The 113,261-nt window shown below is 41.0% G+C and overlaps 2 protein-coding genes and 2 long non-coding RNA genes across 6 annotated transcripts; all 4 read left to right on the forward strand.

Annotated features, from left to right (window-relative positions):
• Nucleotides 1-4,924: 4,924 nt before the first annotated feature.
• SFT2D1 (SFT2 domain containing 1) lies at nt 4,925-23,526 on the forward strand. Its single transcript, XM_061471380.1, has 8 exons — nt 4,925-5,084; nt 10,898-10,984; nt 13,490-13,572; nt 15,975-16,056; nt 18,399-18,434; nt 19,185-19,240; nt 20,744-20,773; nt 22,805-23,526. Exons 1-8 carry the CDS (start codon nt 5,022-5,024, stop codon nt 22,842-22,844), a joined length of 477 nt encoding a protein of 158 aa, XP_061327364.1. The 5' UTR covers nt 4,925-5,021; the 3' UTR covers nt 22,845-23,526.
• A 1,441-nt stretch (nt 23,527-24,967) lies between these two features.
• Nucleotides 24,968-26,437, forward strand: PRR18 (proline rich 18). Its single transcript, XM_061470882.1, has one exon. The coding sequence runs from the start codon at nt 25,222-25,224 to the stop codon at nt 26,020-26,022; it is 801 nt and encodes a 266-aa protein (XP_061326866.1). The 5' UTR covers nt 24,968-25,221; the 3' UTR covers nt 26,023-26,437.
• Nucleotides 26,438-29,770: 3,333 nt separating this feature from the next.
• LOC133278529 (uncharacterized) lies at nt 29,771-88,750 on the forward strand. 3 transcript variants are annotated; one of them, XR_009746580.1, is made up of 5 exons: nt 29,771-29,835; nt 37,038-37,148; nt 74,832-74,930; nt 86,183-86,239; nt 88,659-88,750. It is a non-coding gene; the product is annotated as an uncharacterized LOC133278529 (long non-coding RNA). The 3 variants fall into 3 exon arrangements; XR_009746579.1 differs by having other exon boundaries at nt 37,041-37,148; XR_009746581.1 differs by lacking the exons at nt 29,771-29,835; nt 37,038-37,148 and adding an exon at nt 47,816-47,931.
• On the forward strand, nt 50,175-52,972 carry LOC133278530 (uncharacterized). The gene is made up of 3 exons (XR_009746582.1): nt 50,175-50,312; nt 51,682-51,784; nt 52,459-52,972. It is a non-coding gene; the product is annotated as an uncharacterized LOC133278530 (long non-coding RNA).
• Nucleotides 88,751-113,261: the final 24,511 nt, after the last annotated feature.

The raw sequence follows: 113,261 nt of genomic DNA on the forward strand, positions 1-113,261 counted from the left end.
GAAAGTATTTTGTAATATTGGACACATTTAACCCATAACTTACCAAGGGAGAACTATGTTGTAACTTGCTTTAATGGGTGTTGATTTATAGGTTGGTTGGAATAGTTGTAAATCATGCCTGTTGTCCTAGAATATGTATTAACTGAAGGGATACCACTTTTCAGAGTGGTATTGAGTGACTTAAATGATACTGGTAGCCTTTCTCTCGTTCTTTGTGGAGGACATGTGGTGTTGTGAAATCTTAAAGCTGTTTCCTGGCATGACAGGTATTAATTTCTCATCTGTCACTCTGTAGTCTGCCAGGATCTGAGATCTCAGTTTAAACACAGAAACATCTCCAGATTTTAGTGTGTAGCAATGCCAAGGGAATAGTGGGATTGTCTCAAACATTCCTTTCTTACATATCTCCTCACCCCTGGGATTATTTAAAATCCTAAAACAACTACTGTATTTGTTCATGGGGAAGCCATGTGAAGCAACAATGACAAGGTATTTATGTACACAGTTGATGTTGGTCACCTGGAAGCAAAGTACAAAGCCAGTAGTGTGATTTGTAACTACTCTAATACTTCGTGTTTCTTATACTGTAAAACGGTAAACATCAGCATCAGCTCGTAGATGGGTTATTGTTAGGAACACAAAGGGATTCAGTGATTTGGCAAGGTATGCAATACTGTTAACCAAGCCTCTGCTACCTAATCTGAATGTATGATGCCACAGAGAGATGAGCTCACAAAGCTGTTTGTTACTTCCTTTTACATGTTTTATTAGCCACAATGAGCCACTAAAGGCTATTATTACCTTTCCTTCCAAAGCTCTGCAGTAGCTTACAATGTTCCTGTGAACCACAAACACACCTAGTTACTAGGTGTCTGCCAAGCACTCCAAGAAACAGCTCTTATTTCTGCAGTTGGGTTTTGTATGCCTCAGCTCCCTACATCAGAGATCTATGAGATCACTTTGTCACTAAAGAATCAATGACTGGATCTGGAACAGTTTGAGTCGCATCACTCTGGATGATGAACACGAAATGTCAGACAGATTAGAAGCAATGTTTCCTGAACTGAGGAATAAGAAAGGAGCTGCTTTTTCCAGCTTTTTACTTCCTTGCTGCTTGTTTTGCAATTACTACTACCTGTCACTGTCAGAGATGCTGGCTTGTTGGGGGATGTTCATAATTACATGTTCAGGAGCATGGGCTCATTTCAAAAGACACAAGGGCCATTCATTCCCACTGGTAAGCGTCTTTACTTTCAGTGGGCTTTAGAAGCTGCTGCTTTGTTTGATGTGAGATGTTTGCACCAAGCAGAATGGGCAAGTCCCTGAAGCAGCTCTGCATTTTCTGTTTTCTACCATGCTTCCAGTGGGTCTCTGTGAGAGATTCTTTACTTGGCATTCCTTGTAACCTTTTGGCTCGGCAATATTCATTCAAATATCCAGTTTCCAAAGGCCATCTGAGTTGCCTGTTTTTCACGGCAAGTACTGACTTCCATGTGGTATTTCATGATTGATAGTGCAGAGAATTAAGAATTGGTGTTGAAGAGAGAAACTAGAAAAAATAGATTTGGGGTGACTATGCCAACCTTCTGTTCAGGAAAATAGCAGGAAAGCAAACAAAACCCTTTGCCTCATTCAGGAGTGAGTGGGTGGTGCAGCCCAGGCAGCTGAAGGAGGGGGCAGTGTCAGGATGCAAGCTGGCCCCTCGCACTGCTCAGGGCTCAAGCAGCCCAGGTTTTACTGCTTTTCTATGCTTCATAGCAGCAAGATGGTGGGCTTTTTCACACAGAAAGAAAAACACAGCTTCAGCTTGCTCTCTGACACGTGCTTATGTGCCTGTTTTTTGTGTATGAGCAGAAAGCAGTAATCCAAGGCAGAGCCAAGCACTCCTGCATGAAGTCATGCAGACAAAAGGGCAGATCCAGGTTTAAATTGTATCTCTCTTAAAAATTAGGAGGACAAGAAACATGAATAACTTAAATTTTTTTCTCACTTTTATATTTTGCTGTCAGATATAATGTGGAATTGAATATGTTTGCTAAAAATCACTGGCAATACTTCAATGCCATCATTTTGGCATTTTGGACCTGATGTCTTTCCATTGCTTACAGTAGCAGTCCTATCATGCTCACTATGCATAGGTTTCTGTAAAAGTAAACAGAAATTATACATAAAGGCTGGTTCCAGCTGGAGGTGATGGTAAGTTCGTCACCCTGATTCATCAGGCTGAAACTTAGGTGTCTGTTTTGACTAGCCAATCTCTCCCTTACTAAAATAACCGCCTTAGATGAGGACTGCCCCCTGATACTGTAACTCTCACTTTGGACCATAGCAATCCAGAAAATTGCGCTGAATTCTAGGCTTAATATTTTGGCTGCATCTAGTTACACCTAATGAAGGAAATTTAAAGCCCTGAAGAAGGTGCACCACTGCCCTGAAAATCACAGATGACATTTTGATCAGTCAACTGAGCAGTCACATGGGTTGAGGCTTTGTGGTAAGGCTGTGGATGTACAGAATGACTTGCACAGTTCTGGTTTTAGGGGGGAGCGCAACAATTTCAGCAGTGGGAAGAGGTGGGGAAGAGACTGCCATACTCTGACATGTGTTGTCATGCCACCATTTCCAGCAGAAGCATGAGCCCACAACATTTCTGTGGAACAGAAGAACTAGTAAAAGTAAACTGTGGCTAACTTTTGCCACCCTTCTGCCCATGCAAATAGCAGTGAAGCGATCAAAACTCTTGCCATCATGCTGCTGTGATGCAAAATACGCTGGATCCTGTCTTGAAAGGTCTTGCTGACCATGTTCAGAGGCACCTGAAGCATCAGGAGGTTCTCCTTCCTCCTCCATCCAATGCAGAACACACCAAGCTGCTATCTGGTCCCATCAGCTAATGGTAGCTCTGCTTCCTACCCCCCATATCTAAATGTCTTGTGCTTCTAGCTATTCTGCTACTGCAGAAGTAAACAGGCCATAAGGCAGAGAGCTTCCTGAGGTTTGAGCTGTATGGCTGTAAACTGCCAAGCCTTGGTGGGCCAAAGTCTTCAAAGCTTCACTTTCCCTGTTCCTCACAGGCAGAAGTCAAGATAGGGGTGGGTCTGTCCTAGTGTTTTGGGGGTTGTGAGTGGATGGGGGAAAACAGCTGCTTGGAAGAGCAGCTCACATCAGCAACCAGTTTCCTTCAGAGACACCACTAAATGATGCTCCCATGTTGATACCTTTGGCCAACAAGGACCTCTGTTCACCACCTCCTGCCCCTGTCAGCAGCAAAGAACCCAAGGCATCCAAGCCAAGCAGGTGGCAGCAAGCTCATGACCAGATGCCATGACCAGCTGGGCCTCTCCCTTTATCCTGGCAGCTGTGAGCATGGGACCACTGGGCACACCAGGTACCAGCCAGATGACTTTTGCACACACACATGCACATATACTCACCCACCTCTTTTCTTATTTCCCCTCCCCTGTTCAGAGGGTCATGGTCCTGTTGTTCCCTTAAACATACTCTCCTCCCTGCTCAGGCCCTGGCAAGGTATAGGCTGGCTCGGGGGATGGTATTTTGTTATTGTTCGACTACTTTCACACAGCCATGACTGCAAGTGTTTCTCCCATTCCGAATTTTGGCCTTAACCTAAAGCTTCCTGAGATCTCTGGAATGGCAGTGTCGTCAGGCTGGAAAGGTGTACTTTGTGTCCAAGTGTTTCATTTAAAAGCTAGTGTCCAAGGCAGATGGGAGACTGTTCCTAGGCGTGTGTATGGAGGAAGCAGGGTGGGAGCTATCCTCTCGCATAAAGGAGAGTAAAAGGCTTCTGTCCTGAAGGGCCCCACTGGGGGCTTCACTGCCCTGGCTCTTATCAAGTTTTATTCACACAGCAGCAGGTTTCACAGCCCTTATCACTCATCCTCCCCTCCTGCCCCACCCCACACTGCTGTCTGCTGTCATTGTGCAGCCAAGCAGCAGGCAAGGCACACCCTGCTGTTGCTGGATCCTTTTCCCTCAGTCTCATTCCCCTGCAAACCACGCAGGCCAGAGCTGTGGTACTTGGCTGCAGGGTGATCACACAGCAGAGCCACGTGCCAAGATGCAGGAACGGCCCCAAAAGGCACACAGGGGCCGTGTCTGAACAGAGGCAGGACAGGGAGGACTTGTGTGGAGCTCGCTATGAACACCAGTGCAAACAGCCCTGGCACTCCGTGAGGGGTGTCCTGCACATCAGCCGCGAGCAAGTCAGGTGCTGTTCCCGCTACAAATGGGTGTGGCAGAGAGAAATAGGAGCAGCTGTAAGGTGCACAGTTCAGTGTAATGCATCTGTTGATGCGGAGATGTATCCAGCATAGCTCTGCATTATCTGTTAATCTCTGCTGCTAGAAGGCGTATGGCTGAGGCTCTCATGCTGCCCTGTGCCTCAGCTGCCTCTCCCGCTCATTCCCAGCAGCACTCCACCCACCATCTCTGTCTAGGGAAAGTCTTCCTTTGGTTTTGCAAATTCAAGGGCCTAAGGAAACTGAGAAGCAGTTTAGAAACAAAATCTCGTTAAACTGACCATCGACTGCCAAAGCCACGTAGGAAGAGAGATGCCATCTGGTAGTTAGATGACCAAATGCCAGGCCCACCTACACCATGCCTGTTTATAATCACGGGGTTACCATTCTTCCCCTATGCAGCATGCTTTACTGCACCACCAGTTCACACGACTGAGCTCATGCAAACGGTATTTCCGATGTATGGACATGAGCCGATTCCGCGGGAAGCGATGAAGCGCGGACGCACCGAAAAAGCCGCTCTTGTTCCCGAGCGCCTCCAGCCCAGCGGTGACACCCTACAAGGCCTTCCTGGGGAGGTGGCCCGAAGGGGCCCGGCCAACCGCCAGCCATGCCTGCACCACCCGCCGCTCCGCCCAAGCACCACCCAAGCGCGCAGGCGCGAAGCCCGCGAGTGCGCATCGCTTCCGGTTGGGCCCTCGGCCCAGCACGGGAAAGTGGTTTCCTTCGGTGGAGCCCGGTGTACCCTGCCTCAGGGCCGGGATGGAGAAGCTCAGGCGGGTGCTGACCGGGCAGGACGATGAGGAGCAGGGACTGACGGCGCAGGTACTGACTGGCGAGGATCCGCTCTTCTTCCCCCTTTCCGTACCGGAAGCTTGGAGGCCGCAGAGCTACGGGGAGCTCAGGGGGTTGAGTGGGGCCGTGGCGGCGGTCGTTGAAGTCTCCCTGGCCTGGGCCCTACCCGTGTCCGCGGCCTCCGGCGCCGCCGTGTTCCCCTCACATCCCCTCCCCGGCCATGCACAGGCACCTCACACAAACACGCACACACACACACACACACACACACACACACACACGTTATCCCCGCCATCCCCGCCATCCCTGGGTGCTGGCCTGCATGCCTGTCGCTGTCAGCGGGAGAGACGGGGAGGCAATGGGAAGATGGGAGTTTGCTGCCTGCGCCGAAGGATGAAATGTGGGCAGCAGGCCCAGAGTTTTGGCAAGTTCTGGGAGAGTGGAAAAGTTATTTGGTGTGTTGGGGGTTTGGGTCCTTTGGTTTTATTTTACACGTCCTGCTTCTGGATAGCAGAGTTTGGTGCATACTCTTCTTCCTACGTGCCCTTGGTACTCTGTGATCAGTTTAACAATAGGTTTTCTTTCTGTATTGCTTCTCAGTTTTCTTAGGTCCTTGAATTTGCAAAAGCAAAGAAAGACTTTCCCTAGCCAGCGTTTTATGCGTATTCTGTTGAAATTCCTTTTTTTTCCTATACTCCTCAAGTACAGTTTAACTTTTCCTTTCCCTCTGCATTGTCTTCCTCATTGTGTTTCTTTGGTTTTTAACTGGGCTTAAATACCATACATCCTGACACTTCTATGTTGAATCAAAACTGAGTGTACTTGCAGGGAACAATTAGTACCATCAGCTCCCTTTTAATTGGTGTGGCTGCAGGTCGAACTGCCCCACATCAAGGAACATCTTGGTATTGCGTGCTAGGGGGTACTGGAGCATGGTGGAGGAAGCTGGAACATAGAACAGCCTGTGTCTGAGCCCCAGCGAATAAGCCTCGGTGAGCCAGTACAGCTTCAGTATAGTTGGTGTCTATGGTATATTATTAGTTCTAGTAGCTCGCTACTGACATGCATCACTTAGACTGAGTTGCTGTTGATCTTCAAGGTTTGTGAACTTGAATTCTTTGCCACAGTAAAACAGCTAAATTGTATCATCACTTGACTGATTCTGGAAGCTGTGTGTCTGTGTTTGCACCTTTTCACACCAGAACTAGCTGCCAGTGTTTGTGAGGGATGCTTTGCCTTCTGATCTTATATCAAGATTATCAAAGCAATACTTGCATTTCTGTTAGTTAAATTCCAAGACAATTAATTAATCTGCCACCCCCAGTCATATTTCACATGAGACACGTGATACTGACATAGTTCTCCCTCACTTGACACTGTGATGTTTGTTTTAAGGCAGCAATCAATAGATAAATGGCCAAGTATTTAATGCTTTTATAATTGGACATGTGTGTCCTAAAAAGGAGGGAATTAAGCTAAGAATGTGTTATTTGTTAAATGTCAGCAAAAAAGTGTGTGCACCTATGCAGAGGTTAGTTTCTAAGAGGTAAAGCTGTGAAAGAAAATGTAAGGTTATGCATTTTGTATGTAAATTCTTCAACTGTTTTAGATGACCTTTCTGGAACTGGGTCATGTGTTTGGATAAAAATAAGGGCCCCCTCTTTGGAATAGCTGACAGTTGTGTAATAGCCATCATACTGTTCCTGTTCATAGGTATCTCTTCATTCTTCTTGACTTTTGCAGAACCATTACCATGAAGTCTGTAGTAATTCCTGTTAAGTACAGTAGAGGTATATAGTGAGACAACTGTGTGATGATTCAGTGAAATCTTTCTGTACTTTCTAATCTCAGATGCCGAGCTGTTGCTTCTTGCTGCAATTAGATCAGTTATTCTGTTTTGTTGGATTTTGTTTGGTTTTTTTAAGGAATTAAAGGAATTTGTTAATAAAAAATCAGTAATAGATTGTAAATATACCCATGTAATGATGTTGTCAGAGCAGCATTATGTGGTTTAGTTTTATCTACACCGAACAAAAATCAAATCAGTCCGTTTGATGCATTGGCTCCTTTTATGCTGTAGTTTCATGATAGTTGTCAGCTGACAGCTGCTTAAAGCATTTAATAAGATTTTAGCAAGGAGGAATAGACCAGATATTTACATTTCTTACATTTTACTCTGAAGTTTTGATAGAAATCCATGTAAGGAAGCCTGTTAGGAAAAAATGAAAATGTAAATATCTTTTGAAATATTTCATAGGAGCTCAATTCTGCAAATGCACTGAACATTTCTGTCAAATTCAGTTTTCTCCATTAACTGCATATTCTTAAATTTACTATCAAGAAAAGATGCAGTTGTGAACTTCTAGAATCTTCCTCAAAACCTGTAAAAGCAAGTATTTCTATTTTTGTTTTTTGTTTGCCCACATGAAAAACTTTTATAAAATCATTACTAATGGGGGGAGGGGGGAAACTAGGTGGATGTTCAAAGCCACTAGAAATGTTTTTGATCAAAGGCAGCCTTACAGATTAACATTCATATGATTTCTTTTGTGTCCGTAGCAAGCTATTCAGTAAAGACACTGTTGTCACTTGCAGCACATGTATTAGACTATTGCAGGACTGTTCGTTCTATTTCAGAAAGTCTGCCTACCAGATTACAGTTTCCACTTGAGGTTTTCTCTTGATTTCTGGATGTCTTGGTCATTTCTGTGATGTAATATTTCCTTGGGATATCCTGTGATTAGAAAATCTGTGCTTCTTGCCTCAGAGTTTGGCATTAAAAGCTTAGCTGTAGAAAACTAAGGATTTTTTGTTTCTTTTTATTTTTTTATTGTTTGGAAGCAAGCTGAAAAGCAGTATAGGAAGAAGGGTATGTTTTACAAGAACTCCCTTGCTGCCACTGCTGCACGGTTCTCTACACTAATCTTTCCCCAGATACGAAATTTGCATGGAAATTTTTTCAGTCTTCTAAGTAAAAGCTTCTGCTAATGGAAATATCAAATATATTAATGCAAATTCTTTCCCTCTGAAACCTAGGACTTGCTGTATGTCTTATGTCAGACAATAAAAAAATTTCCTAATTGCCCTTATGTTGTTTCCTGCTTTTGTTGCATAAGCTGCTTAGACTTCCGAAGTTTTTCTCAGGATTCTGTTTTATAGTCTCAGTATAAAGTGTAATTAGCTGTTACTTCAGGGTGTCACACAGCCCCTCTTATAGAAATTACTGCTCCTGCAGCATATGCGACAGAATAGGCAGGTGCTGTGTCAGGTTCTCAGCTTTTACAGGTTGTACCCTGACACTTTAGTACAAGCTGAAGTCTGTGGTTTAAGTAGTTGAACTATGTGTCTGTCACTCAGCTTTTGCAACAAGATGCTTCACTACAGGGTGAAACACAGCTCAGAAGAGTAACCAGTTCCACTGCTTCCATGAAACCTAAAAAGTACGAGGTATCGGGGACTAAGAAAATGCATTACCAAATCTCTGGGGTCAGGATTTCAAATATTGCATCAACTGGGTTCAGCTTGATAATATAAAAGGTGATGGCATCAGAGATGGATGGAGAATCAGCCTTCATTTTAATGCCAGTAAGTTTATTTAGTTTTGTTATTGCAAAGAATGCTGTGCTGTGGTGCTCTGGCAGTCCTCGTTCCACAGCTTATCTTCTTGCAGTTCATGCGCACGTATCATTAATCTAAGTTTTTAGGAATTAAATCCATAAAATTTATTAAACTAATTTTAAAATAATGTTTTGAATCTTGTGGCATTTTTTGTTCCAAGCCTTTGTGTGGTTCACTTATTTATACTGTTGGTATTTTTTCCACTTAATAACTGTTAAGGATTTACATGAAGATAAAGCTACTTTCAAATTTATACACAGAATGAAATTTATCCATAGTTATTTCAGGAACACCATCAGATATTAAGGCTAGAAGTAGAACAGCAATAAATGGTAGCAACGTGTCTGATACAGCTGAAGAAATAACTTGCCTTAATCTTCCTGTTTTCAAGGCAGTCTGAAATGTGTGTACTGGGTATACTTAACAGTATTGCTCCTTCCACGCTTCATTTCTGAGCAGGGATGGAAATGAGTGTTACTCTTCTTTTTTCTTTTTTTTTGGTATGTGTGTGGTTAGTTGTATGAAGAGGTGAAACTAAAAGCATGATTCAAATGGGTCCCTCCATTAGTTATGTCCTACCAGCTCTTCCTGTAGTTCTTGTGTATATAGGCATTCAGGAATATGGCTATCAAATATGATTTAAAATCCTAAACTGTCTTTCAGTTACTGTTCTTGTCTGTTTCTTTAATGCATACATAAGGATAAAGAGCTGGACCTAACCAGGTAAGCTGCATTTTCTGACCCACAGGAAGTTCAGTCTTAACAGCTGAACACAGAGAAGGGGAAATAGAATTCAGAATTCAGCTCTGTGTCTGCTCAGACAGCATGCAATTGTAAAATACTATTTTTTATATCCTGATGCTGCTTCTTAAGTATATATTCAAAGTATTCAAATTGATTAAATAATGTTAGTATTTTTTTATCAGTAGAAAGTAGCCAAGCTATTCCTTGTTGACATAAATTCAGATACTGATTTGTCACAGTGCATAGATGTGTGCTTGAATGTGGCCTTTTTTTACTGTACCAGGTATGGATTCTTCCTTTATATAGATGTGACATCATTCTAAGCAGTAACCAGATTTCATTCATTCACTTACTACTACTGCCTGAAAGAGAAATTTCTCAAGGGAACATGAGAAACATCAAGCTTGGTTGGGGAAGCCCTAACTTGTATATTTGGTTAACGCTTGTTTGAAAATATCTGTAGACTAGATAACAAGTTTGCTTGTGTCATCTGAACAAATAGAAAGGTTAGCTTTTTAAAGGCATCTTATGTAAGCTGAAGCAGCACTTCATTTAATAGACCAGTTTAGAATAGGAAGTATATTTAATTGTAGTGACCTGGAGTAAGCTGAGTACATTTTCATTGCAGCATGGGTGAAGATGAGCTGAGCATATCAAACATGTCACTTCTGCTGAAAGGGGCTGTTCTGCCAGCTATGTAGCCCTGCATCTCTCCTTACATTAGCCCACTGCTTTTCTGACACCTTGCAGAGCGAGTTTGGCTCATTAGTCTAGCAAAGGACTAAGTCATCAGAACAGAAGGAACACTACTTTCTTTCCGCTTCATGAGTTGTGTCAGCTAGCTCAGCTCATTCAAAAGCGTTACAGGTTCTGGAGTCACACTGGAGAAGCAGGAAGTAAAATAATCCCTTTCAGAAAGTTAACTGTCTGACGATTCAGACTGTGTTAATCTGCTTACACCTTCACTGTGTAAGGAACAGTAATTGAACTGGAAACATAATGCCTGTAGTAGATACATACTTACAATGGATTCTGTCTAGTGACAGAAAAAAGTAGTATTTCTATAGAAACATAGAGTGCTGTACAAATAGATACATTCTTCTGCAAATTGCTAGAAGGTCCTGTTATTCTTCTGCTTTGGTACAGTTGTGATCATTTTCAATTGTAATTGTACGGTGAAAAGGCCTGTTTGAAAGTGGAGCAGTATTGCTTGAGTGCCAGGGTATACCTTCACAGGTTTAGTCTCGGTTGGTTGGTTTGTAAATATGTTTCCAGAATGCTAATATAATTTTTTAAACTGAAATAATTAATATGCAAACATATATAAAGCAACGCAGAATAATTGTTTCTGGCTAAAAAAAATACTTTGTTTGAAATTAAAGACTTCAATAGTAAATTAAAAAATGTTTTTTAGATTGTTCAAAGCTGGGTTTGTAATATCTTTTTTTTTTTTTTTTTTTTTCCCCTCTCCTCCTATTAAGGTCCTTGATGCCTCAACACTTAGCACTGGTACTCGAATCAGATGGTTTGCCATATGTTTTGTTGCTGGCGTCGTGTGTTCTTTTCTTGTAAGTAAGAGGGTTTTTTCCTTGCACTTTATTACTGTCCTACAGTGGAAGTTCATTCATATTCATACTTTATATGTGATTCTGTGTTCACCTTATCCTATATCCTAAATTTTGTATCCATAAATTTAAATGGATATTAAGTTTATAATTGGCATGTAATGGCTGTTCTGTAAATTATTATTTTGACTATCTTCCTTCCATTCACAGCAGAGAGCATTCTTATTGTGGTCTGATAAAATTTCTTACTAGAAGGTTTGAACGCTGACAAAATATGCTGTTCTTTTAGTTAAGATTTGTGAGTGGCATACTACGAAAGTTGTCCATTGTGTACCCATCTTATTTTTATTCTCTCCATTAAGAAGGGGAAAGCTTGAAAGGTTTTTAAAGTCTGTAGAAACCACAAGTGTAACCTATCACACTCACAAATGAATAGGTGGTGACTGTGGTAGCATGTTGACACTTGAAAAACCTGCTACACTCCTTTTGATCTTACAGTCAGCAAATCATTTGTTCATTCTTGAACTTGTTGTCTTGGCAGGAGGCTTAAGCCTGCAGTTGAGAGTTGAGATCTATTAATTGATTTGGTCTGTCAGAAGCTGACACAGGTAACTTGCAGTACAAAACAGTGAAACAGTTCCTCATCTGCATGTAAGAGTACCAGAAGCAGGTGAAGTAACACTGGGGAAGTAGGCAGACTGCTGGGTTTGGTTTTCTTTTTTTTTATTTTTTTTTTTTCTTTCTTTGGAGGGGTGTGGAGGAGGAAGTTGGGTTTTTTGTTTTGTTTTTCAGTACGAAGTAGAAAGTTGGTTCCTCTCAAAACATGACTTTTGATGTAGGCCAGCCAGCAGTCTTTGGCTAATGTGTGTGGCTGACACTTGCAGGTTTTGTGGAGGCACTCAGGCCGATTGTTTTGACTTGTAATGTGTTCTGGTAGTAGGATGGAGTAACTTATCCAGTTTGTATTAGTTTCTGGGTTTGCCATTATTCAAATGATTGCTGCTGCTCTTCCATTTACCATGAAAAAATTTTAAACCAAGGAATCTTAAGTAGTGACAAGAAGCAGCAATTGTGTAGGAGCAATCTCTTGATTGAGGCGCTCAGAGATAGCCACTTACTGGATTCTCCTGCAGCTGGAAGCTTCTGATTCTTCATCAGAATTTTTTGGTTTGTTAGGCTTTTTGAGACCCAGAGGTAACCCAGGACAATTTCTGGTCTTACCTATGAGAGGTCTTATTTAAGTGACAGTCAGCTCAATAAAGAAACCGTAGAGTGGTATTCTTCATATTGATATCTATGCTAAGTACAGTGACACAGGCACTGGCCAGGGGCAAACTCTAGGAAGGGAGCTCAAGACTGGGTTAAAAGATCCCTTTTTTAAGGTAACTTAAGCATTATTTGGTTGACTCCTTCCCCACTCAGTTTTTTTTTTCTCAAGTTGTATTTAACCAGTATAATCACAGATTTTAGTACATGCTGTGTCTATGCTTTAGCACCAATTTTTGGATAGTTAACATCACTCTTTTTGCTGCTATTCTTTTAATGTTTAATCTTTGTGCCTATTATACATGACATCATGTGAAACTATGAAGCCACAGATAAAAGGCTTTAGGATCTTGGTTTCCTCCACTTTCCTTGAGTCATTCAGAGCTTGATAGGAGTCAAAACTCTGAATAGTGTGCTTGTGGACCTTGTGTTTTGGGGAGTTCAGAGGCAGCTCCCTAGCTAAGCTTTGTCATGTGAAACTGAGAGCTGGAAACTCCACCTTCCTCTGGTTCAGATTATGGATCTTTTGGTGTATTTATTATGTTCTGGGCTGACCAAAATTGCAGGTGGTTTTTTTTTCTTTAGTCTTTGCAAAGTGCCCATAGGCTTTCCTTGTAGAATATAATTGAACCCTTTTTTTGCAGTTTTTCATGGTTGCTTGTACCTGTGGTGTCTGTGTGAGCAGACACCACAGATTCCCACTGAAATTGCAATTGGGTACAATATAGTTTTCCCTGATCATCATAGGGACTGCAGTTAGCAGAAGGCTTCGGATTTTTTTGTGCTTTGTAGAAATAAGATGTCTGCAGGTAAGAGTTCTAAAAGCCTCTGTGAATCTAGACTGTGAGTTCAGGTTGTTGATTGGAGGAGAAACATGGTGGATATAGTGTGGTTTTATGATATTTTGTCCTTTGTGTGCAGAGGTGTATGATGTATAGTTGGGCATTGTAACAAAAATGAATGTGCCATAAATATAAACAGTACAAATAAATGTTAAAAACAATATAAATAAACATTGCCTAGTTGTAAAAAACATTGTGAAATCTAGTAAACCAACACATTGTTTTGCCACTAGGTGTCAACAGAAGTATGCTAAATATTGACTGCTACCAGTCTGAGAACAGCATAGTCCACTGGTATGTGTCAGAATGACACTCTTCATAGTCTGAAAATACATTTATAGACTATAAAATCTAAATAAATTGATTTAACTGTTTACAAACATACAAATATCTTTTCTAGGGAACAGCATTGCTATGGCTCCCACAGGGGATCAAACTTTTTGCTGTGTTTTACACCCTGGGAAACATTGCTGCATTAGCCAGGTATGATTTCTTAATTATTGTTATTAGGAAAGTACCCTCTTTTTCATCTATGCTTCCATTTGCTTTCGCTCTAAAATGGTGTCTGTTGGCTATGAACAAGATTGTTTTCATATTGAAATGTTAATAACAAAATCTTGTTTATCTTACTGTTTTAAGATAATCATTATTAGTGACTATCAGGTATGCTGATATGCTGGCTGAATGTTTGTGCATTTGACAGGGAAGTCCTTCTGCCAGGTACAGAGGTACCTCAGTTTCAGGGGCAAACTTGTAGTCTGCCCATTGCCTGGATGCTTTGTTAGTGGAAGGACCTTTTTACTTTTAACAGAGAGATCATCCTGGTTTAGGAAAACTCATTGAAGATGGAAAGGTTCTGGTAATCCGCATTTTGACTGTAAGGCCTGGCACAACCCAAAAATCATTTGCAGTGTGTTTTTAAACTCTGTGGTTGGATCTGTGCAGTGTATCCCACAGCACTTAGTCTTAAAAAGTTTCAAAAGGGACCTCCTAGGATCTAAAACTCTTCTTTCGCTGTTTGAAAAACATGTAAGAAACAACTTAATGCCAATAAAGCATTTTCAGTTTGTTTGAACTTCTCTTACTATTACAGCATAGTTGAAGCATGGTCATGGGACTCAAAACGGATGGAGTCTGGTTCTTGACTTTAATGGACTGTTATTTCAGTAAAGTCAGTTTCTTGAGTCAAAGCATTGTTAATCTCTTAAAAATCAGGCAATGTGACATTAATATTTGAGAAATGTGATGGTGTACTGCTTTTCCTCAACAAATGTTTTGGGAGACAAAAATGTTTCTACTGGTATTGAGTCTCATTTGTATAAATATTCCATCTCATACTAAAACAAGACACTAGCTAACTAATTTTTTATCCTATTTCTTCAGGTTTGTTTGTGCTTTTTTGGTCTTAATTTTGTGGCCAGCTGTCCTGGGTTCAGCAGTAGCAGTCATTTTTCTCCTTCTTGGTAGCTGGTGCAGTGCAGTGTTTTGACTTTCAGCTCAGGAACAGAGCTGATAACAAGGATGGTTTGGTTTGGTCAAGGTCTTTGTGAGCCTCATGCTCTGCCAGGGAGGAGGGGAAGCCGGGAGGAAGCGGGGACAAGACACCTGACCCAAGCTAGCCAAATAGGTATTCCATACCACAGAACGTCATGCCCAGGATGTAATTGGGAGTTACCCAGAAGGGCTGGGAGACTGCGGGGTTGGAGGAGGTATCGGTCAGAGCTTGGTCGGGCTGGGGGGGGCGAGTTATCGGTCAGCTGGTGGTGAGATGTATTCTCTTCCCTTGTTATTTCCTTTATCATTGTTATTATTGGTGGTAGCAGTAGTGATTTGTGTTATACCTTAGTTACTAAACTGTTCTTATCTCAACCCGCGGGAGTTGCATTCTTTTCGATTCTCCTCTCTGTCCCTCCAGGAGTAGGGGAAGGGAAAGAAGGGGGGAGTAAGTGAACGAGTTGCCTGACTGGGTTTAAACCACGACACCAGCGGACAAGATTAAAAAATACTGAGTAAAATTTCGTTTGGATTGCAGTGAATTTAGGGCTTTTTTTCAATTGAGAGAACTTTTTCCAATTAAAAGAACTTCTGAAGTCTATCTACACAACTTCAAGAAGGGAAAAAGGGTGAAGAGAAGGTGATATATGCATGAAGCTGCTGTTCAGGAGCATCTGGGTGTAGAAGATGATGGGTTTCAGCTTGGGAAATTTTTGGATTTTCTACAAAGAGTGTTTTGTATTTTTCTACAAACAGTGACTTCAGCGACAGGGAAGGAAGAGGCTCATCTCAATATTTGAAGCCAAATAATTCCTATTATGGTTGTGAATTATTAGTTCACATTGCATTTCTTTGCATGAACAGGTACAGCATACTGTTGCTGATGGTTTTTATTCTCCCTTCAAATTAAGTGCAGAGTAGAAGAGAGCAGGTGGACTTAATACAAACTACTGAACCTTTCTTTTCTTGTTTTGTGCTTGTTGAATTTGGGCAGAGTTAGAACTTCTTGTGATCTTGATTGTAGCTACTTGCACACTGCCTGTTTATTGTTGAACAGAAATCTACAGAAATTCAGTCTTTGTATTCATTGCTTGCTTTTGACAAGTCAGTTCTTAAAGCAGCCTCAATTCTCTAGCCTTCACTTGACAATCATCTGCTATAAGTGGTAATGATTTGGAAAGAATTTCATTACCAAGGGTGACTCTATCCATAAGCTGTTTCCAGGACTAAATTAATGCAATATTTCACCTTTCATTCTAGTGGATCTTGTTCTAAATATTGAAATGCCTTTTTAAAACCTTTGTAGTTATCTGACTGTTGGAAAACTCATCAGTTCTTGTCTCTTTATTTGGAAATATTTACCATTTGTTTTGTTTTTCCCCTCCTATTAGTACATGTTTCCTGATGGGGCCACTGAAGCAATTGAAAGCGATGTTTGAGCCCAAGAGATTAGTAGCTACAGTTGTTATGCTGGTAAATATACTATCTTTACTTCCTTTGCTAAAAAGTTTTCCTTTGGCCTCAAAGCTGAATCTGAGTTTTTACTAAAGGGAGGTGATTTCTCAGTTCACCTTTTCTTTATGCTGAGTAATAATAGTCGAGCTGATCAGTTCTGTGTATCATACAGATTATCTGACTCCTTTCTGTAAGCTTGTGGTTTTGTTGCTTATGATGTGTTTTTTTAATTATTTGGAACAAAATGTTCTTTACTAAATATTCCTTACTAATGCTAATATTAGGTTTATTATTTGTAATTTATTTTCTGAAACAATATCTTTGACAACAAGGTTAGAGAGGGACTTTTCCACTACCATGACAAGTCAGTGGTCCCTGACTCTAGCTTGAGAGTTGTTTGTTTGCTGCAGCTCTGTTTCTGTAGCTTAGTGGTTCAGCACAAAGAGAAAATTAATTTTTCTCCCTGAAGTCCAGGAAGCCACATGTTCACCTTCATGGTTTTCTATTGTGAGGTCCTTGGCTTCTTTACTATGCCCATCCTTCCTTCTTCCATAAGGATGGAAAAAACAACTCCATCCACAATCGCAGAATCCCTATTCCAGAGCTCTAGGTAGTTAAAAAAAACAAGTTCCTGCCCTTGCTGCTTCTCTGTTTTGTACTTAGTTTCTCTTGTTCCTCCTGATTTGTTTCAGCTTTTATTTTTGAAATGTAGTTGGCTGTCGTATTCTCCCTATCCTGTAACTTTCTTTTCTAGTTGATTATAGCTGATGTGGATAAGAAACCCTTCATGAATTCTTTCTGGATGGCTGTTGTATGGGCTGTATCTTCTTTCTCACACACCCCTGTGTGAAAAAAACAGAATTGTAATCTCATTTGAGCACCTTACAGTTTTTGGAGAAGTGATTTGATCCCTGCTTTGGCTCTGAGCTTTGTTAAAGAAGTGACTTTTTGCCATCTCTTCCAAATCATACAAAGTTAAAAGTCCTAGGGAAGTTATGTTTCATAGGTCTATGGTAAAAATGTCTGAGAACACCTCCAATTATCTAGAGTCTGTGCTGAGCATGAATTCTGCAACACTTTACATCTGAGGGGTTTTTCTGGTCAAGCTGATGGCCTAAGCCAGACAGCAAAACAGCCAGCGCAAAAATCATTTGCTCTGATGGTCCTGTCATCTGCTGTGCTCAGACATAGTAAAGAAAGTAACAAAGACAAATAAGTAACCTGCTTTGAAGGCTGTAGGAACAAGTTGCATCAAGTAAATGGAGAGACAACAGAGTAGTAAAAACATCACAGACCTACCTTCCTGTGCAGGGAAGCTACCAGCAGGGTTAGGAAAAGACAGAATTAAATGTCTCTTCTAATAGGGAACAAGAACATTGGATGCAAGTTAAGCCATTAGGATAGAAAATTTCAGTAATACAGAGAAGAACTGGAAAACTAGTTTAGGAAACTTTTGATCCCCATCGTAACACAAAGTTAGAATTGCAGGCAACTCAGGAGTCACAAATCTGTTTGGAAAATTTCAAGAGAGATTGCTATTTTTATTTCTTACAATAAAAGACCAGCAGATTTTTTCAGTGAAAATTAATTGAGAGTTTCATTCTGTTTTCTACTATGTGTGATGACAAATGGAGGGAATTGGGTGAGATTTAGCAGAAAAGTTAAAAGTGATGGTTAAGCTCACACAAATAGTGTGATTAATTTGGCATAGTAAACCATATCATTGTAATGTTTCATCAGAGGCATATAAGAAGATTGAATATAGCTTCATATGAGCTTTTTCACTGTGTTTGAGGCAGCTGCTCCCTGGTGGGCTCTTCATTACTGTCAGAAGATGAAGAACCACTGGCAGAAGAAGCAGAGCCTGTGTTTGCCAAATACTGTAATTGTGAATGGCTGTTTTTAATAACAGGTTGTTCATAGTGATGCACATATGTTTCTTGTCACATTTGGTGTTATGAGTACTAGATCCAAAATGATACTGTGTGCTGAAATAATAGAATAGCTGTTCCCAGACTACTTGGTTGCTTTCAGTAAAGCTTTATAAGCTAAGCCCACCTCTTAATAGAGCTAACATATAAGTCTACACAGACCTGGTTGTAGTTCTCCTGGTTGTTGAAGTCAATTCCTGCCTCCTCTTTATTCTAAGACTTGCCCTATTCCCTTCTAGCCAGGGAGCACAGCATGCTGTGCTTTGGAAAACACCACTTTACATGGAGTTCAGCATACAATCACTGTGTGACAGCCTTTGGCTTTGCTTGTTTCATGAGTCAACTTTGAAAATGCTGATTACCCACTGAAAACATGCACATAGGTACTGTATTTGAGTATTCATTCTGTTCTCTCTTTTCATCTCTCAGCTTTGCCTAATACTGACCCTGTGTGCTGTATTCTGGGTAAGTTAGAATACTTCGTTCCTCCAAAGAGCAATCTAGCTTGCTTAGTTTATTGATTGTGTTATGGCTTTAACATATAGTTCAGTTGTAGAGGAAAGATGAGCTTGTATATGTGTGTTACTTCTATTTTCAGCTGTAGTTGAGTTTAAGTGGATCGATAAGCCTGCTGACCGCAAAGCAGATGCACCCTTCCACCCACATGTGGTGAAGCTGAGAATACAAAATCTAGAGCATCAGGCTCAGTCTGCAGACCTCTGGAATAAGAACTAGGAAAAGCAAGTTAAAATATACTTTCGTCTTAGTGCGTAGTGATGTACTTAAAGAATATCAGAGAGTATTTAGTGGTCTTTAGGAACCATGGATACAGAATATTAAACTGATAAAGGAAGAGAGACAGAAGAAATACCTTCAGGCATCTTGATGGAAAAACGGGCTGGAGTTACATGCCACAGAAATAAATATGTAGCTGAAGTGAACTTCAGTACTTGCAGAAGAACAGTATCATGAATGAACATGCTGTTAAGTGTTTTCCAAGCTACAGAAGATTCTCATATTATGATGCTAATGGAGTAATGGTTAAAATGAATAGAAGGTTGTTAGAGTGGAAAGGACTAGCAAATTAAGGTTGACAAGGAAATGTAGGCATTGTCAGTTAATTACATTTTTGACTGAACAGACTGTTCCAGTTGTTCACAGTATAGACTGATACAAAATGAACTAACCTGCAATATCTGCATTATTTTTACTTAGGGCAAAAAAGGTTTGGCAATGTTATTCTGCATATTGCAGTTCTTGGCAATGACCTGGTAAGATTTTTAACATTAATTTTAATTTCTTTTCCCTGCCCCTACACCCGCATGGTTATAAACCTATATATATCCATTTCGCATAACATAAGTGTGCCCAAATGCTAGCCTCAATCTGTTTTTCTAAGCTAGGTTGTATAACTTCAGCAAAATCAATATGCAATCATCTTGCAAAAATGGTATTTTTAAATATATTCTGCAATGTGTGAGCTTATTTGAAGAATCATAAAAGGAATATATATGCAAAAAATTCTCGTGCCTTTTCTCTGTTGGGAAAGTAACTGTATATTAACATGCCCTGCTTCTGGTGATCTGCCTCTTCTTAAAGTTCTAACTAATTCTTCATTTTTGGAAGTAGAACAAACTAAATAACATTTTTATATGGTGTGTCCTGCCCCAAGAATATGAAGTGGCACTGAGTAGAGATTGGGTGGACATGGCAGGGTAAATCAGCGCAGTACTACGATCACCACCCAGATGTGCTCAGGGAATAGGCTTGGGAATGTGTGAGCACAGTTAGGTTAATGCTTGGAAGCTTGGCAGAAGTTTTTGTAGTTACTGCTTTCTCCATGGAGATACAAGTGAACGTATTTGGTTTCCTCATCCCAGGTGAATTATGTGGTACTAACTCTTATGCATTCCAAGATGACCACAGTTCTTGTTTGAACTTGCCCTGAATACACAGTGTCTGTACTGAATGTGGATCTGAGAACAAATAACTGCTTGTTCAGGATAGGGACTGTTGGGCATCATGCTGGGCCCAGGTCAGTGCTTGATACTGGATAGAGGGAAGACTGCTAACTCAGACTACATTTTACATGTTTACAGCTTTGCATTTGTGAGGTGTCCTAGAGCTTAATCAGGCTGGGCATGACAACAAAATATTAGCTTGGAGGCTTGTAAGAAGCAGGTTTTAGAGGATACTTCCATTATCCTCTATTTGAGTGTCACAATTACAGTATATATCTGTAGCTGTAATTATTCATATTACAGCATATATCTGTATTTAGAGTTATGTAAATAACACGATAAGATTTATATTTGCATAGTAATTTATATTGTCTTTTAATCTTGAAAAAGTTGTCTCTATCATCCTGAAGAATATTGTTTCCCCAGAATTTCCAGTCCTTTTGAATCTGGTCATAGTAAATCTGCTTTTTGAAGTTTAAGTACAGTAGAAATTATAACTATATTTAAAAATAAAAAAAAGGAAAAAGTAAACCAGAAAATCCTCTGCAGTACATTTAGTTCTTGTCCAAATGTGTCATCTTCTCTCAGGTAAGCATTAAATTGAGTATATAGCCTTGTTTAAGGTTTTGTTACAACAGGTTGCTTTTATTGGTAGGGCGGGTTGGAACTAGATGATCTTTAAGGTTCCTTCCAGCCCAAGCCATTCTGTGATTCTGTTAATGCTGGACTAAAGTGAAATAACTGTGTTATAGGAGAGGCATGAATACTCTGTCAAATACACTTTCTTCCCTTTTTTTTTTTTTTTTTTTTTAGGTATAGTCTGTCGTATATTCCTTTTGCAAGGTGAGTGTGCATGATAAAGCTGGGGGGGAAGTCCTTAAATTCAGCATGTGAAAAAACATAACCTCCTCCCTTTTTAGAAAATGACAAGGCTGAACTCAAAGTAATGCTTGATATAAGCTTTAAATACAAGCAAAGGGCATAGTAGTTCTCTTTGTTAAATTTCATTCTAGCTTTCATCACTGAAAATAAATTGAGGCACTTTTTTTCCACATTCTCCAGTGATTTAAAAATATATTGATGCAATAGTGACTTTTCCAGTACTAAAATTAAAAGACAGCATATGGATCTGAGGTCTTAGTTAAAGTATACAAGCAAGCATAGTTTCAGATGTTAAGCCTGCTTCTGAATTCCTCCATCATTCTTAGGAGAGGCAAAGGCAACTCTGTTAATTTTCATTTTGGGATGCTTCTCTGTCTCTTTTAACTCTTGTGTGTACAAAAAGGGAATGAAAGCCCAACGCACAGTGAAACCACATGCAAGTAAACAAATGTAAGAACCTATTTTTAATATGATGTTTCATGTGAAATGCAGCTTGGTCTCTTGGCAGTGTATTTGTAAAAAAAAATTAAGTGCCTCCATGTCTGGTACTACTATTTGGTGAGGTTTTCTGTAGTAGAAGTGGGGGGTAGGAAAGAACAAAGTATCGTCTATCCCTTTCATCTTCCTGTAGTGTTTTTGTAACTTTGCTGAAAAATCTGTACTACATATTGTTTTTTAAGCTTCACTTGATCTAGGGAGGATTAAGCCATATATATATATATATACACACTGTTTTAAAGACAGTAGTGGATAGTTACAATGGGTTGAATATGCTAACTGAACTCAGGCTTCAAATTGACATCTTGCTATTTCTGACATTTCAAGCTACCCCAGTCAAAAGTGATATTCTGAATTCTCATAATTCCTTTGGCCATATGACAGTCCCACTGGTCTTCTCTTCCCTATCAACAGTGCTTTAAGTTCTGGTCAGAAAAACATTAGGTTATACATATCACTTAATAGCTTTGATTTTATTTGTCTATTAGATTTTATGATCAAAAAAACTGCATTTTACCCAGGCTGCTTTTAGTAGTACAGTGATTTCTTTGGGGATTAAGTACTTGCTTATGTGGAATGCTATCATAAATTTCTTGTATAGGCTGCCTTTCTTACGGAAATGGTGATCTAAACCATGTTAAGTGCCAGAGAACAGTGTTATGTGGTTTGTTTCCAACAAAGTTATTATTATTTGATTTAACTCTGTTAATGGTTTACCCTTTACAGTTTACTTGTTCATGGGTTGTTTCTTGCTGGCATGGCAAAAAAATCCCTAAACAAACAACAACAAAAACCATACATACTGTGACTTAAGAAGTCATGATAGTATTTGTCTTCATTTTTCAAATTTACTAACAAGAGAATACAAATTCCACTCCTTAAGCCGATACATTTTTGAGAAAATGAAAAATAAAGGAGTCTGGAGTGAGTGATCTCAGTAGTCATAAAACTATTTATTGTTGGTTAAAGAAGTGGACCCCTTCAGATCTTTCAAGCCTTAAGGCTGAGTCAGCTCTCTGCCCTGCAGTGTTGGTACATGCACTTTAAACCCTCCAGTCTGTGTTTTGATTCTTCCTGCAAGATGATGGTCTAACTTCCACGTGGCCTGTACTCAAAAGTGCACCTGTGCTTTGCTGCTTGTCTGGATTTGGCACACTCCTCAGCCATGCATTTGCTGGTCAGCCTTTGTAAAATCAGGCTTTGACCTCTGTGAATCCCTCAGGTGTACTGCAGAACAATTTTGAATACTGTCTGCATTTTAGCACATGTCTGATTGCAAACAGTGTGGAAGGCTTAGACAATATAGGCAGACCTGAGCGTCAGAGTCGGCTGTAGCTGGTGCTGTAGATGCACTCAACATAATGATGGTTGTAAAGATCCTGCATTTGATAAACTATTGATTTTTGTTTCTATAGTATTTTTAACTTTAGGCATGCAGTGTTTGATATGTATATGAAAAGAAGAAATAACTGACTTTTTTTTTTCTTTTTAAAGGGATGCTGTGATTAAATGCTTCTCATCCTGCCTAGCGTAAATTAAAAACAGAAACCACTGTCCACTTTAAAAGGCAACTTTTATTCCTCTGTGAACTTTGCTCTGAAAACTCTACTTTTCTATTCATGAAATGCCCAGTAAGAATTTAGTATGTTCCTTGCCTTCTGCATTTGGGGGATTAAATATTTTTTACTGGAAACAGTTTAAAAATAAACTGGGCAAACTGTTTGTGTTTACCCTGAAGCTTTTAGGGTCTTTTTTTTTTTTTTTTAACAGAATGGCACATTTTAAATACTTTGTGCAGCATGGTCTTAAAGCTACCCTGCATCCAGTAACAGTTTATTCCCCAGTGGAGGCAAGCTGCTAAGATCTGGGCAGTATGCGTAAAGATTTCATTTGCAGTTCTGTCTAAAATTTGCAATGTACCATTTATGTTTGTATACTGTTAATTGTTTGTTTTTCCAAAGATGGAGTTTTATAAATGTTGTAAAGACTTTGTAAGTTATAATTAACTGCTCCTTTGAAATGTCTGTACATGTGCCTTATGGAAAAAGCTTAATGAGAGTATGTGATAGGTCTGTTTAAAGCTTGTTGGATTTTATTAAAAGCTGTCTTTTATGATGGGTTTTTACTTTCATACCTAAATACTTTTTGCTAAAAGAACTTATCACTAATGTATAAATGAAATTTGTGAAATAAATCAGTTTTGAAGGTGCTTAAAATGTTTTTTATTTAGGAATCCACTATAAAGGGCTGAAAATTAAATATGAAAATATAGAAAGTAGGATATGTATATGACTGCATCCAAAGTTAGTTATTAGATTTGTGGAAGCAATCCTTCCTGCTGGTGACAGGGGACTCGGGCATTCTGGGCACTGCAGCAGGCTCTTGGGCCTGTTAGTGTACTGTGCAGTGAGGTGGTGGACAGCCTCTCCAACTCTGCCTGTCACAGCCCTTCGGTGGACCCTTGGGTGAGTTCTTGGTTCCTTTTTGTTTCCAGTATGCATTGGAGATGAGCCAGTATGCGTGTAGGTGGTGATAGATGTCATACTGTCATTGCCATGGAGCACAGCTGACACTGGGGAGATCAGCTGGTGCTTCAGGACCAGGCACTTGTGGGCTCCAGCATCGGTGTTGTCTGTCACCCACCAGTTGTTTACACAATCACCTTTACTGTTGTGTTTAATTAGAATGGTATTAGTTATTCAGATAAGCATGTGTAATGGTAAATAACAAAGTTAACACTCATCAGTTAACCTTAAGATTACGTGAACGGGTTCAAGAACTGAGGTCCAAAAGTTCCATGAGCTCACATACCTTTACATGCACATAGGTCTGTTACATCATGTGCTTTCTTGTTTTTTCTTGCCTGAACATTTAAGGATTGTTTCTTCATCTGCAGCTAGAGCATACGCTCTGTTGTTTTGTTGGTATCAGTTGGTCATTCTCACCCTGTCTTTGTTTGCTTTGTGTGAATATTCCAAAACTTCACAGTTGGTGCATCTGCACTGTGTGATACCCTTTTCTGGCAGTGTGAAACCAGATGGGGGGAGATCTACCCTTACAGATTGCATACATCCTACCCAAGTAAAATCTATAGAAATAATATGCTGTAATCTTTTAGACTAAATTTTGGAGTGGTAGTAATCTTGAATTTGTACGAAATGTGTTTACTTACCTACTACTGTCCCATGTACCCTTTCCAGACCTTTGTTAGTGTTTAGGGTAGCTTAAAAGGCAGGAAATTGTCTTCCTCCTTAAAAACAAAAATTCCCAACACAACAAATAAGCACAACGCAAGTGCTGAGCATTGTGCTTTTTTTCTCGATCACAGAAGGCACTGAGGCTAAGAAGAAGGATCTTTAGATGAGGCTCTTCGTTACACAGTTATGCTCTTATTCTCCAAATGTTTACGCGTTTTGGGAGTTCCGTGTGGTGCAAGACTGCTATAGGTACTCGGGTAGCGGACAGCGCTCCTGTCCGCTCTGCCTACCCTTGCTCACGGCCGTGCAAGAAGTCGAGGAGCTCACAATACCGTTCATGTGTTGAAGATGGCGTGAAGGTGCTGCTTTACCGTGACATTAAAAGCCCGCCCTTTCACACTTGGACGCTTGAGGACTCTGGGAGGGATTTAGAGCCCCCTGGTCCTTCCCGTCCCTTCGGGTCTGCTGTGGGCTGGGTGGGTGACGTGCGGGGAGAGGCGGCAGCACAGCACCGGCGGCCGGGCCACGGGACTGGGCTATCGCCGGGAGGGCGCCGTCCCGCCCACCCACCCCACGCCGAGGAAGGGTGTTCCCGGGGCGGGCGAAGGGTGGGAAGGGGGCGGGTTATCACGGGGAGAAAGGCTGCGGCCGTCAGCGCAGACAGATCCCGCGCTGTTGCCGCCGCCGTCTGGGGCTCGTCGCCCACCCCTGGCCATGGGGCTGCAGCCCCGGCGCGCTGCGGGGCCCTGCCCGCCGGCGGGGAGATGCGCCGCCTGGGCCCGCGGCGAGGAGCCGGAGGGAGCGCCCGGCCGCACCGCGTCCCTGCCGCCCATCCTGCCGGCGCCCACCGCTTCCCCCGTCGCTGCCCGGGCGCAGCCCAAGAAGCTGACAGCGGCGACGGCGGCCCCTAAGAAGGCAGCGCCCCGGCCCGCGGAGGAGAAGGCAGCGAGGAAGGCGCGGGGGGCGCCCCCGGAGCGGGCGGGCCCCCTCTCCAGCTCCTGGCCCTGCTCTTCCCTTCAGCGACAGCAGCCGCGGAGGCCGCCGGCCGAACGCGGAGTGCGCCCCCCGCCTGCCACACCGCAGCCGCGGGGCCGCCCGGGTGCGCCGGGGCCGGGCAGCCGCTCCTGCGAGATCCTCGGCGGGGCGCCGGGAGAGACGGCGCCGCGGTTCTCGCTGAGCCTCCCGCCGGAGGCCGTCCGGGTGCTGCAGCGCCGCAGCCTGGAGCGGCAGCGGGGGCAGTCCGGGTCCGGCCCCGGCGGCAGAGCTACCCCTACCCCTGCGCGGCGCGGAGCCCGCGCGGGCAGCGGGGACTTGCGCGCCCTGTTGAAGATATCGCTGCTCAACGAGAAGCACCGCTACGACGACGAGGAGTACGAGGAGGAGGAGGCGGCTGGGGCCGCGGTGGACGAGGGGCTGGTGCGGAAATGCACCGAGTGGCTGCGCGGCGTGGAGAGCGCGGCCGGGCGAGACCGCCCAGACAGGTTGGAAACGCTGCCGCACCTGAGCACCCTCTGAGTCCCTCCGGGGGACCGGGAGAGCTGCCCGGCGGACGGCGGGGCCAGGGGCGGAGGCGGGGTCGCCACCCGGTGTCCGTAGCTGTTGTCTCCTTTGTGATGTCGGCTGCGCCGGCGGCGACCCCGCGAGTGGCAGCGGGGCAACGGCCCGAAGCTGGTCCCCGGGGCGGCGCCGCCGCTCGGCTGAGGGACAAAGGAGAGGCGCCGGCCTCCGCCCGGCAGAGCCCGGGGGCCGGGGAGGAAGTGGCTGTGGGCGTCGTCGTGTCCGTTCCCCCCAGTCCCCCTTCTGCCTTTCCCCCTGTGTTTTTTAAGACTTCTGACTACTTTGTAAGACGTGCGTAATGATTTTGTATATTTGTACATAAAAGTTCATTTTTATTTATTTGAATAAATGACTCAATTCCTGTGTTGCAGTAGCCTTGGTAGCCTCGCTTTGGGCTATTCCTAGTAGGGGGCTGCCGGAGCGGGCGCATTCGCTATAGAGGTGTCCCCACGACCCAGGTGACAGACTGGTAACGGTGCGTTAGCGGGTGCAGGTGCCTGTTCGGGATGGGTATCCGTACAGGCACCGCCGACTCGGCGCCAACCAACTCGCTACGCCGGGCATTCAGCGGGACGAGCCCGGCGCGGCGGCAGTCGGGGTGAACAACAGCGGAGTTACCTGGGCCCTGCCGAAGCGGGGGCGGCGGTGGCCAGGACCGGTCCTTTGGAGGCGCCCCTGACAAAAGGCAGCTGGTCAGAGCCTGCTCCTGTGAGCGAGAGGTGAGAGGTTGGGTCTGTGCAGGCTGCCGGGCATCAGCCCCCTCCCAGGCAGTGATTCAGGCGCATCCGACCTTTCGAGCTGCTGTCGATGTAAAAAGAAGAAAGAAGGAGGGAGAGAGGGGAGCGGTCCCATCCTTTGTCAGCTGGTCCCGACCTTCCAGCTGTGGCCGCAGCTGGCGCTCGTCAGGGCTCAGAGACGAGGAGGGGGCGGGAGAGGATCAGCGGACCGAAATTCCCGGTGGGAAGGTAAATCTTCCCATGCTTATCGTCTCGGCCACTTACTGCCGCTCTCGTGGTGGTGTTACCCAGCTTCTCAGAACCAAAGTGAAAATTACATATTTACTGTGGTACGGTGTTTACAGAATGGAAAACGTTTTGTAAATGAACGTTTGAGCATGTAGAAACATGGTAAGTTGAATTAGAGTAAAACATAGTTTATTGCTGCAAATTGGGAATTAAACATTTCATGCCAGTTTTTTTTTACACCAGATGACGTCTGTGTTGATTGTTCCATGAAATGGTAGGAGATAATCTTTCTGTAGATTAATTGGATAACATAGTGATCTGCTACATTTTATGTAACGTTCTGTGTTGCTCCAGGTTTGTTCAAACAGTTTTTCCCGTTTTTTTCCCCCGGAATCAGGAATGACAGGGAAGATGCTTTGAGAAAATATTTATTAAATGCATTGGTACAGCTATTGAAAAAATAATGAACCAATATAACACAGGTGTGAAATAGTTACGTTCAAAGGCCAGAGAGAAAATTATGGGTCGTGAGAATGTATGGAGAGTAATTCTATTTCATTTAAGCAAATAAAGGAGGTTATTTGTAGTGCTATCTATGAAACTACACATCATTGCACCATTCTGAGTTTGCATTTAGTTCTACCAATTTTCGGTCACATTTTCAAGCAAATATGCCTTAACAATTGGGAATTATCTGCCAAACTTAATTTACAGTAGATTAATGTCAGACCCACTTGTTTGTTTGTTTTTCCCTCTTCTAACAGTAAGGAAAACAGTAGTAGCGCTGTAGCTGAGTTTTCCTCTTATGTTTGTCTTCAGAATGCAAGTTGATAAAAGAGCATCCTGGACTCTTACAAATGTTGTTTCTTACAACTGCTCTGTGCTTTCATATTGACTATAATCAGTGTCTCCAATTCCAGTGAAAAGTGTTCCGCTCATTAAGGGCTGAAGTATGGTAAAGCTTACTTATGAGGCTGAAAGCTGCTTTGTTCAGCCTGAAGTGCGGCAGAAAAGTCAGTAAGTCTGAATGCACAGGAGCAGCAAATACAGCATTGATAGGTGGGGGAGTGGATTGAAAGGGACTGCCAAGTGTAACAAAGGAGGAACCTGCTCGAAGTCCACTAGAAAGAGCAGTCTGAAAACTTGGAAACTGCCTGTATAGATACTTTTTCCCCCTAAAGATTTGGTTTGCACAAAGCTGCCCAGAGATCATGCAAGTAAAGTCTTTTGTGTTAGGAAAGTCATCATGTATGGTAATTGGAAGTGGGCCTGAGATGGGCTCATCCTGGGATGAGGGTACACAGTCCTGATTTTGGGCTGGATGTCAAGAGCCACTGAGCTCTCTTGAGTCACAGAATCACAGAATCCCAAGGGTTGGAAGGGACCTCAGAAAATCATCTGGTCCAACCCCCCTGCAAGAGCAGGGTAACCTAGAGTACATCACAAAGGAACTTGTCCAGGTGGGCCTTGAATATCTCTAATGTAGGAGACTCCACACCCCCCCTGGGCAACCTGTTCCAGTGCTCTGAGTCGTTTAACTAATGCTGCATGGAAGAGTACCTCCTTCACTGAACGTTAACATCGAGATTTATTGTTTTCACTATTTGCTGCTTTTCTGTTCTCTTTTAACAATAAATAATGACCTGAGTGTTCTGAGTACTTTCACCTGAAATGCCCATAAATCTTACAAGGGATAGTAGAATAGGCAGAGAAGTTGCTTCCTACATACTAACAGTAGCTTCCGTTAATCTTGCATGTAGCTTCCGTTAATCTTGCATGTAGCTTACCTTTAGGTTGGTTTTTCTTTTCAGTTAAAAAGAAAACTCCTGGATTCTAGCATCCAAAAATTTTAAGTAAATAAATGTCATAGTTTAAGCTGAACCCAGGACAATTAAACATTATAAAATGTTTATTCACTTCATTAATATTTGGTGTAAATAGATGTTTGAGCCCAGCAACAGGCTTCAAAAGACAAAAATGTTTGTGGAGATTCAGACAGCAGTGAAAACCTTCTAATAGGTCATTGCATTTGTCTCTGTGCAGCATTGCTATTCAAGATCCATTTTATAATACCAATAAGCATCATATCACAAACTAGTCATGGTTCTTTTCTTGCTGAAAGAGCAAGAGCTGTCTGAAGTGCCAAGAACCGAGACTTCTTCACAGCACCCCCATCCCGCTGATCCACAGTCAGTCTGAGCTTTCCTCTGCCCAAGGCATGAGTTGAGGACATGGGGCTCTTGGCACAACTGGAAAATGCAAGTGGGTTGCTGTGAAACAGCAGCTTTCCTGTCCTGTGCTCAACCAAGGCAAGGGTAAGTCCCCAATTCCCAGCCTGCAGAGCTTCCCACACACCTCCACTTTGGTGTAAGTATTGATGTAAATAAGAGCTGTTCTGTGCCAGTGAACAGATTAGATGTGTTCTAATACAGCTAATACTTCTCAGGTGGCATGGATCTGCCCTTTCTGTAAGAACTGACAAGCAACCTGGAAATCACTACATTTGCTTTATACAGTATATTAGCCATGTTCAAAGTGCCTCAGCCTAAGCCTCCCACTCATAGCATTTTTAGCTGCTGAAAGAGAATTACAAGCAGCTGGTGCCATGGATGCTTGAAATAATCAATACTTGCTTCAGGGTAGATAGCTTCCCTTCTTCCTCCAAACACATCAGTGTGATTTATGGTAGAAAAAGAAAAAATCAACAGTGCATTCTGGGTGTCTCCCTTTTTTTCTTAATAGGTAGCTAATAGGTGGTGGTGACCATACCACTGTTTCTGAGCCAGCCTGGAGGAGCTAGGCACAGGTGAAGCCCATGTTTCTGTAACTGAAAAGCCCCAGCCTAGTGCATCCCTGAGTTTGCTCTGTGGTCCTAGCCCAGATCTCAGCTTTCTCACCCCACTGATGCAATTAGTACCATCTTTCTTCTCAAAGTTGAGGGGAGAGCATGTTGTTGCCTGGCTTTTGTGTTCTTTTGTGATCTTCCTCACTGAAATGCTTGCAAAGCCCAAATAAGGAGCATTCCCCATGAGCTGCTGTCCATGAGCCCCACCTGCCTCCCCAGCCATGCTGAAGGGATCCCACATGCAGCTGGGCAGCAAAAGCACCCATTGGCAGCTTTCCCGGCAGCAGAATGATGCTTGTCCTGAGCAGCAGCTTTCCTTCCATTTGGGGAGTGTTTTGTGGGTGGTTTTCTGAGATACTTAAAGGCACATTCATTTTTCTCCCTTCAAAAAAGTGGTGGTTTTGTAAAGAGAGAAAGAGCTTTTGAGAAGGTTTGGCTCTGATACTTCTTGAAAAAGAAATCACTGCTTTGCAATGACCAGTTACAGTGATGTGTGTACTCCCAGCTGACACCTGTGCTACAGGTGAGCATGGAGTGAGGCTGATGAACGACCCTTCCAGAGCATCTCAGGCAGCACCAGAGTTACTGCAGCTCAGTACCTGGCTGCTGAGAACAGCAGGAATTTTTCTTTTCCCTTTCCAGGGAGGGAAAACTGAAGCAATAGTCTCTGGAAACAGCGCTGGGAGTCTGTTACTCATACGTGCTCAGCTGATTTCTGAGAATATGGGGCATATCATGACACTAACTGAAGGAATTACTTTAGCAGAGCTTCTCAACTGATGCATTCCAGCCCACATCTTCACCTGGCTGCAGGAGCAAGCCAGCAAATGGATGTGGTGTGGGTGAGGGGCTTCCTCCAGGGGGATAAACTGCTTCCTGGTGATAGCAGTGAGATGAGTGCACAGACAATGACATTAGGGCTTTTAGCCCCTTTTAATTTTATTGAAAGAGACGTGGAAGGGTTTTTTTTCAGAAGGACATAATTTTTTAAGTCAGATTGTTTCTCTTCTTTGCAATGTATGATAAAGGCTTGAGAGCTCTGGAATGGCTTAAAGTTTTCTTGATTGATTTGTTCTTATGATGTTGAAATATCAAAAGCATCCAGTCTGTTTTTCAATAAGGTGTCTTGAGATAATGATCTTGGGTGATTCTACAGTGAGAGCTCACATCTTGGGTGGAAGTGCTAGGCATAAAAAAATATTTAAGAACCATTTCCACTCTCCCCGGATTTGTTTCACATTGTGGTTAAATGAACTGTTGAGTGAGGGCCAAGTGATACTCAGCTTTCGGCACACTGACCAAAGGAATGTAATAGTTCCATCATCTTTCCTGTCGTCTCACTTCTGAGTGCTGGTGAAAGCTGAGCTTTGAATGAAAAAGAAGTTCCTAATTAAGCATAAAAGTAAATTAGCATGGAAGCTATTGGCTTCTTAGCAATTAACACAGAAGAGAGCAAAGTGTAGGGATTTCTAGTATTGTGATTCTTTTTTTAGCATTTATGTGTCTGCCTGAGTTTCACCTGTCAGTGTATTACTAATGCTTCATCAGCTAAGTCACGTAGTGAGGGCATGGGAAATAATTTGCATCACTTTCTTTGCCAGGGCATTGTCTGAATGGCAAAACCCAAGTGGGAACAACGCTGAGCGATGGAACTCTCAATGCTTTACATTAAAAGCTAACAGAAACTATTTATAAGCAGAATGGTCATGGGGGCAAATAAAAGCAAAGCTCTCAGGAAGAGGGGCTTGGTGTGGGAAGGACTGGGTAGTAATTACCAGGGAGAAGCCACGAGGCGCTGGGGAACACAGGACCAGACCCCAGAGCAGGGGTCTCCATGGCAGACAGTGTCCAGGCCCTCACAAGGGAGAAACATGTGCGTCCACAAGTGTGGGACTGAGACCATGAAACCATTCGAGGTGTGCCTGAGGTAGGACCGTTGGCCAGGCTGTTCTTGCCCTGTCCCATGGTTGTGCTGCTCATCACCTCCCCTCTTTTGCTGGGGACACCCATGACCAGGACAGCCGCAAGGGAGCATGTCCTCCCATGCTGGGCAGTGGCAGAGCTCTCTGTGGGAAACAGGTAACAGTGCTCAATAGGAAGCTGTGGCTTCACTAATTTATTTATGTATTTATTTATTCTCCCTATATATCCATACAGTAACTATGGTTATGTTCTTTGAAACCATTCTTATTTACTTACTGCCTAGTATCTGAAAGTCTTAAGAGAGATCAAGACTTTTCCATAGATGCTTGTATGATGCAATCATGTCCATATCCCCCACACCCTTTTTTTATCCTTGCTCTGGCGACCGCTATTATAGCTTCTCTTCTGACAATGAGTTAAATCCACCTCCACTTCCCTCCCATCCCTCACCCCCGAAGCACAACATTTCAAAGCAAAGAGAAAAGAACAAATAGTTGAATAAGTGTTTCTGGGAGGTTGTTGTGTGGAGCTATGTGTTGTTAGGATTTATTCTTTTTTTGCCACTGTGTGAAATACAGAACAGGTCTTGAGGGTGAATTTCATGGCTCTAACCGAGTGAACTGTCCCACATGTGTATGTGCTTTCTCCACATCGGTTTGCAGTGACTGAAATCTGTTCCCCAGACAGGCACAGTCATCATTAAAAAGGAACACTGGGATGCCCTGGTATTAAGTACTTGTTATGTAGATAATTTGTACTGGTCACTGTATTCAACCATTTGTTCTATGGAGAATGTTTCCTTTCAGTTCATAGGTAGGTGCTTTTAACTTTGAGGAAATATTGTGTGTGGACCTTATGCGGGTCATCTCAGGGTGAAATAACTTGACTTGGCAGGTGTATCTGGAGGATAATGCCCAAGATGCCATCAGCAAGTGATTCCTTTAAATTACAAGTAGAAGAAATATATTAATCCATCCCTTTCAATCTCATGGCTTCTTAATTTTTCCCACTGAGCTTTTACAATAAGCTTCTGTCAAAATGGGAAATAGTCTGACCCAGATACTGTTAGTGATCACCATAATATCTTTAATTTAAAACCGTCAATATTGCAGGGGGGAATAACTGTGAAACAGCAAATAGTGAATTCACGTCAATGCTTACAATGCCTTTTGGACTGGTTTTCAGTTCATGGAATGTTTGGGAATGCTTATTGTGCACAGTATGGCATTCACATCCCTGTTGCTAACCTTGCTATGCATCATACCGACACTTTACTGTTGGAGGGTGTCTCCTTTTATTTCACTTTTTTGGAGCTCTATGAAATGTATGTCTCTGTAGTGCTTCTCTCTGCTGCCCATGGGAAATGCCTCGCTGAGAAGTTAAGATTAATCAGCTTCTGGCTTTATTTCTCTGCATTTATCAGTTTCCAGAAGTATGGCAAAGCAGACTCTGGTCTGTATAACAGCAGGAGTTAAAAATGCTGCTGGTATAGTAAATATATATAATTTGTGGATCACTTGGTCCTTTCAAAGGGTTTACTGAAATTTCTGAAAGAGTGAGCCGATGGCCCATTGGCTTAAATGTAGTAATCAGGAATCTCTGCCACCACCAGCAAGTTATTTAAAAAATGCTGAAAGCCACAGGAACATATGTTAAGAATGTGTAGCTGTCAAAATTGCAGACTCGTTGGGGCAAAGAAAAATGGGTTGTCTAGGGCAGTGTGGGAGTGTAAGTAGAACCACAAAAAAGTGATCTACCAAATCGTGCTCTCGTCTGAATGAGCAACTGAGGAAATGTAGTTTATGAGGTTAGAAATGCTAAAACATACATTTCGTAAGTTTGAAAGTTGATTTTTTTTTTTTGGAAAAAAAATCTTATGATTTTCTGTTCTTTTTTCTTAGTTCAGATGAATCTGAAAAGAAATTTGAAGGCAGTAACTATACTGCCAAGCTCTGGTGAATGAATACAAATTGTAAGCAGAAAAGGAGGAGCACAGCAAGCCTAGCTGCAGACAGATGTGCTGCCACTGGCTGATTCCCAGCTGTGTGTGGCAGACCTTACCCCTCAGAGCTCAGCTGGCTGTGCTGCGTAACATGTCTGCTCCCTACACCAGCCATCGTGGCCTGGGAGCTTGGTGGCTTGGGCTAGAGGTCTTCACTCATCTGGTCTGCTTTGACTGGTACAACAAGGGAAAGCTTCTGCAAGTGGCTGAGTCAGGAGATGCAAATGAGATGTTTTGCTGTCCATCTTGTTTGCACCCAGCAGGATTGAATACTTTATTCATATTGCATTGGCTACCATGAAGAGTTTACTCTGCATCCCAATTTTTTTTTGCATGGGGAGGGAGGTGTTATACCGTTGCTACTTAGAAGCAGATGAATACAGAGGAGGTGTTAGCAGCCACGCAGCAGCCTATTTCCATTGCCTCTTGGATGGGGTCACATAAAGAGTGAGATTTCATCCCACCCGACATTCACAAATGTGCCTACATTGACTGTTTCAGCTGTTTCCAGGGGAAACAGCAAGTTTGTGTGACTGGTCCTTGCTCTCACCACTGCCTGGGTACTACTGAGCAGCAAAGGCATTCAGTTTTGCTTGAGAAGCAGGCAGAGTAGGTCACAATCACTTTGGGGTTTTGGCTCTATTTTCCATGAAAACAAAGAAAATACTTTGTCTGTGAGATCAGTTCCTAAGGTCTTTGGTGTTTGTATCTCATTCATAGCCCTGCAATTGATCCTCAGTTAATATAACAGCAAAGTTAATAAAACAACCTTTGTTTTGGTTCTCTGAACGTTTCACCATCCCCTTTTGTGGCTGTTTTGTTCAAAAATAAAGGGGGGGGAGGGGGATGGTGGTGTAAGAGAGTATATTCTAAGTACAAAGGGAGAAGATAAAAGCATCTGTCTGTTTCTGTACCTCCTACGTAATATTGCCATAGTAACAAGGAGCTGAATGCGGCTGTTCATCACTGAATGCCGAGGTAAAGCAGACACTTCTTATTCAAAGGAATATTAGTAAAATACAGATTTTTAAGGTGTCAATAAAGAATTAGGAAAAAAATTATCCACCTTACATAGCACACTTTGTAAGCTAATAATGAAGAGCCACTTTGAAAGAAAAGCGGGCAATTAAGGCATTTAGCAAACATTTATAACGCTGTAAATCAGAGCGTTTTATTTTCCACACAAAGCCATGCTGAGTTGTGAAGCGCAGTCACAGACAATATATTTTGACATTAAATTTACCTGAGACGAACAGCTCTCTCTTTTCTTCTGCCTAATATAACACCTTTTTGACAAGGGACTTGGCTCTGGCTACTGCCAAATATTTGTACTGCAGCATTGACTGGCTATGCTATAATCTGGATTAAAGTATAAGTAGGTAAAGCATTTTGTGTATTAGGACTGCATGATGTCTGGTGCCGTATTTTAACCATTAAATCACCTCCAGACAGGGTGAAATTCTGTTCCAGGTGCGTGCATCAGGTAAACATCTATATATCTTTGAAATTTTAGTGAAAAAAAAGAAGTAGTTTTATTACTCTGAGAGTAAAATTTGAGAAAGATAAAAATGTACACCTGTTTCAGTGCACTATTACTGGTGTAATTTACTGTTACTACTGCAAATTCTCTGTGCTTTGCAGCAAGAGTTCGGCCTTTAACTTGTTGCATTTCTGTGTCAAATAATGGTTGTCTTTAAAGAAATAAGTTTTCAGTATTTGATCAAGTGATGGATTAAAAAAGGAAATCTGTTACTCTGCAAACGCTTGCAAAGGTCTTACTGATTTGAAAGGGTTTTTGTTTTGTGTTGGTCTTGGGGTTTTGGGAGGTTGTGTGTTTGCTGTTGCTTGGGTTTTTTTTTTCCTTTCTGAAGGCTTTTTCAGCCTGAAGTGTGTTTAAAATGAGGGCTTGAAGCACAGAGCTTAACTTTATAAGCAGCCACAGCTACCTCCTGAGAAGAGGAGGTAGGAAGAAACTGTGAGAACAGCTTTCCCAACACCACCAGTGGTCTCTACCAACCTCTCATGCTTCTGGTTGGGGTTAAAGCACAACAAGGACAAGAGCTGGAGGCAGCAGATCTGGGGAAAGTGATGTGTCTTCAGACGCCTGGGTAAATGATACAGATTCAGGTTGGAGCCAGGCTGAAGGGATGGGAAGACTCAGCAAGGAGGTGTGATAGCTGGAGACTGTCACTGTTGGAGCCAGCAGAAGCGCAGACTGAATTAAGATTGATGACAAACCCATGTGATACCCCAAAGTAAAGTTGGCAGGTGACAAACTGGTCTCTCAGGTAGAGCTGATTCCTCTGCTCAGCTCCCCACTAGCACCCGGACAGTCTCACTATGTACGGTGACGTGCATGGGGCCATTTCCTTGAGGGGGCAGGAGGAAGGCTGGCACTCACTTTTTCCTCTTTGAAAAGAGTGCCCTAGGAAGTCACGGACACATGTACACTGTGGTTGTGGGGTCAAGTGCGCTAAAGTTAGGTATGAAGTGATGAATCCATGTCTCTTTATTTATGCACACAGGCTTTTTATAAGGGCTCTCAGCATCACTTACTGCCTAGAGCTGGCTCTTCCTCATGCAGCCCCGCTGTGTTTCTAGGAGTTCATTATGCCTTCCCATGATGCATTTTACAACAGCTGCCTGTGCCAGCCACTGGAAAACGCCAGAACCTGTTTATTTATGCAGCTCGTTGGGCCACATGTTGACATGTACTGGTTGATGATGACCATGTTGCCTGGTAAAAGGCTGGCAAACCTGAGCTTTTGCCTCCTGAGCATACTAATGGGGGCTTTCTTGTGTTTCGTCTGCCAAAGAGCCTGTGTGGGGGAAGGGAGCAAATAAAGATCACGTAACTTGGTCTCTTTTCACAGTTTGAACAGTTGCCTGAAGGGTATTTTTATTGCTTGTCTGAGAGCAGTAAATACTTTTTTTTTTCTGTGAAAATGTGTCCTATCTAATTTGTGGAGCTCCAGTTTCAAAAACAGCTCTTAGGTTTTCAGGGGCAGGGTTTTGGGGGGGGGGAGGAAACTACATTTTTGTGTGGAAGTAGGAAACTAGGATGTAGAAGAGGGAAAATTAGTTTATGGGTTACTGTTTCTTGTCAAATTGCCATAATTAAAACAAAAAGCACGTAGTTTTAGAAGCAACTGAAGACCAGGATTCCTCTCTACCTTGTTCATGTGCTTGTCTTAGGGAAGAGTTACTGCTTTATGTGTGTCCTCTTTCCCTTGTCTAGCAGGCTCAGAAGAGAAGGAAAATGTTCTCCCTCCATGCAGAACGGCCAGTTGTTGCATTGCTCTCCTGGAAGGTGAGGGGATTTGTGTGTGATCTCCTTCATGCAGACAAGGTGAGTGCAGTGAATACCACTAGCCTGTTACTCAAAGTTTGCCATTTCATAGGACACTTTTCACCGTTGAAGAGATGATAGTGGAATGCTGTTTCTTACAAGGGAATCCAGGCTCCTATAGATGACTAAATGAACGGTTAATTCAGTGCAGTAAATGAACCATCTGAGTTTAGATTTGAGAAACATTTTTCTTAGGTGCTTCTTTGTTACTTTAGGATTTTCATTTTTAATTTTTTTCTCTCTGCAGCCAGGATATAAAACATGTCAGCACATCAGTGAGAGAGCAAATCTTTGCCACTCAGGAGACCCAGGCTCTGTCGAGCGCTATTGATGTGGGGTTTGACTAGGACTCCTAGTCTGACTAGGACTCCTGAAATCCAGTCTGTGAGCTGAATACCTAAAACCGAGATGGGGCAATGCAAGTGTTTCGTCACTGCAATTGTATGCCTCTTTTGAATGCTGTGGATTCAGGCCCTTAATTTATATGTGTTGTGATTCAGGTGGTTTTGCACAACAAAAATCTTTCTGTGTGCCAGGAAAATGATGAAGTACTGAGGTTAGGACTGTATTGTATACTTTCTATGGGGCTTTGTTTAGATACTTTAGAACAGGAAGACAATGCATCACCTAGCAGAAGAACAAAGCAATGTTGACACAAGGCAATGTTGGTTTGTGTGGGTTCAACATAGTACCTTATAGTACAGCTAGCATTTAATTCAAGACTTGATTAACCGGTTAGGAATGTTAGCATGTACATGGGCAGATTTGTACTTGGATTTCACAGTACATTTACAATGACTTTTCAGCAATTGTGTTTACTTTTGACAAAACTGGGATCACGTAAAGGAAGGACAGGTACAACAATGTATGTATTTGGTTATTCAGCTGCTAAATACTACTGCTTTTCCTGGTGTGCATGCCAGGATGCTGCACAGTGTCACTCACCTTTGTGTGATGCCACCTTGTATTGCTCATGTTACTTCCTCTTGTTCCAACAATCACCTATTGATTTGTTCCTAACTTTTCTTGAGGCTGAATTACCTTTGTCTGCTGCTGCAGGAGGTATGGAAACTTAGGGTAAAAGGCCTACAAAGTCTTAAGCATTGAAAGTAGAAAGCTGCATGAGCTTAAAAGGATTCTTAGGTTGTCTTGTTCCAGAAGGTGGTTTAATTGCTTCTTTGTTTAGCTTTCAGTGTTTCTGCTGCACTATCTTCAAGTCCCTTTGATTCTGGATCCAAAATAAACTTCAGAACTGTGTTGGCAGGGAATAGGTGGATAACCACAGACTCACAAGAGTAGGACTCTTGTGTCTCTATGAATCACAGTTCTTCATCTAAGCTAATCTATATGTCTCTTCTATATGTCAGTGTCCACTGTAGACTAAAGATGTGAGCTCAGCTCCATGAAACTCACTGAATTGTCTCAGAATGGTGCTGCTGGGAACCTCTGTGTGGGAAAAGACAAATGGGATGTCACTGTGGAACTGCTGCAGTGAGGTGAGGGAAATAGAAAAATAGGGTTGACATGAAGAAGAGTAGGCAGAAGCACAGGGACATGGCACAGCAACAAAGTACCTCAGTCTGTGTCACGGTTCCATTTCTTTCTCTACCACTACCTGACAGGAGGTTGTAGTGAGGTGGGAGTCGGTCTCTTCTCCCAAGTAACAAGTAATAGGACAAGAAGCAACAGCCTCAAGCTGTGCCAGGGGAGGTTTAGACTGGATATTAGGAAACATTTCTTCACAGAGAGAGTGATCAGGCGTTGGAACAGGCTGCCCAGGGGAAGTGGTGGAATCACCATCCCTGGAAGTGTTCAAAAGCTGTGTAGGTCAGGCCATCGGTGACATGGTTTAGTGGTGGTCTTGGCAGTCCTGGGGGAATGGTTGGACTTGATGATCTTAAAGGTCTTTTCCAACCTAATGGATTCTATGATTTTAAATCATAACCGCCCATGTGGTAGCATCATCTTGCCTCTGGAGAACATGAGCACCTGCACCATCTGCCAGCCTCATCTTCTCCGAGGCAGGAGATCCCTGTGGTGTTCACTGCCAGCTCAGTGTGGGAGTACATTAATCTGAATCCACACTGTAATCAGCACTTATTCCCCTGATTTAAACCCCAGATGTTGGATTTAAAAACGGGATGAGAAGAGGCATGCATGGAATTATTGCTACTGATTTTAAGTTTTTGTCTTTATCCTTCTCACTTACAAAAAGCTGTCAGTGCTGTAAGGTATTGTTGGTGTGTTTCTTTGCTCCAGGCACTGTTGCTGCCTCATACTTGGAGGGTGAGAGCTGCAAGGTAGGTGCCAGGGCTGCCTTCCACTCTCCTCAACACAGTGGGTGCCTTCAGGCCTTTCTGTGTGGTGAGAACCGCCAGGATTATGCATGTTTGCTCGTGTCCTTGGTAGCAAAGGATTACTTACAATGCAAGCGGGATTCTTCCTACTGCGAGCAGTGTGTCTATAGAGCAGTGCTTTGGTGTTTAGCCAGTGGGATGGATTTTGCAAAGAAGTGAGAGGAGGAAATAATGGTGCTTCTTGCTTTTAGTGTTGGGGTTTTTTTCTTCTTTATTAGCAAAACAAAGTTATGTTGGTCATTTTTATTTTACTGTCATTTTGCTTGTTGTCTCATCTACTGCTGCTTATTAGATACACATTACGTATTCCCTGACTTACAAAATCAGTCACTGGTATTCCTGATTTCATAGTAACAAATTGTACTATGTGTGAGAGACAAGCAAAGTTGTGCAGGATGTTCTCAGTAATGCCAAGTATTTCTGTGAGATGGTTTGCAGATACCAGTATCCTGCGAACAAGAAAGGTGTGTTCAGGCTTCATCTCAAATAGCACATGCTAGGGGCAAGTTAATGTACAGGTTTTTAACTGGTTTGTCTTGTCTCTTGGCCACTGGTGTGAGAGCTTGTATCACCTCAGAAGCACTGCCACACAAACTGTGCTTTGTATGATTTGGGATGAGAAGATTCTTTCTGAAGGGCCTGTTTCTTGGAATAACATTAGAAATTTGGTGAACCCTGGAAAGTATCAGCCTTAGCCAGAGTTTGCTGCTGAGCAGCTGCTAGTTTAGGATAAACCAAGAAAAAACATCAGACTGCAGAAAGAATTTACTAAACAGCATGAAATTGTCTTATGTCTAGTCCATGAGTATAATCCAGAACTGAGACTGCAAATCAGTGTAGGACAAAGAGCTGATCTGTTTTGTCCTCCTGCTGTCAAACAACCCATTCCAACCCAGATCTCAAAAATGAAAACACATCAGGGGCTTACCCTAAACCTGCACATTGTGCTTGCCTGGAATGCTTGCTATTTTCTAAAGCTTAGAGAGGGTCTAACAGATGCCTTGTTTAGTCAGGTAGTGCAGCTGTTCTGGAGTAGTCTAGTTTTAGTGGGGCATTAATGAAACATTTTTTAAATATCCCAATAAAATTTCTGATTTTCAACATGTACAACAGACAGCCAACTAACACAGTTTACTTCTTATTTGTATCAACACTTTGGGCAACCCTTGCCTACCTGTGAGCCACCAGACCTGTTGTACTGGCACAGGCTATTCGTCTGGACCGCCAGCGGTGGCTTGTGTCCGTATTTGCCTGCCTGGTGTGGATGTTCCTGCTATGCTAATTGCATCACATGTGGCACCAGAAGCCTTGCATTTCAGTGGGATTTAGAGGTTGTGTAGAAAGACATCTTCGTGCTTTGCTGGTGCAGCCTGCAGAATTTGGGCTGTCCAGTTATGTTCTGGACAGCAGAAGAGTGTCTGCTGAGTATGTTAAACTGCCAATAAGTATGCACAAATTCAACTCCAGTTCAACTCTGGTTTGAGAATCAGGAGCAGGCTCTTGGTTTTGAAGTATGTGTAGTGTGGAAAAGTATAAAAGTATGTTAAGGCTGGGTATATCCTACCTTCATTCTAGTTATTGGCTGAAGTCAGCCCTGAGTTTTATACCTAGGCATAGCAACCCAGGCAGGTATGTTGAATCAGTTACTCAAAGCCTTAGAAACACAGCCTTCACACTAGCTCTTTATATTTTGAAGTAGTTCATTAACCTGTGTTGTTGCTTGAGAGTAGCAAAATCAAAAGTATCTGTGAATTAAAATTTACATGCAAAACATGCATCTCAAAAGATGCATGAATTACGTGTTTTAGCAGGATCTGACTTATGTATTGGCAAAGACAAGCAACCTAGCAGGTATCCATTGCCACAATTGCACAGCCCCTCTTTTTTTTTGGCACTGATTTGTCTTTGTACAGAATAACCACAAACAGAAGGGGACTATCAGAGATGGCAATGAAAAGAGAAGAAACAGCAAATCAGCATTTATTGAGGAAGGTGTGATGAAGCAAGCCCTGATGGATCAGCTAATGCCACTATAGCAGGTTATCTGATAAGTGATACTACTGGATTTCAGGATTTGTGATCAAGTAGCAATGAAATGGTTCAGTTACCCAGGGGCTGGAACTCCCTGTTCAGTACCCAGGTGCCAAGAGAGTTTCTGTATTGGCAGAGCACTTTGTTTTAGCTGTTAGAGCAGATTCTGATATCAGTTGTGGTTATTCTACCAGTATCTTTAATTCATTTATTTATTTTTATTCTTTATGTCTGTGTGGGCAAGGGAAAAATTGGGCTATATAGTCAAATACTGAAGAAATTCTTAAAAAAAACAACCTCTCCGGCTGTAACTACATACTGGGGGAAATGAGGTTTCTAGGCGCAGTACTTTGCTATGCTGCTTTGCTCATTATTTTCAACAGTTAGTAAGTAGATGACAGTCTGCAAAGTAAGGCTGGTAAGGAGTTCTTTGGTCATTATCAGTAGAGAGTATTTATCTGTGCATCAAAAATAGCCGACTTTGATTAACCTACATGGCATTCATCAGTATTTTATCTGCCATTTGTGATGCCAGAAAACATTTTTTAAAACTTGTTGTAGTCAGTGTTGTGGGATAGTGTCAGTATTTTCTTATGGTTAATGCTCACCTCGTGTTTTCTCCAACAGTGCAGTGGGAAGTCACTTGCCTGTGTCTCAGCTCATGTCTCGCTGATAACCGAGATTTACCTTTAGTTCAAGTACCACCGTGGCATTTGCATGATGGTGGCATTCAGTAATATTACAGCTATAATTCTGTAGTGCCAGAGATTGTAATTGTACACAGTTGGAAAGACACTTTTTATTCTGTTGAAAGTGTGAATGTACTTTTCTTTCAGGAAGCTAAGTCCTATGGCTTTTCTTTTCCTCATTGTATCTCTGAGCATACATTGGTACTCTTGTAGGGGGCTACAAGAAAACTGGAGAAGTACTTTTTACAAGGGCATGTAGTGAGAGGACAAAGGGGAATGGATTTAAACTGACAGGAGGTATATTTAGATTAGGTATTAGGAAGTTAGTGAGAGCAGGTTGCCCAGAAAAACTGTGGTTGTCCCATCCCTGGCAGTGTTCAAGGCCAGGTTGAAAGGACTTTGAAAAACCTGGTCTAGTGGGAGGTGTTCCATTAACCTAACTATTATGTGATTCTATGACTTAGCATATTAGGTAGCTGAAATCACTTCTCTGGACATTAAGGCAGCTAATAATGCCAACTCACAGAGACTCGGGCAGCGTATAGAAACAAGCTGTAGCGGTTGCTCGAACGACCCCTGCGTGAAGCATAATGTGCTCCGAGGCTAACAGGCAGCGGCGGCTGCAAGGGGCGAAGGACAGTGGGTGTCCCCAGCGAGAGCCGGGTCAGCGTTGCCATCTGGTGGGGAGCTGCAGGCGCTACCAGTTCTGTAGTGCCGGGAACCACTTCTCGTTTGTAGCCCGGAGTTTGAAAGTGTGCAGGTAAGAGCGTGTACAAGGTAGCGCCTAAAAAAGAAAAGCCTCCTGCCCAGGTTCTGTCAAGCTGAATTTAGAGAAGACAGGCTTACAGAAATTGAGGCAGGAAAAGAGTTCATGAACTAAACCAGCTGGTGCCTTCCCCTTTCCCCAGGGAAAAAACACCACCACTCCAGAGATCAATCATCTTCAAGCAGTTACTACTGGTCTGTAACTCTTCTATACGCTTCTTTGCAAAGTATTCTGTGTGAGACAATTTTACTCGTGTTCACTTGCTCTGTGCCCAGAACACCTCAATTTCCAATGTAGCCAACCAATACTTACATCAGATGTAAGTGTTGGAATGTTTCTGTCCTGAGAGCCACATAGCACTACAAGGAAAGGAAAGTTATGGCTTGTCTTCTTTGCTGCATTTACTGATCTCTTTTAGCACTACAATGCAGATAAATTTCTTAGGTTTATATCAAGGACCAGTCTGTCTCTTCCCTTTTAAAGACACAGTAAAATGCTTCAAAGGGCTTTTATAATTGAAATAGTTTTGACTTGCTAAACAATTCAAGCTCCATCAGCTTTTCCTTTTATTTTCCATCTACCCAGGATATAAGGATATATATATATGTGTTGATAAAAGATGACAAATACAGGTATTTAACAAAAAAGCTGCCAAATACAATTTAGTTGACAGAGACTTTCCACTCCCTCCCTGTGCCATGCCACCTTAAACTGCGTAAGGATCTCTACATGCAGAGAGATGCTATGTGTACTGCTACTGGGGCTTGCTGAAGAGTGAAGTTCAAAAGCAGAGAAATGTCTTATTTTACGGTCAAACCAAAACTTGAACAGCAAAACCAAAGGAAATATGTGTGAAGCTGAGGGGCATGAGTATGTCAGTATGTTGGGCAGAGTGTGTAACAGAGCAGGAAGGGTATACCCAGTATTCATCACTTTTAATAAGGCTAATGTGTTCATGGGAGGAACCACGTGTTTTCTATTACTGGAAATTAGTATATTTTTTTCCCAGATACAGAACTCTCTTGGAAAGCCAGTTTGTTACAAGTAACAAAATAGCCAAGAAGTCTGAGAAAACCCATTAAGAGAGACACTTTGAAAACAGATGTCAAAAATCTGCCTCTGTAGAGCCATTATTAGTTAAGCAGAGCTGGTGTGGTCAAACAGGGTGTTTGCTTCAACAAGAGGGAGCAGTGGCTCTTAAACTTACAACAGTTTTCATCCAACTTGTACAACTGGCCATTGCCTTGCAGAAGGATTGGCTGCAGGGCAGTGGTGGATCTGTGTCACCTTGTGTCGCTTAACAGCTCCAGAAGAGCAAAAAGAAAGCAGATTTTTATTATTTTTTTTTTTTTTTTTACCCTGTCTTAATGCATAAATGTTAGGCCTTAAAAATTCATTTGTATCTGTCAAGATTTCCATCTGTTCTTACAGTATGACTCTGTGCTGAATGAAGAGAAAGGGCAGACCTCTTCCTTACCTTCCATGCAACGGTTGTATGAAATTCTTTGAATTATGAGAACAAATTTGGTTTTACTTATGTTTTCCTCTGAAAGATTTTTTTTTTTTTTTGTGCAAGAAAGCATTTTCTATCTCCAGTTCAGCTAAAATGGAAAACTGGCACTGAGGGCCTGAATTATTAAGGTGCGACTCCAGTATAGATACACACATTTCAGCAATTTATTCGTCATAATAAAAAGACTAAACAGATTTTAAAGCAGAAAAACATTAGTATGTACTAAACAAAATAAATCAGGCAAAATGGAAGGCAGGCAGTTTGTAACAGTAACTACAATAGTAAGTAACTTTTTTTCTGGTGCTAGATGCAAAGATATATGGGGTATTAAAACTGCTTTTGTAGTTACAGTCACTGAAAATGTAACTTACAAAGACTACAAAGTGTGATTTGTTCCCTTTTCTTGCTTTAATTTGATATATGCAAAAATTCTGAAATAAATCATTTAAATAAACTGAGACCTTCTAGTAGCAGACGGAATTAAACTGCTGTGCCTGGAAACCCCAGACAACCCAGTAATCTCCAAACACTTTTTATAGCTTGCAATTCACCAAATGCCAATTGTGGAAACCTCCTTCCTGTCTGTCACTCGGGTTGCTAGCACTGGCATTGTTTTATGGACTCCTACTCCTTTGCAGTTGATAGTTTTTTCCCTCAGGAGAGGGGAAAACCCTCCAAAAGTTTCATGGGTGAAGCACATCGTGCTTTCAGGAAGCCCGGGGAACAATCCTGCCTTGCGTGAAATAACACATTTATTTTGTGAGTTTGCCAATCCCCAAAATCCCAGTGGACATCACTATCCAAATGTTAGGAGTTTTGTATAGGCTTTGTGTGTTTGGTCTGTCAGCTTGGCTGTACAACAGCTTTGTTACATGATAAGAATTCTGCCCCATGCCATATACATCAAGGTTTTTGCTCCTGATAGTATTAGTTTGTTTAGCTATGAATTTCCACATGCTGTCTTGGGCTGTTATTGCCCAGCTTGTGATTCCGTTTTTACAAAATTGTGTTTATCTGGCGGCCTGACAGGAATATAGTCAGAGCAGTAAGCTGAATAACATTTTGTTCATTTGGTACTAGCCCGAAGGCAGAAACAGCCCTCATCCTCTCCTATCTCTCATGTGCTGCTGTTTCTGTCAGCTTGTGGATTTTGTGGTGAGGTGTCCTATTGCCCCTTAGCAAAGCTTTCCCTGGGAAATCCTCATTTCTTTACACTACTTATTTCTCCAGCAGGGTCTGTGAAGACATGAACGTGTTAGCCCCTGAAATAGATGCCACAAATCAGTCTAGCATGCCTTCTAATTTTAATGGAGATGAGCTACTAGTTGTAATTTCTTGCATCTCTCAGTTAGGATGTAGGGAGACCATAAATCTTAAAGCAACAAACATCCCTAAATCCTACTCTTTGAAGTGAATAGGAGCTCCTGGGTCACCAGCACTTTTGGGAAACAGGCCGCTTAACTAGGTGTCTGAAGCCATTATTCTCCACACACCACATCCCCCCCCCCCCCCCCCCTTTTTATTAAAGCCTTGGTCACCATGTTTAAGGAAACCTGCAACAAAAAGGTTTGTGCAGTGTGAGCAGTGTTTTCCCTGAGCAGCCTCAGATAAAAACAGTGGATACTGTAGTATCCAAACTCAGCACTTCTGTGCCAAGCCAGGTGTTTGGTTTTGAGATTTACTGTGTTTGTTATTGTCATTAGATTTGGGTGGCTGGGAGGGATTTGGGGGTTCTGTTTGTTTCCAACTTTATTATTAAAAAACACAACAAGAAAACCTAACCCAACTGTGAGGGTTTTGGTTTTTGGATGGTTGATTTTGGGTTTTTTAAGCTTCTTTTCTTCCATCAGGACTTTTCATTCCCCATCTTATATTTTCCCCTTTCAAAACTTACTCTTACTTGGGTATGGGATGTAATATTGTAAGCAGTTACTGTAAACATCTGCTAAAACATGTTTAGAATCATAGAATAATATGGAATCATAGAATGCTTCTTTACAGTGTATAACTGACAGTCTGCAATATATTATTAGGTTCTTACTCTTGCTTCCTCATTTTTGTCTTTAACTGAAAATTCAGTTTGACTCCATGGTTCCCATGATGAACAGTGAGTTAATAACAGTCTGTGTTGTTACTTGAATCTTTTTTTACTTTAGAGAACTAGTACAGTTTTCCCAGTACACAAACTATGTAAGCAATACACTGAATCATAGATGAAAAAAAAAATAAAATAGGCCAATTCCTGTTAAATCCTTGTAATCCCATTAGGGAGGAAGGGGTAGATACATAAAGGTAGAACCGTGCCTTACCATCTATTAATGAACCATATAATGGCACAAGAGTTTATATTTTACCTCAGGGTAAACTCTTGAGCCTTCGTTGGGTGGTTCTTGAGGACTGATGCAGTGTGGCTTGTTGGAGTAACAGCCTGCACAGTGTGGGGCTCGTGTTTTGGTGGCACAGCTGTGCTTCCAACACAGCATCTAGTAATCTCATTGTGGGCAGGTGCTCCTAACTTTTCATCGGGGATTATTGTGTCTGCATCATGTTGCATTGAGTCTTTAGGGGGTTCACAGGCTTCTGAGCAGTGCAGAGAAAGAGGTAAGAGATAATGTACCCTAGTAGAGGAGGCAAGGATCACTCCCTGGGCTGAGAAGTAGTGCTTTGCTATTCCTTGTAAATCTGCAGCATTATATTAGCGTGTAGGGTTCTTGGCAAGTTGCAACAGAATGGCCAGCTATCAGAGTTCCCCTTTGTAACAACACAATGTGGACTTTCACTAGGTGGTGATATTTTTCATGTTTTCTGGTGGTAGGTCCCTCAGGCTGGTTACTGTCCTGTCCAGAGTCCCCTGGGTGATGATATTTGTGCCCTAGAGAACGACTCTGGGTTGGCTTCACTGGCAAAAGGCTCTGCCAGCTTGAATCCCATTAAAGCACAGCCTTCATGCTGTGACCTGGCAGAGGCAGCAGGTATACCTGCAAAAGTTTATTGGCACATCTTAAAGGTGCCATTTTGCCAATACAAAGACTGTGGCTTCCAATTCTGCTTTTATACCTTAGTCTTAACAGTGCTGTATAAGATGGCAGGTATGTCCCGAATTTCCATATTCTATTCCTACCACAGATGCTGGATCACCAGTGTGTAATAAGTATCTTCCTTTTTCACCTGCCACTTACTTGTCAGAACCTTGCCATTTACTGTACTTCTACCCTTGTTAACATGGTTTTGTGCAGGTGGCTCCTCTGTTGCTCACAGCTGCCACAGGCTCTTCTTTGATTAACACATTAGCAAAGCCATCCTGTCTCACTGTTCCTGCTCCAGCAAAGCCCACCCATGGTGCCTGAAGTATTTTTCTGCACTACCAGTGTAGTCAAACCCCAAATCAAAGAGTTTGGAAGCTTGCTTCTGAAAACTAAAACTGAGTGTATTTCTTGCAATGTTACAGGCCACTTGGGAACATCTTGTGCTTATTCTGAAAGCAGGTTGGGTCAAGCGTTTGGGTTTCAGGATTGATTTTTTTCTTTTATCTGTTTTTGGTTGGGGTATATTTTTGGGGTCTTTTTAGTTGTGGGGTTTTTTTTGTGTGTGTGATAGTCTTACGATACTTTGCAGCATTTTATGCAACACATACATATAAACATGGTGGAAAATGTATGAGCCTTCAGTATCTCTTTCATGCTATGTTTTATTGACTAGGAGTGTTTTAAACATGTGATTACATGGTTACTAAAAGATCAGAAGTAATATTCTCTCCCACCCTGCCCCCTCTCCTTTGTTGCTTTGAGTGTAGTTACAAATGGTAGAACATGATTTAAAATACCTTCAGAAATGAAGAAATGCTAACATTATAAGTTCTGACATTTTTAGATATAAATTTTTAATTCTGTAACATTCTTATGTTAAACTTATAATAATATTAGTTTGTTAGGAAAATTAAACTTAAATTCAAAATATCTACCTTGATTATTATGGCAAATAAAAAAAGAAAACAACTCAGTCAATTACATTAATTTGAAGACAAGGTTCTTCTAAGAATTTATAATCTTTTCATAGGCATCAACTGACCTTTGTTTTTAAGCCTATAGACATACCTTTTTCAAAACTAAGCTTTTGCTTTGAAATTTTAGGTGAATTGTTGTAACACCAAATATGTTGCATTCAGCCATTGCTTCAGTGGATTCAGTTTTTCCCATATTCTTTTTAACAGGTTCCATGTATTAGAATTTGAACTGAGCCCATAAAGGTTGACAAGAATGGTTGGCAAGCCATTGAGAAAAACCTGTCTTGACTTTGCTCATGTAGGTTGGCTTCATAAGGTTAAGGATGCTGTTAGGCAGAGGGTAATAAAGACTGTACTGGTTTCAAAAGATAGTGCTTGAACCAGGAAGACAAGATGGTTTTGGAACATTCTCTGAATGACACCCAAGGTGATGGAGGACATCTGCCCAAGTGCTGCAGGCACGCATGCTCTTCATATCTCATTGCCTGCAGTACAGAATGCAACCAGTAGTGCATTTCTGTTTTGAATGTGATGCCAGCATGTATATATATCTACTATTGTATTGTTAATTGAGCTCTGGTTTATGCCTTGCCCGTTTTCTGAAGGTTTGTACCTATTTTGTTGGTCCTCTAGTTGTCCTCCTCCCTCTGCAAGAGAATCCAATGCCTGAAGCTCTGGACCTTCATATTTGCCTTCTATACAGCAGGTGGTCCTGTGAGCAGATGAGATTTGAAAAATAATAACTTCAAGTAAACTGTGGTGCTATGACGGCTGCAGTCATGTTTGTGAGAAACAGCCCCTTTGGAGCAGTGCAGGGTGTCTCATTTCAGAATATGCTTGATTATTTTTATGAGTTATTTGAAGTTGCTTGCATAGATAAAAGGGCATTTTGAATCACTTGCAGTGCAGTCATATGGCATCTTTGGGTCGCACTTTGCTTCTGCTCTTTTTGCCGTCTTAGGAAGAAGGTCAAGTGAAGAGATGAAACTCACAGTGTAGAAATGGTGGGGAAGTGGAGGGGAATCCCGTAATAGCCAATATTCAAATTAATGAACTGCTTTGTCATTTCAGAACTATCTATACTCATTTATTGGCTTTTGCATTAAAAATAGAAAGGCTGCCAAACTTTCTTCAAGCTAACAAGTAAGAGTAACTGATGATGGACAACTGTCCATTCTTTTGTTGGCTGCTGAAATCAAGTGGAGCAAATATTGCTAGTACAGCCTTGAGCTGACAGAATTAGATTTAAAGCTGATAACCTCCCCAGGATAGGAGAAGGTATTTGACATAGTTTGACTACTGGCTGGTTACATACATGCTGGCCAATTGACCAGGCTGAAAATATGAATATATATTGGGAAAAAATAAAACAAGTTGTAAAATGTTTAATTTATTAAGATCTTTTTTAAATGACAACAACAACAAAAAAATCCTCCTCATGAGTTTTTTTAAATTGCATTAAGCCAACAGTTGATACAAGGGATGTGTTTGTGTGTTAACAGGCTAAGAACAATCACTGTTTTCCAGGATTTTTATTTCAAATCCAAATAGAAATCACTTGTGGTTTAGTTTTATTTAATTCCATTCTTAAGCAAAAGACTTTTTTTTAGTGGCTGATGATGAAAGCAAAGTTATTCGTTGTTCTAATCTATTTCTGGTTTTTAAGAAATGTGAAAAAGGAAGTTGAAATGGTGAAGAGCAAAGTTTTTTGAGTGGAGAAGATGTATGGAAGACTTGTTTGAATGTGTGATTAAATTAGTTCCTAAAATGCTACTAGATGTAATTTCTGGATTATTATTTTAAAGGTAACTATGATCTAGGATATATGCATGGTTGAGATTATTCTTACCTACTACTTGTTATTTCTCTTTTTATTGCTTTTCTAAATTTTGCAAGTGTCATTTAAAAAAGTAGAGGATTTAACTTTGATATATCTCTGAAGTTTACAGCTAGGTAGGATCTCTTTCTACATTTTCCATGAGATGCAGCATGTTATTTAAATACGTGCTGCCAATTTCTGTGCTCCATGATTTTGATACCAGGATTGTTTTCTTTACCTAGCAATTTAAGGAGGTTCGCAACTGAGTGTCCTTATTTTGCATATAAGATTACTGATGAAGAGCAAAAGCCGCTCCTAGTTACTGAAAAGGGTTGTCTCCTACCTTGATCTTCTGAAGCTTACTTTAACTGCGAAACACTCCAACGAAACACCAGGCTAACTTTGCCAGATGTTTTTGTCTGAAATTGTGATTAAAAATGCATAGTCAGATTCCCTCCTTGTATGAGAGGGAAATGAATCTTCTGCTTAAGACGGCTAGTATATCTGGTGGCACATATCGGGTTGTCTCTACAGGTCTCTGTTAGAGTTGTAGGCTTATTAGCATCCTATTAATATGTGCATAAAATGTAGTCTGTGTCTGAGCCCAAATACACAAGCTGGGAAATCAAAGAGAAATCCTTCACACCTTTTGCTGGCTTCATCCTGAACTTTTATTTAGCTTAAAACAACTTCCTTAAGATAATTTCCTCTTCTAAAGGAAACACTTTTCTCCATACTTAAGAGGGGAACACTGCACTGAATTATTTTTTGTAGTGACTCTGTCACCATTGAGAGGGAATCGCTTTTATCATGACATACGAATCTGAATTTTGACTTGTGTAAAATATTAGTTCCGAAACTATTGAACCATCTGTTGGTTTTTTTCTCTGTAGGTAAAGGTAAGGGAAATGTGGAGTGGAGATTATGTTCACTTGTATTTTATCAAATCTTTATAATGAAAGGACTGTAAAGGCTTCACTGTTACAAGTTTTGTTTTCTTTATATGTATAACAGTAGCATACTTGTTTCTGAATACTTTAGTGCTGTATATATACAACAGAATTACTTCTAAAACTCGAGTTGATTTAATACTAATTTAGATAATGCAGTGGAAACACCTTGTATTTAACATTTGGTGCAGTTTAACATTACTTCTGTTTAGCTTATGTTAGTAAGCGGTTGATTTAGGCTGAATTAGTATGTCACTATTGAGCTAAGAGGTTTGTATCAGTTTAAAATTCAGTGTTGAAGTTTTTTCTAAACCAGTGCAGCCTGGTGCTCAGACAGTAACTGTTCTAGTTGTAAAGTCTTGCAGACTGTAGTCTGATGCTAGTTAAGCACTGTCCTTTTCCCAGGAAGATGGAGAAACACCCTGTTATTTTGTTAGGCAGAAAAGGAAAAACACTTCCCAAGTACAGTAGTGACTCCTTTATATTCACACTGCATTTTGGAAATGTGGTAAGTAGTTTTTTGTCAGCTTATACATGTCTTATAATACTTTTCCTTGCACTAGTAGCCAAACTATCACTTGACTATTACTATTTTTTAACCTCTTATGTTATGGGAATCCAGTGTCAACTGGCTGTGGGAAAAGTGCATTTCCTAGCTATACTTGGTCCAAGCTGTTTGGAAAAGTTATGCTTGACAGCCTGGCCTGGTCTCCAGAATCATTTGAATGAGTTGTCGGGAATTGTGGTACCCTGTGCACAGGGGAAGGATGCAGAGCACAAGGCGTAACTGTTGCCAGAATAGGAATCATATCTGGGGTGGCACTGGTTTAAAGCAAGGTGAGAGTTGCCAGTGGGGAGGGGATAGGATACATCCTTGCATATGTTGTTTTATCTGGTGCCTAGCAAAGTCTTAAGTGTGACTCAGGCACTGTTAGGAATTGTTTAAAAAAGCTAGGGAATTCTGTTAAGGGTTGAGAAAAACTTCAATTGGCAATGGAAACTGAAGTGTGTGCTTTTAAACTAAGACCAGCTATTTATATCCTTTAAATCTAATTTAACATTTCAGAAACATGTTCGAATAGCTTTGTTGCTCAAAAAGCAAAAAAAAATATACTTTTACATGTCATTCTTCAAAATATCTTTTTAAGAAACATGTTCACTCTTCATTTTCCCGTTTTGCAGTTACCAGTGAAAGCGTCCCCTGAATCGCCTGCAGCCTGATGCCTGCTGGTAACCCTGATACAGAACCATCATGAGCAGCCTCCAGGCAAGCTGTTCCCACACTTGTGTGCCAATGGATCTGGAAGCCTATGTGGAAAAGTCACCTTATCCAGTTACTAAGTTACCTTTCAGATTTGTAAAAGCATGCTAATGCTCCTTTTTACAGGAGCACCTCACACATTATTTCTCTGGGCCTCCACATCGCTGTTTCCCACTGTATATTAATGTTAAATACATGGATGACTTGAGAACACAGGTTGCTTCTGCCTGGGCCTGCACACACAGAATGGTTGGCATTTTGTAGCTTTGTCAGTTGTGTCATGGGAACCTCGAGGTCTAAAAAGAAACATCAGCTCAAGTTTTCTTCTCTTCCAGTCTCTTAAGCTTGTTTAAAGTGAGTATTTTAACATAATGAGCTGTATACATAGGTACAATGCCAGTAAGATTAACATGGAAATAAAATAAAATAAAATTAAATTAAAAAAAAAAACCAAACTTTTTTTTTTCTGCCCAAAATCTATCTGTGGAGGATACCACGTTTGTAGGAATGAATAGGTCGGCTCAGCTTTCTTGTTGTAAAGGGCCTGTACATGTCTAATTGCACTCATGTTCATTGGCTGTTATGTCTGCCTGGACATGGGTGGCCATGGAGTGGTTTGAGTATAGAGCAGGAAAACAGCAGTAGTCATGAAAGTAAGTGTATTTAAATAAGTGACTGTGATTGCTTTAAATCAACTTCATCCTTACCATTTTAAACTGAAAATACTTGAGATACATTAAGTCAGTAATATCTTTGTGGTGAAAGTCTTTAGAATTAATTAGTTCAGACCTGCAACACACTTTGCAGTGAGCCTCCAGTTGTCCCACCTTGGTACTTGGCAGCTCACATCATTGGAGTGGAGTTGAGGTCAGATGGATGGATGGAGCATGTGCTTCACCTCATGCATGCCAGATGCTAGTGAGTGTTTTGGGCCATAGATCCAGATTAGAGGTAGCCCAAAGTAAAAATCCCTGACTGGATGTTGGGTCCTCAGTTCTGACTTTCCTTCTGCAGATTCAGCTTCCACTGTGCTGTGCAAATACAAACGTGGCTGGAGATGTGCACCCAGAATCTGTTCATTACACTGCTTTTAAAGTGTCTGCACTGCAACTTAGGAGGTGTGAAACTCTTGGTCCTGTTGGGTCATTTGTACTGATGAAGTCTGTAAAACTATATAAGGACTTAAAATCTTTAGCTTGGGTAAAGATGTAATGTGTCTGTATCAATGCTCATGTATCAATGTAATGCATTGATAGATGAGCAAATAACCACTCATTTTTAATCTTGAGTTATTTATTTTCAGCAAATAAAATAACCTACAAACTATAGGCCTGGTTGTACCAGTCTGCAGTGTTAAAAAAGAAAGTCTGTAGGAGCAAAGGATGGTAATTTTTGAGTTTTTCCTCAGGCACTTTCTTCAGAAGGAAATAGTTTGGAGAATATTGAGGAGGAAGGGGAAAAACTGACTGCCTGGGAAACTGAGAGCAAGGTTCTTCTCTAGCAGAGAACCTGCCAATGTCTATTTTTCTGTTGGATGTAGTGGGCATTGCAAGAAGCACCTGCTTTCCCCACACAGAGTAAGTCTGCAGGGAAGCAAGGCTTTTAAATGTGCTTTAATGCTTCAAGTTTACTACCTTTCTGAACCTAAATCTCATAGCTGCTTTGCGTAGGAATGTATATATGTGATATATAAAAGAAGCAAGTAGGCGTATACAGCATAGATGCTGTTTTGCTGTGCTTGTTGCCTGCAAATGCCTAGGCTTTGACAGTCTGTGAGCTAGTGTCATTGGAAACTGGGGCTATAAAACTCTAGTGTGACCTGTTGATCTCAGTGGTGTCTCCTGGCGCTTATGCTTTACGGTCCTTTCACATCTTTCTATTCTTCCCGTGCTTGCATTGCTGGAATGCATCATCAGACTCGGGGATAAGGCAGGTGAAATGGTTGTAAACTAACAAGAAAATTAACACTGTTCCTCCTCTCCTCAAGCATTTTAGATTTCAATATTATTTGCATGACAGGTTTATAGCTATATTTAAAAGAGCACAAAACGTGAAATACTGCATGCAGGCCAGTATTTCAGTTATGACCATAGCAGTTACTAACACCCAAATATCAGTATAGTGCAGGTAGGTATCTGTGAATCTTTCAAACAGCCACAACAATGAAGTGAAAGGCAAATCTCATATCCACATTTTGCTTGCTTTGTAGGACCCGGCTCTGAGTTCTAGAATTTAATAGCCACTTTCAATCAGGCGCTCAACCACATTTTTATGCTTTCTCCCCTCCATTTTGTCAATAACTGACATGAGAAAGGAAGATGCTAAGGCTAAGACAGCAGGAAATTAACAGAAAAAAACACTAAACACACTGTCTGCCCCTTTATCAACCTATTGTTTGAGTTTAGTTCATTCGGGGATTGTGCAACAGCACATTTTCTTTCCCACACAGGGAGAAAATGAGCACTTGGTGACAGAAGATTGTGTATGTTACCAGCACAAGCCTGAATTTTTCAATTCCTTTGACAGCTAGACTTGCAAAAAATGCCAGGTGTGAATCTCATCAAAGTATTAAATATCATTTCCTATTTGAAGTAAATATTGGTGGTTTAAATCAACTTGTAAGCTGTGCCCATTAGGTTTGAGCATTTTTTATTCTGAGTTGTTTTTTTTTTGTGTGGACTTTCCTACATTTATAAGTCAATACTAGTATATTCTTAGCTAGCATGGAGAAAAAGAAACTGCTGTCTGGTTTAGTACTGCAAGAGGTACTACTGGCAGTTATTACTAACAAAAACTGTTCTTATTCTTTGTGTGAATATAATGCTAAATCTAAACAGAAATCTTGATGAAGAACAACAGATGTGGAAAACTATTGTCTGTAATTGACACTGAGGTGTTGGATGAATCAGAGCAGTCAAACAAAGCAGAGAAGTTCCTCTTCTGGGTTTGTGCCTCAGGATGGCTCTTATGGCTTCATCTCTGGTCTCTGGGGTGATGCTGTGTTCCTGCCTTTCCCCTTCAGCCAGGACTGACAGATCTGTCTTTTACTTGGTAACATGCTCCCACAGAATGTTGAAGATTTTTATATATTTTTATACATATGTCATATTTAAATGAAATCAACTAATAGGTTTGCAACACATAATTTCTGAACATTCAGAATGCGAACCTCATTTGCTTGGGAAACCAGAATAATGTGAACCTTATTTCTTCAGGAAAACAAAACCCCCCCAAACACTTTGACTATTATAGATACAGTGATCTGCAGCTTGGATGATGGAGACTGTAAGATTTTTTTTTTTTTTTGGTGGGAAATTTAAAGTTTTAATTTCTTTGTAAGACCAAATATAAGGCAAATTTTTGACAAGTGTGTGAGTCTGCATAATCCTCCCTAATCTTGTAGCATGGGATTTCTCTTAACATTAGCTGCTAAAAGTTAATTATCTCTCCTAAGCTAGTGATCTGAGATGTCCCCTTCCCCCATGGCCGATAACAGTGCCAGGGTGATTCATCTCACCTGTTTTACTCACCTATCCTAGAATGGGATGATGGCAATCTGAAGGCACTTATCTCTCTTGCTTGACTGGAGAAGGAGCCTAGATGACTGGCTTCAACGAGCCACCTGATTTGTAGATGGCTATAGACCAGGGAAACTACCTCTTTTGATCTCAGTGTATGAGCTGAAGTTTTCAAAGATGTTTCTTAATGCTGAAAGGATTGCTTATATATATACATGTATATACACACACATATATTTGTTGTACAAATAATAACACTCTTCTTATTAGTTGGTGTTTTGTGCATTGATTGCTAGATACTTCCTATGATGTGAGCACCAACTAGGTGAGCAGTAGGTGCACATAAGGACTGTGGGGTTTTTCTGAATTATCTTTCTTAATTCTAGCTCTGGGACTGAGAAGGACACTTCTATACAGGTGTACAGGTACACCTGTGTGGAAGTATTGAGATGCATGTCAGGAAGCTTAAGACATACAGCCGGTTATTCTTTGAAACTCATTGAAAAGGTGTCCCGGGAACTCTGTTTTAGAGTTTACCCCTGTGTCATGGATGATTTTCAGTGCAGGTTACGTGTGCTGTTGCATGCAAAGGCTGCACGTGAACAGCTCTGGCAGGCTGCTGCGGGAGCAGAAGTTCGGAGCTTTGGTATTAACTGTTGGTGGAGACGGTGTAGGGAGCTAGGGGATGGGTACCTGGGCACACCTTTGACAGATGCCAGCAGGGATTTAACATAAATTGCTATTGGAAACTAACTCACTAATCTGCTGATGTTTGCTTTGAGTTTTTTGCAATGGCAAGAATGGGAAAAAATTAAAGGAATTATTAAAGATGAAGGAAAATTAAAGAGAGTCATGGAGTGCTCTGAATTAGCACTGTCATGGTCTTCTTTCTTTGATTTCTTGTAATGCCGAAAGTATCAAGAAGTGACGAATCTCCAGCTGATGATGTTTTCTTTAACTTTCATCTAGCCGCAATGACAGAAGCAGGAATGGCACATGAGAGCACCTCAGCTGTGGGATGCTGCTAAAACAAAGTTAATTTAGTGGAGCCAAGTGGATTGTTCCACCCATATTGTGTTATATCATGACACACACTACAAAGAACCCTCAGTTCTCTATGCTGGATTCTGATTTTCCTTTGGTTTTCGCAGTGATTTAATGCTGTGAATGTACTTCCTCATTTTGGTGAAACAGCGGCAAACTGGCAAAAACTTGGTTTGGGAGATTCCAACCTGCTTTTTCTATCTCAAGATGCAAAAGTAAGAAGCTCATGTTGTGTCGCATTTCACAGAACTCTGTTCTTCCTGAGGGAAGATGTGAGACACATCTTGTGAGTGACTTTAAAAGGCTTGGGTAATTTATTGAGATTCTTTGGATAGCAGATACATAATATGTTATACTTGATGTAAGGATCTCAAAATTACATATATTTAGTGCAATATTTTTTGGCTGAAGCAGAATACATTTTTTGTGTCATTCTTTATTAATTGTTTAAGGCCTTGGCTTAATTTTTCACTTTTCACTTAGTTCTACCAAAAAAGTTGTGCCTTAAAAAAGTAATGCCCTTGTTGCAAAATCTAAGAATTCACAAATATTTTCTCCATAAGCCCGTTTTCCTGACCTCAGCCATTGTGTTGTGCTTTCTCCTCCAAAAGAGAAGTTGAAAAGGAGAGCTAGACAAAGAGGAAAGGGATCACAGTATCTCAATTTTATTTTCTTTCCTGAAAAGTATTCTCTTTGGACAGACAGTAATTGTGGTTTCTAATGACACAAACTTGAAGGGAAACAGAAGATGACTACAAACAGGTTTATGGGCCTATCAGCAGGAATATGTGGCTACAAATTGCTGAGTAAATGAAACAGCCTGTTGTTTCCTAAGCCTGAGTTTGTGAGTGTTATGCCAAAGTATTTGAGGAGGAGCTAGAGCACCAGGCAGTGTAAAGGATACCTGCTGGGTCCTAATTGGTGCCCACTGTTGTTAATGGCTTCCTGTGGCTGAATGTTTACTTGTCATTTGTTCTGTGCTTTGTTTCCCAGCTACTGGAAGGGAAAAAAAATACTGACCAAAACTTTATTTTGCTTTTAAGTGGACATCCTTGGACATCAAGTGCCGGTGCTGCAAATTGCCTCACAACGCTAAGTACCTCCAGTCTATTCCTCAGTCCTGTAATTGTCTGGTATGCTGCAAAAGTTGCATTTGCTTTGGATATTAGTTTTGAATTTGGGAAATCAGCTGATTTATTACAATATGTATTAATTGTATAACTGAGAAAAATCATGCAATGAAAATGTCTGGGGCTTTGTCTACTGCAAGGCTTTGCATGGTTAGACATTAAAAATATTACCTCAGATAATGCCAGTCTATTTTTAAGCATCTGTTTTCCTATAATGTCGATTTCTCACATACCTGTGAGTTGTATGTGAAAGATGAGGAAGAGTTAAACCTTGCATGCTCAGAAATTCGCTACAAAAGAGTTCCCATCTGTGATGCAGCCACCGTCTGACTTAGTGATATATTTTTCTGCTCTAATCCAAAAGGACTAAAAAAACCTATCCAGGTCAATGTTTCAGAGCCTTTGCTTGCTCTGTCCTTGGTTTCTCTAACGAGACAGCCTGTTATGTGTTAGTGAACACCTCCCTGCTGGGAAAAAGGAGTGAAACTGCTATTTTTAAATAGGCTACCAAATAGTTTGTGGTGAATAAATGTATACACACATTACTGATCAAGAAAGATTTAGAGCTAGTAAAAGCATCCTAATCCCATAATCTTAAATCATCTGCTTCTCCTACACTGGGTTGTAGGACTGGAGTTTCTTGAGTGGTGTCAAGGGAGATTTAGTTTTAGTAATCCTAGAGAGCAACTTAGACTTCTGTCAAAAATTAGCTGTATCTCAATTTAGCAACTACTTCTTATACTGCATGCCTCTGTTTGAAGAACTTTTAGAGAATTGCCCTCTAGTCACAGGAATATACAGCTTGATATGCAGAAATGTAATATAATTGCAAAGAATTGAATAAGTGTGTTAGTGATGAGGCTATGTTTGAGAGTCACTTCTATAGCAGTAACGCCTGAACTGTAACTGAACCAGTAACTGATTTCAGTCCGTGTTTGAGATGCCCTGAGGCAAACCAGACAATGTGGGAGAAGGTTTCAATGAAGTACAGAGCATTTTGTCTGGGGACATAAATCTAATTCCTTGATTACCACTGACAGTCATTTCAGCTCTGTTTCACATACATACCTCTTCCATATGCATTTGGCTCATACACCTTGCAGATGCACTGTCCAGAGTATTATCTCATGCTGCTTTGAGTTACCACTCCAGATAAGACCATCTGGAGCTGCCTTTATCAATCAATGAGTTTAGAAGCTACTAAGAGCTGAAGGTAACTTCCCCTAGTATAGAAGATTGGGATTTAGATACTGAGTTCTAAGTATTTATCCATGCTTACCTAAGTGCTAGAGAGAGGGAAAGAAGATGGCAGATGTTCTTGACTGGCAGATTTCCACTTTGCAGGCTGATCTCAGGAAAAGCATATCTAACTAACATGGGACCCCTTTTCTGTAATTCCTGAAGGGTCATGATCTATAAGAAAAAGAAGGCATCTAAGACGCTTTCCCCTGAGTAGGAAGATGGTGATCAAAAAACAGTGGAGGGCAGGGTAAACAGATTTGCCCCATCTTCAAGGGGAAGCATAGTATATTTTAGGGTTCTCATTTCTTCATATGCCTCTAACCCATCTTCTCACATTTAGCAAGGTATTGGCTATATTTTAATTTATTGTGGTTTTGTTATTGAGTATTAAATCTAGTTTTTCTATATTCTCTTTTCTTTCAGAATGGAAGACAGAATAAACTGATCAAGTGTGATGCCTTAAAGAACCAACAGGACTGTGAAGACTTTTGGGTGCTGATTCTACCGGGCTGTCATGGTTCACAGCTCAGAGGAAAACCTGAGGATATACAATCAAGAAGTTGGGTTGATTACACACTTGATCATATCTGAATATTTAAGCAGTTTAGTTGGCGGGGAAGGTCCAAACCAAAACTGATAGCAAAAAATGGCAGCAACAGAAGAACCTTTCTTCTGAACAGAACAGACCTTTAAGTGGCGTAGGAGTGTGTAATTCATTAAAGTCAATGCAGCTGTGCTCATTTGTGTCACCTGAGAATCAAGTTCAGCAATATGGTTAATACCCTTTAGAGTAATTCTGTTTATCACATTTTTTCTGCTTCTTAAACAAACAAAAAGATCCCAGGCTCTTGGAAAAGGAAAACTGAAGTACATTTCAAATAGAGATGTGAAATGCCAAAATCCAAAGTAATCTTCTTTTAATTATTCTAATAAAAAAAGAAGCCTCTGTGCAAGAGTTTGTAGGAAGTCTGATTAGTTTGACCGATGTGTTTCGAATAAGTGGTTTTCATGATTGACTCTACTACAGCACTAAACTGATTACTCAAGTACACTAAACTTTGGATTAGGATGAGAAATACCTTGACTTTTGGCTGTGATAATTTATGTATTACTTGCTCATTTTGATCCTCTTAAAAGTAATTGAAATATGCAGATTGTGTTCTCAGTCTTTATTACGTTGCTTCTCTCTTAACCTTTCCCTATTTGTTTTACACCCTTGTGTTGTTTTGTACCCTAATTTTATCACAATACTGCAAATATGCAGTTGGTTCACTACAGTTGTTCCATTAATCTAAACTTGCTTATTGAATCCAGGCTGCCAAATCTATGAATTAAGGGATTAGAGTATTAGTTGATTAAAACTGATCCCTTGATTTGTATAGAGGTGTTTCAGTCTTCATCGGTACATCTGGTGGATAGATTACTCTGCACTTACACTTTGCTTATAGTATAAAATACCTTGTTTTATACAAATCTGTCAGAACTATGATATTAACAAATTAAAAAAATAGTAGAGGCAAATCTGATCTAGGAACTGAATGTTGGAAAGCTGTTTAGAATTGAACTATTTTTATTCCTTTCACAAGCCAGCAGTAAAATTTTGATTATGGTTTTGCTTTAATTTTACAGTGATTGTTTCCAAGTGTTTGCCTTCTGGTGCCTTTGTAAGAACCAGTACGGAGCAGCCAGCCATGGTTTCTCTAAGCCAAAGACGTGGGAAATTGAAGAAAGTAAGCAATTCATATTCTAGTTAAACAAAACACTTGTGCTTTCAAACATTGCTACTCAAATGGGAATTATGTAATCCAAACTAATTTTTCCCTCTAAGCTGTGTTTGGTATACGAGAATCGTGGAGACAGCTACTGTGAGCTGGTCTAGTCTGGAGGAGACTCACTGCCTCAGTCCTTGTCAATGACCTGCCTCCTTGCTTCAAATGTTTATACAGGCAAAGTGATTCTTTTGATGATAGATGTTCCTTGGGAAGAATAAGTTTTTCCAGTAGAGCATCATTTTTGCCTGGGAAGCTGTATCTTCACTGTGGTTTTGCTGGAGTAGTTGTGTCCTGTGGTGATGGAATTGGTCCCTGCCTTCCCTGCAGTATTCTAAAATCATAGGGCTGTCTAGCAGGGTTTAAAATGTGGACCTAGCTTTAAGAACATGCTCAGTTCTTTGTAACTTCCCAGTTGTGAAGAATGAGAATTTACACTCTTGTCTTTTTCTTGGAGAGTTTAGGACGATCCTCTCATTTTATTTATTAAACATATTAAATTTGAGAGTGAGCTCATGTCCATCTGCATACAGCAGGAATAGCACTGTGCTGTATGGTGGGAAAGGACTGTAGAAAGGTAAAGGAGAGTGTTGTTGGACTAGGCAAGTTCAGTGTCAGATTCAGGGAGCTGCTGCTGCCGTTAGGGAGAAATAAGAGACTGAAAGTAAAGAGCCTTGATGAAGGTATCCAAGTTTTTCATGCTCCTCCCAAAAACTGAGTGGAGTGGAGGCAGGTAGAGAGTTTGAGAATATGTAAATAGAAGAGGAGTGACACTGAGATAAGGAGGGTGAAAATGCTTCAAAGAAGCTTTATTGGTTTTTGCTTCTATCTTCTTGGTCAGACACCTTCCCTTCCAGCTTATTGCCATGTGTCTTGTGTGAAGGTGCTGTAGACTGAAAGTGCAAAAAGGGCATCTTTAAAGGATGATGATGAAGAATGCTTGAAGAGACTCAATAGCATTCCCAGTTCATTTTCATTCATTGGAGAGGTCGATTCTGCTGCCTGAAAAGTCTTTTGGTAAACCCCTCTTTTTCAAATAAGCTGGCAATGAAAACTGCTTGGCTGAAACAGCAGCAGGATATGAAGGAAAGAAAAAATACCTCCCATTTTTACTTCAGGCTGCTTCTCACCTCCTCCCCTCAAACCTACTTGCTTCCCCTCTTTGTGTACAGTTCACCAGCTGTGCCCTGAGAGATGAGCTGGGGTGGGCCACGTTCCTCACACCTCTGTGCAATGCACACATTGCTCTCCCAATCTGCCAGACTTAGCAGTATTTCTTGGGCCAGGCTGTCAGGTTGCTGAAGATAACTGAGGGTTTAATTTGCAGTGTGCATTCTTTTCCTAAGTATTGCATGCTCTGGAGAGAAGTCAAAAGCAGTTGTATGATTATGAACTCAATGGTTTCATCCATCTGTCTTTTAATTTGGTAAAGTCAGTTCTGTCCAAAAGGTATTTCACATATTGGGCACACTAAGTCCATTTATATTGCAAGGGACAGAAATAACATCATCTTTCTAACAGAATGAAAGCTGTGGTGAACTTCAGTCTCTTCCTGCCAAATTAAATATTCTAATCTTAATTTTTTTTTTTTTAATTACACATATATGTACCTGTGGTCATTTTGTGCCTCAATTTCCCTGTTTGGGGCATGTAATTTGCTACATAAATTAGGTATACAGTTCCATACTAGAGTTTTCTATTCAACATGTTTTACAAATTTAGAGCCCATTTACCAAAGAGTAACTTAGACAATGAAATACTTTGAAAGACCAGAGAAGTTGCATGCTTTTGGTGTGGGAGTTATAGAACAGAAAAATTGGAATCTATCCTGTATATTAGATAATATGGGTAAAAGTTTTATTTGTAAATACAAAAAGTGTACTGAATGACTTCTAACCTTTGAATAACTTGGAAGGAGTCACCACTGGTGAATTTTGGTAATGTTAGTGCAGTTTAAAGAAGTAGTTGTGTAAATGAGAAAAGTGAGGAGTGGTGTATCTGGTCTGCTCAGGCCATTTTGTAGTAGCAGAGGATGAGATTTTGATCTTAGTTCTCTCCTTTAATGTTCCCCCTTTTTTAATGATTCCAGTGATGAAACAGGAAACACAAATGAATTTTCTTTCAAATTCAAAGAAAAAAATGTGGCTGGGGGAAGATGAGGTCATGCTTTAAGATGGAACTTTAAATATCTTTTAGTTTAATTCCTAATGTATTTTTTCAGGGTTCCCTTAACATGAGCCAGATGATCTTAACTGATACTCCATCTGATGTTATGATGCGACACAGCTTTTTATTCCAGAATAGCTGAAACAGAGCACTATAGTAACTGATCGTCAGAACAACTTTTCCCTGTCTCCAGACTTCTAGTGTATTTATTGCTGTTATCTATGTGATTGTTACAACATCAGCAATTGTAATAGTGTTTGTATAGAGGATTTTTCTCCTCCCTGTCACTCAACCGTACAATGGCTGCTTTCTGTTTCGACTGAAGAGAGAAGCTACAAAGTTATGGTCCCATTCCAGAGTGGTGGCAGCGCTGTGATGCCTAGACACTGGTCCAATGTTCTCATCTCCAGTGATGAGGAATGGACCTGCCAATGCCCAGCTATTTGATTGTACATTTTCAGTGGGGTCTCTTGTAGTTGCTGTCATTGTCTAGGCAGCACATTCTTCCCATGGCAAGGATGTAGGTGACAAGCTAGATTTTAGTTAGGGGATTTAAGCTGTAAGACTAATGCCTCTAACGTGAGAAGAAGAGCTGGCTCATTTGGTATAATCATTGGTTTTCTTTTGATCAAAAGAGGGCTTCAACCTCTTGTCCAGCTCCTCCTGGTGCGGAGGATCCCCCAGCTATCCCACCTCCACCCTGGCTGTCTGCGTGGCCACCACCACAGTGATAACAGGAGACTTTAGAGCAAAGCACTGCCTCAGTTTTTGGAAAGTGGGTGTCCACAGATGAGGGAAAGTGCAGTGACCCCTTTACATCTTCTGACCATGCATCTTATCCCCTAGTATTATCTCTGCTTTTCCTGGGTAGCACTGCAACTCACTACAAGATGGGAAAATAGTTGCTTATGGCAGGCTTTGTCCCATGAGGGCCAGAAAATGTCCTTGATAACAATAAATGAATTTTGTCTAAAGGAAATTAGATAAATAAATGGTCACTTGAGCTCTGGGTAGGATTTATTATTGGAGCACAGGGCTTGTGAGAGCTTTGCTTCATCTCAAATATGGACTTCTTGCATTTGGCCCACTGTATGCTGGACGATATCAAATGTTATCTTTTGACTGTAGGCTGGAAAAAAGGCTTGGGAGAACAAATATTGCTGTTTTCTCTTTTTACGTATGAGAGCTATAGTCTCCAAGCTGAACCCAGGAGTAGTTTACAGTGACCAGATCTGATGAGTGGACATCCCATACAGAGGAGTGGGACTATGGCCTGCTCCATGTTTTAGTGTAGGCTGACAGAAAGGCTTACTTGGACAGTGAAATATGACTAAAATCAATTCAATCCATTGCCATTAAAAGGAGCCCTGAGGCCATGTTCAATTTCCATCTTTACTGTCTGGGTAGATATTCCATCTATAAGCTGCAGTTTTGTCTATTCTTAAAATTACTTTTCCATAGGATTTAGCCACCAGCTGAGTTCTTCAGGAAGACTTAGATAACTCCTATGCAGTGCGCAGGTCTGGCAAAAGGCAGCATGAAAGAAAGGTGAGTTTTACCTCTATAAACAGAGACAAAGTGAAAACACACAATTATAATTTGTTTCATTCTCTGGTTAAGGAAAAAAAAAAACCCAAAACATACACTGTCTGGTGTGAATTACCTACTTTAACTACTGTCTTTACTGTCTAGTCTGGGTTAGCTGCAAGGAAGGAAGTCGTGCACCCAGAGAAAGTCCTAAATGATTTGCCTCTGTTGAAAGCACCTTGGGTTCCCACCAGTGTAAGTGACAGCAGAAAATGGGTGGTGAGTGTTGGAGGTGAAAAAGCATCTTCTCTTAGCTTTGGAAAGAGGTTTATTTGTAGACGCTTTTGGGTGACTTTCTGTAATTGTTCCCGAATGAAGGGAGTTTTAGCCCAGATGTCGCCAAACCGTGAGGGGGCCTGGTTGGCCTTTCATCCTGCCCCAGGCTAAGGGTGGGCCACATCGGCCCTGTTTGCCTGACCCAAGGCAAATATGTCTTGGCTCAGCGCTTGTTTCTATATGCTTGACTGAAGCAGAAGTGATTGTTCACAAATAGGTGGGAGAAAAGTAAAGCAGAGAAATGAAGGGGCAACCTTTTATGCATGGAAAAGGGAAAAGGACACTTGAAAAGTACTTGTAAACCCCCAGAATTTTCACGCTATTGGCAGAATGGTAAGAACAGAAAATGAAGTGCAGACAAGATATTTTTAGAACAATTATGGAAAATAGAAGTTCAGACCATGAGTTTAGAGGGGATAGCTGAAATAAGTGGGCCTGTTTTGGTATGCTAAGCTTGGGGCAGCTTAACAGTGTTCCCAAGGGTGAGGTGGGGAAAGAAAAGCAAGAAGCGAAAATGGCACATATGCCTATTGGCTTTTGGATGTTCGCTTTTCTTTCCCCCTAGTATTTTGTATTTAGGAATGTATTTCTAGTCACACAAGGAGTTGCAAGTAGTTGTCATACTGAGCCATTCTATACTGATAGCAGTATGCCTGTGCAATGCATGTAGGCAGCCACCTGGGTGCCAGTCCATGGGGAATTGGGCCCAGAAAGCTTTTGGTTTTTCCCCATGAAATGCAAACGGCTTACAATCAAAGGCTGTGTCTTCTCACTAACTGGCACTAACTTAAATGTATCTTCATTCTGTAACTGATACAGGTAATTGATGTGGGCTTTACATAGACATTGCCTGGAGCATTTCCTAATTTGTATTCCTGCCCACCACGGTTAGAGATATATATTCAACCCCTGGATTAAGATTTGTTTCCATACATAGCTGCTTATGTTCACAGTGCAAATCCTTGTAAATGTTAGTGCTGTTGCACTTTCTTTAAATCCCTTGCTCCCATCATACAAAGACAGGCAAGTCTTCTTTCAGTTTTCATTTAATTCAACTGCGCACTTGTGTATGTATATCACTATAGGTGAAACAAATATCCTCAGCCTCATGAAGTTTAAAAAAACAACAATAAAATAATTTTCCTCTGCAGTTCTTGTTCCCCAGCTCTGATTTTTAAATCAGAGCAAGGTCAACTTCTTGTTACTATGAGAAATGAGTATTTTTGTTGGCTTGCTGCAGGACCAACCTTAGAATAAAAGAATACCAGATCCAGAGTTTTTCATGCATCATGTCATTTCTTTTCAAAAGTTAGTTTTAACATTTTGATACTTCTCTTGAGTGTTAAAATGGAAGACAAAGTAGAATAGAATAGTTCAGTTGAAAGGGGGCTGCAGGGATTATTTAATCCAACTACCTATTGGTATAAAAAAAAAAAAACCAACAAAATCAGTAGGCAAAATATTTTACAAATAAACTGTAAGTCTTGCACATTTTTTTCCTGGATTTTAGCTATTAAAACAACTTAAGTGTAGACAAGGAGATGTTTTGGTTTTGTTCTTTTTCTTGGATGATACCACTATGCCTAGTAAACTTTGGAAGTGAATGATACTTTGCTGAATAAGAAGAAAATGGATCCCATTTTCAGGTGTTACTTATACTTGGAACAGTGTTATGTCTGAGCAGAACTGCATATATTGAACTGTTGAAAGCTGGAGTTTTTACAAAATCCATCTTGGGCATAGAACTGCAGTCTGTAATCTTCATTTAGGTAAACACATGTGCATTAATCTATAGATTCATGGAGACTGGAACTTGCCAGACAACTCTGCTGTGGAGAGTGCTCCAGGAATGGATGCCAATCAGCAGCTTGCATGCAGCCACATTGGCTTGAAGGCTAAGAGAGTTTCCTGGCATAAGCGTAAGTACCAGATGCTTCATGCCACTTAGCTTCTGTGTTAGAAAGCTTCCCTTGGCATGCTTGATTTACTGGTGTCTGCAGAGCATCAGCAGACCCTAAGAAATGGTTTGTAGTCCAGTATGTGAAGAAAGTAGTGAAAACACTGAGAACAGGTAGGTCTGCCTTGGCTTTCTGAAGTGGCTACTGGATCAGTGGCATTTGTTTCATTCCTCCTTTCATTCCGTGCCTCTCAAAGGATAGTTAGAGCTGAAATATAAAGATAACTGTTTAAAGGTAATTGTTATTTCTTGCTGGAGGTAATTAATTTCTCACTGGAGTTATTTTAACTGGCAATAAACAAGAGGAACTAAAGGAAGTAAATTGTGTAAACATGCAAGTAAATGATCATACAATCATAGAATCAGCCAGGTTGGAAAAGCCATTTAAGATCATCAAGTCCAACTATTGCACCAGGATTGCTAAGACACACACTAAATCATATGACTAAGGGCCTCATCTACATGATTTTTGGGTACTTAAAGATTTGATTTCTTGACTCTGACTCTTAGTCTAGGGAAATGAGGTTGATTTGCAATTCTGCTATCTGTCCCTCTTTCTGTCCTTACTTTTGAACATGCTGGCCAGTTTCATCTCAAGGCTCTGAAAAAGTTTGTGAAAACTAGTATTTGGAACAGGAGTCCAAATCAGGCACCAACGTGAAGGAGAGATTTCAATGCAAGTTCAAGTTGCCTTTTTTAAGTATCACTTTGAGGGCATGTTCAGCATGGGCACTGTGAGAAGCCAGAAAGAGAGAGTTTTTACCCAGCTCTTGGCATAGAATTTGAGGATAATGTGCAGGAATTGAAAATTCAACAGGAAGGGAAGGGAAGTCACAGAGGCTAGGGAACAACTGTTTTTGCTATTGCTGATGCATTGTATTTGTAATGTAACTAAGGTTGCTGTGGACTGATTACCTTACTGTAGCTAAGTGCACCAGATCCTGGGAGTGTGATGCATATGTATTATTCAGTTCATCACAGGTCCAGAAAGACAGGAGCAGTGGCAAATTGAAAAAGGAAATATTTAGAGTAGATCAAGCTGAGCAATGTGGACAATCATGTTGTCTGGATTTATTTGTTTTATAGTGGAGGAGGGCCTGAAAAGCAGAAAATATTCAGCATTGATAGGCTGACATATCAAGAATTAAAGTTATTGAAATAAGAAGGATGTTGCTGCCATCAGCATGGAGAAAAGGAAATAACATAAAAGGAAAAATACAAGCTGTTCAGTAATAAATGCAAAGTTTAGGATTACACAAATAGTCATCCTTCCAGGGCAGCAGATCAAAAGTGTTATTAAATATGTAGGGCTAAACTGATGGAGATCAGTTTGGTATTCAGATGTAGATTTGTGAGCCATTTACTTAGAGATAATAGTTATATCAGTATGAAGAGAGGAGGCTCCCTGAGGATAAGATACAGAAGATGAGGCCCAGGATAGAGCTTTGAAGAGCTCTCACAGACAGGGGACAAGAGGCAGAGGAGAATGAGGAGCCATTAGAGAGCAGTGAGAAATCCATATATGTGCTGGGCTGCAGTGTAACACAGAAAGAGCTTTGATAGAACTGGGGAGCATCAGAAGTGCCCAGGGCTTGGTCCTTGCAATCTAAATCAGACTTAAGGGTGTTTGAGCTTGCCTGTTAAAAATAAATTGTACATCTCTACCCTATGGTAGAGACATAACTTCAAAACCAGGGGGACAAACCCAAGATGAGTTTTAGAAGAGAAAAAGGGTGACAAGGAAGGGTGAGAGCCAGGAGGTAGAAATATAGTGCAGGCTGTTACAGAGCTGAGGAGGGGACAAAACTGAGTGAGACACATGCAGCGTTCAGAAACCAGAGCGGGTCAAGGAAGTGGTGATGATTGTGAGTAGCAATATTAGGTTTCAGAGGCATGAGGCGAAATTTACATACCAAGGAAGGCCTGAGACCTGGTGTTTTATGTGTCTGTCTGGTGTCTACTACAGTGTACTTGAATATTAGTGGGTGAAGACTGTGGCTCCCCTCTCTTCCCTCCCACACCTGTTTTTAATCACAACAAAACAGATCCCTGAACTTCTCCACTTAATGCTTCAGGCAGCCTTCCTTTCCCAGAGCAATACCACTTTACGTATGTCCAGTGCTTTTTGTCCTGCAGAAGCTCTTGGCTTTTCTTTCAGGCACAGAATCATAGAATCGTAGAATAGTTAGGGTTAGGCATCATTGAAATGCACTTGCCATAGGAGGAGGAAGAGGTCTGTGGATGGTAGGGTCTAGCCCTTTGGTGCAAGGACAGAAGGAGAGGCTGCCCCTCTTGCCATGGAATAGCTTTTGAGGAACTGCATTTTCTGATGACCAGCTTTGCCATCCCCACACAAATACTCTTTCACTTTTTGTTATAGAAGTGTCAGAGAAGCAGCCGCTGATAGGCAAGGCATTGTCATCAGTTGTGTGTAAACAAACTTCCTTCCCTTTCCAGTCCACCTTCCACTCATACCCGTAACTCCCAAACCCGGGTCTCCTGAGCACCAGCTGCTCCTGTTTTAACTCTAGACACAGCAGCCGAGTGAAATTCTGCTACCTGAAGTTGCATGTATTGATATTCACTTCACTGTGTTATATAGTTACCTATAACCTTAGCAGCAAACAGAGTTAGATGTGGAGCAGCAGATGCCAAAGAATTTGGATGAAGTTCAGGATTTCTGAACAAGAGAAGCATGTGTATAGGATAGATCTATAAAAATGGAGTTTGTGGATTGGGAGTGAGAAATCTTTGTTTGCTTACAACATTTCAGGTGGTTCATCCTAAAGTGAAATGATGTTGCCTGAAGCAAAGACTTCCCCTTGCCTCCCATATCAGAGACGGCATGGATTTGGCCTTGGTTTGAACTTCACTTTTATTCTTCACTAACAGCATAATGTTCTTCAATAAAAGTACTCAAAGGGAGCCCCACAGTATTAGCTTGCTGGTTATGAAGCAGGTGGATTATGGATAGAAAGCAATCCATGTGGCAACTGGTGCAAAGGAGCTGGTGTATTGTGAATAGACAGGTAACTCTTCCAACAGCGGGCTTCCTTTCACATGCTTGGCAATGTGAAGAAATAAGCTTCTTTAGGCAGGGCTAATACAGGGAGATAATCTGAATAGCTATTCTGTAAGAGGGGTCCTTAGGAATTCATTTCAAATTAAGTATTTCCAGTTATAATAAATAAAATAAATAAATAAAAATAAAAAGTTGGAATAAAACTTGATAATCAGGAAAAAAATCTAGAGTTGTTAACCACAAATGTTTCCATGAGTGGGGGAGTCTCGGATATGATATTGGCAGTCTCTTGCCACCGCAGGAGGGGTGACTGCTGTGGAGAATGGGAGGCCTGTGTCAGTTTGTTTTTAGCAGCACAGGTAAGGAAGGCTGGAGAGCACCATAGGTCTTCATGCTTTTCAGCAACCTCAAGGTGAAAAAGCAAACCACAGCATCACTTCTTAGAAAACCTGGGGTCATTCAGCCATGTAGTTTACAAAGAGTAACAGCTGAGGCCACATGCCAGTGTGGTCAGGGAGTCTGGTATTTCATCTTACAGTGGTGTGCTCTTGAAGCTGAGTCACTGTAACAGGTACTTGCCTGTAGGAATTGGAAGTGGTCTTCAGGAGCCGTGATGCCTTGTGTTGCCATCTCCTTGATTGCGGTGAACTTGTGTTTTCTTCATGAAGATAGCTGCAGTGGGAGCAGGTCCTGCTTCAGCTGTGCCAAAAAACAAATCCTGACTTATTTTAAAATGTACTTAGAATGCAATATGCAAACAGGGGTGTTTTATTGTTTGTAGAAATATCAGTCATTAACAAAGCTCTTATAAGTCTAGTGTATAAAATTGTTGTTTATGTTGTATGTAATTCCACATAGCTTATTAGTATTATTGTAATATATACTTAGACATAGAGCAATGTATTTGCTCTGTGAAAGGAGTGCAGGTCTGTTTGGCTGAGGCTATATGTTGTAGACCTGTTTCCTATCACCTTGCTCTTGTGTTGTCATTTATATCAGTGCAAGTAGGTGTAAACTGCTGCTAATTCAGGGAGGTGGCAATGACTGCCCAAGGTGCAAAGATGAGAGCATCAGACTTTATAACTCTAATACACCGTGTTGCATTACAAAATTTTCCATGTTAATTTCTTTTCCAGACCACTTTTCAAACAAACAGCTACATCTTGTGGTGGGGTTTTTGATTGATTGGTTTTGGAGTTTTTTCTTTCTTTTTTTAACCAGAAGAGCATACAGAGTCACTTTATCAAAATGCTTTTTGAGTACCTCAGTAATAGCGCTGAAATCAAATGTAAAAGCAGCACTTACAGGAACAGTTGCTAAAAGTTATTTGTAGTAAGGTTTTGGTTTAGTTTTTTTAATTTCTCCTTAAAAGCATCCTCCATTTTGTCTGACATATGGACCTAGGACCCACACATTCCATTGTGAAAGTATCCCTAATGATGTGCTAGTTCTCAAGGATGTATCAGAGTGCTGCAGCTGACACCCGATAACACTGCTCACTCCAGTGCTGGCACACTTTGCCTGCTGGGTGCAAAATCTCTCCTGAAACAGATCTGAAGCAAGAAGTAGTAGGGATCTGCATTGACTTGCAGGACCATGCAGCAAGCAGCATAAAAATCAATTCTCACTCATCCTCCTCTTTGTCAGGAAGCTAGATAGAATGTTTGATCCTTTCCTTCTTCAGATGTCTTCTTTTTCCCCTTGTTTCCTGCATGCAGGAAATGCAACTGTTACTTATCTTACAAGTTCTTAGCAATTTTTTAAGGACATAATAGTTATGCACTGAGACAAGATTTTACTTTTTACTTTTTCACACGACTGAAATTAAAGCAATGCTCCCACGTTTACTACGTTAACAAAAACGAGTGGAGCTATAATGAAAGTCTTCTCTCTGAGACTGACTTCTCCTTACCTTCTGTTTTGTCAAAATGAACACACCCAGTTAAAGCAATGAAAGTCTTGAAGTTAAGGCTGTGTGCAACCGACAAAAAAACTATGGGATGCACACGCTTGTGGAGGTTACTGGAAATTGCTCTTCTTCTTTGCTTTAACTCTTGTTTGCAGGCTGCAAGAGGTTTCAGCAGGAAGAGAACTACAAGGACTTCTGTTGTTTGCAAAGTACATTATATAGCTAACCTCTGGCACTGGGTCCAGGAGGCTGGTCTGCTGCTTTCTCTCTTTGCTCAGCTGGCCTCCTGCTTAATCTGCCTGCCGTAGCTGGGATGTTTGTAGTTACTTTCCCTCTCAGTCACACCTTGTGCTGCTCTGTATGGTCAGGACACAGACAAGATTGCCTGTATGTTTTTTTAATTAGGCCAGCTGGAAAGAGGAGATGGTCTCAGAGGCACACAAACTCTTCTCCAGATAAAGACAAATAATTCTGTAGTTTGAAGAGCAATAATCAGACTTTAGAGCATGTTTTCTCCCTGACAGCTCTTCATCTAATCCTGTCTTTATTTATTACGTCTTGAGGCAAAGAGGGCCTAACTGATTTTGACCCTGTCTCCTGTTCAAGAGTCCGTTGTACTTCACCCAGCTGTCACACTGACAGGGCAGTGACTGGGTGTTTGGCCAAAGCAGGTAGTCCAGAGAGGCATTTGGGTTTGGTAATGACCTCAGCTGTTATCATTTGTAAGTGCTCTTGGTAAAGTACTCAAGTGAAGTGGGGTATCTCTGTTAAAGTGACTGGAGCAAATCTACAGCTATGTGGGCTTAGAAGCATTAAAAAGGTAGTGGTTGAAAGGGACTTCTGGAGGTTTCTAATCCAACTTCTGCTCCAGCTTCAGATCGAGACCATGTTGCTCAGGATCTTTTCTGGTTGAACTTGGCCTGTCTAGTTATTCTAAATCTGCCCGCTAGAAAGTGCAGAATTTCACAGGAAATTTTAAATCGGACCCATTACAAAATCTAAGTGCAGTGCATCCACACCGTTGTTGCAGCTGCTGACTCCATTCATCATGTTATTATTCAAGAAGTCATTGGAATAAGCTTTTTCATCTAAGAGTCTGTAAATAGTTGGAGTATTGACACAAACTTTTGCCTGATACTTTCCATCAACTGATCCAAATCAAATCTACCTCATGGCTGAGGTTTCCTTTGCTGCCTCAGACATGAACCTTTGCAACTGCAGTTCATGCCTGGAAGTGAAAACGTGCAAATTACCTTACACTCCTTCCAGCACAGCCAGATCCAGACATTTCTGGAACACCAGTATAGGGTTTCTTGTACACCGTTCCCGAGACCTGCAGGCAGCAGGCACTTGATCAACAGTGATTTGAAGCAGATAGAGGAAGCTATGAGAACAAAGAATGAACCAGTGCAATTGCTCTACTGTAGGTCTCATGAAAGGTAACAACCACTTGGAGAAAAAACACTGTGTTTAAGGTTTCATCAGAATGGTCTTTGTGCAGAGATTATTAGGGTCCTCTCTATCTCCCCTTTCTTCTATCAAAAGAGGGGTAAGGTGGCCTGAAAAAGGCTTTAAATCTCTGTTTCCAAGACCTACTGTTTCAGTTCTTGGTCTCTGAGTCAGATCTTGTACCTTCATGTATACCCACCTTTTGTGAAAGATGTCAGAAAGAACTACTGTAATTTTCTAGCTGGTAAGGAAAGAAAAAAAGTCATTTCAACAGCTTTGAGGTTTTGCTGTTGTTAACAATCAGCTTACTGCACATGCTCTAAGTGATGGGTTGGTGCTAAAGCTGAGCTGCTACAACAGCTATTGCTGCCAAGTCCTGCTCCCCTCCCCTTCCTGTCCTTGGTCTCTTGCTAGTACTTGTCTGACACCAAAGTGAGCCAGTACAGAGAGCTCAAACAAAATGAAAAAATAATCCTTTTTTAACATCTTCAGTATTTCTTTATTCTTCTCCTGGTTTACCTCCCCTAATTGTCAACTAGACCAGGACTGTAGTTTCACTAGAATGTTGGATTGATATGAGTGTGCTGTGTAAAGCGAAGGTGTCACCTCCAGCTCTTCTCTGCTTGTGTTCCTTTTGGAATTCAGGCCACCTGTGCTGGGAATCAGACCTTGGTGCTGGCCTGAAGGAAAATCATCTCCCCTCTCTGCACCCTAATTTTTTTCAGGTTAGTTTTGAGCTGGTTATCTGATACAACTTACTACATAGCTGTGCAAGCAATAGAAGGAGGGATCAGCACCTCCTTTGGCCAGTAACTTCTACTCATGTTGGCTGAGAGAGATCATGGGAGGGCTACTTCAGCTATGGCCATGTAAAACTGGACAGATTTCACTGACACTAGGACAATTACTCTACTTCCACTGAAGGTAAATGAGAGTAGAATACAGTCCAATAGAAAGAACATATGTAGGGTAAAAAGAGTGAAATATGGAAAAATCCCAGAATGTGGTCCTGTTCAGAAGTTTCCTTCATTTTCTTTCAAAGAAATGGAGATTGGCTTGAATAAGGAAAATATAATCTCTAAACCAGTCCTGCTTGTTAAGTTACTTTTTCCCCCATGAAGATACATTTTAGGATGGCACATCAAGGGGCAAATGAACCATCATGAGTTGACTGTCCCATTTAGAAAACGCATCCTTCTGACTGCTTGCTTTCTTCTGCCCACAGTGCCCAGCCAGAGCACAGGGGTCGGCATGCTGCCAATGTTCGCCTCCTTGTCATGAGCACACAAAGCCCCAAAAAGAAACTGAGCAAATATTTCCTAAGGTAAGTGTGAAAGTCCTGGCTGGGTCCTTTCTGCTGAATTTTGCTCTATAATTATTTAGCTGAGTGTTATAAAGGTCATGCTTGTCAGCAGTTTTTTCCAGTGACCTTACCGGAGTTGCACTTGGTAGCCAGTTCTATAGTTACTCATAAGTCAGTGGGTGGTTTGGTTATGCTTGGCTTCAGAGCACTTGAGAGCTGATTTTGTTTCTTAAAAAGTTATCTGACTAAACAGGAAAATATTTGTGACTTGTCAATCCCTGCCTGTTGAAGAGGCAGTTATGTTATAACCATCCTTTTATTCTAATTTCAATGCATCTCTGTGTCTTTTTTAAATAATAAAAAATAATCTCAAAAAGTCATTCAAGGCATATCTTTTGGCTTTAATCATAATTTATTCATATGTCTATAAGGTGCAGAGGAGTAGTTCAGTCTTGCACAACATGAGGCTAATGTACCACTTCAGTTGTGAAGGTCTTGCCTGTGCTTTGCACATAGAGAGGAATTTCAAGCAGTGACTATACTGCTCCCCCTTCTCCAGGCTTTCCAGTGAAATTCCCCATTTTGATGCTCTCAATAAAAAATACATTATTATATCACTAGTCCTAAATGTTACACATATACTGGCTTTAAACAAGCGTGGTTGTCCTCCTTCTTCACTGCTGAGGATGAAACTGTACATTTTTTAATTGCTTTTTTCCCTGCAGTTGGTAGATACTGGAAGATCTCTGAATGACATATCTTTGTTGCACAGGACAGTGTTCATGCCTATACTTAGTCCCACCTTGATAACAGAATAATGTTTAGCCCTTTCTCTGCTCCAGGACAGATACTTCCACTCTTCAGGCATAAGAGCTAAAATAATTTCTCAGCCAATATTTGTGCTGCTCCCATGGAAGGATCTGTCACTGAACCCCCATCTTTTCTTATCTTCAAAGCTCCTTAAATCTTTTCTTCTCCATTGCAGTACCTCATATTGCCTTGCTTTCCAACTATCCTCATCGATTTTCTTCTTCACTGGCTCCTGTATGTTGCTGCCTAAGCATTGCACAAGTTCTCTGAGCTCCTCCAGAGTGCCCAGACCACGGTCATCATAATAGACCAACCACTGCCCTGATTGGAGTGGATCTTTGTCCTGGGTTCAGCAGTAGCAGTCATGTTTTTCCTTTGTGTTAACTGGTGCAGTGCTGTGTTTTGACTTCTAGTTTGAGAACAGTGTTGGTGAAGCCGATGTTGTCGGTTGTTGCTAAGTGATGTTTACCCTGACCAAGGACTCTGTGAGGCTCATGCTCTGCCAGGGAGGAGGGGAAGCTGTGAGGAAGCAGAGACGGGGCGCCTGACCCGGGCTAGCCGGGGAGGTATTCCATACCACAGCACGTCATGCCCGGGGTGGGGGGTAACTGGGAGTTACCCGGAAGGACGGGAGCTTCCGGGTGGAACTCGTTTTCTTGGCCGGTGGTATCGTATTCTCTTCCCTTGTTATTTTCCCTTATCATTGTTTTAGCTGATAGTAGCGGTGGTGATTTGTTGCTGGACTGTTCTTGTCTCAACCCGTAGGAGTTGCACTCTCTCGATCCTCCTCCCCGTTCCTCCGGGAGCGGGGAAGGGGAGAGCCCCGGTGCAAAGGGGGGGGGGGGAGACGGACACGGACCTTGATTGTTGTCAGCTCGGCACCACTCACTGGGAGTGAGTGAACAAGTTACCTGACTGGGTTTAAACTACGACAATCTTGAAGCCCTGTACAAGTTATTTCTTTCCCTTCACTGATTCTTTTTCTGTGTGCCTATCTCTGGACCAGCTTGAGAGGTACAGCTCCTTCTTGAACATTAAAAACAATTATTGCTACATAGAAACTACTATACACAAACCATGGTTGCTACTCATAGAAGCAGGTGGCTAACTTAATCAGGAGCAGAAAAGGAAATAAGATCTTAAGGCATTTGAATTTAAGCTTTAGCTGGAAGTGATGAAGTCTTCCAAAATGCCTTCTAATGCTTTACTGAAGAGCGCTCCTTCCCCCCCTTTCCCACCATGATCTTGTTCTATCACCTGAAATATTGTATGTGCTCAGAAATTGTGTCTCTACTCCATTCAGCACAAGAAAAAAAATATATGAATGAGAGCTATGGGACAGCACTGAGGTGTGGCAGCTGCAAAAAACGGTCAATATCAGCACTTCAGAATTAAGGAGCAGACTGTTCTGCTGGTTTGGTGTTGGGGGCTTGCAAGGTTTTTGTGTTTGGATTTTTTCTCTGTGTGTGTTTGCTTTTAATTTACATGGCTTCCATCTTGTCGCTTTGGTATCTATCTATGCCATACCTGAAGAATTTTTATGCTCCAACTTACAGTAGAAAATGACTCAAAAAAAAAACCCCAAACTTTTACTGTTGCAGTAGAGAAAAGTGGTTTTGGTTTGCATTGGGACTTTTTTTAACTAGGAGAAAAATTACCAGCACTAATTATGCTTTAAAACACAATGATCTGCTGGTTTGAAAGGTGGTTTTAGGGACTGTTGTTGACAACAGCAATAAAATCTCGTCTGGTTGATTTTTTTTTCTTAATAACATGGTGCTGTAGTGTTTGCCTTTCAAGGTTCATAGATGAAAAATTTTTCAAACATCATCTTGTTAATCTTTGGGCATCCAGTTGGCTGGATAGTCACTAAAATGGGGTCATATGTGCTGTTGTATTTACACCCAGTGTACACTGAAATGCACTCTAGAGCTTGGGGCATTATTTGAGATAAGGCAAACTGAAGGAAGCAAATGAAACTATCTGAATTGAGCTAAGGTAACAGTTAAAAATCAACTCTTCCGAACAGTGCTGGGGGAAAAGCCCGACAAAGAGGACCCTGTGTTTTTACAGATTTTTTTTTCATTCATCTCTCCAGGACAGTAATGCTTTTTCTCACTGTGCCTGGGAGTCCTTGTTCCCTTTGATCACCATCTCACGGTCTTGCAGTTTCACTTCTCACTCCGGCTGTTCCCTCAGATTTCCTCCCACCTTCTCCTTGGTTGCCAGATCAGACAAGGCTTAGCCCTTGTCATATTAGCATGGATTTATCAAGTTTAAATGTTCTTTAGCATTTCTTTGATTAGAAATGACTGAAAATGGGAAAAAATAAGAAATAGGAAATAAATGTTTGAACTCCACTGGTTTTCAGAATTGGGTTTAAATTTCACAAACTTTCAGCGTTTCAATAGTTTTGAAATTGTTACAGTTTGAAAACAGTATTTCAGCTTAAAAATAAAAGCACATAGACATGGCTATAACTTGTACTTGTTTCCATTGCTATAAGCTGGCCAAACAGAATTCAAGGAAAATCACAAACCCCAAATATTTCTAATTGAAAAATCTGGCAAACAAGTCTGGGAAAATCAAGGTGCACTAGAAACGTCTTACTCTCTGAGTAAGCTAGCAGGGTTGTAAGAAGCAGGATAGCCCTGCAAGCCTAATGCTGTACCCCTGTTCAAGTAGGAGACTGAACATTGCACGACATGTGTACCTCATTCAGTCTTGGGGTTAAAGCCTATGATTTCAAACTAAGGAACACATAACATTAAATGTTGGACAAATAAGCTGGCAGAAACTGGAGTTTGATATCACAAAGGTACTTGTTTAAATCAAAATATATCCCACAACTCCACTGATACAGAGCAGAGATAATAACAGCAGTCTGCAAAAGCTATTTTGCCAGTGTGCAGTGTTGAGAACTGTTATGTGTTAGAAGTAGCCTAAAGGATTTAGTCAAGCATGGTAAAGCCCTGGTGTGGTACGTGTCACGTGTGGCATACAAGTCATCTCCGTGTAGCATGTGGCCAGGAGCTGCAGTTACCCCTACCCCAGCTGTGCTGGGGAAGGCAGAGCTGAGGTTGCCAGAGAAAATCCCAGAGCACAGTCCCAGTTGGATTCTCAGCAGCTGAACCCAGACACAGTCCTTAATTGCCCGTGAAGAACAGGTGATCACGCCTGGAGGCGAGATGCTTTACTCAGGTTTATAGCTGGCTTTACTAAACTGTGATTTGAGGCCTTTCGAAGGGGACTTTCAATGCAGCAAAAATCAGGATGCTGTATGTAGCACTGTTGCAAGCAACATCCATAAAAAAAGGTTGGGAATCTCAGAATGAAGAATCCTACAGAAGTCTGAAGAAACGCAGAACCTAAAAATCAGTTTGAGATAAATTTTGTCTCTATTGTTTTTGTATTTCAGTACCTCACAACCCTTAAGATTGCTTTGTTTGATTGTTTTGTTCGCTTGTTTTGTTCCAGCCTTTCATTGTGAGATGAGGGTTGTGCTGCCACCATCACCAGAGAAAGGAGTGGTGGTGCAAAAAGACTGTATAACGTGCATGTGGTCATTAAGGAGTTCCGTAGCAGAGCTGATAATTTACCATAGTGTTCTGCAACACACACCCACCATGCCCAGTCTCCTTTAGCTTTTCAGTTTGTAACATGCTTTTTATAAACTTATTTCCTTGTGAGAGCACAGAGGACTGGCTCATAGCCCTCCAGAGCTGCAAGGTCAGAGCTTCTTCCTTGAAAAACTGATGTAGTTTTCATACAATTGGGAAGACATTTTGGGACACTGCAAACATATTGAGAAAGGCCAATTCATGTAATTTAGGTTGTGGCTTGTGGGTGAAGCACAAAGGCTATTGAGATTTGTTGAGTTTAATAGAAGATTTTGTTCCTTGTGCTTTGCTGTTAAAATATATCTGCTGAAACAAGATGGGGAAGTTATTACAGACTGCTGCAGGATGTATAGCGAAAGATTAGTCTGGTGGTCAAAGGGTCAAGCAAAAGCAGTTATTCATGAGCTCACCTTACTCTTCCTTTGACAACTGTGAAATACATTTCTACAAAAATAGAGTTGCTACCTTCTCTATATCTATTTCCCTGCTGTATGTGGATGCTGTTAAGAGTTCTATTCCTGAATTAGGTTTTTGAGCTTTGGTTGCTTTTTTCTTTTTTTTTTTTTTTTTTTTTTGGATACAGGCTATCTTTTTGCAGTCCTGGGATGATCAGTTTGTGTTATATCTCTATGCTGAAGATACTGTCACAGTTATCACAGCAGTTACTGGAAAAGAGGAAAGACAGTGTCTTATTTGTACCAAGACCCCTTGAAATTCTGTGGTCAGAACTGATCTTAGGAGCATCATGAAACACATGCACATCATTCCCTAATGTGCTCAGAAAAGGCAACTTACCCATTTGTCAGCAAAGTTATGCCATGCCAGTTCTGAGCAAGTTGTAGCTGCAGGCATGGAGAAAACCACTCTGCATTCTTCACTGTTGCAGATGATGAGGTCCATTCTGGTTCCCACTGGCCTTTCTTAAAGAGATATCCTGGTATCTCAAAGCTTCAGATGCCACTGAGTAAGACAACCCAATGCTGAAGCAGCAGCAGAAGCATGATGCTCCTTGTTTCCAGCTAATTTACAGTTGGCACTGCTTTTCTTCAGGTTTCAGTTTCTAGGAATTACTGCATCAGAAATGGTAGTCTGGGGAAATACAGTATTAGGAAAAAATATGTGAGCAGGTCAGGAGCCTGAAATTCATCTACCACTGCTTGCCAGAGGGGGCATATCCATCATGTAGGTCTAGATGGATATGCAGTTCCACAACTAAACTTCCATCTTTGAGCTCTGAGCCCCAGCACCTTTGTATCTGTAGGAGTTGTAGCAATAGAAGTTGTAACTGTCTTACAGATTATGTGTAGACAAATCCCTACTTTGCTGAACATTTAAGGAAGTGATGTATGGATGAACAGCTGAGATGACAGCACAGCCAGCACATTTCTGCCTCAGCAGCTCCTCTTAAACCTCCCATCTCCTTACAGTATGTTCCTCACTAACTGCTGCTCTCAGTCCTTGTCTGCTCTTTGTTAGCATCAAAATACCGCCCAGCTTTAAAATACCGACGCAAAGGGGCAGGGTTAAAATACAGCTGCTTAAAGATTGGGATGCTAGGCAGCCTAGGACCTAGAGATTGCAGAAGTACTAGTGTCCCACACCTAACTAGGGACTCAAGGACTGAGTTTAAAGCCCAAATGCAACTGTTCAGGCTCTCTCCTACTTGGATATAGGGACACTGGTTGAAGTTGGACACTAAGTATTTTGTGAAATTTGGGCTATGCCTTGGTGTTTGGATGATTTAAGACCCATTGATTCTGAGCGGCAGAGAATATCATGTGTCACTTGTGTGTCCAGAAAGTGGTTTCTGCAGGCTGTTAGTATCAGGCACCCATTTCTAAAAGTCTTGACCTTGAGTTGTTTAAAGTTGTTCTTTGGACACAGTTCAGATCACAGCTTGAGCAGCAACGTTTAAAGTGAAGCAGGCCTCTAAGTGACTTTTATAAACTGTTTTAGATATTAGCTATGACACTGTTCAGATATTTCAAGAACAGCAATATTTTTAGCAGTTGGTCTCCTCTGCCTTCGTTGCCTTCATTGCCCAAAGGTAAATGGATGCAGAAATTCCCAGATTAGAATTTATGACATAAATGTACCCCTACTGATTTGATTTTTTATTTTCCTCTGTTAAGTCCACATAATGGGAGCTGGCTGCTTATCAATGAGTAAGATCATGGAATGATTTAATGGGGGCTTAAATGAAAAGTAAGAGTTTTCATACTGGTGTGACACAAATCCTGTGTCCAATTAAAGCCTCAAAGCATTTTTTAAAAGCTGTATAAAAGGTGGATCATTTCTGTAAACAGCCCTTAAAGTGAAAACCCAACACCTTTGTTGTGGGAGAAGTAATACGATCTCAAATACCTCTGCAAACAAAGAGTCCCTTGCCTTCTTGGAGCTGCTCTCTCTTTTCCCAGCAGCTCAGCATGGGGTGCCAGAAAAATCATTAACGGGCCCATCTTGCACTTCTGGCTTTTCCACACCTGCGTATCACGATCCCTGCTGTAACTTTATGGACCGTGAGGAGGCAGGTTTGACGCCATGAAACACAGGCTCGGCTAACAGCTGCAGGATGGGCAGAAAGCCAGACAGTAAAATGTAAAGAGGAGGAAGGAGAGGGATCACCTTTGAAGTTTACAAAAAAAAGGCATGACTTTGACCACTTCCTTTTTTAATTAGCTGTCTCAGGTACATTGAGCCACCAGCTTGAATGGAAACTGGAGGGGGTTTGCTGGAAATGCTGGTGGTTATAATATAAAGGTTTATCTGCATGTGACTATTACATTTTTAACCTTTTTTTCTTGTTTGGTTTGTTTTTTATTTGATTTTGTTGTGGTTTTTTTTTTGTTTGTTTAGTTTGGGTTTTGTTTGTGGTTTTTTGTTTGGTGGGTTTTTTTTTGTTAAGTTTAACGTCCTAGCACAATATCAGGGAAAGAGTTTATTCTGTTGGGGAACGTCTGAACTACAGCTAAAATCTGTATCTTGCAAGTGTGAAAAACAACATTAATGCAGTGTTGAAAGTTGGGATTTTGATCACACTTTGGCCAGGAAATTCATGATTACCATTCCCATGGCAACCAGGACACACCTCCAGGGTACACAGGCAGAATTTTTTTTATACATGTATCTAGCGTTAACTTTTGGTCAATATCCATGCAAACACCAGGAGGTTGTGTCTGATTTGCTTTCCTGTAGCTAAAAGCCAAATTGGAGGGATCCTGTAGAGGAATTGCAGCCTCTGCAGGAACCAAACTTTCCTATGCCCTCAAGACGCCTAAATTTCACTTTGCACTAAGATGTTCCTTGTACTCTCTATGCATGTTAAAGTGTGTTCAGAGAGAAAATACAAGCTGTGGTTGTCATCCATGTAGGATCTACATAAATTTAACCTACAAAATTGTAAATCACATATACATACATTGATGTTAATAGCCTATGGTCAGATCCTTATACATGGGAGTGTTTTTCCTAAGATGTACTCCTTGTACATTTTAGGCGTACACTGAAACATGCTTTAAGGGTAAGGAAATCCATCTGTGCCCACAGAAGGAAGTGTAATTATTGATAATAAAAAAGGTGTGTATTGTAAGGGGGATTCAAATTGTATCTTCTTGCCTATGCAGTGTTTGTGATATTTCATCGTAGGTGTTAAGAGACCTAAACACTCATAATGTTTTCAGATTCTGCTGCTGCAAATTTGGCAAAGGCATTCTTTAAATGGAAGCACACAACTGGAAAGAAAAAGGAAACCAAACATATTTTGAAGTGCTACAAATCCCCTAAGAAAGAACATGCAAAGTATGTCCTAATTTTAATAATAAATGTAACATTGATACTTCAGAACTGAACTGAGCTATTCACCAGGCTGAGAATTTCTATGAGGTGATTAACATATAATACAGTCAAATCCTAAATACATTCAGTGGGTATTGCTCATGCCTGGGAAAATTCATTTGGAGACGCAAAAAATCCTTCAGACTGCAGGGAGAGGAAAAAATCAACAAAATTATCTACTGCTGTAAAGCACAGAGTGATCTCACAGTAAAGTCCAAGGGAATAATAGCAATGATGTAAAATTTCATTGTGATTTGTAAGTGCAATAGGTCTGAGTCCGGTTTCTGTTTGAAAGAAAGGAAGAAAGAGTGAGTAACATTGAACATGAGAATAAATCCACTGAATCCAGGTAGAAATGCTTTTTCTTCATACAGGAGCTGAATCTGGTGCAGCGTGCTGGTGTGTTTTAAAATGTTCAAAAAAAGGCAAAAGAGTGCACCAAGCTGTGTATCGTGTTATGCACAGCTGGCTTGTATAATTTAAAATATATTTTGGAACCATTCTTTTCTTGTGATGTTTTTCGTACTATTTTTTTAAACAGAAAATTAAAAAAAAAATATAACTCATGTTTCTGAATTGTAGTGGAAATACAAGATTTAGTCCATCAAAGAGAAAGAAACATTTATTTAATTTAGTTTAAGCTATTGTTTTATTTATTTTAACAGAATCTATTTTTAATACTCTAGTATATACTCTGGTACAATAACTCTGCCTGTCATTTCTTGGTCTTTGCTTTCTCTGTTTTCAGACATAAGAATTAACAGAAAAGCATACCAGAGAGCATGCAGGCAGATGGCTCTCTCTAGGTGATACATCTCCCAGTGTGGGAGTGTTGATTTTATTTTTTAAGATCAGGTACTGTATATAGACTTTATGATGTTTCAGAAGTAATTTCTGTAGACTATTTAAAAAGGCCTGTCCAGTACTTATGGGTTGTTGCAGTTCTTACGTTGTTAAGCACAAGACAATAATTATTTCATGATATCATACCATAATAAAATAAGATGAATACATGCCAGGTTTTTGTAGAGGATGGTAGAACTGACAGCTTAGCTCATAAGTTTTTTGTTTTATTTTATGAAAACTTTATCAAAACCAGCACAACTTTTGAAAGGATGAGGATCTTGAAAAATTATATTAACCGCTAATTTTTTTACGATTACTGGTTATTGGAACTGCAGAACTGGAAAGTTCTTCTAAAGAAAATATAATCTAATTTGCTCCCCTGCACAACACAGCTTCAGATAATACCAACTCATCGCTGAGAGATATTTGTCTGACAGCTTCTCAGGGACCTTCTCTCCCTGTCAAACTTGGTCCAGAGCCCCCCTTGTTCTTACCATTAAAACGTATTTCTCAGTCTGGAACCTTAACCTTCTTCCTGCAACTTAAGCCCGATACAATTTGTGTTTTTTCCTATGGGATAACTAAATAAATAGAAAAAAAAAAATTCTTTCCCACTATTGCAGACAATAGTAACTTCAATCTTTTCTTTTTAAGCTAATGTCATTTTAATTAATTGCATTTTCTAGACCTCTGTTCATCCTTATTGTTCTCTTCAACTGTTTGGTGTCCCTCTTGAAGCGCCTCACAGACAACTGGATGCAGTACTCCCCTTGAAGCTGTAATGCGGCATAGAACTGATTTATTAATGTTTTATGATTTCCAGGCCAGACCTGTGCTCATAGTTCCTCTTGCAGTGTTTGGGTTTGCTAATCTTGCAACCCTCAGTAGCCACTCAGCTCTCATCTCTGTAGAGCTTACTCTCTAACTAAATGTTTTACAACCCGTCTTCATGCAGCAGATTATTCTTGCCTATGTGCACTATCTTGCATTGTCTCTGCTGGACAGCCTGCTGCTTCTTCAGACCATGCTTTCCGTTTGTCAAGATCACTTTCTATTCTAAGTCCAGCTTTCTGGTACCCTGTTCCCACTTGGTGTTGTCACAGATTTAATAGATGCATCCACGACTCTGTCATCCAGGTCACTGCATAAAGCATTATGGACTCTGTTTAATACAGGAGGAATATAAATATATCTTGTCAAAAGGATTAAAGATCTGCGTAGTGGTTCTAATAGCGGTTCTCAGAATACTAAATCAGGAACTGCACCAGTGAAGTGTGTGGAGGTACAAGTACTTAAGGCCTAGAAAAAAAGGGTTGGGAAGTAATAGAATAAAAAGCAACAAGATCAGTCTTCCTTGTAGAAATACAGCTCCACTTCCTAATAATGTAGTAGCATGTCTAGTGACAAATCTAAGTATCAAATTGAAGATACAGAAATAATTCTTCTCTTCAGGCCAGCCTCACTTTCCCCACGCATCTTTGTTCCAGGTGGTTTGTGAATGTCGTCAGAGTGAAAGTCTAAACCCTGCCATAGTTTTTCTTTTTACACTGCACTAGAGACTGGGTTATGCCTGTGTTGCCTTCACCAGCTGACTGCCCTTTTTTATGCTGACATAAAGGAGAATCTCTATAAGCTATTCCCAGGTGAACCATAACTGGAGTTGTAACTTGCTTTCCACTCTCAGGAAACTAGAACTGAGTTCTGTAATGTGTGGATGAGAGAGACTACTTTTCATAAATACAGAAATATATTTGTTATCCTTTTGGTACCTTGCAGCCCTAGCAACAGGGATGTCCCTAAGTCCCACAAGGTAAGGAGAGCAGGTTGTATTTGATTTGGAGACTGTCCAGGAATTCCAGCATGTGGTGAAGATGGAGAAGGGTGAAATAAAAGGTGTTTTTCTTCACATCAGAACTGAATGAGTGCTGAAGTAGACTGCAAGCCACTGTGCCGTTTCACTGTGTAATGCATTCAATGAGCATTCACATGGGTTTTGTTTCTCATTTTAAAATGTCAAATTCTTTCTCAAGGTAAGAATGCTGAGGTCTCATTGGAAGATGCTGAAACGCAGTTGGCAGTCTGCAATTCCTATTTATCCTGTTGGGTTCACTCTTTGCTATTTCTGTTTCACACTAAACCTGAATGTTGGATCATGTCCCACAGCTGCCACTTTCTGGGCCCTGTAAATTGCAGAGAAGACCTGAAGAGCCTTGGGAGGAGGTGAGTTCTCCCAGCAAAAGTTTAGAGCAGCTCTCTGCTTTTCTCCTCACTCCCTCATCCCCTGCCCCAATAACAACAAAAAGGGTTTATTTGAACTCTTGTAATTACATCTGTCTGGGAGAATAGCCAAAGTGTCAAAGTACCAGAATGAACTTCAGATAAGTCAAGATCAAGTAGGGACTTGAAGGGGCAAAAGTGGAAGTAAAAAAAAAAAAAGTGCTGGTCTTTATCATGGTAATCTTACTGAAGCCAAGCTGAAAAAGCTCAGACAAGGGGCCGAGTTACTGTGCTGTAAACTGTTTCCTGCCACTGGGCTTCACCAGGCAACTTTGTTGAGGAAACCGGGGAGCCGCTCCGGCTGGTTCTGGCTTTGGGGAAGCTTCCCAGACCGCTGGACTCCCATCCTTCGGGCACTCCTGGTTCTCACTCCCTAGAGGTGAAGGAGCAGGAAAGGCTGAAGCAGCAACGGGCTGAGCGTCCTCCGCAGGGCCGCAGACGGCCTGCGGGGTGACCGTGGGACCGGGGGATGCCGAGGGGCACCGGGAGCGCCCATCGGAACCCGGACAGTGAGAAAATTCCTCAGGCCAGGTTCCAGGAGCACCGCAGTCTCCCGCCTGTGGAGCTGCCCTGGAAGCTCCATGCCCCCGGGGCATCAAGCCCTTCGGGGGTGCAATCAGGCTTCTAATCAATTAGGCAAATTGACTGCTGGGGCAAGCGATTTCCTATTCAAGGCAACCAGCCTGGATTACTTTAACTCCATATTTCCCAGGAGCCCTGACCTCCATGCTCTTTTCAGGTGCATGAAAGACAAAATTATGAAAAAACAGAGGATCTTCTAGTAACAAGAAATATGTTGTGTCACTGCAGAAAACAAAATAATTCAGTTAAGTGCGGGGGAATTTTGGTAACCCTTTAACAAAATAATGATTTTGGATTCATGGAATCATAGAACAGTATGGGCTGGAAGGGACCTTAAGATCATCTGGTTCCAACCCCCCTGCATGGGCAGGGACACCTTCCACTATTCCAGGTTTCTCAAAGCCCCATCCAACCTGGCTTTGAGCCAGTGTCAATTCAAAGGTGAAGGGACAAATATTCCAAAAAGCAGGTAGGAAAGCATTTGCTCTTTAAATCCCAGTCATCCAAAGACACAGTGCACATGAGTAATCTCACAATTACCCACAGAACTAGTGCTGTATGTATGTAAACCCATTGGTGCTACAAGCATTTATGACATGCTGCCTACAAAATACAACTTCAAAAATTCTGAGGCCAGAAGTTCCAGGTCAATGTTAAGATGCGCTTGCCCTCTATATCCCTCTGTTTCATAGCAGGGATATATTTTTACCAGGCTGTTCAAGAAATTCTGCGTAAACAAGTCATGGAAGTTCTAAAGACTCTTCATAACTGCAGGCATAGTGGAGGGTCATGGCCATAGGATGTCACATCTGTTGTTCTTAAACAGTATTTTACATATACCAGGCTATTAGTTTGCTATTTCAAGAATTTTATTCAGTATAACTTCTTACCCAGTGAGTGTTACATACGGGACAGAAATGGCAGCCCACACAGTACTGTAATCAGTTACTTTCAGTGCAGAGCTGAGCAGCCCACCAAGCATATGGCCCTGCTCTTGCTTCTGTACACTCCTACCAGTTGCATTAGTCTCACTCTAAGTGGAAGGCAGAATGCTGAAGGTGGTGTAAATGAGTCACCACCAGCAGTAATTTATGTATAAAATGTGGATCCTGCATTAAGAATGATTCTTGAAGTCTTCTGCAGCCCAGCTCCAGAGCCTTAGCTTACAGCTGGTCCTCAAGTCACTCAAGAATTTTAGAGATCAAATAGCTTTGTTAGAAATAAAATGCTTTGTTGATTTTTTTTTTTTGTCAGACTTTCTTCCTTCAGGAGGCAAGGGAGCTGCTGGATTCATACAGAAAAGCAAAATAAGGAACTCTGAATTTGCCAGCATACACATATAAAAATTCAAGATTGCCTGCAGTCAAAAATTGCTACTCAAAGTCATTAATGACAGTTGATGTATTAACTGCAAATTAAGAGCTGAACTTTACATGTATAAAAGTGATGCATATTAAACATTTAATCTCTCTACAGGGATTCCAGTATGGTAGAAAACTGTAATTTAACCATAGGGTTTCTTTTCATTTGTATTTTTTGTCGTTGTATTATTTCCGTGTCTAATTCAAGGCATTCCTGAGAATAGAAATTACAAGTAATTAAATATCAGGTGTTATACAGTATTATGAAACAACATTGAGCCACATATGCAAATCCCTTTAAGTAAGCTCACGTTTTATAGCAATGTTTATAATGATGACAGTTTATAATAATCACAATTAATTCTTAATATTGTTGATTTCTTTTTTTCTTTTTCCCTACCTTACAGAACTTCTAAAAGGAGCAAGAAATATTTCCAACATGAAAGACACCTTTCTTACCTGCATCATATGTATCATCTTGCCTGCCTTAATATGGCATCACCCCAGAGGTCAGTTACTGTCATTGCATGTGAAGATATTTAATTGTATCTTATGCAAAGACATTTTCAGGTCTTCTGAATTTTATCTAAAATGATAAATAGATCCACTGTTTAGCAGATTTCTGCTGAATTCTAGAAGAAGTTATTATACTAACATTTGTTTTGCAGCATTCCTTTTTGTTTCCACATTAACAAAAATGATGACAGTGGTTTATTCACAGTTGTTAATCAGTGAGTGCCAAAATGATGGAATAGAAAAATTTCACAAACATTAAAAGTCATTAAAATCAGATGGCTCTACTGCTCCCATGTTTATCATGTGCTCAAAAAAATTAAGAGACCAGTCAGTTAGGTACCTGAAAAACTGATTAAACTTCAGATTGATTTCCCCACATGTAGCACCAAATTTCAGCAAACCAAGGTTATAAATTTGCTGTGTTTCATGAATTAATACATTTCTGTTGGACCAACAGGCCTTAGAGACAGAGAACCAGATCAACACTTAAAGAAAATCCCAGTCGCGTTAAGACCAGATCACTGTATTCCCATTTCAAAGTCTTTTTTCAATTACCAGAGCAATAAAATAGCTGTATAATGCATCTTGATCTAGGCAAGTGAACTGGAGGATCAGAGTGGCAACTTGAATTTTTTGTTGTTAAAAAGTCCTCTCTTTATGGGACCCCAAACTTGTTTAGGAAGCTGAAAGACCTCATTGCAAACATCTTGCCCGAGCTTTTCAGAAACACTTACTTAGGAATACAAATGGCTTTCCTGACTGTAATATTGCCTCCTGAAGATGGCGAGCAGCTATAGTGTTTTGATGGTTCCTCATGCTTATGAATGTTTTTGTCAAGGACAGATTCACATAGAGCTCCATTTTAAATAGGAAGCTAAGTTATTTAAAATTGACACCTAATCCATGTATTCTTTTCTGTGCAAGAAAACATGTTTCCATACTTGAGCTCTGATGAAGCAGTTGCTTTTATGACACAAGACTCTGAGTCCTCCAGAAAAGCAGCAGACCATTTGTAGCATTGAGGGAGAACCACCACAGGCCAGGTACGCAGAGGCACAGCTTTTCAGAGTAGCTCCACATTTAGATCCCAGGCTTGCTGTATTGCAAAAGGGACAGTGATTTGGCAGCAATGATAACATCTGCTATTTATTCAGAAACCGATTATTGCTTTCCTCCAAATGTATTTCTCTGTTTGGTGCTACTTGGAGCAGGAGGCTGGAGCAGAACAACCAGTTTCTAGCTCTTGAAAACGCATACAGCGTCCACAATCTGGTTAGTGATTATATGATCGCAGATTGCTTATCTGCATTATGCTTTTTTTTAATGTAAAGCTTGCAAGGCGAAGTAAGGACTAAAGCACCTTTCTAGAGTATTGCTATGGGGGTAGGTGGGTCTAAAATAAAATTAATTGCTTTGTGGTGAAAGCTTGTAGCAGACGGGTGTTAGGTACCAGAGGCATGGAGTTTGCACACAGGAACCTTTGAAACTAACGTAAGGCTGAGTTCAGGACCAAGGTAGCAGAAATCTGGTAATACTGAGTGGTACTTTATGGGCAGACAAGGACCGCAGGGCAACTGCCCTCTGGTGCTTGTAACTTCTTGTTCTGACACTAAGCAAAGTTTTTATTTTAAAGATTATTTTGAAAAATTGCACTTTGGCAGAGCTGGTGTTAAACTGGCCAGAAGACTGGAGGGGCAGGAGTTCACACCTTCTGTCTGCATCCTCTCCTGTTCTCCACAAATTTTAATTGAAAGAAATTAAAAGAAATCACCTGCAAGAAGAAAAATAAATTGTAAGTAGTTCTGGATGTAAATTTCATGGTTTGGTTACTGTAAAGGTTACAAAGTTGCATTTTCAAGAACTAACCAGAAAGAACAAAAAAAATCAGATTAATTTTATTTTTTTAGATCTTCAAGACTTCATAATTGGGGTTAATACCAGTAGATAACCGGTATTTACAGATAAGCCTTATGAACAAATGATAGGATCTTAGGTAGCAGAAAATAAGCTGGGAGAGCTACTTGCTTTTGAAAAATAATGAACTAAAAGTAAGGCTTAGGTTCCTAACAGAAGACCAGTTTGCATATATGAGTCTGAACTGTAGAATAACCAGGATCAGGATTAAACTCATATTTTGATGGTATACCAGAAAAGGGAATGCTGGATATTTGCTACTAATAAGGTAGCCAAAGGGAAAAATCTGAGGGTAAAGACCAATTTTGTTCAAAATAGATTACTGGTATTTTTTATATATGAACAAATATTATACTGTCTAAAATAAGAATCGTTATTTCAAGTAATAAAATAAATGTTTCTCTTGTTTTGCTAATATTTTACAGAAAAGTAGCTGTTTGAGTCAGAAGGGTGGCTTAGGCTCAGGGCATTTGCATGGCAATTGGAGAAACCTCCTTTGTTTCTGCCACTGACTCTGCCTTGTTTACTGATGGCTCTTGCCGTATTGTGGGAAAGCATTATCCACCCCTTATTCCATACCATTCACGTCATGCTCAGATCCCATATTTTCAATATACCATCACTCTTATCTCGGTGCACTCTTATCTTAGTGCATGGACCAGTCCCTATAAAGCTGCTGCGTCCATCTGGTCCATGATGTCAGGCTCCATCTCTTGTAACAGTCTTCCAGAGCAGGAGAGACTGTGTGCAGTGTTCACACTCATGAATAACTAGGGCAATAGTGTCCATTGCTAAGTCCACCCCTCGATCTTGAGTCCATGTCTATGTTGCATCTCTGCCCTGATGGCTTGAAGTCCCATGGGCCCACCCGGCTCAAAATAATTCACTGTCCCCTTCAGCAGTTTCTGCAGCTTGTTGCTGGGGACTCCATACAGCTGCCTTCCATCTCCGATGCTTCCAAAGCACTGGAGGGGCCCAGTGGACTAGATACTTGCCCATACTGTCCCACACACCCTGCCACTCATGACTCTCCAGCCTTGGGGAAAATCTCTTGGTCCCCCTATATTGTTGTCTAACCCCAGACAAGACCCAAACCTGACTCTGCTTAACTTTTGAGATCAGACAAAATGGTTGTGGGTAGAACACAGTCTGTGTGTGTGCCAACATGCTGATCCCCATCACGATCAGCAGGCAGGTCCCAAGGGTACCCAAAGGCCATTCAGAGCCTTCAGAACTCTCAAACGATGCTGCTGTACTTGTCACTGGGGCTGGTGTAGCTGCTGTACTTGTCGCTGGGGCTGGTGTAGCCGCTGTGCTTGCCGGCTCTCCCACCGCCAGCTTCTCTTTTCCTGAGCCCAGCTCTTCCTCCTCTGCCTTGCTGGGAAATGCTGCGTGGTCTCCTGCATCCTCCTGGGGCTCGGCAGGCGGCTTCCGGGGGATGCTCTCGGCCGTCGCGGAGCTGGGCTCCTCCGCGGGGCTCGGCTCGGCCGCGGGGCTGGGCTCCTCCTCGGGGCTCGGCTCTTCCGCGGGGCTCGGCTCCTCCGCCGCCTTATCCCGCTGCTCGGCAGCCGCTTCCTTCTGCTCCTCGACCGCCCCGACCTCCTCCACCGGCAGCCGTCCCCTCTCGGCCTCCGGCCCCGCTCCCGCCGCCGCTTGGTCCCCGGGGCCGCTCTCCCGAGCCGCTTCAGCAGGCGCCGGCTCCCGGGGCCGCTCACCCTCGGCTCCCCGCAGCCTCACGAAGATGGAGAGTAGGGTGAGGGCCAGGGCGGTGAAGAGCAGCCGGACGGCCAGGTACAAGTCCACGGCCACGTCCGTCCCGCCCTGCTGCTGGAGCCCGCCCGTATTACAAGCCATTGCCATAAAGCACAGTGAGACAAGAACCTTAGCCCAGGCCCCACACTTGATAAACACTATCACAGCAAATACAGGCTCTACGTAAGTTACAACATTCTGAAGCTGTGAGATCAAGTGAAACAACTCTGAGAGCCAATAAATCGTCATTGTGATGAGTGACTATTAATCCAGTCAAATCTGTAGTTATCTCAACCCTTCGAGCCCCACGTTGGGCGCCAAAAGAACTGTCGTGGTTTAAACCCAGTCAGGTAATTCGTTCGCTCACTTCCCCCCCCTTTCTTGCCCTCCCCCTGCTCTCGGAGGGACGGAGAGGAGAATCAAAAGAATGCAACTCCCACGGGTTGAGATAAGAACAGTTTAGTAACCAAGGTATAACACAAATCACTACTGCTACTACCAATAATAACAATGATAATAGAAATAACAAGGGAAGAGAATACAACACCTCACCACCAACCAACTGATAACTCGGCCCCCCAGTCCCCGACCAAGCACCGACCCATACCTCCTCCAACCCTGCCGTCTCCCAGCCCTTCCGGCTAACTCCCAGTAACATCCTGGGCATGACGTGCTGTGGTATGGAATAGCTCTTTGGTCAGTTTGGGTCAGGTGTCCTGTCTCTGCTTCCTCCCAGCTTCCCCTCCTCCCTGGCAGAGCATGAGGCTCACAAAGTCCTTGGCCAAACCAAAACATCTCTATCAGCTCTGTTCCCGAGCCGAAAGTCAAAACACTGCACTGCACCAGCTACCAAGGAGGAGAAACATGACTGCTACTGCTGAACCCAGGACAGTAGCAAAACAAGCAAAACCCATGAGTGGGTTATGGTAGCCTTAGACTGTGGAACGTTCTTATTGAATGCAAGGATGTATGGCTCTTCTTAAGAAAAAAAAACAGCACATATAAACACTGTTCTTTCACAGGCTTCTCTTCCATTACTTCTTCAATTATTTCTTTATACTGTGTACTTAGCAAGCAGAGTGTGTTAGAGGTATTAACTATACATGCTACTCTGGCAGAGCAAGCCCACATAAAACAGTAGTTAATTTTGTCAGCATTTATCTTGCCTATTTTTAAGCCCTTCATTTAAACATCTAACCTTCTGCCTATCTCATCTATCCACCCTCTGTCACTCATGAGGAATCAGGGCTGGCTAACTCAGAACTGAGTTAGCCCTGAATCTCACTCATCATGCTATCTGGCAGAAGCATACTTTTTTTATTCATTCTAAAATTCAGTCTAAAACTATTATTGAGGCTTTAAGCTGGTGAATAGTTCTAATAACTAACAGATATTATCTGGCTCCTGTGGAAAAGATACATTCAGTTCTGAGCATGTTATTGTTACCATATTTTAGCTCTGCAGTATTCTCTGAGGGTGCAGAGTTTCTTTTCATTACTCAAAACAGTTTTGTGTTTCTTCTATCCCAGGGTGAATCACTTATTTCCAAGAAAATATAAATCACCAAGTGCCACTGAGAAAGTGATGGAGTAAAACACATTTTTGGTTTCGGCCAGAAAGAAGAGCAGGGAAAGCACTGCAAGAGATATGTAAAGTTTTCAATGAATTGACAAATTAAGATAACAAAGTCACAGAACTGTGAGTATATTTTCTCCACATGATGATTTGAATCAGTGTATTTCCTAGATTGCAGCCATTCTTGCAGAAAACCCTATCTAAAGTTTATTTTGACAAGAATAATATTAGTTCCTGTGAGTAAAGCGCCCATATTCTTTCATTCTCTGGCTGAAAGCAGAAACCTGATCTATAATAAACAATAAGGTCTCCAACGCCTTTTTCCTTTGTAACTGTGATTCAGAACAATGCAGTTCTTAAAGTAATCACACATTCAAATACAAGTAGGTGTGAGCTTTCAAATATACTGAAAGTGAATATTCAGAACATCGCATCCTGGTGTTTGCTTCTGATGTTAAGAAAAGCCTGCTGTGCAAATCAGGATGCATGCTTTCAAAAGTCTATAACTTCATTATTTTGAAGCCAGATTTCTTCAAATGAAGCAAGGCACATATTTACCTCCAGGGATTTCTGCCACTCGTGCCAACTTTGATACCCTTAAAAAGAACTAATTTTGAGTTTTCTTGCAGGTAAAAATGTATGCAAAACAAGTTTCACAGCTCCTTTTTAAATAAATTTGTTTAGGTGTTCTGCAGGAACAATTTACTAACAGTTTATCTCCAGTTGAGGCAGAGAAGTTTTGATATAGTGAAGAGATGTTCTAAATAAATGGAGATAAAAAAAAGAATTTACTATAATAAAAAATTTTTTTCTCATGTAATTATTTTGCGAACATAGCAATATGCTGAAGACATTTAAATTAGGTCTATTAAAGTAAATGCTTATAGCAAGCCTTTTCAGAGGAGTTTTTGATGTAACTTACAGTCCAGAGCATCAGAAATCCAGTGACAGTGCTTTAGCCCCACAAGAAACAAAACTTGTGCCTTTGACCCTTCAAGAGGTAGCTCTGTGCTGGCATGTTGGTCTTCATTTATTCTACATCATCATGTTCTGTTCCATAACTCTGCTGTAAAAAACCTGGAGGCTTTGTCCAATTTGTGATCAATATAAGAGAGATCACTCAAGTCGAAATGCAGAAACACACTGAAACTCCAACCCTACTGCCTGTGTATAGGCATGGTATTAATGCTTTTCCCCTAAAAGGAAGTATTATGAACTTTAAAAGTAAAGGTTTTAGAATGAGATCTGATGAAAAATGAGAATGCATGAAATTTGAAACATTTTCTTTTCTCTGAGCAAAAAAAAAAGTAAAATATTTTGGTGTCCTGTTTCCCCCAAAAAAGAAATCTCAAGATTCAGTCTGGCAATAAGAAAGCTGCACTTTGACTTGAAAACCCAAGAAACTCACTCAACTAAAACACAGATGTTCTAGGTTCAGATTGTGTTATTTTAGTTTGTTGCAATGACGCCCCGTAACTCTGGGTCAATTTAGCGTTATCCTGTATTCTTATTATGTTCTATTGATTCACGGGGCCTGTGACTTACATGCAAAGACAAGCACAGGCTACCTCTGCCAGATGACCACAGCAAACCAGCCTTCTGTGCTACCATCACTAATGAAACCTCCAGAGTGTTCTCAGGGGAGAGACCTCATTTCCTCATACGCAAATATACGATATGATGTCCAGCCAAGGGAGCCACAGTGGAAATAAACCCCCATTGTTACATAGAGTTTGGCTCGAAGGCAGGCAGGCTCCAAACATTTAGACTAAATCATAGTATTAGGACTCAGATTTGACTTAAAACCAGCTTTTTTTTTTTAAATCTATTTTTCCAGTCCATATTATACATGTTTTGTGAAAATATTTACCTCTGCAAATATTGCATTTTTCTCCCCTCTTAAATAAGTAGCGATGTACTAAATTATTTTTGAAGAAACTAATATAACTACAGTGATGATAAACTTTTTGTTGAGGACCAGCACTATTAATGTGAACAGCTTAATTCTGCAACACAGTGGGTTTTTATCTTTAGGAAGCTAAGTCAAGCTTACGCACTGGAATAATTACGCAGATAAAGAAGAAATCTAAACTGGAAAAGAATTACTAAAATGTAGAAGCTAGAGATTGCCTTTATATAATTTCTCAAAAAGCCACCTCAGGTACGGGTTATCTATAAGTACTTGGAAGTCTTGGTATTAATAATTATCCTGGCCCTGCATAAAGATAAGAATTTTTGTTGTTCCTTTATCTTCCTGTTCTGTAAGAAATCTGCAAAGTAATTTTTCAGAATGGTTGGTTTTACTGCAACTGAAAGCCTCAACCGGTATCATGAAACTTGAATTTCTCTGTTTGAGCTAATATACTCACAGAACTGAAAATCAGAATGCTAGCTATTTTCTTAATTTTGTCCTGTGGCTAAGTTGGAAGATAAAGTTTTCCAGTGTAAGACCTTCCATGTACCAATATGTACAAGCAACAAGACTGAATTTGAATCAATAAATGAAGTTTCCCAGGAAACAGTATAATAAGCATATTCAGAAGTCTGTTCATATTCTTGTTATATTGAAGAAAAAAGTTTTCAGTTTCATTTTATAAAAGACACTATACCTCACACAGGAGTGAGCTGCCTTGCACTCTCTCAGTAACTGCTTAGAGAATTAAACAGACCAGAGTCCTGTAGCAGAGACAAGACACTCAGCTGTATGAGAGATCATCGTTCTTGTAATGGGAGAGATAAGGACACTTTAAAGAATCAAAAAAGGTCAATGGAGAAGAAAAAAATCTCTCCTAGGTGGACCATTATCTGTTTTATATATTCAGTAGATAGATTGACAGGATAGAATATTAAACACAAATATTCACTGAGAATTAGGAGTGTCAACAAAAGGAAAAACTTAATCATGATGGAGAAGGAAACCCCAGAGAGTTGTGCTTAGATAAAACCCTCAAATTTTTATATATGTAAAAATTCATTCCCTCACTCTTTAGAAAATGAAATGGATGTGCAAATTGTTTTTCCTGTCATGGCTAGAAATTGCAGGGCAAATTTAGCCGGGCGCATAAGCTGCCTTCCAGGTCCCTGAGAACTGACTGGCAAACTCTCGGTTCATTTGAACATGGATGAAGTCAAAGTGCCAGCAAATCTCCTCAATTGTTGGAAGAAAAGCTGTATCACAAGACCGTGTATTAGTGGCCACTGCTAAGTAAGGAAGTCTTTTGAGGATATTTATCACATTGCAACCATGCAGAAAAGATGGATTTTAAGGCTTGAACACCCCAGTTAGTAGCAGGACCAGGGATGTATATGTAAGGGCAGTGTAAATTCATTGCAGAAAATGAGATCTAGAGAACAAGTTCATTTCTTCCAGAAATGGCTTCTGGTTTTATATATCTTGCACAAAACACAACCAGCATGTGTTAAAACAGGAGCAACTGAAATGGTAAATGTATGGAAGGTGAAACCAACAAAATCAGGACTGGCCAGCCGGCTTTGAAAGAGCATGGCTATTCTGATAAAAAAATCATGCTCACAGGAAGAATCTTCCTGAAGTTGGTAGCACTCTTTTGAGACATTCTTTTGTCCAGGAATCAATAAATTGATGTTTAACTCAATTTTATAACTAAAAATTCAGAGTGTAACCCCATTCGCACCAAGATAAATAGCTTCATTTCCAAGTACTAATTTCAGAGTTCCAAGTGGAGCAGATAAAGAACTGGAGGGAAAAAAATTTATCCATGACCAGTAAGGGAAGTTTCTCAGCCTTTGCTCATATCTTAAAGTAAATGTGAAGAGGAAGCCAACAGTTTTAGCAAAACAAGGTGTCCTGTTTTTGCCTTGTAATCCAGGCAACAGCCAGGGGATAAAAATACTACTTACAGCAGACATGCAAGCTTACAAAGGGCATTAGTAAAGACACATTTTGTTGAAGTCACCTAAAATCCAGAACAAAGGTTGTAAGATTTTAAATGGTATATTTCTGCACTTAACTGCTAATAAAAGTGGCTACTAATTGTTAGGCCCAAGAGTTATATGGGAGGGACCATTAACATGTTGTTCTGTTTTTGAAGTATCTGTCTGCATTAACATAGGGCATTGTAGTGCAGATTACATTGAAATGCTGACTACTCTGCTGTAATACCACTAGGAGGAAAAAACATTCAGTCCTGCAGTAAAGCACTAGATATTAGTTAACTTAGAAAAGGTAAGTATTGCTTCAGTTTTGATGTTTTACATGGTCTGCTTGATAACTGGAGATATATATTGATTCCTCATGGAGATTTGGTATTTCTGCTTTACACAAATAAATGGTGTTTTTAACTTACATAAACAATTACAATTAACTTAAACAATTACATACACAAACAGCACCAAAACTTTTGCATTGATGCCAACTTCTTCCTGCTAAATTTCTCATACCCCAGGAGAAGCGGAGCAGGATACATCAAAAATATAAGGTTTAGAGAGGACTCAGATCACCATGGGTCAGGTTGGTTTTCTTTGCAACAGTCAGCCCCATCTAAGAGAAACCAATACTTCTGAACTGCTGAAAATACGTATGTTTAGATCTATGTGTCAAGATCAGTGAAGTCAGTATCTGTAGCCTTGCCATATTAGATTTCCAGCTTTACATTTTCATATCTAGTTGTTTTTGCTCAAAGTGAATTAAGTGCCAAAAAAGAGATGAGAAAAAAAAAAAAAAAAAGAAAATAAAAAACAAGGATCAATTGTCACAACCAGAGCAAAAGCAGCATGTTTTCTTGCACATGCTAATCGGTTCCCTCTGTGTGTTTACATCAGCCCCTTCATGGGTGCAGACTGGATCAGAATAATGAATTTCTTCTGACCTGACAGCTATGCTTCTTCCACAATCTCTCTTTTCCCTTTGTTCTCTCCTCCAAACAAAGAAGTTTCTCCTACTGGGTTTCTCCTTGGCTCACCAGATCTGGCTCCTTTCTGTTCCCATTCCCCCCACCGTCCCATAGCCCCTTCCCCCACTGCCTTGCCTGTCTCCTGCCCATTCCCACTGGTTTTTCATCCTTCCTCCCAGCACTTCTGGCTCTTTGTTCCCACAGGCTCTGGAGATGTGCAGCAGGAGCCCAGTTCTCAGGGGGGAAGCCTGGAACATTTGAAGTCCCATTGACAGTAGACAAGAATATATCAGAGAAAAGAAGGAACCACCAAATGTCTCAAGAAAATGCTATCTTAAAACATAGCAGTGTTTTCCTTCAGAAGGAGATATACAAGTACCAAGAAAGACTGCATGCAACTTGCATGCAGTTATGACAGGTTGCTGTCTAAGTCATTTGTACAGAATTGAGAACTTTCCCTCTTAACATGTTTAACAGCATTGTTAGAAGCACATATGTACCTGTGAAGGAAAGTGAAGAAAAATTAAGCTGAACTGAAAATTTGGGCTGAATTTGTGTCTTAAAGGTTTTGGAAAGCTTTTACACATAGAAATATTTTCAAATCCATGTAAGGATGTTTAGCAAGGAAGTACCTTTCTGTACTAGACTATAGAAAGGCCTCAGGTGCATAGTATTAACCTCCTAATGTGGTGGTGATCTGGAAAGGAGAAGTACAGTCTCTTTAAAGAGGGAGAGAAAGCACAACAATCATTTTCCCAGCTTTGGAAGGTCATATCCCAAATTTTTCAGTAAAAACATAAAAGCCAACTTTCATCACCACCATATGAGAATTACAAGGATAACTGCCAAAACTAGTTTAAGCAACCAAAAAAAAGATATTTAGAAAGTGATGTCTCATCTATTCACCTTATTTAAGAAAGATACAATTGCAATGATGTACCTTTGTTTTTTAATCAGGTTCTTCTAATAGTTTATAAAATCCTGCCTGTTTCCATTTTATGCTTGAGAGAATCATAGTGTGTTACTTACCACTGAGTAAATGGAACAAACAGCAGTCAGACCAGTCTAGTAGTCAGCTTAGGTTGCATGACAATGCTGAGGAAGCTGAAGGTGCCTACAAATTCATTATCCCTAATATCAAAGATCAAAAGAGTCAAGTGTTGCTCAACAGCACAGCACATAAATTACTTTACAGGGGAATTCTCATGCATCCTGATGAACCTATGAAAACTGGCAGACACTAATAGGCAGTAAAATAATTTCTCTAGAAGTTCACTTCTGCTTGTTTGCATACCTCTCTGGGACAGAAATTTGCTCGTGTTTCCACCTGAATCCTCCTCCCACACATTGAAAACAATGAAATTCTGCTTGAATTAGGACAAAAGGAAAGGCAATTTAAAGGGGCCCTAAGGATTCAGTCTTTTAATCACAACTGTGACAAAACGCTGTCATCCTTGCTGGCGATTCCCTAGCAATTTACAGTACACCAATGTAACAGGAGACAACCTTGCATTGCGAAGAAACATGACTAGATAACCAGATCTTCATCTTCTGATTCCCCTTATGCAAATCCTAGTGATCAGCAGTTACTCTGCTGTCTTGAGGCCTTTCAGGAGCTACATTTTGACCCTGGCATTGTGTCTAAAGTTATTCAGAAACCAAAGTCACCGTAGACTTTGGTTTCTGAATAACCCATTTAATGAGGAGGGCATTTCAGTAGGACTGTGTGAATGCACACCAGCAGCCCCATTAGGCTGCAATAGGGGCTTAAGAGTTTTTATTATAGGAGCAACCTAAAATCACTTACTACAGCTGAACTGTGATTTGGTCTGCTTCCCGAAAGGGGCTTCCTTCCTGCATAAAAGACAGAAATTAAATTGCTGAGCAGATTTCTCTGCGAGGTATTGGAACCCCCTTCCTCAGATCTAGGCTGCTCCAAGTTTAGCAGTTGTTTTAGTATAGTAGAAAAGAAATATATAATTAGGAATCTGGGAAAGAACTGAGGGACTTCAGGGAGAATGTCCCCAAGCAAAGGGCCAGAGAAAGGTTCAAGGGTTTTACATTGCTGGGATTTCATTGTTGGGATGCTTTCCTACTAAGCAGCTGCTCAGGTGTAAAAAGATTTTGTTGGACTGTCAATGGTAGTTTTAATAGAGTCAAACAAAGGCATATTTTTATTATCTGCACATAATTAAAGTTAGTGTAAAGGCCAAGAAAATACCTCATGGATCAGTCTTGTCTTCAAAAGACTGTGGTGTTTCTAACAACTTATGCTGGTATATCAGTAAGTGCCAAACCCAAATCATTGTTTCCAATCATGTTCCAAAACAAAGCACAAAGAAATTGCCAGCCTCTATGAAGCACCAGAAGGGAAACAAACTGCACACATTTGGGGGTGATTTTTGAAATCTTGTAATTCTCTCATAGGTTGTATCTACTCTCTCTCAAGTCAGTCCCTGCTTTGCCATTACCATTGCAGTCTTCAAAGCTTGGATATTAGAATCTTAGCATTCTTCCTCTGAGATGCTTTAGTAACTGGAAATTCTGTGACACCTCGTTATACACAATCTAACACAGCTCTGCTGACCAGAAAGGATCCTTGCTGCAGTCATCCAGCAAACAGTTTCATTTATAGTCCCACTACTTCTGAACATGTATGTGTATATATATGTTCAATTTACCTTATTACGAGGTGCTACTGTTTCATAGAGAGCTCCTGGAAATAAGTGCTTGATAGACTTTACTAATGGCTGTTGCTGGCATTTTAAAAAAGAACATTTAAAAAATGAAGGGCAACAGTAGACTTTGTTAGCTAAACTTTTGGGGAACACTCAAATTTTATTCCTTTTTAATGAACCTTCCCTAAAGAGGCAAGTATAACAACAGTCCAATGACCATCATGACCACAAGTTGAGAAGCTTCCCCTGAAAGGACTTGTTGTGTCACTTACTCATGATGGTATGTTACACTATTTAGGTGTCAAATATATTGGTTGATAGCATAGTCTGTAAGATACTGCTACAGCTTCCATGCTTAAGAACTGGGAAAATCTGAGTAAATTGTTAATGCCAGTCTACTTGCAAAAGGACAGGTTGATTTGCTGTACTGCAACTAGCGTAAAGCAGAGCAACTGTGTTAACTAAGGAGTTATAGTTCACTATATGTATGATATCATTCTATATGTATGTATCTTTTGTAGAGTTCTTTAATATATACACACAATACTTATCTGGCATATATACGATTTGATTTTATGCAGAAGGATTTCTAAACCTTGTTGCTAACTACTCTTAGGGTAGCATGGTTGCATGTAATTAATAATGTTATTTAATCCAAAGCTCTCCTCATGAATGTAAGACTAATTTCTGAACTCATGCAAGCATAATTTCAGTTTCTACATATCATCATACTTGACTTCAGGAAGGTCTGCCAGGCAGCAAGCCTTGCTACTCCAAATTCGACTCAGTCCAAGGTATAACTACAAATAAAAAGATGTGATTCACAAGAATGAACAGGTAAAAAAATCAGGTAGGATATATAAAAACTTCCTCACAGATTACTGCACTATTCTGAAATGCACAGGAAGAGCTATTTACCAACTGCAAGCCAATGATTAGTAGTCAAAGATGGAAAATAAGGAATGTAATGCAACAGTGAAAACCAGGACATGGTACATTGATGTATCTATATTTGTCTTATAAACCTCTATTATGTGTCTGTGGAAATTGCTTAGAAATTATGAGTACCATAGAAATTCCACTGCAAGTGATGGTGATATAAACCTGAACTGAAGTCTTAGATAAAGACAGCTAAAACAAAAAATAAATATTTTGGGTTTACTCTTTAAAATGTATAGCAAAGACTACAGTATTTAATCCAGACACCTTCAGCAGGAAAAATACCTTGAAATGACAGTAACTATTCTTGAGACAAGACTCTTAAGCAATCTACTCTCACACTCCTTTAGGCTGAAAGCATTTCCAAAATAGGATTGTCTGTTTTTTTTCCTCCCCTCTTTCTGACCAGTTGATGGGAAAACACAGTAGAAATGTTCAATGTAATTAGTATATTTTGGAGTGTATTGATAAGTCAACATTCCTTTCCAAATTAGCATATTTCTGCTGACTGCCTTTTAATGTGAGATCTCCATCCAGTTCTCCATGAAAAGTTTAGCTTTCAGCAACCTGTAAAAACAATCTGCTTCTCCTAAAAGTCTTCTAGAGCTGTTAATTAGAGTAGAATGAAGAAAGCAGACATGAAATAGGCAATTGCCTTTCACTTCCATGGGTTTGTTCTCTTGAAGGAGATTCTCACCAGGACTTTAAGCAACAGGAGTTCCTCTGGAGCTGTGCACAAAGCTCTTCAACTACAAGTAGAAGGTAAGATAGTGCCTTTGCATCTTGTTCAGGATTTCTACTTGGAAGCCTAGTAACAAAACATTGACGTAAAAATAACTAGAAATACTTGGGATTTAGCGTCAAAGTTTCTCAACTGAGACATCTCAAATATATCAGTTGAAAACACCCTCCTACCTGTTACTCTTGCTGTTCAGTTACTGTTCAGTATTTCTCTTTAAATACGCATCAGTTGGTCTAAAGCTGTTAAAACTTCACTTTTCATAGTTCAATACTATTATTTCTTTATAAATACTTGTGTAAAACTAATCTTGCTTTGTTAACTCTGAGAATTTATAAATACTGTGTTTATTTAAAAAATATTTTAAAAATGTGGATCTTGGTTTGAATTATGATTGAAGCTTAACCCAAATTTTTACAGAGGCAGACCAAAAACTATCATCTTCACAAATACTTCAAATGTGCTGGGATCACTATTTTCCTCTGATCTTTCTCTGAGTTAGAACATTGGCAATATTAGAGAAATCAGGTTTTGTCAAAGTTTTGAGGAAATACCCAAGGGAAAGATTTTATTCTCCATGCATCCTTCATGTAGCTTTTGCAGGGCGCTGTGAAGCCTGAAGTCTGGAGAAGGCTGTTATACCATACTTCCATTTCTCATGACATCTGGTTGATATCCATAAGGCTTCCTGGAGCTGTGCTTCCTTTTGGAAGAAAGTCTGGGATTCTGTATCTATTGAGTTGTTTTCTTCTGTCTTGTTTTCTTTTTTTAATGTTTAAGCCAAAATATTTATCAAACTTATGTGGCTAAATTTAGGCGTGTGAATCCAATTTGGTAACTTAATTTCTGCAATTGCTTTATCCGGTTTGGTTAAGCTTCATACAATTAGTTCAGTGAGTAAAGCTGAGACTATGAATACCGCTCTGTGTCTGGAGGTGGGGGGAGATGGAGGTTGTAGGGGCTGAATTATCCCAGTTTTCTAAAGTTCTTGACTTTGGTAGGAATTGTAAATGTTTAGCACCACTGATATTAGCAGGTAACTTATTTGGTTATCTAACATTAGGCACTCTGATAGGTTGAGTTTTGAGTCAGTTTGTTTCTTGCATTTGGATATAAGTGAGGAGAGGGTGGTGTTGTATAGCTTGTGAGATGTAAAAGCACAGAATGAAAGAACTGTTTTGATGTTGCATATGAAGATATATCTAGGAGGAATAGGAGGAAAGCTAAACAGAGTAAAATGTGTGCAGTGTATGAGAAAAAAGATAGCTTGCAAGCGAGATGTGTTTTTCCATAAGAGCGTTTTTCAAGACAAGGAAAGGAAACTTTAGCATGCCTGGATATTTGAAAGGAATCCAGATTAAAGGAGGCATTTGCTGAACCCTGCATGGAATTGGTTTTCATCTCTGATATTGTCTCTGGGTATTTGCTGTGAAACACTGTGATTCTTCTTGAAAATACATGGAGCAACCAAAAGCTTGTAACCACTCGTGCCTTGCTGAGATCAGCTTCCATAAAACTGAGTTCTTTAAAGAAGGTGCCATGCTGTCACCACATCTGTCTCGAAAAAGGGAGGAAGTACTGAAGGTGGAGAACTGCTGTTCATTAATTGCATCATATTGAGCTTCCAGGCAGACAAGTACTTGAGACAGCCAAAAGGTGGAGATTTTTAGATTCCTCCCACTGATTTTCCTTCTCCTCCCCCCCTTCCCAAACGAAACACTTGCCAAAACCTCCTTGTGGAAACACAAAGACTTTTAAAGAACAGTCAGGGCCAAAGATAAAAAGGAATTTTGGAGACTTGGTTGATTCCTATCCTTTCTTTTCTGGAAGGAAGATTTGTAATGTGTATGCGCTCTCACATTACACCTCTTTTTCACTGCTATTCAGGATGCAAATCTGAAAAATTAAAAAACACAAACAAACAAACAAACCCAAGTGAAACAAACACACACCCCCCCCCCCAAATAAAATAGAGACACAAGTCATTACCCAGTCTTGTAAATACAAGACTTTTCAGCTTCCAGTTGTTGCTCAGAGACAAAAATTATAAGAACTACTGTTCTGATTTTGCACACTCTAATATTGTGTTTCTAGATGTAAAATGGGGAGAAAAGTTTTCAGTGCATCACAGCAGTTGCTGTTGGAATAGAAACATGTTTACTGTAAGTGTATACAACTAAATGTGTGAGACGAGACATCTGCTGAAGATGAAGTCTTGGATTAAATTCTGGTTTTATCAAAGCTGACGATATGTTGGGGATTGAAATAAAGGGCTTTTTTCCTCAGGAAACATACCTTGAAAGTAAAGCAGTTCTTTCTCTACTGCTCAGATTGACCCTGTCCTTGACACCTAGACAAACAGAATCAGGAGTGAATTCCTGTGCATACATGGCATCTGCCACAAGATTCTGAAAGTGAAATGCACCTTAAATTACAGACTTGGACAATACTGAAATTTGCCCTCTGGTTTCTTAAAGAAAATTTTTGCAAAGCTAGTGTTAAGCACAAATACCAAGCTGTCTCATGGATGGAATTGGAGAAGGCTTCAGTTGGTGATGTTTGTGGTTTTTTTACTAGTATAGAACAACGATAACTATTGCATGGTTAAGATTTGTTTTAATTTAACTGGAGGCTAACAACTTTTTTAAGATAAGCTGAAGAAGGCAAAGAAATGCTTGCAATGTGCCTGCAAGATTACTAATGTATTACATTAACAAGAATGCAAGTGGTAAATCTATGACAGAAAGTAACCTGTCAACTTAAATAAGCACAGTTGGCAACATCAGCAAGTTTTAGGTTTGAGATCTCAGGTATCATAGTATCTCTGAATGAACAGAAATGTAGTTCAGATTTACAATGCCTGGTAATTCTTGCATAATGATTATTGATTTTTCACTCATGTGTCTGGAATACTGAATGTGATACTCTGGAATGTCATTGCAATTGGGTCAAAAGTTTCCAGTTCTCAGTGAGAGAAAACTCCCGTAGCATAGTGTGGAACAACGTTAAGTACAAATGACAAAATGCCTCTTGAATTAGGAACTATCAAAAGTACTAATGCAGGTAGATATGATTGGGATCAATGTCTTTTTCTGTTACCACAAGAAAGTTATGCACACAGATTTGGTGCAAATGTGTACCAACAACACAGTCCAGCTGACTACCACAAATTGTAATTTTGTATTTACTGAGGAGGGGCAAATATGTTATTGCTGAAGGATTGTATACAACTGAATTCCTAACAATAATAAAGCTGGGTATACCCGAATTCATATTCTCCCTTTTAGAGATCTGGGTGAATTAGCATGTGGTTCTATCACTAACTTTTAAAATAAAGGTTTCACCTTCTTCAATTATCTTATATATACAGGGAAATGCAAGAGCCATTATGAGATGATGGAAAGATTAAGATTTCTGAGGTCCAAGGGAGTAAAAAGAAAGAGGTGTCCTAGTTAGATCCACTGCTGTTTAGTTGACCTTATCTGAGAATTTTAATTCAGGCTGCTGCAATCAGCATTGACAGAAAGATATTTAGTGCACAACGTTGTCAAAATTGTGCTTCTGTAGAGTGTTTTGAACTAGTTAATCACTAATTGAGGCCACTGATGTTTAATGTGAAAAGATGGCACAGATTTTCTAGATTTTTCCTACCAACCTGCAAGAAATAATCCAGGAATACAGTGAACTTCTACTGCTCTGAGCTAGACATAAAAAGTAGTTTCATGGGAATAAGCAGTTTTAATTAGCATGGAGGTCAGAAGCAAGGTGGATAAGAAAAAAAAATTAAGTTGGCTTATAAAAAACACAGCTATATGGCCTCATACTTTGAGGAATAAGTGAGTCAATAGAAGCACAGAGGCAATGTCTCTCTGACTGGAAACATTACAAAATAATCTGCATAATCAGGGGTGAAGGATCGTTTCTTCCTATGCAACAACTAATCACTGCTACCTCAGACTACAGAACCACCAGTCCTAGGTCACACAGCTGACATTTTCTTAGCAAGGGCAAGAAATGCTTTCTGGCCCTGGGAAAGCATCTAACATGCAGGGCTTTCAAGGAGACGCTCGGGTGTCTGCAGTGTCTCCTAGGTATTCCTGGCACTGCTTCATTGTAGCACATGCCCTGGTGGTTATCACATGATGCTGTCCCCCACACATTTATCCCTTGTTGCTCATTCATCATCTCTTGTATCTGCATGTGGTACTGACCACACGGACCGCTGGACAAAATGGTAGGGCTTAAATGTCCCTTTTTACTATGCAGACTGGTTATGGGTTTTTTTTAGTGCAAAGTAAACCAATGTCTGCAGCATGCAGGAACTAAGTGGGACTGAAACAAGCAGTTTGGTAGACATGCCAGTGTTCAAAAAGCATCCAGCAGGAAAAATGCACCCTTGTTAGGCAGTCAGACTGGATTTGCATTACCAGAGAGCAAAGATTCTGAATACTTGTTTTGACATGTAATTACTTTTCATTATGTATTATTAGCTTATTGGATACTTTCTTTCATTGAAAATGGTTCCAGAGAAAATATGGATGGGATATTATGAATGGAAATTTCTGTGTAATGTTTTCAGTATGAAGTAGAGCAGCATACCAGCATGGAGATCCTGAAGACTTGCCCAAAGTGAGACAGTGAGTCAGAATCAGCTCTCCAGGCTTCTAGTCTCTCATGCTGTATGTTACCTCAACCATCTTCCCCCAGCTGAACTCCTTAGATGGCATAAAGCAGGAAAAGTGTCCAAGACCCAGTTAAGCTTTGCTGAATTCAAAATAGGAAACTGTTAGAAACATTTGTGTTTGTCAGAGCTTAATGGGTATGTTTAACACAAAAATGCTGAAGTTTGCAAAGCATTTTATGCTCCTGGTCATTAAGCAGAGGATCACAAGAGTGTCTGTACATCCCAGAAGCTGCTCTCCAGGTAGCTGGCATTAGTTTGCCCATTGTCTCCTTGAGAAGACCAACAGGATTTTCTTTAAGGAGCTGTTGCATCAGCAGTTTCTCTTTTTTCTGCAGGTGTCATTTTTCAGTGAATGTGGCCCTGCTTATTTATTCCTTGTCTGGATTTAAATTTCTGTGGTCCTACCACCACTCATTTTCCTCTAAGGAGACCTGTCCAGGGTGGTGCACAACATAGAATCATAGAAGAGTTAGGGTTGGAAAGGACCTTAAGATCATCTAGTTCCAACCCCCATGCCATGGGCAGGGACACCTCACACTAAACCATGCCACCCAAGGCTTTGTCCAGCCTGTCCTTGAACACCGCCAGGGATGGAGCATTCACAACTTCCCTGGGCAACCCATTCCAGTGCCTCACCACCCTCACAGTAAAGAATTTCTTCCTTATATCCAATCTAAGCTTCCCCTGTTTAAGTTTTAACGCATTACCCCTTGTCCTATCACTACAGTCCCTAACGAAGAGTCCATCCCCAGCATCCCTATAGGCCCCTTTCAGATACTGGAAGGCTGCTATGAGGTCTCCACGCAGCCTTCTCTTCTCCAGGCTGAACAGCTCCAACTTCCTCAGCCTGTCTTCGTATGGGAGGTGCTCCAGTCCCCTGATCATCCTCGTAGCCTTTCTCTGGACTAGTTTGAACAGTTCCATGTCCTTTTTATGTTGAGGACACCAGAACTGTACACAATACTCCAAGTGAGGTCTCACAAGACATAAATGTGTATATAATAGAAAAAAGATATACATGACAATATATGGTGGTGACTTGAGCAGTTTGTGAGTTTTTTCACTTTCTTAAAGTAGTAATATGAAAATATTTATATCAGATGTGGAAAAGTCCCTGCTGGGGAAGCAAGTTCGGGTAAAATGAAGGGTTGGGTAGGTCCTATACAGCTTGGAGAAAAGAGGTTAATTAGGCTCAGAGCAATGTAAGGGAGAAGACAGGGGAGGGGGCTAAAAAGTATCTCCATTGATGTAAAAGTATGCTTCATGTGAGTTATATAGAGATAAAAATATAAATAATATCTAGACTGAGTTAGGTTCCAATCCTTTCCTCTGAGCAAGCTGCATCAAGATGATGAAGACAGCATCAGCAAAACTGCTGGTAGCAGTGAGTGGAGATTAGCTCAAATGAGGTAAAGAAAACATCTTTTTTTATCAGATAACTTCCTTGCTGAGGAGAGGCAGAGAGTTTGCCTTCAGTAATCTCTCATTGCTGAAGCTGTCCAAGTGCTTTTATTTCTTATGGATGAGGAACTTACCTAGAGCAAGAAATCAGGAAATAATGTTGGCAGCAAAAGGTTCAAAAAGAGATTTTAAGCTTTGAGGCTGCATTCAAGGCAATTATTAATTCCAGAATATAAAATAATCTAGATTCAGGCACAAGTTGTCAGGCAAATACTGAAAATGTTGCCCTTATTTATAAAATATGAAATAATACCCATTAACATTGGATATTTAGCTTTCCTATGGAGGAGGAGGAAGAAAAGTGTTAAAACAGTTTTAAAGGAGGAGAAAAAAAATAGGAAAGGAAGTTGAATTGTTTTTAAAGAGTCTTCAATTACAAATTAGGACTTTGTTTCTTATTTTTTTTTCTAGAGGTGTTATTATTATGTAGCTGCGAAGCACCCAGTTTGTCTTAAGCTTTACATCAACCTCCACGAAATGTTCAAAGGAGAGGGAAAGGAGAAACTATGGATTCCCAACTACCTTAAATTTTTGTTGACGTTATAAGAACTGCAGAAGGAATACGGGCTGTTTGATTCATAACTTTTATAAAGAGAGGTAATGTTCGGGGCGAAGATTAATATTCCCAGCAAAGGTATGTTGTTTTGGTTTTATTAATGCCAGAAAATCTGAGGATTTTTTTACTTGACACCTCAACATTAGCTTTTATAATGAAGATGTATATCAGCAAGAAAAATCACATTTACGTTTGCACCCTTTGGGAACTGTGTGTGTTGAAGTATAAGAAAAGGTATTGTTTATGGTATGATCTCTCAATAGGATTCCTGCTAGGATGTTCATGACAAAGCAAGTACTTTCAGTCACCAGACTCCTATGGTCCCTGTTTTGAAGCAGAATATGTCTTTGGCATGTGTGGGGGTTCTGTTTTGTTGTTGTTTTGTTTTTTGCTTGATAGGTTTTTTTTAAGATTATTCTTTAGGCGAGGATAAAGCAGTAAACACTATCTATTATTCTACCACTGCTCTTTGCAGCCCTGGTGGTCCATTGTGTCTCTGCAGTTTTCAAAGGAATGGCCTGTTAAGAGTGGTGGACGGCTCTTGCGCCGTTGGCTTGTTCGCACTAACTTACTCGGGATAACTTGGTTTAAATAGCTCTAGTTTCCTAAACAATACCATTAAGATATTGAAAAGGATATTCTAGGTCGACATTTCGACTTTGAATCAGAAATACTCTGCTCGCAAGTTTGCTGATTTCATCTATCTTTGAGTCAGACTCTCCCTTGAGCGCTTTCATTGGAGCTTCAGTTTATTTTGTTGTTTTTCCCCGGTTGGTGCTGTCTAGTGCAGCAGGCGCTGAAGTCATTGGAAGTTTGATCATTGACATTCAAGAGGGAAACCTCAGGATCTGAGCATTTGTGATGGAGAGGGCACTTAGCAGTACTCAAGCAAAGATGTGACTAAGTCAACGGGAGTTTTGCCACCTTCAGAAAAATGCAGGATGGCACTCTGCCTTTGCCTTGCCCCTCAAATGCTAAAGGGAGAAGGCAAAACAAATCAAAATCAACATGGTGTGCTCCATCCAGACTACTTGAAAGGGAAATGTTTTCCAAAAACATGGATGCATTGAGACCTTTGGAGAAAACCAGCCCTATTAAATACTACAGGTATGGAACCTGAAAGATACTTATTCAGAGGCATAGCACTCACAATAAATGAACCTAAAATGGATACAACCACTGTGTGTTTTCTCACTTCATCATTTCCTATGTAGGTATATGTTAGTATGTTGGGGTTACAAAATGGTTAGTTGTTATAAAGAGCTCTCACAGAATAATCTTTAGGCTTTCTCTTGTCTAAGCCTTGTATATAAGTAATATGCCAGATGGAAACAAAATCCAGAAGCTTCCTATGAAAATGGCATTGGCATCCTCAATCAATGCCCCAACCATAGTACCAGTAGGATATTCCTCCTCAGTGTCCAGGAAAAGGCAGATAATAAGTAGGGAGATATACATCTCTGTGACATATATAACGTATATATTATATTAAATTATTCATTTTTCTTAAGGAGGAAATAAAAGAAACTAAAGAACCAAACAAAAAGAACGTCGTGGGAAGGTCGGTGTTTTTTCTTCAGGGGTGGGAGGTTTTGACCTGCCAACGGTGGGGTTCATCCCCGGGTGCAGGGGATGCCGGCGCTGCTCCCCTGGGAGCTGGCCCCTTACTACGGGCGGTCCTCGCTGCCCCTATGTCCCCGTCCGTTCCCCCTCCCCCGAACTGCAAGTTGAAAGATAATTAAACAGCTACCTCCAATACGTAGCCATGCTCTCGTTTTCGCACGTTATCCACCGTGATTAACGCTCCACATGGCTCAGGGACTACCGGGGACTGCGAGAGCGGCCACGGGCTGGTTCCCACCTGGAAGGTGCCTGGGGATTATCCCGGGAATAAGATGCAGAATGATGTCCAGGTTTTACGAACCTGGGGTAGTAGCTGGAGGGTACTACTCGCCCGGTGCAAGAAGGAAAGTATTGCTATAAATCGGGAAACTTTATAGCTGTTCGGCAGGAGGAAGTTTTTTGGCTGTAAACTGTCATGCACGGCAGCTCTCGCTGAAAAGGCTGCGGGAGTGGGGACTCCTCTCCGGAGAACCAAGGTGCAATTAAGATCAGAAAGAGAGAGAAGGGAATAAAATAAAGACGGCAGGAATCCAAACCCAGGGAAAACTTTACCTCTAGTTGTTGTAGTTGTTGCTGTTTCCCCCCGTTCCAAAGCTTATTTATAACTTCTGGAAACTTCATCTTCTCTTTTCTTTTTTAATGGTCATTAAAAAATGCAAAGCTGGAAAGACCTCTTTTTCGAAGGACCAATAAAAGTTGAGTGCATACACTGCCTGGGATGAGCGGTGCGGTCAGTTCCTAAATACTAAGTAAAACGTGAAATGTGTAAAATTATATTTGACTTCAACGCTCCTCCCTTTGCCTAAAGAATCAGTGCAAAATGAGAAACCACATAGATAAGTGTCTGCGGCAGAACGGGTTGCAGTTGCTTCCCACTCCTGTGCACATCATAGATATTCCTCTTCTTTGTGTGTATACATATATATACATACACATATATATGGAATTAGCCCTTACTCGAAGCATCCATCCGGAAGAGTGTTTTTAAAGCTCAAATCGCCTAAATACACATTCAGATAATCTCTATTTTATTTATTCATTTTCGAACCGTTCATTTTCCACCTAAACGGTCCCGTCGCTTCCAATTCCGGCCGGTCTCGCAGCTTTCGGCTCTTAAACACGTTCACTGCCATATGGAGTGGCCCTTAGGAAGAACTGAGGTTGCGGGTTGCTTTACACGGGACCCATCACCACCAGCCACCCCCACACGCCGCGGACGGTAAAAGGGACGCGACTTCTGCAAAGGGGAACGTCCCTTCTTCGCCTTCACTTGCAGGGAGAGGGTGACTGTCCCTGCGGGCCCTTTTTGGGGATTACCTGTTTCTGCTGCCCGTTTCTTTCGGGACTAAGTTGTCTGTAGTGTCGCCGTCGGGGCACACACCCGAAGTGAGGCGGTGCTGCCGACCTGCCGAGGTACAGACAGCCTGGTTGGAGTGGAGCACCTGGAGTGAAATAAATACCCGACAAGTGAAAACACCATCTCAAACTCTCTATAGCAGCTGCTACGGACCAACTCGGGAAGCTTCGCCCATAGTTTCTTTGCAACTGCTGCTTTCCCCCTCCAAACAGGACGAAAAGCAGGCGGTAGGTGCTCAGGCAGAAAGAGCATTAGAGAACTTTATCGCAGGAATTATCCTGAAGGGGTAATAACCTTTCGCATGTTTCTGGGCAAGTGGTTGATGAGAGCCGGTGTGCGGGATGTGACATGTCAGGT

This window comes from Pezoporus flaviventris, unplaced genomic scaffold (genome assembly GCF_033815535.1).
Source record: "Pezoporus flaviventris isolate CSIRO_AGI_PZ_B2104156 unplaced genomic scaffold, CSIRO_AGI_Pfla_v1 ptg000066l, whole genome shotgun sequence".
Classification (NCBI taxonomy): Eukaryota; Metazoa; Chordata; class Aves; order Psittaciformes; family Psittacidae; genus Pezoporus; species Pezoporus flaviventris.

Bases quoted from the DNA above. Each gene is read 5' to 3' on its own strand.
- PRR18 (XM_061470882.1), top strand. From the start codon at position 25,222: ATGGGGCTGCAGCCCCGGCGCGCTGCGGGGCCCTGCCCGCCGGCGGGG.
- SFT2D1 (XM_061471380.1), top strand. From the start codon at position 5,022: ATGGAGAAGCTCAGGCGGGTGCTGACCGGGCAGGACGATGAGGAGCAG. The intron at 5,085-10,897 runs GTACTGACTGGC...CCTCCTATTAAG, and splicing joins AGCAGGGACTGACGGCGCAG to GTCCTTGATGCCTCAACACT. The intron at 13,573-15,974 runs GTATGATTTCTT...CCCTCCTATTAG, and splicing joins AACATTGCTGCATTAGCCAG to TACATGTTTCCTGATGGGGC.